The 144,179-nt window shown below is 32.7% G+C and overlaps 6 protein-coding genes and 1 long non-coding RNA gene across 8 annotated transcripts in view; 2 read left to right on the top strand and 5 right to left on the bottom strand.

Moving 5' to 3' along the window:
* Window positions 1-9,139: 9,139 nt before the first annotated feature.
* LOC134691647 (uncharacterized) lies at window positions 9,140-16,749 on the bottom strand. The gene is made up of 3 exons (XR_010102168.1): window positions 16,651-16,749; window positions 9,935-10,042; window positions 9,140-9,238 (listed from the first exon to the last, which is right to left on the bottom strand). It is a non-coding gene; the product is annotated as an uncharacterized LOC134691647 (long non-coding RNA).
* Window positions 16,750-37,836: 21,087 nt separating this feature from the next.
* LOC134690036 (heat shock 70 kDa protein 12A-like) lies at window positions 37,837-53,328 on the bottom strand. The gene is made up of 5 exons (XM_063550007.1): window positions 53,286-53,328; window positions 51,590-51,929; window positions 43,833-44,051; window positions 40,505-40,658; window positions 37,837-39,064 (listed from the first exon to the last, which is right to left on the bottom strand). Exons 2-5 carry the CDS (start codon window positions 51,905-51,907, stop codon window positions 38,010-38,012), a joined length of 1,746 nt encoding a protein of 581 aa, XP_063406077.1. The 5' UTR covers window positions 51,908-51,929; window positions 53,286-53,328; the 3' UTR covers window positions 37,837-38,009.
* A 5,366-nt stretch (window positions 53,329-58,694) lies between these two features.
* LOC134691062 (ER membrane protein complex subunit 2-like) lies at window positions 58,695-72,741 on the bottom strand. Its single transcript, XM_063551261.1, has 10 exons — window positions 72,649-72,741; window positions 71,376-71,489; window positions 70,495-70,559; window positions 68,321-68,406; window positions 67,558-67,615; window positions 64,893-64,978; window positions 63,595-63,736; window positions 63,038-63,148; window positions 61,948-62,058; window positions 58,695-59,496 (listed from the first exon to the last, which is right to left on the bottom strand). The coding sequence occupies exons 1-10, from the start codon at window positions 72,674-72,676 to the stop codon at window positions 59,404-59,406; spliced, it is 894 nt and encodes a 297-aa protein (XP_063407331.1). The 5' UTR covers window positions 72,677-72,741; the 3' UTR covers window positions 58,695-59,403.
* LOC134691064 (33 kDa inner dynein arm light chain, axonemal-like) lies at window positions 72,698-86,033 on the top strand. The gene is made up of 6 exons (XM_063551262.1): window positions 72,698-72,927; window positions 82,000-82,142; window positions 83,199-83,368; window positions 83,697-83,875; window positions 84,765-84,929; window positions 85,817-86,033. The coding sequence occupies exons 1-6, from the start codon at window positions 72,847-72,849 to the stop codon at window positions 85,853-85,855; spliced, it is 777 nt and encodes a 258-aa protein (XP_063407332.1). The 5' UTR covers window positions 72,698-72,846; the 3' UTR covers window positions 85,856-86,033.
* Window positions 86,034-88,680: 2,647 nt separating this feature from the next.
* On the bottom strand, window positions 88,681-109,309 carry LOC134691060 (methenyltetrahydrofolate synthase domain-containing protein-like). 2 transcript variants are annotated; one of them, XM_063551259.1, is made up of 7 exons: window positions 109,188-109,309; window positions 98,746-98,818; window positions 97,551-97,654; window positions 96,795-96,908; window positions 95,821-95,934; window positions 94,564-94,654; window positions 88,681-93,843 (listed from the first exon to the last, which is right to left on the bottom strand). In XM_063551259.1, the coding sequence occupies exons 2-7, from the start codon at window positions 98,789-98,791 to the stop codon at window positions 92,684-92,686; spliced, it is 1,629 nt and encodes a 542-aa protein (XP_063407329.1). In that variant the 5' UTR covers window positions 98,792-98,818; window positions 109,188-109,309; the 3' UTR covers window positions 88,681-92,683. The 2 variants fall into 2 exon arrangements, with proteins under 2 accessions (XP_063407329.1, XP_063407328.1); XM_063551258.1 differs by lacking the exon at window positions 109,188-109,309 and adding an exon at window positions 109,069-109,157.
* Window positions 109,303-122,541, top strand: LOC134691061 (hydroxymethylglutaryl-CoA lyase, mitochondrial-like). The gene is made up of 10 exons (XM_063551260.1): window positions 109,303-109,385; window positions 112,253-112,321; window positions 113,882-113,989; window positions 115,571-115,666; window positions 116,123-116,181; window positions 117,293-117,382; window positions 119,127-119,190; window positions 119,864-120,052; window positions 120,793-120,918; window positions 121,524-122,541. Exons 1-10 carry the CDS (start codon window positions 109,317-109,319, stop codon window positions 121,626-121,628), a joined length of 975 nt encoding a protein of 324 aa, XP_063407330.1. The 5' UTR covers window positions 109,303-109,316; the 3' UTR covers window positions 121,629-122,541.
* A 21,411-nt stretch (window positions 122,542-143,952) lies between these two features.
* Window positions 143,953-144,179, bottom strand: part of LOC134690035 (serine/arginine repetitive matrix protein 1-like) — a 3,976-nt gene continuing 3,749 nt past the window's right edge. Inside the window, exon 5 of the mRNA XM_063550005.1 lies at window positions 143,953-144,179. This exon is cut by the window's right edge and continues 451 nt beyond it. Coding sequence (XP_063406075.1) covers window positions 143,953-144,179 — 227 coding nt within the window.

The following is a 144,179-nucleotide window of genomic DNA, read 5'->3' as shown; positions in this document are numbered from 1 at the left end:
AATAAAATAAACTTACATTGACAAGTGTCTCCAAACCATTCGTTCTGACAATCGCAATTGAAATCTGACCCTCCAGTAGGTTCACAAGTACCACCGTTGGAACATGGATCATTTTCGCATGCGTGTTCTGAAGCAAATCATCAAAATATTATTCCTTAATATATTATATATTATAAAAAATATCTAACAAATTTATGAATACAGTATCTAAAAAGGTAAATTTATTGAGTTTTACATTTACATGAAATTTTAACATATAAAACGAACTGAACAGCAATTTTATTCGTTCTGGTCTATCATCTGAAAAAAATGAAAACCATTTTTATTTGAATCCTTTAGATGAAATCTGTAAGACGTTATAACGTTATCTTCACCTGACGTGGCAATAGAACCATTAATAGGAGGATATCTAATTCTTCATTGTTTTAACAAAATCTTAGTCTAGTCAATTAAGTGATCAACCGGCAACTAATTGCTAATTACTATCTATGGACAGCATACCAAAACTATACAAAAATATATTTTGCGAAACGTGGTTTAATTCATGAAAATATTTTGTAGTTAAAGTAAGGTAATATGAGTTGCTTCCCCTTATTTGCCAAAGTTAAAAAAAAAAAAAAAATTCTACAAAAAATTATCAGCATTTTTTAAAACAGTTTAAGTAATACAATACAATGCATTATTATTTCAATTCAAAAGAATAATATTACAAATAAATCAATTTCCTGTCTCAAATTAAAATCTGTATATTGCATTACGATATAGACCGAGATTGTGTTTTGCTATTATACAATTCAAAGATCTAATTCTGCAAATTATTGATGGTATGTAACCTATAACAGAAGACTTTTCTGAGTCAGATTAACATAGGTAGTCGCAATCTTACTAGGTTTTGAAAGAAATCTACACCTGTGTTTAAGTTAATTTTAGTTGGGGGAAGCGTTCTCGAAAAATAAAAAAAATATGCAAGATTTAATTTTTGAAGTTAAAAGTTTTTAATTTATGTTTTCACCATAACTTTTAAAAGAAAACGTTTTTTTTTTCATTTTTCTTCTTGAACAAACATGTTAAGATTTGATGAAAAGAATGATGAGTGTTAAATGATTTTATGTTCAATATTTTTTCACAAATGAAAATGCCAGGCTCCTGAAACAAATAACTACTCATTTAATTAGCAACGATCTCAGTACTTAAACACCATATAAATAAAGCGTTGGCTGTAACACTTAACCCACAAGGGTTCAAGTTCCATACTAGGAAAGTCGACTCCAAAAACATCAATATAATATATATTAATAACACTGAACCCACCTTTTACTGGTTTCTAACCGGATGTGTACTGATTTAAATTTTAGTCGGTGCCAACAGTATTTATTCATCAACTGTAACATGTGTAATTAGGTTTGAACTAGTTATTAGAACTCAGTGTCATTTTATTAATTGGTTTAGTTTATACTATGTGGTGAATGATTTTTTGAGTTGAGTCCTTTCCAACTGAGTTTTACAATTTGCACTAATGTTGTTTGCTATCTCACAATTGTTCCTGATTATGGGTGGGCTGACATGGTTAACCCTGCACACTATGATTATGATTATCGCAAGTAAATGGCCCTTAATTAGTACATGGTGGTTATTGTTTGCTGTCTATCAAATTAATTTTTCCATTCATTTTCTAAACAGTTTTATATTTTAACTATGAGCTATATAGTTGTAAACATCCACACCCTCCTCATTGTTATCTCTTGTATATATTTTTGTCGTCTCAAATCATACAACATAAAAGGTAAACATTTATATTCTTTAGGCATTAGGTGTATTTTATTTAAACATTTTTTTAGTTTCGTTCAAATGAGTAATATAGTATAATTATGAATAAAGAGAGATTTGAGGTTTTAAGAGTCAATTAGAAAGTCACCTAAACAACTAACAAAAATTTCAGATTAGACAGGACTATCACTGGCCATAAATCGCCTACTTTTTTACGACCGCAAAAAAACTTTAGTATAAGTTGATAGAAATTTATGAAATTTAAACACAAGGTTTATGACTATAAAAGGAAGGTTGTGATTGATTTTGGGAGTTTTGGTCCTAACAGTTTAGGAATTAGGGGCCAAAAAGGGCCCAAATAAGCATTGTTCTTGGTTTTCGCACAATAACTTTAGTATAAGTAAATAAAAATCTATGAAATTTTAAGATAAGGTTTATGACCATAAAAGGAAGGTTGGGATTGATTTTGGGAGATTTATTCCCAACAGTTTATGAATTAGGGGCCTAAAGGATCTAAAATTAAACTTTGTTTGATTTCATCAAAAAATTAGTTATTAGGGCTTTTGATATGCCAAATCTAACCGTGTATTTAGATTCTTAATTTTTGGTTTTGTTTTCAAATTGGTCTACATTAAGGTCCAAAGAGTCCAAAATTAAACTTAGTTAGATTTTAACAAAAAAATGAATTTGTGTGGTTCTTTGATAGGCTGAATCTAAACATGTACTTAGACATTTGATTATGGGCCCAGTTTTCAAGTTGGTCCAAAACGGGGTCTAAAATTAAACTTGGTTTGATTTCAACAAAAATTGAGTGTATGGGGTTCTTCAATATGCTGAATTTAACCATGTATTTAGAGTTTGGATATTGGACCTTAAAAGGTAAATGTCTGCGGTCGTATCAAGTTGCGCCCTGCAGAGCATTTGGTTTACAGTTCTTAGGCTGAAGTTGATTTCCTTTTATTGAATTAATTCACTGAAATATCTTAAAGAAGAACTTGGTAATGCTTTTCGTTATATATTATATATCTATTGCGTACCGACGTTGGTTATCATCTGAATAACGTGTCATAGTATTCTTTTATTTGTCTTTATTAATATTACTTGTACTGTGAAGTCAGTTTTTTTAGATATTCTTTTGACTCTGTGGTTATGTATAACATCATACTTTGAACGACAAAATTATTTACAATTTTTTTATATTACTGTTACTTATGGATCTTGACATACTATGAATGACAAAACTATTTTATTCAATACTTCTACTTTTTCTGTTAAGTCTGTTTTTTATGATAAACATTCGACGTGAAACTGTACTTAGATATCCCGTCATACTTTGAACATTTATTTGTATTACTTTTACTGTTAAGTCTGTTTTTTGTTATATCTACTTTACGTGACTCTGCATGTATGAATGCCGTCATACTTTGAACGACAAAATTATTTTTATGTCTACCTGTGCGTATTTCAAACGCCCAATTTTACACGAGTACTGAAAACCTTCTATCCTTTTCGGGTAGATTTTACATAGATAAATTAAGACGTATAAGAAAAGCAAAATGAGTATGTTAAATTTGATGTATGCCTTTTTGTGCTTCTTCGTTACATTTGTTGTTTTTATAGTGATATTAAGATGATAACACAATATTGACTGCTGTACCCTAATTTTTTGACATTTTTACTCTTTCAGTATGTTTGTTTTGTTCATGCATCGTTGACAATGTAATGGAATTTGATGTGACTGTCATACAAGTGAGAAGTTTAGCTAGCTATAAAACCAGGTTCAATCCACCATTTTATACATTAGAAAATGCCTGTACCAAGTCAGGTATATGACAGTTGTTATCCATTCGTTTGATGTGTTTGGACTTTTGATTTTGGACTTTCCTTTTTGATTTTTCCTCGGGTTTCAGTATTTTTGTGTTTTTACTTTTGACCATGATTTTTCATACATCAGACAACCCTTGTTAGATCTTTATCATACAGATTTACAGGATACACACAAAAAGACTGTTACCATTAACATTTCTTCCCGAAATCCAATCCAATTAGTTCATTCAACAGTCGGCCTATCTCATTTTCAACATCCAAAATTGGACAACTTTGGTACAACTACTATTTAAATTCAAGCTCTTGAGGTAAAATTATAATCATATTAACAAAGCTTCCCTTGAAATTGCCTTAAACAATATCTACATTTTATGCTAATTCAGTGAACTAGTGTATGTTTCAAAAAAATTAAAAAGCTTACATATCTGAAATTAAAGCTAACATTGGTCTGTGTTTAACTGTGACTTTATGCAATTCAAATGTGGAAAATGTAACTAATGAAAAAATGCACAAAAAAGGACTACAATCAATAACGATGCAATGACACTAGAAAAATAACTTTTCCACCAATTAACAGGACAAAATCAAAGGCAGTAACCAAACTGATTCACAGTGTTTTTTTTTAACACAATCAATTTTGTTTGCTTTATTATACCTACATATTTAATTACTATTAATACATAACAGTTACATTATATAACAATTTCAAACTTCAACAAAATGCACTTCTTTAAAACTGAGTTTTACTGTGTGTTTATTTATTCTACATTGTCTATATAAACTATGGGAGGGTTCAGTTCTCAAACAACATGTTTTTCTCCCAGCCACATTATTTCACTTATTTCAAATCTGGAACCTCTATCCTTAGTTTGTCTTGCATTTAAGTTTTTTGTTGTTGACACTTTGTTTCATGTGTATGTATTGGAGTTTCAAGGGTGGTTTCAAATTTGAGGAACAAGTGTACACAATTATAATTAAGGGGGTCAACTGAAGCATACCTTCGTGTGCCGGTTTTACATGCTACAAATGTATGTTGAAGACCGATTATAAGGGCCTTGTTTTCTCTATGGCACATTTCCTGTTTCTATTCTTCATTTTACGTTTTTAAAAATCAAGCTGGAATTATTAAACCAAGATTTTAAAATTATCATTTGTGATGCCCCTCACTTAGGGGTATTATGTTTTTTCAGTTTGTGCGTACGTTCATTCGTCCGTCCGTATGTCTTTTTAACGTTTTTGGACAAGGTAGTTTTTATTGAAGTTGAAGTCCAATCAACTTGAAACTTAGTACGCATGATCCATGTGATATGATCTTTCTAATTTAAATGCCAAATAATAGTTTTACCACAATTTCACAGTCTACTGGACATAGAAAATGACAGTGCGGTGGGGCATCCATGTACTACGGACACGTTCATTCATATTTTGTAATTTTGTAATAAAATATTTTAACACACAACAAATTGGTTAACATTGATATCGATAACAAGAGGAAATATATTTCTCTAATTCTATGGAATTTTATCCCTTTCCGAACCCATTGTATAAAAAAATTTAATCAACGTGTGTTTGCTGGTGATCTCAAAAGAACATTGGATGATTTTAAGGTCATGACCTTTTTAGCTAACTGGATAATCAAAATATGATAACAGGTGTTAATGAAATTGACAACTTCGTGCAATGTGAAGGGCACTCGAAGGGGATTTTCGGTTAACAAAAAAAGAAAATGTCTTTTTGATCATTAGAGAAACAGAGGCGGCTCGGATTTTAAAATTGATAATTTAACTATCTCGATTGGATAAATCCGATAATCCACTGGTATCAATGTAAGAATCTATATGCATATAAACATAAGATAATAAAGTCTGTCTATAAAGATCCTATGTTAAAAGTTTTAACCATGATTAACCGAGCTTTTTATTTCCATTTTCGCAATTTTGTTTTTACACAAGAATTACATTCCTTTTAAAATACGAATTACTATAGGACTTCTTAAGGAGTCTCGAGGGTATACAAATTTCCGAAAAAAGTTAATACCTTTTGTAGTTGTTACTTTATCATATGGTACAAAAAATATTCAAAAAAAATAATTCGTGTTGGCCTCAGATGACTTTTAAAATGTAAACATCATTTAAAAAGTTCCAAATTATCTCCCTTTGGTGGAAAAATGTCATTTTTTGGTTTTAAAATTGAAATATCTCTTTTAACTCATCGGTGACCTATATTTTTTAATATAATTTCGATATATGCTGTACTCAAACTGAATTATTGTAAAATTTAAGCGATTTCTGTAATAAATATCTTTTTTTTATTTCGATATTACCTTTATTTCTCCTATTAGTTGAACAGAAAAAAAAACACTTTGGTAAAGATGTATGCTTCTTTCGAAGGCAGATTATGAGCGCAAATGAACGGTGACCCCATTTTTTTTATTTTATTTTTCTATTAACCATAAGATAAAGTTCATTTATAGAAAAATATAGATAAATCCTATATAAATGTTTTAGACCCGCGAACCCCCTTAAGATAAACATCAGATAGTATTTTCTGTTTATATCCAAATTCGAAAGTTTTAACCACCAATAACTAAGATTTTTTCCATTTCCTGTTATTGGGTTTTCTGTCTAAAACATGTATTCAACTAAATTACCCAAAAAGTTTTACTGATAACTAAAGGACTTCACAAAATAAACATAAAATAGTATTTTCTTTTTTCTATATAGATCAAAGATAAAAATAATATTAACCTTTAACGATTTTCGCCGTTTCAAGTTTTCAACGGTTTTTTTTCACTAAAAAATCATTCATTTCACCTCAAAATTACTCAAATATGAATAATAATAACTAAAGAACTACACATTAGTCTATTGAGATAAGGTTTCCTATCTTCCAAAAGCTTTAGGTCTAAAAATGCAACAATAAATTATATTTTTCCTCTAAAAAACACATATTTCACCCAAAATAACCTTTACTGCAAATTATATCAATGTATAGTTTTAGTATGGTATTAGTACAAGTCTATATTATAATTTGCACTCGAAAAAGCTTGTGTTGCAATTAGTTGGAGGTTGGGTGATTTTAGAGCTAAATTGACTAGGTTATCTATGCAATAAAAGCCAGGTGACAGTCGTCATACATTTACCAGTATATTTTGTATTTTCGAAACCGTCCATCATCTGAAATGAATCAAGAGTTGATTAAATCTTATCTGAACCTATAAAAAATATGATTTACACCTTCGTAAAATTTACTTACTGTTACAAGTTGACTCATACCATCCGATTGAGCATGCGCATTCGTAACTTGATCCGCCAGTCGCAGTACACGTACCACCATTCTGACAGGTGTTTTTTCTACATGCTTTCGCTGAAACAGAAGTCAATAATTTTATATGAAAATAAACCATTTAGATTTTTTTTTGTCAAATAGATAAAAACTTTTTAGAAAGTCTCACATTGGAATTACAATAGCAATACACGTAATCCCTTTTTAGTCCAATCATGGGGAATATTTTTTTGGCTACCTCCAGTTTGTGTCAAGTGTTACAAGAACTTCACTAAAAAGCTGAGGTTAGGGATTTATTTGGAGAAAAAAAACGAACATTGTAAATGGTAATTTGTTGCGGCACAAGTTAAAGTAAAATCACAAAAATACTGAACTCAGAGGAAAATCAATTTGGAAATTCCATAATCACATGGCAAAATCAAAAAACAAAACGCATCAAATACGAATGGACAAGAACTGTCATATTCCTGACTTGGTACAGGCATTTTCAAATGTAGAAAATGGTGGATTAAACCTGGTTCTATAGCGCTAACCCTCTCCTCTCACTTTAATAACAGTCTCATCAAATTCCGCTACATTTACATGATGCGTTAAATAAACAGTCACAATTAATAAAATAGTCAAAATATGGGTACATCAGTCATCATCGTATAACAATTTTAAAAGGAACAATTTAAATACATCACAATGCTTAATTTGAAATGTTAACAATGAATTAACGGTTTAAAAATTACATGTCTTTTAGAAAAGTGTTATGCCCAATTCATTGATTGAATAGGCTCTAAATAGGTTAGACTGGATTGTGACACATTAAAAAAAGTTTTGTTGTTTGTTTATCCGGATTGAAATAATTAGCGATAAGGCGAATTCTTTGTATTGCCAATCCATTGTGAATGTATAATCGACTTTTCGATGAATACTTTTGGGCATAAAATAATAAAAAAAATTAAAGACATTGATTTTTTGGCCGCACCAGCGACTTTTGTTGCAAAAGCAAGAGATATCCTTTTTTTCTTTTTTCTTCAGATTCAAAGAATGGGGGTAACTTGTAAGTGTTGTCTTTTGATGTCGTAAATTTTATAATATTTAATTTTACATTTTACATACTACATATATTAACAAGTTATTCTTTCGTTAGAAGTAAGTAAACTTTTCAATAAAAATTGAACTTACACTGGCACTCCGTTCCATAATATCCAAGTGCACATGCGCAAGAATAAGTTGACCCAGATACACTACATATTCCATTGTTCTGACATGGATCCGAGTGACATGGCGTAACTGAAAAACAGAGGTAAATGTACATGCACAAGAATTAGTTGACCCAGAGACAATACATGTTCCATTGTTCTGACATAGACCTATATGACATGTGGTAACTTAAAAAAGGTAAATGTACATGCGCAAGAATAAGTTGACCCAGAGACACTACATGTTCCATTGTTCTGACATGGACTTACGTGACATGTGGTAACTTAAAAAAAGAGGTAAATGTACATGCGCAAGAATAAGTTTACCCAGGGATACTACATGTTCCATTGTTTTGACATGGACCCACGTGACATAGCGTAACTGATCATCAATTACTGGAAAAAAAGAAGTACATATTTCTGTAATCATCAATTACTTGGGAAACAAAGTACATTTGTCTGTAATCATTGTTTACTGGGGAAAAAGAAGTACATATGTCTGTTATTATCAATTACTGGGGAAAAAAGTACGTATGTCTGTTATCATCAATAACTGGTGGAAAAAAGAATCATATCTATCTGTTATCATTTATTACTGAAAAAAGAATAGTCCCGTCAATCTAGCATAAATGTGACCCTAACCTTGAAGTAATTGCAATAGAATATTTTTAAATTTTAATCTTTAGCATTATACCTCAAAACACACAGAAAGAAAGTACCATAAAATCTTAATAGCGATAATAAGGCGTATGCTCCTTTTATTGCTAATCCGTTGTGCATTTATTTTTGACTTTTCGATTAATAGTTTTGGGCATAAAATCATAAAAAAATATGTGGACATTGTTTTGTTTTGTCGAGCCAGCGACTTTTGTTGCATTAACGAGATGTATCCTTTTCTTCGTTTTTTTCTCAGATTGAAAGTATGGGGTAATTTGTAAGTGTTGTAACATCAGTCTTATGATGTTTTAATTTTTTACTATTTTATTAAATTTTTACATACTACATAACAATTTATTTTATCCTTAGAAGTCAGTGAATTGTTCAATAAAAATAAAACTTACACTCGCAGTCCGTTCCGTAATATCCGAGTGGACATGCGCAAGAATAAATGGACCCAGATACACTACATGTTCCATCGTTCTGACATGGACCCGAGGTACATGGCGTTACTGAAAGAAAGAAAAAAAGGAAAATGTACATGCACAAGAATAAGTTCACCCAGGGATTCTACATGTTCGTTTGTTCTGACATATTCCTACGTGACATAGCGTAACTGTAAAAAGAGGTAGATGTACATGCAAACAATAAAGTTGACCCAGAGACACTACGCGTTCCATTGTTTGACATGGACCCACGTGGCATGGCGTAACTAATAATTAATTACTGGGAAAAAAAGAAGTACATATAACTGTATCATGATATTTTTTTACAGTCAATTTAGCACAAATTCGACCCTAACCTTGAAGTTATTGCAACAGAAGATTTTAAAGTTTTAATTTTTTGCATTATACCTCAAATGTACACAGAAAAAAGTCCCATAAAATCTAAATAGCGATAATTAGGCGTTTTTTTTAGTTTTATTGCCAATCCGTTGTGAATTTATTTTTGACTTTTCGATTAATAGTTTGGGGCATAAAATAAAAAAAAAATATTTGGAAATTGTTTTTTTTTATCGAACCAGCGACTTTTCTTACAAAGCGAGTTGTATTCTTTCTTCTTTTTTTCAGATTTATAATCAAGGGGTAACTTGTAAATGTTGTAACATCAGTCTTATGATGTTGTATTTTTTGTACTTTTTCCATACTTGATAACAAGTTATTTTATCGTTAGAAGTAAGTGATTTTTTTAATGAAAATTTAACTTACACTCGCAGTCCGTTCCGTAATATCCGGGTGTACAGGCGCAAGAATAAGTTGACCCAGATACACTACATGTTCCATTGTTCTTACATGGACCCACATAACATGGCGAAACTGAAAGAAAAAAGAGGTAAATGTACATACACAAGAATAAATTGAGCCAGAGACCCTACATGCTTTGATGTTCTCACATGGACCCACGTGACATGGCGTAACTGAAAAAAAGAGGTAAATGTATATGCAAAAGAATAAGTTGATCCAGCGAAACTCTTGTTTTCACATGGACCCACGTGAAACGGCGTAACTGTAACAAAGATGTATATATGTCTGCTATTATCAATTTCTGAAACAAGTATATAAAATTATGTCTGTAATAATCAATTACCAAAAATACATAAAGTCAAATTGACAACCTTGCATCATCAAGATCATGTCTCAGTTTTACTTTAAAAAAAATGTGTAAATTACCAATTATGTGTCTGTTATCTTCAAATATCGACAAAAAAGGGCTTATACGTCTGTTATTATCAAATATCGACAAAAAAGGCATATGCGTCTGTTATCATCAATTACTAAGAAAAGAGCAGTATATATGTCTGTTATCATCAATTACTGAGAAAAGAGCAGTATATATGTCTGTTATCATCAATTACTGAGAAAAGAGCAGTATATATGTCTGTTATCATCAATTACTAAGAAAAGAGCAGTATATATGTCTGGTATCATCAATTACTAAGAAAAGAGCAGTATATATGTCTGTTATCATCAATTACTGAGAAAAGAGCAGTATATATGTCTGTTATCATCAATTACTAAGAAAAGAGCAGTATATATGTCTGTTATCATCAATTACTAAGAAAAGAGCAGTATATATGTCTGTTATCATCAATTACTAAGAAAAGAGCAGTATATATGTCTGTTATCATCAATTACTAAGAAAAGAGCAGTATATATGGCTGGTATCATCAATTACTAAGAAAAGAGCAGTATATATGTCTGGTATCATCAATTACTGAGAAAAGAGCAGTATATATGTCTGTTATCATCAATTACTGAGAAAAGAGCAGTATATATGTCTGTTATCATCAATTACTAAGAAAAGAGCAGTATATATGTCTGTTATCATCAATTACTAAGAAAAGAGCAGTATATATGTCTGTTATCATCAATTACTGAGAAAAGAGCAGTATATATGTCTGTTATCATCAATTACTGAGAAAAGAGCAGTATATATGTCTGTTATCGTCAATTACTGAGAAAAGAGCAGTATATATGTCTGTTATCATCAATTACTAAGAAAAGAGCAGTATATATGTCTGGTATCATCAATTACTAAGAAAAGAGCAGTATATATGTCTGGTATCATCAATTACTAAGAAAAGAGCAGTATATATGTCTGTTATCATCAATTACTAAGAAAAGAGCAGTATATATGTCTGTTATCATCAATTACTAAGAAAAGAGCAGTATATATGGCTGTTATCATCAATTACTAAGAAAAGAGCAGTATATATGTCTGGTATCATCAATTACTGAGAAAAGAGCAGTATATATGTCTGTTATCATCAATTACTGAGAAAAGAGCAGTATATATGTCTGTTATCATCAATTACTGAGAAAAGAGCAGTATCATCAATTACTAAGAAAAGAGCAGTATATATGTCTGGTATCATCAATTACTAAGAAAAGAGCAGTATATATGTCTGTTATCATCAATTACTGAGAAAAGAGCAGTATATATGTCTGTTATCATCAATTACTGAGAAAAAGCAGTATATATGTCTGTTATCATCAATTACTGAGAAAAGAGCAGTATATATGTCTGTTATCATCAATTACTAAGAAAAGAGCAGTATATATGTCTGGTATCATCAATTACTAAGAAAAGAGCAGTATATATGTCTGGTATCATCAATTACTGAGAAAAGAGCAGTATATATGTCTGTTATCATCAATTACTGAGAAAAGAGCAGTATATATGTCTGTTATCGTCAATTACTGAGAAAAGAGCAGTATATATGTCTGTTATTATCAATTACTGAGAAAAGAGCAGTATATGTCTGTTATCATCAATTACTGAGAAAAGAGCAGTATATATGTCTGTTATCATCAATTACTAAGAAAAGAGCAGTATATATGTCTGTTATCATCAATTACTGAGAAAAGAGCAGTATATATGTCTGTTATCATCAATTACTGAGAAAAGAGCAGTATATATGTCTGTTATCATCAATTACTGAGAAAAGAGCAGTATATATGTCTGTTATCATCAATTACTGAGAAAAGAGCAGTATATATGTCTGTTATCATCAATTACTGAGAAAAGAGCAGTATATATGTCTGGTATCATCAATTACTGAGAAAAGAGCAGTATATATGTCTGTTATCATCAATTACTGAGAAAAGAGCAGTATATATGTCTGTTATCATCAATTACTGAGAAAAGAGCAGTATATATGTCTGTTATCGTCAATTACTGAGAAAAAGAACTGCATGTGTCTGTTATCATCATTTAATAAAAAAAAAAAAAGTCAAATACTAATAAAAAAACATAAACAATTTAATTTTTATATGTCAGTTGTGATCAATTACTGAAAACAGAACTTTATATTCCTGTTATTATCAATTACTGAAAAAAGAAGAATATATGTCTGTTACAATCATCAATTGCTGAAAAGATGAAATATATTTGTCTGTTATCATCAGTTCATTGTTTAATTATTCAAATGAAATAAAAACTGGTTTCTTGCCAGATCATGTTATAGTTGATATGATTCAAGTTGTATATGAAGATGTTGATGCACAATATGTAGTTGATAGATATAGAAATTTGTTGAATGTTATACATGTAGAATGGAAAAACACAGTGAACACTAGTATTCACAGAATATCTATACCAAGAAAAATAGACATTTCAATTATTTGTAAAACATGTGCATTATGATTTGAAATTATTTATAATACTTAAACATTTTATACTATTATGCTGGAAAATATTGTTAAAGAACCTGTTGGTATTGAGTTATGGAAATCAGAATATGATGTTAGTTCTAAAGCATTCAGTAAAATATGGGAACATGTCAATATGTATTGGAAACCTTCTAATCTGGTTGAGTTAGAATTTAAGGTGTTACATAACTGTATTTTTTTCTAATGTTAAACTTCAAAAGATAGGTTTAGTTGATGATTATATCTGTAAAGTATGTTGCAGTGAAAAGGAAGACATCCTGCATATATTTATGAACTGTGATAAACTTAAAGATTTTCATAATTATTTGTCATCTTTATTGGTTAGAATAATTGAAAACTGTGATTCAGATAAGATTAGTTTGGTAAGAAGTGAGTTACTATTGATTTTGGAATTAAGATGGCATATGAAGAGTGTAAATGATTTTTTATTTAATTTTGTTAATGTCTGTTGCCAGATTTTGTATCTTCAGAAGGAGAAACTTGTTGAATAGTGGTTATTCTAGTGTAAATTTGATAAAATTATGTAACATATATGTATGTCTATGTCTATCGATGTCATAATATGAGTCACATATTTAAAAAAAAGTGTGTAATAGATAACCCGTTAGAAGAAACAGACAATGTTCTAGTATTTAAATTGTAATAACTATTGTGTACCTGAAAGGTGAATTAACAGTATTGTGAATACAAAGTGTAGTATATACTATATAATGAGAACATTTAAGGACAATTGATTTTATATTTTGTTTAACTTGTATTATATGAGATTTGATTTTAATAAAGATTAAAAAAAAGGCACAGAACTACTAATGAATGATGGTTTTGAACAAAGGGTTCGAATCTCGCTCAGAAATTTTCGTTTTTTGTGTTGGAATATTAAATTTTCATGTTTCTATCATATTGTTTTCGGATGTTTGCTTAATTTATAGAGTCATTCTGGTTCATTTTGACTATATAATTTACTAGTATATCATTTTTCATGTATTTTAAAGAAAAAATAACGTATCGCTTATTGTGTGCATTTCTATGACTTTCCATACTTTGACTTACATTCTATTTATGTGTTTACATTTATTACATATATTCAAGGAACAAATGCCGTCATACTGATGTTGGTGCCTGTACATAACTAAGAACACGAGAATTGAAGCCCAAATGTTGCGGGTGTAATATACACATAACTTAAAAACAAGTTTCAAAACAACACAAACAATTTTGCGAAATCTTTTTTGAACATGGTATTATATGTAGCAAATGCAGTCAACAGCAATGTTGTCGCCAATTCAAAAACTGTGTAGATACTAGCACTGACCTTTTTACCACTGTCCCTACACCGGTACCTAAGTCATCAGAAAATAAAACAACACAACAGAACAAATCAATTACACTACAAATCGTCATTGTAGGTAAAACATCAAGAAGCTGTTGCATCTGTATCACAACGAAGGGCTGATTTGTTAAAACCGTTAGAAACACAGGGTGATCTATGACATTGTCAAACTGATGAAAATGTTTTTCGATTAAAGAATATACAAGTATTATCTTATCTTATCTTATAGACGACGAAACCTTAAAAGACCAGGACAAATACAGATATACAAATATTCAGAATGATAAAAACACGATTTGAATTTGTTCGATATTATTTGGCTCCTTGACAAATTACATGGTATAGTACCTTGCAAAAGGATGTTAATCAATATTCAAAAATCAATAGTCTTGGCCTTGTTTTTTTTTTAGGAATACCTGTATAAGGTATTGTAACGGATTTCGGCCTCGTTGTTCAACAGTTTGTGTCCCCTGCCCCTTTTCACTTTTATCAGATTAAATCTCTGTTTAACTGTATTGGATACTTATAAATTTTTGAATATGTTTCTTTTTATTAATATAAGTTATCTTGGATATTTATTATGAACAGTAACTTGAGCAAAGATAAAAATAACGTCAAGTCCTCCCTGAAACTGAGTCGCCTTTCTATTTATTTTTGTACAGTGTAAATACAGAATTTCCTTATGCTGGACCTACCTTTATATATTTGTTGATGATTGTATTATGTTGTTTTAATCTCTATATATATTTATATTGAGTGAATTAGTTAACCTGGGCAAGTTTCTAGAGACTCAGAGTCTCTCTTTTTCCTTGTAATGTCCGCCATGTTTACTTGAGTCGCTTTACCGTAAACCGTCAAAGTGCACTGTCGTGAACGGCAATATAACGTTGAAATAGAGTCTTTCGAGTCGCTTTTGACGTCTATATGAAGTCTTTCAAGTCTTTTTGTTGTATATATACTGCACTACCATTGAACGCGTTAGTCGTGATCGGACTACCGTGGCACAAGGTTGCTTACAATCACAAGCCTAATAATAAATCCTTTCTGCACTGTAACTTACAATTTGAGTCTTGCACTTTAAAAGGTTAGGAAATATTTTGTCAGAGTTTTACTTTATGTAAAACATAGATTTATAAATTCATATTATAAGGGACTCTAAAGATTAGAGATCATTAGACGTACAAAAAGTTATATACTGAAAAGTACAGAAAAGTCAGAAATATAAAATATTCCATATTTTATACAGAGACTCACCGACGCAGTCTCGAGTCTTAAGGTCGCTTCTAATAAGACGTCAATAGAGTTTTTCTTCAGAGAAAGTAACAGTTAAAGTTATTCTTGTATTATTTACTCGATATACCAACAGTATAGAAACTGCAATTATTAACGATTCTTTACATATATATTACGAATTCGAATATTCACAAAAAGGACAGTAAAACCCGGAGTCGCAACTTATACATTTGAGAAGTCGGCATCACTTATATAATTATAGAGTCTATAATTACTTGTTAATAAGGTTGTTTATTTAATACATGTGTATATAGAACTTGACCAGAGTACTCACTAGCTTGCATACTATTTAAGTGTTATTTATTGTGTTGATCTAATGTAAAAAGATATACAATATTGAAATTGTTTGAATGACATATATATATAACTGATCATAGTAACACTTCATTAAATCATTAACTTGAAACGAATTATTTATTTCTGTCTTCGGAAACAACGCATCTTTAAATATACATATTGGATTACAGGGTTGAGTTAACCCAAGGGAGCAGTCATTTGAAATAGTATTTATTGTCGAGTATTAGTTTGTCTGGCGGATTGTCTAGTTTTGTCAGTGGGTCAGAGTTTCACTTCAGGGTAACGAAAACGCTATAGCAACATCGAGCAAAAACGTTACAGTATGAAAATAGATGATGTGACGTATTTTCATGTAAGCATCTATCGGGCTATTTAAAACATGATTTACCTATCTTATCGAATGAGAGAAAAAAAACAACGAAAAATTGGCCCTTCCTCTTTCACACAGTTTTGATTATGAAAAATGTGCACGTATCATGTCTTTATGGGTATGAACATGACCTGATTTCAGGTTTTTTATGTTCAAATTAGGCATTTTCCCCCATGTTCTTTGAATGTTTTTTTAGTATGATAAAAGTACACTTTATATTTATTTTATTATAAACTAGAGAACATTCAAATTCCAGTAATATCTAGTTTTATACAAGTATCTTTATTAATCAGTCCACCACTAAGGGTCACTAATGCACGGTCCCAAAAATATGACGTCATAGCAAAAAAAAATGTAGGTTGCACCCTAAATCATATCAGACTGATATTAAAGGGAAGTAATTCAAAGAATGTAAATCAATGTACGTAAAGTACTACATAAAAATAATGTTACAAAACTTACACTGGCAAATATTCCCGTAATATACAGGTTTACACGTACAATTATAAACTGGTCCATAGAAAGTACATGTTCCATCATTCGTACAGGGACCAGAAGAACATGGTGTTACTGAAATGAAGAAAACATGTCTGCCATCAAACATTCAATGTTTATATCTGCTATTTCCGTAAAACAGAAATCATTTTGTTTTAAGAAATCTTTCATTCTTTCATTCTAACACCAGCAATTTTTGATTCTATATATCAGAATGAGCATTCATATAGTTATATGATAGATGTAAGGACACTACGTGTAATCCTGTAATTCACTGAGTGGTTGTTTTTTGTTGCTGTGTACAAGAATATATTTGATTTTCGTTCATTTTTTGTTTTTGTATACTAATTTGACTGTTAGTATTCTCCTTTGAGTTGCTTTACGTTTGTCATATTTAGGCGTCTTACAGCTGACTATGCGGTATGGGTTTTTCTCATTATTAAAGACCGTATGGTGAACTATAAGTTGGTATGGTTGTTAATTATTTCGTCATTTGATCTTTTGCGAAGTGTTGTCTCATTGCTTTAATTTCATACCACATCTTCTTTTTAAAATGAATAAGGAAATTAACAGGATACTCCTGAATTTGTATACTTCATTTTTTTATTTTTTTTTCATATTCTAACTGATTATAACAACATTTTTTCTGTTTAGATAAGTCAGTGTTAGATTTGCTTAGGGATGACATCAAAAGTTCAAGGAAGGATAAAAAACTTAATGCATAAAGTTTTTTCACTGACCCCCCTACCCCCCTCTTAACTTAATCTGGGAAAAATTGATCGACCAATAAGGTTATATGTAAAATTGATGTCAATTTATACAAAACTTGCAGCAATTTGACCTAACTATTTGAATTAAGTTTTTTATCCTTCATTGATTTTTTTATGTCTTCCCTTATTATGTATTCGTGTAACGCTGGTGCTTTTTAGTATTATGATGCATTGCATTAAGATGTAGAACATAATCTACCTGCCCTTCCGGAGCACCAGAAATCAACCCCCGTTTTAAATGGGGTTTGTGTATTTCAGTTGTTAGTTTTCTATGTTGTGTTTTGTAGACTGATGTTTGTCTTTTTTATGTCATTATCAGTTAGTTTTTTAAGGTGGTACCTAATACTACAGGGAGATAACTCTGTAAAATCGGCTTCTCAATGATCAAAATTAATGTCTGTCAAACTGATATAACCAGTGCAATTTTTCTGATAAATTGGTTGGTTCAAATTTTTAGAAATTTTTATATTTTTGTCAAAGGGTAAAATTAAATACTTTTCAAATTTTATGAAAATTAAACGAGCCAAATTAATTTTAGTGAAGGTGTTGGGTGGCACCTTAAGAAGTTTATTAGACCATATATGCAAAAATAGTTGACACTAAAGTAAACGGTTTTAAGTTTTAAGTTTTGTCTTTTCACGTCGGTCTACCGCTGAATATAATTTATCACTCTCTTGCGAAATCATTCTTTTTATTTAGGTGTTTTTAAGTCCTTTCCGGCTGATTATTCATTTTGTTTCTTCTAGAAACGCCGTTGTCCTAAGTTAATTTAAACACATTAAAACCCGCCTGAATCGTTTTCCCATCTGAGCGAGAAGCGTGTAGCTTAGTTACAGTCCTTGTTTTATCTTCTTATGTTTATTAAAAACTTACGCTCGCAGTATTGTCCATAGAATCCAGGTAGGCAGCGACAGCTATAGTCTTTCACAGAGTTGATACACACGGCATCATTCTCACACAGATTATTGTCACATGGTGTTTCTATACCGAAAAAGAATTGTACTTTAATTTGCGTAATGTGAGTTTTATATTTTAGAGGTTAAGGGATATATTGAACGAATTGTAACACTTTTAGAAAAGCACAATTTCCAGTTAAAGAGATTTTCCGGAGATAAATATAATTAATTCGATTTATCACGTGCGAATTGAAATTCTTCCATCGTATAGATGCACAACGGTGTTTAATGGTATATTCAAAGTTATTGCGACAATAATGGAATAGAGAATGAAAACGGGAAATTAGTAAACTAGATAAAACAAAAAGTGAATAAACGCAAGATTTATCATCAATATAGATTGGTATCGTTGCAACCGGTAATTTTTTTTTTTTTTATGTATTATATCTATTTATAAAGAAGTGCGCTCTATCAAAAGGGAGGGGATATATAAAATAGATTGAAGAAAAACGGGCAACACCACGATTATCAAAAGAAAGGAAAACCAGGCAACTTATGTAATCTTTCCTGCATGTTTGTAAAACTATGTAACACCATCTTAACTAATGTGGTTTACGTTTAGTTTATATAGTATACAATAATTGCAAATGCGACCCATAAAAATTTCAAAAAATTGCAATGGATCTCGTAATAATACTTACCAAACGGTATGCAGATGTTTAGGTTCCCATAGCCAACAATACATCTAGTTTTGGGTGGACAATTGTTTGGCCAGCAAGCATCTTCATCCTTTCAAATGTACATGATTAGATTACATCTACTTATCTATGTATTTCACGGTATTAAAAAATATCCATTAAAAAGGCATTCGGTCACGTCCATTTTATGCCTTTGTTAGATGTATTTCTATTTGTATCTATCCGATGGGTTCAGTCTTTTTTAACTATATACAGATATACAGTACAGCCTGTGACTTTCTCTTAGTAATGTCCACCCTCTTGCATGGTCAACATCCAATGGTGAACATTTATTGGGGTATTCAATCTTGAGATGTTGGCCATTTATTGGGGGTCATAAATCATAGGTAGATTTTTTATCTAATTATGTAACCTGTTAAAATCAATCGGGGTTGAAATTTTCAGCTGGTATGTTTCATTAGAATTTACCTGTACAGGTAACTTGGTTTCTTTTAAAATTGAAATTTCACCTTTTATGGAAAATGTAGAATAAAATATTGTTTTAGTCTGTTAATTTATTATTATAATTTTGTTTTTAATTTTATTTAATTTTTTAATTTTTTAATGTTTTTTATTTTTATTTTTGTATGTTTTGTTTCTTATTCTTTTAATTTCTTCTTAGGAAGAATCTTGAGTAGAAATGGCAAAAAGTTTTAAAAAGATAGAGTTATTGACTAGCATTTGAAATAAACAGACTTTTAATAATTGTTTTTTAAGTAAAAGGTTTATATAAATGTACATGATGTAAATTGTATTCAATTATTTGTTAGCATTATTAAATGAGTTATTACTATTAATAATAACTAATAATCATGCAAGTGATATTTTAAATAAAAAAAATGAAAGTAATTAAACAATTTGGTTTCTTAACAAAATAAGATGATCAATATCAATCCTTTTACAATAAATTTTGATAACATCTAATATTATTCAGGAAAACTACAAGTACCATTATATGGTTTAGGAAAAAACTTATTTTGTTTAGTTTAATTTTCTTCAAATCTCAAAACAAGAGTTGTGCACAAACAATCACTGAAAAGACTTATTTCCCAAATGTCAACCTACATGACCTAGTTATCATCAAATTTTGATAAATGTTCAGTAAAAATACTAATCATAATGAAAAATGTTCTTATATATCTGAATCAAGTGAATCTTATGAAAAGAAATTGTCTTGAAACTTATGAAATATGTTATCTTCAGTTTGGTTAATTTCTTTCAAAATTTGTCTCCAGAAAAAATAAAGTCATCTAAAGATGGTGACACTTAAATGGTCTATTAATTAAATCATTGTTTTTCAGTGTATTATATTGTCGATAGTGCTGGACTGGCATGATACATATTCTTGGTATACATTTACAAAGAATATTTCAATCAACCTAGGCCTTTTAGATAAAGTTAATAATTGCAGGAACTTGAATGAATTTAGACTTTTAAAGTCCTTAATAAAAAATGAATTTAAAGAAAAATCTAAAAAATAAAAACTTTTGATAAAAACTGTAAACTTAATTGTGTCAATGGGTAATGATTTTTTTGTCATAATTTAGAAATAAAAAATAGTGGACAATATAAAATTCCTAAAAAGGATAAAATGTGTAAGCTGTGCCTCTTGTAGGTCAATGAAGAACACATATTCCTTGATTGTAAAATTAACATAACAACTTTGAAATAATCCAGTTGAAAATTATTTACCTTCTTATTATAATTTCTCTAACCCTAGAACAAAAAGTAATAGAAATGTTTAACCTCTAAAACATGGATCATGTTTAAAATATCAAATGACAATAAAAATATTATCAAATTTTGTTGTAATGAATATTTTTATACTTATTAATATTTTATTCAATAAAGAAATATTAATGAATTTCCTAAATTTTATTTAGCATAAGAGTCCTAAAGACAATCTTTATCATTTGTTAAAAAATATTAAATGCAGATCAGTCTATCTACAATAATAAACCATTTTGATTTTAGAAAATTAATTTTAATTAAGCTGTTTGTTCAACTAGTTTTATTATTTCAATTTATTTTTGAATTTCTTGTCAAAATCACAGTTATTAAATTTGACAAACACATACATGTATATTTTACCTGAGACACCTGACCTGTAAGTTATATAATTTTAACACTTCATGGCATTCAAGATTTCCCTTTATCCTTGACTAGTTTTTGAGTAATACCTTGTGTAGTAAAAAAGCAACAGGGGGTATGATGATGAACATATAGGGCCACCATGGTGAACATATTTTTTATGGCCACCATTAATAAGATAAAGTCACAGGTAGTACTGTAGGAAGATTTGGTGTGAGTGCTAATGAGACAACTCTCCATCCAAATAACAATTTAAAAAAAGTATACACTGTTACACCACTGTTAAAGGTTTTGAATGGTTGAGTGCTCATATCATTCTTTGTGTGCCTGTCCCAAGTCAGGGGTCTGTATAGTCAAGTCGTTGTCGTTGATTTATGTCGGTCATAGTTGTTTTTCGTAAACCGTTTTTACAAATTAGGCAGTCAAATTTCTTATCTTAATTTATTTAAAAATATTTATGTATAGGCATTTTCTAGTCATACGGTATATGTTTTTTTCTCTTTGTTGAAGTCCGTATTGTTGCCGTTAATTGCTTTCATCCACTTCGTTTGAACTTTGTTGGATAGTTGTCCGATCATTGTTGATCATATCACATCTACTTTTATTTTATACTAGAACACACCCGCGAAATCGCGGGCATTCAAAGCGTAGTTTATAGTATGTAAAGTGTTGTTGGAAGAATTTTGTAAAATATTGAATGACTGGAGATTTTCAGCAAAAGTATCATAAGTCATAGGTTGTTGGGGACAGGAAAATGCTCTTTTTTTTTATCCCTCCTCCTTTATTTCCAATATTCCCATTTTTTGGTTTTCTATCAATTTGGATATGAACATACATTTAGTATGTTATGAACATTCAAATAAGGAGCCTGTAATTCTGTGGTTGTTGTTTGTTTATGTGTTACATATTTGTTTTTCGTTCATTTTTTGTACATAAATAAGGCCGCTAGTTTTCTGGTTTGAATTGTTTTACATTGTCAGTTCGGGGCCTTTTAAAGCTGAGTATGCAGTATGGGTTTTGCTCGTTGTTGAAGGTCGTACGGTAACCTATACTTGTTTAATATCTGTGTCATATTGGTCTCTTGTGGATAGTTGTCTCAACATGGTAATCATACCACATCTTCTTTTTTTTTGTAATCAATAAGTTTTGTAAAAGATTTAATGACTGGAGAATTTCAGAAAAGGTATCAAAAGTTCACAAGAATTTTTTTAGCGCTTATCTGTTTATTATGAACATTCATTACTATATAAATATAGTGTGTTTACTTTAAATTCTAGATTTACTAATCGATCCATAGTGGTCATTCATATAGCAGACCCTCTCTATCTAATAAACTCTGTTACTGCCGTGGATAGTAAACTGGAAAATGATAGCAGATAGAATTATGAAAATACACTTTATTCTTTGTATATGTATGTTCAAAGTATACAGAAAAACTCAAACCAGAAGTCTAATCTGACTTAAAATTTCGTCTAATGACGGGCCAATATCCGGATGCCTTTTTTCTCGTTTTTCTCCAAAAATAACTCAATCTTAATAATCATATAAATGGATGACAAATGGCACGATGCACTGTACCTATAGGACACAGAGTCGTGTTGATTAATTTATTGTGGAAAGAAGCGAAGCGACACCCAAAATGAGGTCTTCTCGTTTAATAGTATAGATATCCAATGACTAAAGATCGACTTATTTAAAAATTGATGGGTTACAACTTGGTTTATGAATTAAAGGACGAACTACAACTTTTGTTCTGATAAGTGCTGTTCCTTCAGTTTTCAGTCTTTCCTGTTAGTAAAACTATCATAATCGATACCAAAACTATCTTTATATCAATTATTTATTACAAATGAAACAGCAATAAGATTAATTGTTAGATAGGATTATCTAGAATCTCAAAATTTTTAAATATTTTGAGAAGATGGATGCTTAACTTAAATTGTTTTTTTTATTTTTTAGGAACTTAGAATTTTAGAAATTATACAGCTTCTCCGCAACGGTCTATGTGGCATTGGGTAAAAGCAGAAACTAGTCGACTGTATTTAGGGGGTTATGTGTATATCTGTCTGTCGACTGTGGTTCTTTAAAACTAGCATATAAAAATCCCGAAAAGCAATTGGTCGTCGTCGCTCTCGTCGTCGTCATCAAAACATAAGGTCACAATAAGAAATTTATAATTTCCAAAATGACCTTTAATTTATTCAACAATGATATATAATAACGCGATCAGATTAATAAATTACTATGAATGTCTTAAATCTCAAATTACAAAATCTTTTCGGAAGATTCCAAAGCTAAACTTTTAATTTTAGTTATTTTGATTTGAAATTTTGAAATTAAATGTATAGTGAGGTTGCCCGCATATTTGCTATATTTAAATTTCTTTTTATCAGGAGAAATAGAAAAGAGCACATACGCCAAATTAAAATCTTCTTTTTATCAGGAGAAACAGAAAAGATTATATGGAGAAATAGACAAGATTTCAAATCTTTTTTTATTTCTCCTGATAAAAATGAAGATTTGAATATAGCAAATGTGCGGGCAACCTAACGAGATATACAATCAAACGAAATATTTACAATTTTTATGAATCCCGCTTTATTTTACAGGGTTAATTTGTTGTATGGACATTTGATAATTTTGAATTTGCCTCTAAATGACGTGATTTTATTGTTGGGTTGATGTCCATTTGATTTAACTTACCTTAGTCCAATCAGAGATATTAGAGAAATACACCTCAGTGCTGTTGTTTATTGTTTCATTATCACTACGGACAACATCTAATAGTTCGCAATAAGATCTGGTCATGTCAAAATTGACTGCGTTACAATCCGTATACATCATGCATTCTCGGACGCATCCTTTCGGCCCGGTCAGATCACTTGCCTTTACCACAAATGATTCCATGACTTTATTCTTTTCGTAAAAACCGCCAGTCACATTAAGAACTTTTGCCGCTAAAGTCAACTCGAAAATTAGCAAAATGATAAGGCAAAATGTAAAAAGTTTTAAAGTCATTGCTATTTTATTTAACACGCTCACTGGTCAAGTCTGGCGTATCAAATTATAAGCCTGGTACCTTTGATATCGTTTTGGAAACTGTTCGTCGTCAACCTATATACTGTATTGATAGCTTGAAATCAGATCTTATTGAAAAACTATAGCCTGAAATAACTTTCAATAAGTTACGACACGTGGTCTTAAAACTTGACGCGTCGCCATTATAATAAAGCCACATCGTGCTTTTTGATAAGCTAAAAGCTTGCATTAGACCCACCTCAAACATTATATGTGCAATTGTATGTTTTTCTTTTGAAACCAGTAGATTCAATTTTATTTTCAATAAATATTTTTCGTCACTTCCTGTATTTAGTGGATGTTAACATTCGAGTGCCTAGTTTGTTGTTTACATTTAAGAAAATATCAATTAAATCGTTTTTTAAGTCTGAATCAATTCCGATCCTTTTTAATCTCAGTTTTAGATAACAAAACAGCAACTACAAAAGGAAAATCTGCCAAAAAGATTACTTTATTAGAGTGGTTTTAAAAACGCTTCCGTTTTTCCTGTTCAATTGAATGTTTAGATATCTAACTAAAAACAAAGCAACATGCATTTGAAGTGTAAAACTAATAAAGCGTGCATTAAATTTAATCTGAAGTACATAAACACAGTACATAGTTTAGAATAATATGGTTGATTTAAAAAAAATGTTGTTATCGTTACTTTTCAATAGTATCGATTACTATGTCGTCACAATTGCGTACTACCTTTAATAAAATAAGGATATTTATAAAATATTGGTCCTTTTCTAGAAAAGTTTATGAGATAGACTCTGGAATTATATGTGAAGGTCTGGTCTGAGGCTTGAAGAATAGAGACTTTGAACTTCATATTACAGAAAATAGAAATAAATAGATAACAATACATCATTAAGGAGGGGGAGGACAAGGGGTACCCTTCTCCCTTCTCCCACTTCTCTTCTCCTTTCTCCTACCCCTCTTCTCCTTATTTTTTTTTAATTTACCGGAAAAAAGAGAGATATTTTATTTTTTCATATTTTTTTTTTTTTACTTTTTCTCCTTTCTCCCAGCTTTCCTCTCCTTTCTCCTACCCCTTTTTTCCTTTCTCCCACCCCCTTTCTCCTACCCCTTTCTCCCTGGCTCCCTTATCCTTGTCCTCCCCCTCATTAAGACCTCCTACCCAACAATTCAAGACCTTCATTCGTACCTCACACATAAAAGAGGGACGAAAGATACAAAAGGGACAGTCAAACTCATTAATCTAAAACAAACTGACAACGCCATGGCTAAAAATTAAAAGACAAACGGACAAAACGATAAAATAGAGAATGGAAATGGGGAATGTGTCAAAGAGACAACGACCCGACCAAATAAAAAACAACAGCAGAAGGTCACCTACAGGTCTTCAATGTTGCGAGAAATTCCCGTACCCGGAGGCGTCCTTCAGCTGGCCCCTAAACAAATATATACTAGTTCAGTGATAATGCACGCCATACTAATTTCCAAATTGTACACAAGAAACTAAAATTAAAATAATACAAGACTAACAAAGGCCAGAGACTCCTGACTTGGGACAGGCGCAAAAATGCGGCGGGGTTAAACATGTTTGTGAGATCTCAACCCTCCCCCTATACCTCTAGCCAATGTAGAAAAGTAAACTCATATTAATACGCACATTAAAATTCAGTTCAAGAGAAGTCCGAGTCTGATGTCAGAAGATGTAACCAAAGAAAATAAACAAAATGACAATAATACATAAATAACAACAGACTACTAGCAGTTAACTGACATGCCAGCTCCAGACTTCAATTAAACTGACTAAAAGATTATGATTTCATCATATGAACATCAGGCACAATCCTTCCCGTTAGGGGTTTAGTATTATACCATCATAACATATGAGAAGAACATAACCCGTGTCATGCCAACGACTGTTTTTAGAATAAATGTGTTTAGTTCCGATGCAAAGACCTTATCAGTGACTCAATATAAACGCCAAAATATGAAATCTTTAATGACTTGACAACAGTATCGTAATTATATCCCTTCTTAATAAGTCTATTCAAAGGTTTTGTTAGTTTCTGAGGTGAATACTGACACCTTTGTGCTTTATAAAGAATATTTCCATAAAAAAAATGGATGTGAAATACCTGAACGTATAAGAAGTCTGCATGTTGAGCTATATTTACGAATGATGTCCTTATACCGATGATAAAATTTAGTAAATGTTTTGACTAGTTTGTGATATCGAAAACCCTGGTGTAATAATTTTTCAGTAATACATAAATTTTTCTCGTTAAAATATAAAACATTGTTACATACACGAGCGAATCGTACAAGTTGAGATATACGTATAAACACCGTAAGATGGTGACAAGGGAACGTCACCATCTAAAAATGGATAATTAACGATAGGAAATGAAAAATCATCCCTTTTATCATAAATTTTAGTATTCAGCTTTCCGTTAGTGATATAGATATCAACATCGAGGAAAGGGCAGTGGTCATTGTTAGTATTAGCTTTATATAAAGTAAGTTCAACAGGATAAATTTCATTAATATACATACTGAAGTCGTCATTATTGAGAGCCAAAATATCATCCAAGTATCTAAAAGTATTATTAAATTTATTTATCAGATGTTGTTTCGATGGGTCTTTGCTTATTTTTGTCATAAATTGTAACTCATAACAATACAAAAACAGGTCCGCAATAAGTGGTGCACAGTAAGTCCCCATTGGAATTCCGATAATCTGACAATATACGGAATCCCCAAAGCGAACAAAAATGTTATCTTGTGTAGACGAAAAGCGCGTCTGGCGTATTAAATTATAATCCTGGTACGTTTGATAACTATTATCTAGTAAAAAGTCAAGGGCATATATAGTATCAAATCATGTCCAATTAACATAGTTTTTTTGTTTATTGCTACTAAAAAAATACCTAAAAGAGTTTGAACATATATATTCAAATTCTGATTTTCTAAACGCCCATTTAATTAGGTGTGTGAATTTTTTCTTAGTGAGAATGTGAGGCAATGTGGTATACAGGGTAGAAAAATCAAAACAGATTCCAAATCACCAATACAGTGTATAAGCATGCAATTTATCAAGTACTTCCAACGAGTTCTTGACACTCCAAAAGTAATTTATTCCACTTTTTTTGAAGGCCTTATTTGAACAATTTATTATCAGGTTTTTAATTGTACCAAGTGTGCTGGTAAGAAGAATAGACAATTGAGTAGTTGAACAATGGCTTGAAGACGAAATAAATCTATATTTGTAAGGGGTTTTGTGTAGCTTCGGAAGCCAATACATAGTTGGGACTTTCATTGTATTTGGCTCTGATTGTAAAGCGGTAGCGAAAGGTTTATGTTTGTTACAGATTTCGTTTTCTGAAAATGGAGTCAGTTGGAATGTTGGTGAATTGGTGATTTCCTTTTTCAGAACCTCAATGTAAAATTAACGTCAAACAATAATACTATTATTAGCTGCTTTATCGGCCGGGGCAAAAACAAATTCCTTGGCTAGTTCTTTTAGTTTATGTTTGATACGAGAAATAGGTTTATTGTGGTTATTGTTTTTTGTAAAATGTTCTTTAAAATGTTGAATACGTATATCAACTATCTTCATTACTGAATTCAAAAAAGAGTCCAAAGATTTTTTGTCAGCTTTTTCCCGTTTTATCCATTTCATACAGTAAGTATGGAGTGAGTCGTTGATGATATTACGACACTCATTCCAATTAATAATTGACGGGGGTCGATATTTAGGTCCTTTACTGAGGAATGATTTTAACTCTTGGTCTTGAACGATGTCTTGAAACAATAGTACACATTACACAACATAGAAAACTAAAGAATAAACAACAAGAACCCAACCAAAAACTAGGGGTGATCTCAGGTGCTCTGAAAGGGTAAGCAGATCCTGCTCCACATAACTTACTCTACTGGCACTTCTTTCAAGTGTAGAAACGGGAGGAAATCAAATATTTTAATCTAAAATAAAACCATTTTTGGGATTATTTATTTTCAAACGAAATGCAAGGAAATACGAGAAGAGGATTTAATTCAGCTCACTAATGGTTAGTTTGATTAAACTCGATGAGCATATATTTGACAGTTACGACATGTTTTTGTATATCAGGGTTTTTTTTTGTAAATCTTTTATTAATTCCGTAAAATCTGTTGCGAGTCGCTTTTCAAGTGTAGATGCGCATGACGAAATAACAACATCGTTTTCTAGTCATTTTAGTAAGTTGCGTCCTTGGATTTCAGTCTCATTTAGGTAAATACTTGCGAAATATTTACAGAAAACTGTTATAGTATTAAAAGTGCGGTAGCTACGAGACATATAAAAGATGTAATATATTATTTTTTAGTTAAATCATTAATGAGACTTAAATAGTGAAGTAATTATTCGCTTTTAGCAGCCAGAATGGTTCAATTTTGTCAAAATAAGGTTAGAAACAGTGATGATGTATTATTCACCTGCAAGTGAATATTTCGACCTCATTGAATCCGTATCCATGTGAACTTTAATTTAACCCCTTAGATAGAGATGGATTACACGTGGATTGTATGTGTAAAGTTATTTAAAGGAACAGAATGTCAACATTGAAAGTGAAACAAAGGTAAATCATTTACATGACCGATTTGATTCACAAATCATTCTTATACAGGTAAAAACGATGATAAACATATAGTTTTAATCTATGATATGCAATTAACCAGACCTAGAAAAATCCAATAGCACGAGTTCGCTTAATATATTTATATCTATATTTATGTTTGCATCGCTTATCATATATGGTCATCGGAAGACTTTGAAGGTCAACTCGATACTCAATTAAATGGTGTCTAGACTAAAATACACACGAAACGAAGCTACATATTATCATCCCCATGCCCTGTTAATCATTGATTTTATACTTTTAATAGTTTGATGAAAGTTTAACATTATTATAAATGAAATATGAGAATTTGAGTCAAATAGAGGAACATGAATTTGACAGCTAGTGCCCCTTTAATTATCGTATATTAAATGTTGCACTTTGTAAAATACAGCTATTTTACAAACCACGCCTATTATGTATAATGTTCATAGATATTTTCTTTAGATTACGTACTGAATACAGCTATGATATCATAGAGACGGAACTTGGGAATGCTATCAGTACATATATATATACACAGGATGGAGCGAATTTTTAATTCTCAGAAAAACATAACATTACAGGAAGAGCAGTACAGAGTTTAAATATAAATCAAAGAAGTTCGGTGCATATAAATGTTGAAATGTGCCGCACAGCATTATCATTTGACCTTTGAATAAAATAGTAGTGCATATCAATTTTCCAGTCTAAGTTTTTTTGTTTTTTTCGATTCTTCATTTAAAGAAAGTGGCACAGTTTTAAGCGTAAATGGCCGATTTTACGACAAAAGGGACGATTTTTCGTTCCCTAATGTTCATTTTCCCTTTTTGGATGGCGATGTTCCTTTGACATCATCTGACCGTGTGTATATTTCACAACTCGTTCGCTATGTACTTGCCTGTTGTGAAGTTGTATAATAAATGAAATCTATGTATTACTGGTAAACTATTAAGACAGTGATTTTGTTACCACCAATTACTTATAACCTTTACTTTATTCCATAGTTATAAAGATTTGATTTTAAAGTTTGGTTGTACCTGTAAAAAAAACTGATTTCAAACAGGATGGCACATACTCACTTATACGGAGATGTATTATCCGTGCCCGAAAATATAGAAACAATCCTGGTACACTTATCGATCCTTTCACATGTTTAAATACTCTAATTCATATAAATAATTATTCTAGAATTTTACCTATAAAACAACACTGTAATTATATCATTGAATTATTAATATTGATTTTGTTATCAGTAAATTAAAACCAAACTCAATATTATTCGTATATACATATACACATTCCGAGATCTGCAATCTGTCAATACCTGTATCTTAGCATTGCACAAGGTCATGTTTTTCTTTGACTGTTTATGACGGCTTTATACTGAATCAATTGGATATTGGATGTGTACTGATTGATAATTTAGTCTTAGATGTATGTTTTTTTTATTAGTTGTAAGGGTCTTTGAACTAGCTGTCGGTAACTGCTAGTATCCACATATATGTACTTCGTGTCTTTTAGTTGTCAGGATATACAAATACCCGATCACGTCAACTATGTGTTTTTGTTAGATGTATTTATATTTGTATCCATCTGATAAGTTAATCCTCTTTTTCAACTGATTTTTATCGTTCGTTCTTATGTTGTACTGTTACACCACTGGCCCAGGTTATGGGAGGGTTGGTATACCGCTAACATGTTTAACTCCGCCATATTTGTATGTTTGTGCCTGTTCCAAGTAGGGAACCTGTTATTCAATGGTTGTCGAATTTGTTATATACTGTGTTGTATACTTGTTTTTCGATCATATTTTTGTACATTTATTATGCCGTTGGTTTTTTCGTGTGAACTGTTTAACATTTGGGATTTTTCTACCATTTTCTTTTAATGTGATTGATAAATATCTTATTCAACAGTGGGAAAGCAATGCATCTTTACCAGCAAACTAATAAAGTCTATGACATTGTTTATTGATTTTTTTGTCTATGTAAAACATGACACATTGTGGTATTTCAAAATTTAAAACTTTATAAAAATTAGAAGTTGCAGTTACGAACTCCTTAGGAAATTTGAAAAAAAGCATCAAAGTTCTAAGGCGGATTACGAGGACATTTCAACTTTATTAGAAGTCACTCAGAAGAAAAGAACTTTAGAGAACATCAACGAGAAGATCTTGGAGCGAACTTCGGACGAAGATGTTGCAGTTGAAATATAGGACTCAGATAAGTACTTGTTCAATTTAGAATATACATTACGGCAAATTACAAAGGAGAAGGTCCGGTAAGGACCGAATTTGGCCTCAAATTTCAGGTTCATCGGACGAAAGATTTGGACGACTTTTTGAACACTTAAGTGTCTATTTCATTTGAATCAATTAGTTTATGTGAAAGATTTGGACTGGTTTAGTCATTAAAAACCATCCGATTCAAACTCAAGTATGAAAAATCTACCAAATATGTTTTTGTCAAAAATGAAAGTGGCCGCATCTGTGTTCATCCTCAACCTTTATATATGTTATGTATTATCATAAAACAAACATTTCAATATTAAGGATGAACACGAATGCGGACACTTTCGTTTTACACGAAAACCGTCTGAAATTCAACTAAAATGCTAGAATTATGAAGATTTCAGTAATTTAGCATGACTTTATGGTGCTAGTACCCAATATATGTGCATTGTATTATAAAAAAAAACCAGCCCATAGCAGAAGCATTCAACTGTCCAATAAATAACTTAAAGTTTATATTTTAACAATTTTGTAAAACTGCTATATTTTGGGGCCAAAAAGGGGTCTTACTGGACCTTCTCCTTAGTAAAGTCAGTTCGGTTTACACGCAAATGAATCCATTTCATTGAATTTGAACCCTCATGCCGATAGTTTTATACCGAATACACAATCAGTTCCATCTACATTTATTAGTCAAAACCTTAACATCATCAAACCAACAAGATAGAAATAGCTCAAATTAACGCTCATCGTCTAGCGCAAACAGTGAGTATCACACACTACCAATTTTAAACTTACCTATACTGAGGGTATCACCAGCCCAGTAGTCAGCACTTCGGTGTTGACATGAATATCAATTATATGGTCGTTTTTATTAATTCCTGTTTACAAAACTTTGAATATTTCGAAACACTAACGATTTTCTTACCCCAGGAGTAAATTATCTTAGCCGTATTTGACACAACTTTTTAAAATTTTGGGTCCTCAATGCTCTTCAACTTTGTATTTGTTTGGCTTCTTAACTGTTTTGATCTAAGCGTCACTGATGAGTCTTGTGTAGACGAAACACGCGTCTGGCGTATCAACTAATAATCCTGGTACCTTTGATAACTCAACGACTTAATGTCCCTTCTTCATAGCGAGACGTTACACGCTATAGTATGTTTTCCATGACAAACACAAATTACGACAAAGCAATTTGATTTCTTCAGAAATTATTCGAGCAAACCAATAAAATCGTTCAAACCTACATGCAGAGCCTGACTTGATTTACAGGTTCCAATTCATACAATTGCTAGTCTCCGTAGTTACTGTGATGAGACAGATACTTATGTAAGAGGTCTCGAGTCACTCGGACAGACGACGATACGTATGGATCACTACTAGTTCCTGTTATTTTAAATAAAATACCAGCAGAGATTGGTCAACATTTAGCACGAGAGCACAGATCCACAAAATTGACACTTCATGATTTATGTAAAGCGCTTTTTGACGAACTAAATATTATGGAAGCCGAAACATTGCCCCGAAATGTTGTCAAATTAGGATTCGTTACGCCTAATCTAGGCTGTGTTCACATTGACCTACATTCGGTGTTGTGTTAGTGTAACTCACACGTAAACTAAACACAATTGCGTTCCCATTGATAAAACTCAATGTTTACATGTAGTTTAAATCATGGTTTACCTACACACAGTCGATAGTCAATGAAGGCCTTGTGTAGGTTAAGTGTACACAAAACTAGGCATTTAGAACATTAGTTTTATCGTGTATATATTTAAGGACGAAACTATTTTTGAGTAAAATTGATATTTTTAATAATTATTAGTTGTCTAAATTTTACAGATTTTTTTTGTTAAAATAATTAACGTACTTAATTAACCCTCAGCTGCCACTATATATAATGCTAAAATTGATTTCGACTTGTCACCAAAATTTGTCCTGAAAAAAATCAATAGCTCACTCCCCGCTCTACCTCCACAAAAAATGAAGTAAATAGTTGCTGCCTAATTCATTTGGAAAGGTCTTCCCGAATCGACTTCACATACACAGGCATATTCGCCACTGGTCTTTACTCAAAAAACGATTCACGCATGACTAAAAAAGTGTGAGGTAAATGATATAAAATTGAGAATGGAAATGGGGAATGTGTCAAAGAGACAACAACCCGACCAAATAAAAAAAAACAACAGCAGAAGGTCACCAACAGGTCTTCAATGTAGCGAGAAATTCCCGCAGCCGGAGGCGTCCTTCAGCTGGCCCCTAAACAAATATATACTAGTTCAGTGACAATGAACGCCATACTAATTTCCAAATTGTACACAAGAAACTAAAATTAAAATAATACAAGAATAACAAAGGCCAGAGGCTCCTGACTTGGGACAGGCTCAAAAATGCGGCGGGGTTAAACATGTTTGTTAGATCTCAACCCTCCCCCCATACCTCTAACCAATGTAGAAAAGTAAACGCATAACAATACGCACATTAAAATTCAGTTCAAGAGAAGTCCGAGTCTGATGTTAGAAGATGTAACCAAAGAAAATAAACAAAATGACAATAATACATAAATAACAACATACTACTAGCAGTTAACTGACATGCCAGCTCCAGACTTCAATTAAACTGACTGAAAGATTATGATTTCATCATATGAACATCAGGCACAATCCTTCCTGTTAGGGGTTTAGTATCATACCATCATAACATAAATGAGAAGATCATAACCCGTGTCATGTTTCTAGTATCTCAGATCCGTTTAATAACACGTAAAATAAATTTAAAAAAACGTTACCCTATTCCTTTACCAAATACTCCTTGGAGAAGAAATACCATTTGAAACGAACAGAAAAAATAAAAATGTAGTGATCCCTAATACCTCAATCCTTTTTTTTCGGCTGTAAGCACGCATAGATAGATATTTTTATTAACCAATCATGATGCCCAAAAATTGAGTAATACAATCAAATGAATGAATTACAAAATAAAGCACAGAAAATGATTAGAATGATTAAAGTACGTTTAAACAAAAGAACAAACACATGAGTACTGTTGCAGCTAACGTTTTCTAATGCGTTATCGAGACATCTCTAGTATATTCAAACTACTTCAAATTATAAAAATGGCTTTTATAAAGTAGCAACCACTTAACTTAAGAAAAGGAGGAGGGTTATTTTTTTTTATCTGAGTCAGATTTTTTTCGCGCGTACGTTTTTATTCCTTTTTTTTCGATGCTGGTGATCAAATACTTTTTTTTCAATATTAAACACTATAATGTATGGGGAAACTCTTGATTCAGAATAATTTTTTTTATCATCTTTGTGACTATTTTTTTTTTATAAAATTGGGAATCGGAATATTTCCATTCCCATCCCCCACCCCCCCTTTTGAAGTCAAATGGTTGTTCCCTTACCGCTAGTAAAATTTTCCAAAAAAAAAGAATTCAGTTTTACGTAATGAACATTTAAATGACATATAGTTTACAAGTGGGAACAAATCTTATGTACAGGTAGCTAAATAAGGTGTATAGATGTGAACAAATGTAATGTGAAACCAGTGTACACTACACTAAACTAATTGTAAACATGTTTACTCTACACGGCGTTTGGTGTGAACACGGCCCTAGATACATTTAAGAACTAAAAACAAAACACGAAGTAGTAAGACAATCATTAGGGATTTATGTATGACCCGCTAGGACTACTTAGCCCTATAACCATCCGCAGTAAAGTGTTAATGCATAACATAATAGTATGGGAGAAAAACTTCAACTGGGACAAATTACTACCTGAGTCAACAACCACAGAATGGGTGAATATCAGAAAAGATATACCAGAAACCACAAAGACAGTTGTACCCCGACATTAATTTGGTCACAGTTGAGATTCAAACAAAGAAAACGTAGTACATGTATTCACGGACTCTAGAATGAAAGCATACGGCGCATGCGAGTACATTGTCGCAAACGGAAAAAAATCCCTTGTAAAGGCAACGAACAGAGTAACACCTTTAAAACAACTTGAACTAGCAATACCCAGACTAGAATTGACGGCTGACGTTACTGGAAGCAGGCTTTTAACACACATTACGTACACTTTTCAGATTACCCGTGCAGTTTTATGGAGTGATAGCCAGATAGTTTTGACCTGGTTAAGTTCAAAGAAAACTTTAAAACCATTTATTTCAAACTGCGTAAAACAAATTACAGAGCGTTAACTTTGCGATACTGTCCAATTGACTCAGATCCTGCTGTTGTTGAAGATAATTGTTCAGAATGGAACAGAGATGAAGCTCACATTATATCCACTATTGCACACCAAGAATTCGTAGTAGATACTGTATAAGCTACACAGAATATATTTACAATACACATGGTAGACCGGATCGGAAATGTCATCAATTTGAACAGATTTAACTCATTCAAGAAACTTCTTCGAATTACCGCCTACGTGAGAAAATTTATTACAAACTGTAGAATACGAGCTATACAAACAGGTATGTTAAACACGAAATACAAAATCTATAATGTGGATACAATACACTGAGAAAAAGCATTATTCCGTAATCATTCAAGATTTACAAACAGCAGAGGGGGGGGAACATAACTTTGACAAAGAACTCAAATTATACATAGCTAAAGACAAATTAATTCGCTGCGAACGGATGCATTAACAATGCACCTCTTGAAGAAGATATAAAAATTCCAATACTGCTACCTGCAAAAAACAAATTGACACAACTTATCAAAATGGATGCACATGGTACTCATTTTCATTCAGGATTATCGAGTATCGTAATATTACTAGGCCAAACCTATTGGATATCATAAATGCGATCAAGAGCATTATATATAAATGCGTGATCTGCAAGAAAGTTGCAAGTAGACCGTATTCGGCTCAAGATCCACCTCATTTCCCTAAAGACCGACTAACAGATGCACACCCGTTTACAGTAACAGGAGTTTACTTTACTGGTGCCTTGAATGTTAAAACCACAGATGGACTTACCAGTAAAGTATACATTTGTCTATTTACTTGAGCGAAACCTTGTGCTGTAAATTTGGAAGAAGTGATGAATTTATCTGAAGAGACATTCATATTAGCGTTTCGAAGATTCACCAGTAGAAAAACATTGCCAAAATCTATGACAACGGTACAACGTTCATCGCAGCCGCTAAGCAATTAACAAGATCGTCATCAGTTATAGAAAAACTAAACAACTTTGGCACTACGAGGAAGTGTATACCAAAAAGAGCACCGTGGTATGGTGGCGTTTTGAAGAGGCTTATGGGTGCTAAAAACAGTTTCGTACTAAAAACTGGGGGTTATTCCCCGACTAAAAATAACTATGGAGGGAAACCCCTGTTTATTTACTTACTTGGTGAAAAAGTATCATGTTTTTTGTATTTGATTGTAAAAATTAGTTAATTAGCTTTCAATTAAAACAGGTTGAATGATTGAAATAATTTAAAAAAATTATATTAAATATACATGTTTCGAGGGGAGACAACACTGTAAACAGTCTGTTTTTTTAGTAGTGAAAATTGAAAACTTATTTGCAGCCACTGTAGCTCTTTTCGGAGCAGGAAACCGTACCCTGAAACAAGATTTTTTTGAAAGGCCAGGTAAAAACCTACAAAATTCATACAGTTTTGATTATGAAAAATGTGCAGGGATCATGTCTTCATGGGTGTGCACATGTCCTGATTTCAAGTTTTTTATGTCAAAATTATACCTTTTTTCCCCCATGTTCATTGGATGTAATTTTTATAATATATCAAAATTACACATTATTTTATTATATTATAAACTAGAGACACATTCTGATTCCAGTGATATCTAGTTTTATACAAGTATCTTTATTAATCAGTCCACCAGTAAGGGTCACATATGCATGGTCCCTAAAAACATGACGTCATAGAAAAAAAACTGTTGATTGCACCCTATGGGACTTACAAAGGACCGTATCAAAAAGGTCTTAAAAGGTTCTTTGATTAAGATTGAAATATTAAGAACCATTGTTACGGAACGACCGACCTTTTACATATGTATCATCCGAACCGTTAAATGAACCGCTCACCCCGTCCCACGTACTTCACGGACGTAGAATTACATTACTACCTTACCCTACAAATCAGGAATTGGAACATACACTAAATGATATGAAACATAAATGTGGACACTAGCCGTTGTAAAAAAACTCAATGTAGGAAGATACGGACTAGCAAGATCTGTCGTCCTACGGACCAAAAATGTACTAACATCGAGTCTGATCACAAAACTATACCCACTTGAAGTTAGTTTGAATAGCTATGATGACAAAACAGACTGTGCAATAAAAACTTGTCGCAAAGCTAAGATGGTTGCCATGAAGAAGATAAAAAAATGGAGTAGGTGAATTATACAAATTGATATAGGAAGATGTGTTGTGAGTGCCAATGACACAACTCTCCATCCAAATAACAATTTGATAAAAAGTAAGCCATTATAGGTCAATGTACGGTCTTCAACACGGAGCCTTGGCTCACACCGAACAACAAGATATAAAGGGGGCCCAAAATTACTAGTGTAAAACCATTCAAACGGGAAAACCAACGGTCTAATCTATATACAAAAAACGAGAAAGACTTTATATGTGTAAAGAGCGAGATTCAATTTAGTTTTGCATGGACATTAATTCATTTAAGAAATGCTTAAAGTTTTCAATTATTTTATTTATTAATGATTAAATTCAACGTAATTTGGTATTTTTTTTGGCAAATTTCACGTTTGAGTGGCCCCCAGTATTTCGATAATACTGTACACTTGACGTTTACTAAGTACCGCGCTTTATATAACGTCACGTCATCTTGAAGTGTCACTATGCGTTTCTAATTCATCTATCAAATAGTCAAGACGTCTTTTATTTTTATCACTCACTTTACGATACACACCTTAGATAAGTTCTAATGCAGTTTCGCATTCCGCTCCAGATTGCATCTCATAGCCGGTGACCTTGAGTTCTGTGTGGCCAAATGCAAATTCGACATCCAGGTTGCGAAAATTTCTTGACGGATTAGGTATAGCTAAGCGTAAAGTTCCAATATGTGTACAACTGTCTTCGTCTGTGTATTTTGGAGATCGTTGAATGGTTTGAAACACTGGGAAGGATACGAATTCCTGGAACTCTCTTGAAGTGGCAAATTCTTTCCTGATCTTTGATCCTAACTTTACTTTTGAATCAATCTCAACGAAAATGTCAAAAGCATCAATACATCTTGGTATTCCATGAGTGACAACTTGGCGTGCAGGGTCATGGATTGATGGATTGAAACGGGGTCTATATTGAACACCATATGTGTACCTGACAATTCGAGATACAATCTGTTCGGGTCTATGACCAAACAGTACTGCCCCCTTTAACACTGCTAATCCAGCTTCTTCCGGTACTATCACTCTCATTTTTGGGAACTTTGCTTTTATTTCATCTTGGATTATCTTACAGTCAGAAAACCCACCGACTAATAGAATCACTGATACCAAATCTGTATATTTATTATTCAATGCATCGGTGATTAATTGTATTATCTTTTCAGATGGTTCTTTAAATAAATTTTTTATTAAATCTGTTTCCATTCTTAATTTGTCAAATCGTACTTTCATTCTAGATTTGTATGGCGAAGCTTTGATAACAGCTTCAAAGTCTTCATGCAAATGCTTTTTGCAAATCTCATCGAGAAATGCTCTAGGGATTGACATAGTAACATTATCCTGATTTGTTTTATCAACGGTTCTTTTGATAGCTTCAAGTTCTCTAAAAATATCTAAATACGCAGATGGGTCTTTTTCTTTCATAATTTTCAAAAGAGGGGCTCCTAGAAGTTTGACGAAGATCTGATAGAACGAGTTGTCTACTGAAATACCACCACAGTCTCCTCCTGAAGCTCTACAAATTTCCTCCAGGCTACCTTTGGTTAGTTTCTGATGAATTGTGATGTCAGTCGTTCCACCTAAAAATGAAGTTATATATGATTTTAATGTGATGCTCTTCGAACGCTCATGGTAAAATACAAATAGATTATTTATCAGTTGATATACAAATTTAATTTGTTTTCGATGTTACTAGCAATGCCATTGATGTGGTTATATTTATAAATTTACTGTTTACAAAGTTTTGAATTTTTTGAAATTCTAATGCTTTTCTTCCTCAGGCATCGATTACCTTAGCTGTATTTGGCAAAACCTTTAGGAATTTTGGTCCTCAATGCTCGTCAACTTCGTACTTAATTAAGCCTTTTTTTTTTTTTTTTTTTTTTTTTTTTTTTTACTTTTTTGGATTCGAGCGTCACTGATGAGTCTTTTGTAGACGAAACGCGCGTCTGGCGTATATACTAAATCTAGTCCTGGTATCTATGATAAGTTTATGTACGTCGTATGATTTTCATGAATGAGTTCAATCAGTTCACATGATGTCATTGAACGTTTGATTCTACTTGTGATGTAATCATGTGTTTAATGCCTATTGTCTAAACTTAACGTAAGATTTTTCACAGACCCTTTATGTTATCATTCATAACGCGCAAACCAATGGTAAAATCAATATAATACAAGCCCAGATTAAAATGGTTTAAAAAAGATGGATGTCATGACATTTGTTTATAACATTTGATGACCAAACATTTTTTGAACACCAGGAGTCGGTTTTACAAAACAACTTAGGACTAAGATTGGTCATAAGTATTCTGATTTTATCATTACTTACGACCAATCTAAGTCCTAAGTTTGTTTGTGAAATCGACTCCAGATAAAACTGGTTTACCGGACTGATATAAAGTTTACCGGGTACCTCATTACAAAGACGTTCCATGTGTCATCCAAATCAACATAGATAACATAGACAATAGTAATCAGACATTTATTTTTTTCTGTTAGCTGAACTCAAAACTATTTAATATAATTAGAAATATATATAAAACAAGAATGTGTCCACAGTAAACGGATGCCCAACTCGCACTATCATTTTCTATGTTTAGTGGACCGTGAAATTGGAATAAATTCTCTAATTTGGCATTAAAATTAGAATGATCTTATCAAAGGGAACATGTATACTAAGTTTCAAGTTGATTGGACTTCTAATTTATCAAAAACTACCTTGACCAAAAACTTTAACCTGAAATTTGCACTATCATTTTCTATGTTCAGTGAACCGTTAAATTGAGGTCAAAACTCTTGTTTGGCATTTAAATTAGAAAGATCATATCATAGGGCACATGTATACTAAGTTTAAAGTTGATTGGACTTCAACTTCATCAAAAACAACATTGACCAAAAACTTTAACCTGAAGCGGGACAGATGGATGAACGGACGGACGAACGGACGAACGGACGGACGAACAGACCAGAAAACATAATGTCCCTCTACTATCGTAGGCGGGGCATAAAAAACCTACCACCATTATCTACAACCATGTACCGTGTGCCCTCTTCAGTCATACAGTATCCTTTGTCGGCGCCTTGTAGCTTTTCTATTGGAAGATCTTGGCAGTATAAGGATGCAGCCTCTGGTTCCAATGCAATTAGAAGCTGATTATTCGGAATTCCAGCCTATTATTGAAATGAATGCCCGTTGTTTATGTTTAAAAGATTATGCAATGCAGAAAGAATTTAAAGGAATAATAAATCATTCGATGTCTTATACATGTTAACTCTATATTTAACCTTTGGATTTCATTTTAGCACATGCATTTTACATTATAAATAAATATTCTAGGGTTATGTCTCGCGCTATTTAGAAAAGTTCATTGGAAGTCACCAGGACCAGTTTTCTAGTATAAATTATGGATACCTGCGATGTTTTTCATATTAATTACGCCTTATAGTGTTCTTTTTATTTTCATTTCTATATTTATAAGCGTTACTGTGCAGTCTTTTTTCTTTAAAACATTTGGCGTTGATTGATATTAATAAATCCCGATATTGTGTAATTGTGCTATGAGTTTATTTTTAATGTGTTCTTGTCTTTCGTGTTTGCTTGTGCACTATGTCTATAGATATCCTATAGAGTGTCTATATGTTATTTTGTTTTTCTTTGACGAAATAGATGATTTGAGCTTCAAATTGTGAACTTTCCATTTCTATGTAGCAAAATTCCAGCATCACCTGATTATGGTGTATATTTCGTGTACAAGTTGCGATTTTGTACAGGTTATAACCTGTACAAAATGTTGCACATGTTAAAACTTGTATAATGCAAAAATACAAGTTATAACATGTACAAAAGTACCTCATACATGTTATAACCTGTACAAAATATTGCTTAAGGTGGTATGGGTGTCTTTCGCCATCTTGGATTGTAAAAAACAGAGAATCTAAGGTCCATATTTTCTATCAAGTTAGCAAAATTTTATTCAGGAATTCAGATATTTAATGTGAAATTTCATTTAAAAGAACCAATTTATAAGAATATGACTTAAAAATAATAATATTTTTACAAGTGTAGATTATTTTTGGTTGTTTTTGAATATTTTCAAATTGGCATTTTAAGGGGAGGTAACTCTAAAAGAGTGCATTTTCTGAATGACTCTACATGAAATTTTCCTATTTTGTCTTTTTGCCGGAAAAAACGTACGGTGACCCTATCTTTTCTTTTGATATTCTCAAAGCATTGTATGAAAGCAATCTTTTCCTAATTTATTTTACAATTCTATCATTTTGTTTAGTTTCTATTCACAAAATGGTGTTTTTTCCTGTATAATCCATACAAAATTTGTCATTTTGTCACAACCTGTAGCTTGAGAAAATGCGCGGTGACCTATCATTTTTATAATATTTTTGAACATGTATCAATAGATACTAAATTTTGACAAAGTATGAACAAATTCTATCATTTTTTATTTTAGACTCCCATACCACCTTAAAACTTATTTTATATATATATTCCGTTTGATGTTATTTCTTAAGACCTTAAAATTGAGAAAGGAAATGGGGAATGTGTCAAAACGACAACAACCCGACCATATGCAGACAATAGCCGAAAGCCACCAATGGGTCTTCAATGTAGCGTGAAACTCCCGCACCCGTAGGTGTCCTTCGGATGGCCCCTTAAAAATATGTATACTAGTACAGGGATAATGGACGTCATACTAAACTCCGAATTATACAGAAGAAACTAAAATTAAAAATCATACAACACTAACAAAGGCCAGAGGCTACTGACTTGGGACAGGCGCAAAAATGCGGCGGGGTTAAACATGTTTATAAGATCTCAACCCTCCACCTATACATTTAGACAATGTACAAAAGTAAACGCATAACAATACGCACATTAAAATTCAGTTCAAGAGTAGTCCGAGTCCGATGTCAGAAGATGTAACAAAAGAAAATACTAACAAATAAAATGACAATAATACATAAATAACAACAGACTACTTCCAGTTAACTGTCATGCCAGCTGCAGACCTCAATTAAACTGATTGAGAGATTATCATATGAATATCAAGCACAATCCCTACCGTTATGGGGTTTAGTATCATTCTATCATAAAATATATGAGAAGAACATAACCCGTGTCATGCCAACAACTGTATTTTAAATAAATGTGTTTAGTTTCGATGCAAAGATCCTATGAGTGAATCAATATTAAAGCAACCATATGCAATCTTTAATGACCTGACAACAGTATCGTGACCATATCCCTTCTTAATAAGTCTGTTTAAAGGTTTTGTAAAATTTTGAGGTAATACTGACATTTTTGTGTTTTGTAAAGAATATAACCATAAACGATTGGATGTAAATAGCTGAACGTATAAAATGTATGTATGTTTAGTTATATTTACGAATTAATTTTTTCTATCGATGATAAAATTTAGTAAATGTTTTGACTAGTTTGTGATATCGAAAACCATGGTGTGATATTTTTTCAGTAATACATATATTTCTCTCGCTAAAATCTAATACGTTGTTACATACACGAGCAAATTGAACAAGTTGAGATATATAAACGCCATGATGTCATTATTTACTTGATATAGGGTTGCTGCTCACCGGAACATTTTTAACCCAAGTGATGACATTGAAATCGTCCCTGATAAAAATGTCACGGGTTGATCTGTTTTCCGGATGACGACAAATATGTTCTTATTGTAGTGAACACAATCGAATTAGACATATGTGATAACATAACTAAAAAAAAAACAAGACAATTTGTAGCATTTTGCAAGCACCACAAATGTTCAAGATTTCAATCCTGTACCGAAACCGTTGAAAAGAGTACTTTTATTTTCCTGTGTTAACTGTAATGCATAATTATAAAGAAGGACAACTAATTCTGCTAATACTAGTTCATTAAAAGTCATTTTAAAGTTTATTTATCAGGTTATCCAAATTATAGACGGAAAATTCTTTTTTATTCTAAGAAACAAATTCTTTAGGCAACAGTTAGCATTATTAGTGGTATGAAAGACGGATCTTTACTGAGGTAGGCCATGCAATGCTATTAATAAGGATACTTAATAAAAATAAACCTTTGCCATGCAAGGTGCTAGTTGGTGTCCCTAGGAATTATGATATTCTATTTTTTAAATTGTTTTCCAGCTTTAATTATTTTGGTTATTTCATTAACAGAAGGAATACGGCATTATGTCAACTAAAACCCAGTTTGGCCACATTTTATTCATTACATTGTTTAAACAGCACCTTTAAGGATTCATTTGGGAAAGGAACACACTGTGTATTGATTGTAGTGTTCATAATAATGTCGACTGAAAATACTGCACTTACTAATTCTGCACTTTTCCTCATGAATTGTTTTGCGGCATCCGACCAAATAGCAGGAACTGTCAAAACCCATCGAATGTCAGTCTTTTTTATTTCTTTTCCTCTTTGATCAAAAATATCAAACGAATGAAGCATAAGAGCTTCGATAGATTTCGCAAAAACCTTCATAGCCGTTAGTGATTTTCCAGTGACATCTTCTATTAACATTTCTCCTTTGATATCCTGAAGTTACAAAATATGACATAATGGTTAAGAATAAATCTCTAACTCTAAAAACAACTTTAAATCTTAGCGGGAAATATCATTATAGCAATTAAGAGGATACCGAATAATATGCAATTATCAAGTTCACAGGGAAATGTAATTCAGTATAAACTTTTTCTTTCTCTATGTCATTTTCCTGTCATTTTCGTCGAAATTATATTAATTTTAATTGGTGTTTGTCTTGAAAATTTAGTAATTACATTAATTTTTAATTAAACAGTTTTTCCGGCGTCAGTCTATTGTTCTTTATAGTATTTCATTGTATTTTATAAAACGAAACTAACTTCGGATCATTATAATTCGATGGGTTCCCATTATCATGAAATTCCTTGGTTTAAGTAAACTACGAATTCAAATGTTTAAGGAACTGCACATTTTCTTAGGTTTCTCTGAATATTTTGGGAAAACCATAATATGAAATGTCCACGAGATAGCAGGCTTTCGTCAATCCACGAAAACTGGAACCCGCACGAAAATTGATGAATCCACAGTTTTTTTAAATAAATCAGATGTATAAAATAAAATCGATGTTACAAGATTTGTATATGATACATATTATATTTCAACTATTAAAGAATAAATTAGACAATAATTCGTTCTAATGTTGTACTGTAACACCACTGTCCAAGGTAAGAGCGAGTGTTGGGATCCTGCTAGGTTAAACCTTTTTAAACTGCGCCACATTCTGTGTGTATGTGCTGGTCCTAAGTCAGGAGCATGCAATGCAGTAGTTGCCATTTGATGGTGTTTTACATATTTGTTTTTCGTTAATGTTTTGGTGCATAAATTAGGCCGTTACTTTTCTTTTTTGAATTGTTTTACAATTGTCATTTCGGGGCCTTTTATAACTGAACATGCGGTATGGGCTTTACTCCTTGTTAAAGGCCGTAAGATGGCATATAGCTGTTCATTGCTGTGATTTTGGTCTCTTGTGAAGAGTTGTCTCATTGGCAATCATACCGCATCTTCTTCTTTATATGATATCCTTTAAATTAAAATATCTTGCTTTATTGTCAGAAAGTAAAAATAACAGATATGGGTTCAGCATTTATAAAAAGTATAGGATTGGAATAACGTCGCACGTTGATAATTGTTAACGAATGAAATCATTAAATATACCAGGCATCAAGTACTGCTCATCCACCTCTCTAAAACTGATTTCGTCCCCGAGGGTATCACCAGCCCAGTAGTCAGCACTTCGTTGTTGACATGGATATCAATTATATGGTAATTTTTATAAATTTACGGTTTACAAAATTATGATTTTTTCGAATAACTAAGGATTTTTTAATCCCTTGCATAGATTACCATAGCTGTATTTGGTATATTTTTGGGGGGAATTTTGCTTTTAACTTTGTACTATACTTTGGCTTTACAATTCATAGGTATATCATTTGAACTTTCCTATCCTTTTTTTGTGTCTAAGTGTCAAATAATCGTATAGTGTAATTTCTTGGAATATTTTTTTGAAACAAGACCAAAATTACTTTTTGATGTATTTCAGTTCGTATGTTAATTCGTAGTCAGCCATGTCAGTAATGACATGAATATCGATTATGTGATCATTCGTTAAATTTTCTATTTACAAAAGTGTGAATTTAGCGAAATACCAAGGGTTTTCTTATTCCAGACGTAGAGTAATACCTAAGTCGTACTCGGAACAAAGTGTTTGGTCCTCAATGCTCATTAACTTTGTACTTGTTTGTCTTAATAATTATTTTGATAACTGAAGAATCTTATGTACACGAAACGCGCGTCTATAAGCCTTTTCGATATCAGTGTATTTACCCAACGTTAGTTTGGTGCCACTGCTGGTGGTCGTTTTGTCCCCGATGGTATCACCAGCCTTTCTGGCAAATTTGACTACTTTTTGCATCATGTTTCTATATGCATGAAGGTAAATTGATAGAGTTGTTTGAGTCAAAGTGTAGACTGAGGAAGGGAATTAATAAATGAATTGTTTATTCTACATATACTTACTAGCTATATGAAGATAAAGTATGAGTATGGTGTAAATGTGGTATGAGTGTCAATGAGACAAATCACAATTTATCAAACTAAACCATTATAGGTCAAGGTACGGTCTTCAACATGGAGCCTCGGCTCACAACAAACAGTAAGCTACAAAGGGCCCTTAAAACTACTAGACCAGTGTAAAGACATTCAAACAGGTAAACCTACGGTGTAATCTATACAACAAAAAAAACGAAAAATGAGACACACTTCTGAACCACATCAGCAAACTAATGAATATCATATTCCTGACCTTAGACAAGTGAAATCAATTGCAGCCGGTGTAAACGTTTTAAAGGTGCCAAACATTCACCCTCATCTGAAACTATAGTGTAACCGGCATCCCAACATAGAAAGACACACTAGTCTATAAAACATCAATCGGAATGACTTAAATCAATCAAAAGACGTAGTAAATCAAATGAATATACACTAAACGAATAAATTTGATTAATGGCACAATGTAAATACAAAATTAATACAAATAAGGAATTATTAGCGCTATTTTGATTATATTGAGTATATTTAAACTATCAAACAAAAAAAACAAAAACAAAAAAATAAGGATAAATATGCAACTTTAGTAAACAAAGGAGATACACTCATCAAGTGGATTGCATAGATATTCAATTCACAATAAATGATCAACTATTATTAGACGCATAATTGACCGAAATTAAAACAAAATCAAACTAAAAATAATTTGGTAACAAAAATTGAAAAAAATGAAAGATCTTACAAAAATATTTTCTGAATTACAAACTTTTGAATATAACAATAAAATTGAGAATGGAAATGGGGAATGTGTCAAAGAGACAACAACCCGACCGTAGAAAAAAAAAACTACAGCAGAAGGTCACCAACAGGTCTTCAATGTAGCGAGAAATTACTGCACCCGGAGGCGTTCTTCAGCTGGCCTTTAAACAAATATTGTGTAATCATACGTTTTTTGATTGAGTTTAGTCTGCCAATTGATATTTTATCGTATGTTTTTATATGTTGTGATGTTATGCTATTGTTTCAGAAAAAGGGAGAAGGTTTGGGCCCATTAAAACGTTTAATCCCGCTGCAAATGTTTGCACCTGTCCTAAGTCAGGAATCTGATGTACAGTAGTTGTCGTTTGTTTATGTAATATATACGTGTTTCTCGTTTCTCGTTTTGTTTATATAGATCAGACCGTTGGTTTTCCCGTTTGAATGGTTTTACACTAGTAATTTTGGGGCCCTTTATAGCTTGTTGTTCGGTGTGAGCCAAGGCTCCGTGTTGAAGGCCGTACTTTAACCTATAATGGTTTATTTTTTTAATTTTTATTTGGATGGAGAGTTGTCTCATTGGCACTCACACCACATCTTCCTATATCTAGTTCAGTGATAATGAACTTTTTATAAATAAAAAAATGTCAAAGACTAGTCAATAAGATTTTTTTTTACGCAAGACAAAAAAGCTAAAGCTAAATATAAATCTCAATAAGAACATTACATATGTAAACATGGTAAAGGTCCAAAAGTTAATCACAAAACGGAGACTTGGCTCAGGCCGAAAAGCAAGATATAAAGGGCCCAAATATTACTAGTGTTAACATGGGAAAACCAATAGTCTAATCTATGTAAAAGAACGAGAAACACTTATATAATCACATCAACATTAAAATGTTTTACTGTGTTCGGAGGTACTTGATATACTTGTACAAAATAATAACAAAATTAAAGAATGACTCAGACTATCACAATATGCAGTTTATTTTTAATTCGTTTAATTGTACATGATGGATCACCAGAAACTCGGGATGGATACTCTTTACAAATATGCAGGTTTATACATGCAACTAGTTGTGTTTATTTCCTAAATATAGTAACATAGCTATATTTTGTGCAATGTCAATTTCATCATGGATCACTATTCATACAATCATGGGTTCCTTAAAGGATGAAAATAAGTTTGAAATTAGTTTTACAATTTAGATAGCTATCAATGTATTAATATAAGTTGCAGTAAAAAAAAATTAGGTCAATGTCATAAATATATAAACTTTTTTGTACTCGGGGCATAACTTGAGTAGGACTCTGTAGAAACTCGCCCTTTTCCAGTTTCTCAGCCTCATACAATAAAGTTTATATTTTTCTGACATGGACATTATATTGTATATTCTAACATGACGTCCTTCAAACGCTTTGAGTACACACCCGTGGTAAAATATGAATATATTGGTTGGGCTGTTCCGATTGTACTCCCACGTCATATGATTGTTTATGAATGAAGTACACGACGTCATAGAATAATGACGTAATAATTTAAGCATTTTACGGGAAAATACACGCCTCTGATACCGAAAATCATCACAACAAGGAAACGTAAACAAACAATGCTAAAATGTGGTATAAGCCCTTTTTTATATACATAGAAGATATATAGGTAAATTATCATTAAAATTCATCTAAATTTATCTAAATATGTTATTATATATAGTTTGAGCATGTCACTAATTCTGCTTCCTCCGTTCTTTACCGCAAATCTAAAAGTGCGTTAATTTATGGGAACGGCAAATATTTGCCTCCACCTAGAGCGCTTCGATCCAAAAGAATTGCCGTATTTGTCTTATAAGAATCGAAATAATTCATGGGGGCTTGAATATATCTAGATTTTACCACGGGTTGTCCCTTAATGCCGATATTTTACCCCTCGCTATCGCTCAGGGTAAAATATTTGTCATAAAGGGCCAACCCGTGGTAAAATCACGATATATTCAAGCCCCCATGAATTATTTCTTAATTTATCAGGGTTGCGTTCAATAACGTAGCGGCTACGTAGATCTATGACTATTGGATTTGTAGCTGCTACATAAATTGTAGACACGACCAAGTTTATTTGGATTTAGTAGAAAAAGTTACGCCTAAAAATTATGTGTAATGTAGTGAACGGAATTGATTCCAGCAGATTGATACTTCTTAGGGGAAATATTTCTACACAGATCTTCAGCAAGTTGGAAATTTAGACTATAATCCCAAGATGAAAGAAATAGGAAATTATATAAAGTTTAACTGGAATAATCCAAATACTCTCCACAATTAAAGAAATAGCCGTTATAAAGACACTTATGGTGTAAAAATTAAAAAAAAAAATCCTATCTATACCTAGTGCAAATAATATAAAGCCGAAGATCAAACTTTACTGTCTTGCATGTTTACTAATGACTTTCGTATTTTTCTTTAATCTGTAATCTAGCCGCATGTTAGGTGAATACAAATTAAGACACTTTTTGAAAAATGTCACTCACCTTTGAAAAAATAGTCACGCACTTATGTATTGTTATTATGATGATGTAGTACATTTCATATGTTACGATGAAAAGAGAGAGGGATATTCCATTTCAAAAACTATCAACGAAAGAAAAAAAATAGGATCAATATACAAAATTAGTATTCAAACGAGACACGCTACATCAGGTGGATTGCTTCGATATTCAATTCACAATAAGTTTGCAACTGTTCTAAGAAGCATTGATCGAAATTTGAACACAACTAAATGAAAAATTATTTGGTACCAGCAATTGAAAAATTTGAATAAAACATACAAACTACAAAAACTCTGGAAAGATCTCACACATACAAATTCTGAATCACAGACTTTTGAATTTTATAAATAAAAACAATTCCAAGACTAGTCGACGTCATTAAGAATTTTTTTACGGAAGACAAAAATCTCTAAACATAGATCTCAATATTAAATATTTAAGTGTTCAATAGTTTAAGGTGTTACGATGGAAAGAGAGAGTAGTAATCAATTTCATCAGTATAAAAGAAACTCATCACGCCTGGATAAAAAAAAAGAGACCAACAGAAAAACAATATTCCATACAACATAGAAATCTTTATAAGACTGAGCAACTCGAATCCACACTAAAAACTGGGGGTAATCTCAGGTGCTCCAGAAGGATAACATATTATATGTTTTACAGATAACATAGGTAAAAATCATAAAAAGGACTTGAATGTGTGCATCCTTTTACTACATATTATTTATGTTGCTATAATAAAGTTATAAATAAGAATATTATAATGAAATCTAGAGTCAGTAGAAAATGGAAACAATTGTAATACTGGTTTTTGAACCTAGCAGAGCTTTAGAAAAACATAACAGTAATGGGTGTTACGTGGACACGTTTAAGATGATACACGAAAACTATTTCAGTTTTTACACGGACACGTTTTATCAATAGAATCAATCGTGCATTGTCAGTAAATTCGTGTGCATTTTAAAGTTCAATTAGATTTGAACTTTTTGTTTTACAGACATATCTCTTGATCGTCTTTTTAATTCAAAATAGTAACGTTAGCCTCAAAAACTACATTTTCAAACAATTCCAGCAAATTACTATTCATTTAAGTACACTAAGTGATCAGTGACCATTTATTTTCAAAATTGGTGTTATAGTTTTTTCTTTAAAAAATATTTTGATCTTCAATTTTATGAGAATATATATATATATATATATATACATAAGTACGTCTGAGTCAGTGACAACCCTACAACAGATGTATCCATCGGATCGCCATCAATGATGGTGATACATGGCTGTGTACATAATGTATATACAACTCGTCTAAACATCAACCCAACAATGTTAGATCTGTAAATTTATAAGGCATGAAGATGTTATTGTTATCGTCAACAATAACATCTTCATGCCTTATATATCATGTACTGTAGTACGCCGCTAGATTAAAACTGACGTGGAAAGGTAACATATGGCCACCGAAAGCTCTTTTTTGAGAGCCCAGGTGGTCGTGTGGTCTAGCGGGACGGCTGCAGTGCAGGCGATTTGGTGTCACGATATCACAGTAGCATGGGTTCGAATCCCGGCGAGGGAAGAACCAAAAATTTGCGAAAGCAAATTTACAGATCTAACATTGTTGGGTTGATGTTTAGACGAGTTGTATATGTACACTGCAGCCGTCCCGCTAGACCTTCCTTTCCTATATATATATATATATATATATATTGTTGTCAGTCATTAACAAAATAATGTTCTGATTCCCGATTTTCTGAATACCGTATGTAAAAGTGATAATTTAGAAGAAAAAAAACATAAACTAAAGATAAAATATCCATCAACAAGAGAAATCCCTTTTTCAAAATTAACATTTTATTCACTAAATAAATGAAAAAGGATTTCATGCGTTTGATATATTTATATTGTAATTGAATACTTAATTATACTTTAGTGTATTGAATTCATATATTTGGCTGCAACGTACGATTTTTTTAATTTTTTTTTAGGGGGAATGGGGGGATGGAATTACACATCCTGTATTTGTTCAGCAAAAAAGATCATGCCTGTTTATTTCTAATTATTTTTCTGCGCATGAAGTCAGGTCAAGCTCCGAAGCGATACTCGCGATCATGTAAAAAAACTAACAGGTAACGGTTGTTACCGGTCTGTTTCTTTGCTATCCTTGTATTTTTTCTAATGCGTTAACCTTACCTTGTTCTTGTATAGTTGCATCTTAAAGCGTTGGAAAAAATAATATTCATTTTGCTGTCTGTCAATGACTATGTCGGTGTACTTATTTTCTGCCTCATATCCAAATGATACAAACTCTTCTTTGTTATCTAAAAGTAAACACGTTGGTGTCTTAAGGGATAAGTGTCGTTGACTTCCAGCGTTCCATGCTTGGTTGGCAACAATTTTTTGAGGGTCCCTTTTAAAATCGTCTCTTGAGGAGAATGCATATCCAGAATATGTTGTGCCAAAATCTATTGCCACAACAAACAGATAGTCGTCTGACAATTTTGACATCATTCCTTATGAGGAAACTTGTGTCCTTAAAAAAAATCATACAAGCATGACTCAAAGCAATGATATATATTACGATTTCTGTGATACTCCCATAACGACAAATTTGGGGTAGATAATAATATTTTTTGTCAGCTACGTAGCGACGTGTTCAATTGAACCATTTTTGAATTTGTTTGTTCTTGTATATATTTACTTTTAAATTATTCAGGTTTCAATTGACTGAAGATTAATGTATTAACTCTTATTTCTCTAATAAAAATTAAAAAAAAAGAGTTTTTGCATCACATTTTTCAAATTCCCGAAATGTTCTTTAACATAATGATATTAATTTCGTCATGGCTACATTATATGCAGTATCAGACCGTTAGTACACTGCCTTATCAAAGGAACGGATTTTTTTCCAAACGGAAGTTGCTTGTATATTCCTTTATATATATATGTTGTCTAGTGTAATTTGATTATTGGATTGATTCAGAGGCTTAATGATCAGTGGCAATCATTTCATACATTTTCAGGACGAGAAAAAATATCATTTATTACAAAAGGTATATATCTTGTTTTGCCGGTGGGTTCAAACGAGATGAATGTCGAGAAATTTGGAATGACAATAAAAATGAGGGGAAATAAAAAAGGGACAGCAATCTATAGGTTTATAAATAAACTCATCATAGATACCAGGACTAAATTTTGTTTATACGCCAGACGCGCGTTTTGTCTACAAAAGACTCATCAGTGACGCTCGAATCCAAAAAAGTTTTGATGAGCATTGAGGACCAAAATTCCTAAAAGTTTTGCCAAATATAGCTAAGGTAATATATGCCTGAGGTAGAAAAACCTCAGTATTACAGGCCACCTCATGCCCCTCCAAGAGCTGTTGTAACGATTCTTTACAGATCTCTCTACAAGAGGCACCTGATTTAACATCCTTAATCTAAACGAAGAGGTTTGTGAATTTATACATCTAGCATATGCAACTGGATATCCCACTTAAGGAAGTGTTCTACCGCCGGTAGAAAAAAATATGGGTGCATTGCCACAGTTCACCGGTGTGGTAATTCATGACATCGGGTCGGCTGCTTTTGTATTATTAAAGCTACATTGAGAATGCAATGGCATGATTACATTATAATACCATCCCCTTGGTTTAAACGGAACACTTTAGTGTGAAAATCCTGCAAATGTTCATGACGCTCTGAACGTGTTTAATCGAGAATGAAAAAGCCTATCTTCTCCGGTTAATTAATTATAAACCGAATATTAATTTTCATTTAAAATACATTTCCATTTTTCTGACGCATGTCATTTTTTTAAAGTCGGATATATTTAAAACTAAAAAAAACTTGTTTTTAAATAAACTTTTCGATTGTTTGATAAACATTACCTGGTTTTGGTAGAGAAATCAGAAAGTGTTTCCAGGATGTTTATTCTTTAAAATACAAATCATAACACGTACGTTAGATGCGACATTTGATTGGTTAAATCGAGGTTAGGTGAAATCGATTTATTTTTAAATAACATGATGAATAGATACATGAGGGTCTGTGGGGTTTTCCAATTCTTTCTTCTTTAATTTTCTAAGCCATTTTCTCTATTCCGTATACATTTTGTCAATTTTTCTTCATAATCTAGGTCCCAATTATTCCTTCTTTTTCTTTTTTGTTTTTTCTTTATTTAAATGATCTGATTCTCTATTTGGCATAGACCAATTAAATCCTTTTCTGTAAACCCCATCCCGAGATATATAAATAATACAAATTGTATAAAATGGTTTGGTTAAACATTAAAGTTCCAACAATAAGAATCTATTGTGTAAATCTTTTTGACGGCTTTGTTGCACGCATGTATAAGGGATTTATTTTTAACTTGATAGCTCATATTTAGTTTGAATATATTCATGATTTACAATAAATAATTTTCCGGCGTCTGTCTGCACATCAAGTAACAATTAAAAAATCAATCCGAAAAATTATGTAAACGTATCTGTTTGAAAGTTTACATGAAACAAACAGATGTGGTGTACGCTAATGAGAAGCAGAAGGCAATCATACGACATTAATTCCCACCATAAAAAGGAAATAAAATACAACAAAACTTTTTTTTACATTTTTATCAAAAACGTTCTCATTATGCGTTACTATATATACAATTAGTCTTATTACATATGACTTTGCATTTTATTGATATTTTAACGTTTTTATACTGATATTTTCATTTTTTAAAGGTGGCGCATTGATAGTAAAATAATAAAGAAAAGAAATATATCGTAGCAAAATGAATAGGTAAAACGAAAACATCAGAAATAAATAAAAAATATATGGCTTTTTCAATATCGCATCCGTATCAACCCATGCACCAATATAATCCCAAGAGCTCTGCTCGAGGGATTATATTGGTTGAGGGTTGATACGCTGTGTGATATTGAAAAAGCCATATCATATACACTTTATTATATACATTTACCTCAAGCAGATATTTTTTATGTGACATGACATCATAAAGATTAGGAGGTTTGAAATGACGTCATACAGATTATAGGTTTGACATGACGTCATACAGATTATAGGTTTGACATGACGTCATACAGATTAGGGATTTGAAAACCTCAACAAGCCTTTGCAACAGTGACTGCAATCGATGACGTGACGTCATACATATTAAAGGTGAGAATAAGCTTTTGCAACCGTGCTAATATCGATATCATCACCGGTGGCTGATACAGCAAGCTTGTCAATGATTGTATTACACATACCATTTATCTGTATTTACTACTAAGTATATAATAAATAGAAATAGTAAATAATGACCCGATTTCATATGCTATAGGACTAACATGTTACAAGTTGCGTCTCTGATATAAAGACGTTCAGTCCAGCCGTCGTGAAATGAAGTAGAGGGGGCAATACCTTTTTATTTTAACCTGTTTTGGCCTTTTTAAAGGTCTAGTTAACTGTTATCTGAGATAAATTAAAACTGTTAACTGTTTTCAACCCACTGTGTTAACTGCTATCATAATTTTTGAATGTACATGTTGTTAACTGTTTTGCCAAAATCGAGGTGTTGTTAACATGTTAACTATCCCCCTCGAAATAGGAGACTATTTCCTGTGTTTTCATCAATTACTAGTATTAATTGAAAGAGTGACTATAGTGGACTTTTATTACAGTAAACCATGCACTCGTGTACTTAAATCTAGGCATGTTTGAAGTAAAACCGTAAAATTTCTCTTCTTGTTTTCTTTTAACGAAAATTCAATAATATTTGTTTTATAGACCTGTTAACATGGAACCAAGTCATGCAGGTTGATGATTAAAAAAACCATTTATTTTAATCTTGTTTTTATACTTCCAAATAATGAAGAATATATATAAAAAAACATGTTCATCGATTTGACTAAATTTTCATAATTTAAACTTAATAAAGTACCAAAACGAATATCCAAATAAAAAGTCTGAAATACATTTACAATGCATAAACTCGAAATCATTTATCATCATTTCGTGTGTAGTTTAGTCTAGACGCCATCTAATTAACCATCGAGGTTACCTCGTTGTAAACATAGAAATAAAAAAGATAGCGAACTCGTGAATTAGATTTTTCTGTCTGTTTGATTTCATATTATAGGTTAAAACAATCTGTTATTAATCGATTTTACCTATATAAGAATAAGTTTTTGAAAATCGAATCAGTCATTCAAATGATGTATTACCAATGTTATTTCAACTGATCGGGCAGAGCTTATGTTTTAATGTGTGTGATAAGGATGTTTGCCGTAATAAATATTATTCTAATCACTTATCAGTGTCACCAGGGACTTTCTATGCTAGTTCTACTTACTTAGTATAGAAAGTCCCTGGTGTCACTAAACGCATATACAAAAGAACTGAGTGTATAATATGGGACGAATAATTGGACATTTCATTTATGGGGGTGGGTAAGAGGGGTCCTGATCCCGAAATCCCGGACTTAAAAACACCAGATCCCGAAATCCCGGTCTTAAAAACACGAAATCCCGAAATTCGAAAAAAAGAATCCCGGATCCCGAAATCCGAGCTTAAACACATTTAACCATTTATGAGTTTATCCCAACACTCCTGTATATAGATGGACTGGTCTTAGATAAATGAACTTCTTAAACCCCGTCCAGTCAAGTGAAATAAATCTAGTTATACCCTTTTTTAACTTTCATTGTTGACATTCTTTTCCTTTTATTTGCTGATCACGACTACTTCATGCGTAACCCATTTCTAGCTAAGAAGTTCAACTGAAAATCACATGAATACGGATTTAATGACGTCGAACTAGACATCATTGAGATGGAAGCCATTTCTGTATGCACCGCCGCTGTGAATAACTTGTGTGGTAAATATTTGATAATCATTGATATGATTGTATTTGTAAATTTACTGTTCACAAAATTTTGAATTTTTGAAATACTAAGGCTCATCTATCTCAGGCATAGATTACCTTAAGTTAGCTGTATTTGGCAAACCTTTTGGGAATTTTGGTCCTAAATGCTCTTCAACTTCGTACTTTTTTTTGCCCTTTTATACTTTTTTGGATTCAAGAGTGTCACTGATGAGTCTTTTGTAGACGAAATGCGCGTCTGGCGTACATACAAAATTAAGTCCTGGTATCTCTGTTGAGTTTATTTTGTATCTTCACTGTAGGACATGAGGTTGTCAACTGAAACCAAAGTGTTTGACCTTGTCCTTTTCCCCAGAAAGTTGTACTTTCATTATAACACTCCCTCTGGTGTTGTTTAATATACATGTCAAGTACAGTCTGAAATTATATCGGTTCTCGATATAGAGCGGATGAACACTGATTCCACTTGCAAGTGAAAAATTCATCAGAACTGTTTCTTTGCTAATTTTGACGAACTCAACCAAACTGGTTGCTAAAAGTGAATTTTACTTCACTTTTTCACTTTAATTAATGTTTCAACAAAAAAAAAGTCATATGTGATATTTTTTTTCTATATCCCGTAGCTAGTGCACCTTTTTACAAAGTTTAATAAAAAAAAAAGTTAACATATTTTAAATTGTATGCCTCCTTCTTCCGTTAATACCCATATATCAAAACCATATATTATCCTCATAATAATAATAACAAGAAATAGTAAAGTGCAATACCACACGACAGAGCCGATGGCCGCAATACCACACGACAGAGCCGATGGCTGGTTTAATTACCAATTAATAATATATCTCATGTACATAATATAAACATCTTTATAATGTCCTCTTATATTAAATATATAAATATAGTTCATTCAGCGAACCCACACATGTAAAGTAAAATAACCTCTTTTAATGCACGATACAAAATCTATGAAAACCCTAATATAAAAAAATTAAACGTGACCGATCGAGTGGACCCTGTCGTGCCGAATGATTTAACCGCCAAATCAGATGAAACACATAACCTAAAAACGCCACCTATGGGCAGACAATTCAGAAGAAAATAATTTCATACTAATTCATAAATTCAACCGATTGAAATTATATTTATAATTGTACCTACATTTGTTGTCAAGTTGTCAACATTTTAAGCTGGAGTTTGAGCATCCTAACTGAAGTTTTTTAATGACATATTCATCAACGTTTCCAGTGTTTATTTTGATGATAAAGCTAAATATTTCAATTTTTGTTTTATTTCAAAGATATTTAAACAGTATAAATATTAATGTATTCTCTCTTTAATGTTACCGTCTAAAATATGCTAAATTCTACTAATTGTATGTGATATTTTCCTTTACTCATGGCATTGTCATTTGATAATTAACTCATCATAGATACCAGGACTAAATTTTGTATATACGCCAGAGGCAAAAGACTCATCCATGAAGCTCGAATCCAAAAATGTTAAAAAGACCAAATAAAGTACGAAGTTGAAGAGCATTGAGGACCAAAATTCCTAAAAGTTTTGCCAAATACAGCTAAGGTAATCTATGCCTGAGATAAAGTCATGCTGATCATAAAATGCACAGTTTTCTCTGCATTCAATATCTTTGTTTGGCCCCTTGACTTTGAACTTTATTATTGGTAACATGAACAATTCGGAAAACAAAAGGCCTGGAATGGTGCAATTCTTAATGAACACTATTATATTTTAGTTATATAACATAGTTGAATTCTTTGATTCAATGTTTTTACGTCATGTCTGCTAACAAATTTGAAATTGTACATTCACTGTATTTCAAATCTAGATTTTTAAGTATTTGTATTGTTTTCTTATAAAGTCGTACTTATTAAAAAACTACAACTGGAAACACTGAGACAATTATTGAATCTAGTAGTATGCCAACGTTTAGGTGTTATCACAGCAAATCCAAAATACACCATTGTTTTTGGTGAACCTGACTGATGCGGAACTTACAGATTAGGCAATAGGTACCAGGCGACATATACTTTGTGTGTCTGTTGACCCAGAATTTGTTAATTATTGGCAAAAGTGCTTGGAATGGTGGAATATAAAATGAACACCATTGTCCTACATAAGTTATGTACAAAATTAAATTTTTTGATTCATCTTGTTGACACTTTACTGTCTTACAAATTGGTCCTCATTATTTTAGTATACCTCATTATTTTAGTATATTGAGAAATACCCGTTTACATCAAGGCAAACACAAGCTGGATATTAGTGTTTGTGTTACAAGTTTATGTGAGCAATACTTTGACCAAATCTTTAATTTGATACAGGACAGAGTAAGGACAGATGGACACACAGACCTGAACACATAATTCCCCTCCACCATTTCATCAGAGGCAAAGAAACAATACACACAAAGGACATAAACAACATTTATTTGTAATATATTTACACAACTGACTTGCAGTTAAGCAAAAATTTCAATATGTAGATCTCCATATACATTTTAAAATGGAACTGAAAAAATACTGTTGTGATAGGCAGTTAACATTCAAACAACTCCTATATTTTTTTAGTAAAGAAACAATGAAGATATTGTGAACTATCTGTAAGAGAAGTACTTTTTTTTTGGTAAATGTTCAGGAGGCATTTTTAACACACTTACAATGGTTCTTTTAGAATTAAAGATATAAAAAAAATTAAAACAGAAGTCAATTGATGGTCGATGATTTAGAAAAAAAAGTGTTTTCCTATTATCACTTCTCTTACAGTGAATCATCTGAGATGATATTAGCAAAAACAAATCTGTATGACCCACAAAGTGTAATTATTAAATGATCATATCTTCAATGTTTTATTCACACATACCTCTACATTTATAAAACTTTTAATGTCAACTAGATCTTGATCCAAAAAATATTCAAATATAAAAAAAAATCTTTTGCAATTTGACCTTATATCTGTAATATTTAAACAATTCAATATTGTATAATGATTCATGATCTTTCTTTTTGTTTGATATTTACTAAGTTGTACCATCTTTTTAAGATTAATGCCCAGTATTTGAACACTGTTTATTTGTAGTCTATATATTATAATCTCTGAATATATCTCTTTAGTTATGATCAACTTGATGTCTTCTCTGTTAAAGATTCCAAGACTTTCTCAATGGCTTCTACAACCCTTGTTTCTTCTGTCATTTCTTTTGGCTGGTCAGTCTGAAAAAATGAAACATTGTATAACTAACAGGACAATTTTTGGTAATTTGCAATTGTTTTCAAAGAATTGTACATACAAGATGTCCAGTTCAAGTCAATATTTTGTGAACAAATGTAAAGAAATTGCTTCGCTTAGTGCTGCTGGATATGTCCAACTCTAAAAAATGGGACCAAAATGGACAAAAAATTCACGCTTGATCCAGATCTGAAAATGGATTGTCTATATTAAATACATAGATGCCAACCCCCTTTTGACACAATCAGTAACAAACTATCAAATTTTCCATATTTTTGAAAAGTTTTCCGTAATCATTCATAAACGTGCATTTACCAATAAAAATTACTGACAAGTGGTTGCAAAGTGATGTGCACGAAATTTGTCGTTTAACATGTTGTCTGTAGTATGTATTCCATTCATTTATTGTTCAGATGTTCTCGACTAGTACATTTTCGTTTTGTCAAGGAGAAGTAGAGAAAGGGGGAAAGTTACTTCATAAATGCAAATTTGCCTCTTTGGAAGTCAGTTAGTTACTCAACAAAAGGTTGATAACTCCCGAGAAACCGGAAGCATTGCATTGGAGTTTTCTAAATACCGCACCAGGACGGAAAAGTAATGATAAAAATCAATGTTTTACAAAATTGAACGGCGATGATTGGTATTCCGTAACTATTCAACTTTGACCTTAATAGCGTAGGTTTTATTGCAAAATCGGAAAAAACTACGCAAAAATCGTAATGGTTGGCATCTATGTAAATATAATACAATTATTATCCAATGTATATATCCTTGTTATGACCCCATACATGATGAAGCTGATTTAGGGGGGGGGGGGGGGGGGGCCTAGCCAGGGTTTTTGATGGGAAAATTTAGTTGATTATATTGAGAATCACTACAACATGACTGGAGCAGGCCCCTCTTATGTAAATTTCTGGATCCTCAACTAACAAGGGCTAAAATGATTATAAAACAATGGTCCGTAGGCTAGAAATAGAAGAAATTCACTTGATTGGTTGATGTGATGCATCATATAGTATTTTGATTTCTATATTTCTTATTTTTAGATTTTTATAAACAAACGTGCAATATCACTTTACTATCTAGTGTTTTAGTCTTGCTTTGAAAATACAGTTGAGGTGTAACTTTTTCTGATATCAATCAAATAAATAAAAATTTGTAAGGGTTCCGCGGAACCCAGTGTCTTGCCTACTTTTGCTGTTAATCGCAGGCTAAACAAAAATGAGGAAAACAATTAATAAAAATATTCCTCTTGATACTATCTTCTGATTGTAAGAAGATTCTGTCCAAGTTTGTTAAAAATTTAGGACAGTTAATGAATCTAATAAATGTTTTGAAAACTTTAACTGCAGACAGTATGTAATGTTAACTGAAGAAAATCTTAGTTCATTTAAAAGTAAAATACCCAGGATAGTTTAAGAAAGTTATTAAAATTTTAAAAACTTTAACCACAGAGTGAATGTTATGTTTTCTCGCAGAAAAACTAAGTCCATTTTAAAGTAAAATACGGAAAAAATGGATTTTTTTTTTTTTAAATTACTTCTGGATACTATCTTATGATCATAAACAAGCTTCCGTCCAAGTTTGGTACAAACCAAGGATAGTTTAAGAAATAAATCAGAATTCTAAAAACTTTAACCACAGAGTGAATGTAATGTTTCCCCGCAGAAAAATTAAGTCCATTTAAAAGTCAAATACAGAAAAAATGGATTTATTTTAAAAAAAAATTTACTTCTGGATACTATCTTATGATCATAAACAAGCTTCTGTCCAAGTTTGGTACAAACCAAGGATAGTTTAGGACAGTTATTAAAACTTTAAAAACTTTAACCACAGAGTGAATGTAATGTTTCCCCGCAGAAAAAACTAAGTCCATTTATAAGTAAAATACGGAAAAAATGGAATTTAATTTTACAAAATTTACTTCTGGATACTATCTTGTTTGGCAGAAATCCAGTATAGTTTAAGAAAGTTATGAAAATTTCAAAAACTTTAACCACAGAGTGAATATTTGTGGACGCCGCCGCCACCGACGGAATGTAGGATCGCTTAGTCTCGCTTTTTCGACCAAAGTCGAAGGCTGGAAAAAATTGTTTAATCCTGCTGCCATTGTTTGCACCTGTCTTAAGTCAGGAATCTGATGTGCAGTGGTTGTTGTTTGTTTATGTGGTTCATAAGTGTTTCTCGTTTCTTGTTTTTTAAATAGATTAAACCGTTGAATTTACCGTTTGAATGGTTGTACTCTAGTAATTTTTTGGGCCCTTGTAGCTTCCGTGTTAAAGACCGTACCTTGACCTATAATGGTTATTTTTTATAAATCGTGGCTTGGATGGAGAGTTGTCTCATTGGCACTCATACCAAATCTCCCTATATCTATAGAATATAGACACTTAGAATATTAAACCCCTTTATTCTAGAACACCATGTTAATATACCTGATATCTCTCATTGAGTTGTTGTGCTGCCCAGGCTGCATTTTTTATATTGTTTTGTTTCTCTTTGCCACCTCCTCCTTTAGATGCTGTAAGTGCTAGATTACTAGAGGACTACAAAATGCAAATACAATTATTTTATAAAAGAGGTTTGGTTTTAATTTTTTTTTAGACCTAATTAATTATAGAAAAACAGACTTGAAACTACTGTTAATTCAGCAATAATGCATTTATTATTACAATTTTGTCTCTTTAGACCAAAATGTAATTCTATTTTTTGCGATATTGATAATAATCCTATTTAATTCACATAAAAAAAATCAAAACGTGAGTTTAAATTATTGCGATAATAACCATGTCCCTTTTTTGCAATATTAAAAACATCACCACAAGTTCTGAATTTACAGTAATTTAACAATTTTTGAAATTACTAATTTTATTAAAATCGAATATGATGATAAATATACCATGTTAAAGAAAAATGGCGATATCATAGTGTTGATCTACTTTACTTAGTAGCTACTAATAAAATTATTTGAGAAAAAGATAGTTTCTGTCATATAGAAATGCATGATTTAGATCTGATGATGATGTGGCAACACCTTTTTTAAACGAAACTCAAAATGATTGGTTTATTCAAAACTTCAATCAGTGATTTGGCACTATAAAAAAATACTACAAATCTTAGAATTTCTTAATGTAACCTTGGTTTAAGACATCACACATTGATATTGGAAATACTGTAAAAAAAAAAACTACCTAGGTTTAGTCAAGCAAAGAAAATAATCATTTATGAAAATAGAAAAAATAGGAAATGGATTGTTGTTTGAAAACAGAGAAATAATATCAATTCCATAAATTCATCAAGTACATGTGAGAAGCATGATCTGCTCATCCTTAAAAGCACCTGAGAACAACCACTGTAGAGTTCATGTTGCTCAGTCTTTAATTTTTTATGTTGTCTTTGTACAATATTGTTTGTCTCTTGGTCTGTAGATTTTGGTTTTTGGTATGGTGTTCTCAGTTTCTCTCTGTCAGCTTTATAAGTATTAACATTTATTTGGTATCTTCTGCTTATCTTCAATTAACTTACAAGAAATAATCCGTACAAAGCTCTAACATTTCTAGGATTGAGTTTTATGGCCTGTGCATAATATGATCTTGCCATGGCCATACTATCTGGATCTCCCATGGTATATTTTATCTGTAAACAAATAACAACGATGATAATTATATTCATAGGGTGAAAAATTCAGGTAGTCTTGAATCCCAAACAATTTCCCTTATGTTTATGATGATATTGTGCGGTCTAGTCATGCTCATAAATGAAAATGGTGCAAGTGACATATCAAAGATACAATTCCATTTTTTAGCTGGTGTTGCTATTTCTTTAACAGATTGTGTAGCAATTTGTAGGCTTGTTAGTTTTTCCATAATTTTTCTATTTGTGATTGGGAGTTTTTCTTTAACTTGTAATTAAATTTCTCCTTTATAGCTTATCCATCTGTTTTTTTCTCAAATGCATAACACCAATCTAAAGATTTTTGCCTAATTCAAAGTTCTTATAAAGTCCTTGAAAAATTACGGGGCTCTTATGTATATGACTCAGAAGGTACATTTTAAAAGATGTATAGGACAAATCTAACATACCTCAGCAAACTTCTGATAAAACAAATGGTTGTGTGGATTTGACATGATTAATTCTTCCATACAATAACAAGCTTTTGAGTAGTCCAACTGTGATAAATACAAATCACATAACTCCAACCAACCTTCAAAATCTGTCATAAATCTGAAATAAACAGACACAAATTACATATTTATACTGATGTAGTAGAATACAACCTTTGTTGTAATATTGACAGAAATGATCAAAGAATTATAAATACTTTCATCTAATAAACACATGAAACATTATAAAGATGTTTTTGACCCAACTTCAGATTGTGGCCATAAGTATTCATCACTTGAGATTTTTCGCTATATATTGTAAATATAAAACTACATTTTAAAAAAAAATATTTTGAGGTCATTTTTAGTTTGATTTTAAGCAACTTGGTCTCAATATAAATAGAATTGTTACAGGTTTATATGAATATTTTTTTTTTTTTTTTTTTTGTGGATCTTTTTATGCCCCACCTACGATAGTAGAGGGGCATTATGTTTTCTGGTCTGTGCATCCGTTCGTCCGTTTGTCCATTCCTTCGTCCCGCTTCAGGTTAAAGTTTTTGGTTGAGGTAGTTTTTGATGAAGTTGAAGTCCAATCAACTTGAAACTTAGTACACATGTTCCATATGATATGATCTTTCTGATTTTAATGTCAAATTAAAGCATTGACCCCAATTTTATGGTCCACTGAACCAAGAAAAATATAGTGTGAAGCTCAGGTTAAAGTTTTTGGTCAAGGTAGTTTTTGATGAAGTTAAAGTCCAATCAACTTGAAACTTAGTACACATGTTCCCAATGATATGATCTTTCTAATTTTAATGCCAATTTTAAAGTATTGACCCCAATTTCACGGTCCAGTGAACATGAAAAATGATAGTGCGAGTGGGGCATCCGTGTACTATGGACACATTCTTGTTTCGCTATATATTCAACCAAATTAAATTATAAAAATGTATTATATATGTATTCACATCAACGGAAAACAAAAACACCGGAAGACAAAACTATTACCAAACAAACAAACATAATTTAGACAATTCTACGTCTTTTAAGGCCTTGTTGATAAAAATTCAACCATAAATGTCCTCAGAATATTTTTTTGAAAAAAATGTGTTTTTATATAAAATATATAGCAAAAAAATGCAGGTGACGAATTCTTTGACCAGGTACTGTAAATTAGGTTTTTGACAACTTTTTAAGTTTATGTAAAATGCCAAAATGCCTTGAAAAAGAATTCTACTGAGTGTGAAGGGACCGCTTGAATGGACAAATATACTTACTGTTCTAAATATTTATTTAACAGGTCAATAGCTTTAGTTACTTCATTCTGTTCCTTTGCTATGGTAACCAGTCTTTTTCTTACAAACTGAAAGGAAAAAAATCTACATCAAACTTTCTGACAGTAAATATACTTTTAGTATCAACATATCACAATGAAATTGAAAATGGAATTGGGGAACAAGTTTATATCATAATATTTAATATAGAAATTAAGCTTAGAATTCATGTCAGATTGTTTATTGCCTTCAATTCTTTTTTTCAAAATCTTGTTTTTTGTTGAAAAGCTAAAGCCAATTCAAAATGTTTATTCTCATGAGCTGATTGATCAGAACATTATGGCCATTCATACATTCATTTAAAACTCTTTAGTGAGGGTCTGGATGGGGTTTGCAGAATTGGGAATAAATGAATCAACATGATCAATGGACAAATAAATAAAGAATAATGGGCTATTTTTTTTTTTTATAAAATGAAAATTAACCAGATGCTCCGCAGGGCGTAGCTTTATACGACCGCAGAGGTTGAACCCTGAACGGTTGGGGCAAGTATGGACATAACATTCAAGCTGGATTCAGCTCTAAATTTGGATTGTGATTAAATAGTTGACACAGCATAGGTTTCTGACACAGAATGAATGTGTTCTAATGAAATTAAAATTTTTGTTTTCTCTTAGAGCAATTCACTATGCTGTTGAATATTATTCCTCTCAAAAAAATGTTTGAAGAAATTTTCTTTTTATTTATGAAATTTCAAATGAGAAAATTGAACCCAATTTTTTTAATCACATCCCCCTTTCCCTTATTCCAAAACTAATCTCAATTAAAATTTCTAATGGAGTTTGCAACAATTACTACTCATTTAAATACATCATAAAATATTAAAAAAACTGCTTGTTATCACTGAATGGTAAAGATTATTCTAATTTATCAGTTGGTAGTAAAAAGTGAATATACATTGTATATTGTATATATAACAAAGATTTAAGTTGATTCTGGACAAAGAAAGATAACTCCAAATAAAAAAAATTCTTACAATTAGATATTTCTTGCTTACTATTCTGGACAAAGAAAGATAACTCTAATTAAAAACAAAATTGCTATTTCACAATATTTTGCAATAAGATATTTCTTGCCATTGCGCAATACTGTGCAATTGAAAAGACTTGCTATTGCACAAAACTTAATATAATAATTTTAGATCCTGATTTGGACCAACTTGAAAACTGGGCCCATAATCAAAAATCTAAGTACATGTTTGGATTCAGCATATCAAAGAACCCCAAGATTTCAATTTTTGTTAAAATCAATCTAAGTTTAATTTTGGACCCTTTGGACTTTAATGTAGACCAATTTGAAAACAAGACCAAAAATGAGGAATCTACATACACAGTTAGATTTGGCATATCAAAGAACCCCATTTATTCAATTTTTGATGAAATCAAACAAAAGTTTAATTTTGGACCCTGATTTGGACCAACTTGAAAACTGGACCGATAATCTAGAATCTAAGTACATTTTTAGATTCAGCATATCAAAGAACCCCACCGATTAATTTTTTGTCAAAATCAAACGAAGTTTAATTTTGGATCTATTGGACCTTAATGTAGACCAATTTGAAAATGGGACCAAAAGTTAAAAATCTACATACACAGTTAGATTCGGCATATCAAAGAACCCCAATTATTCAATTTTGATGAAATCAAACAAAGTTTAATTTTGGACCCTTTGGGCCCCTTATTCCTAAACTGTTGGGACCAAAACTCCCAAAATCATTACCAACCTTCCTTTTATGGTCATAAACCTTGTGTTTAAATTTCGTAGATTTCTATTTACTTATACTAAAGTTATGGTGTGAAAACCAAGAAAAATGCTTATTTGGGTCCCTTTTTGGCCCCTAATTCCTAAACTGTTTGGACCTAAACTCCCAAAATCAATACCAACCTTCCTTTTGTGGTCATAAACATTGTGTTTAAATTTCATTATTTTCTATTTACTTAAACTAAAGTTATTGTGCGAAAACCATGAATAATGCTTATTTGGGCCCTTTTTTGGCCCCTAATGTAGACCAATTTGAAAATGGGACCAAAAGTTAAAAATCTACATACACAGTTAGATTCGGCATATCAAAGAACCCCAATTATTCAATTTTGATGAAATCAAACAAAGTTTAATTTTGGACCCTTTGGGCCCCTTATTCCTAAACTGTTGGGACCAAAACTCCCAAAATCAATCCCAACCTTTCTTTTGTGGTCATAAACCTTGTGTCGAAATTTCATAGATTTCTATTAACTTAAACTTAAGTTATAGTGCGAAAACCAAGAAAATGCTTATTTGGGCCCTTTTTGGCCCCTAATTCCTAAAATGTTGGGACCAAAACTCCCAAAATCAATACCAACCTTCCTTTTGTGGTCATAAACCTTGTTATAAAATTTTATAGATTTATATTCACTTTTACTTAAGTTAGAGTGCGAAAACTAAAAGTATTCGGACGACAACGACGATGACGCCAACGTGATAGCAATATACTACGAATTTTTTTTCAAAACTTGTGGTCGTATAAAAATGTTAAGAATATGGGGGATCACTATTCAAACCCTCTTTGCATACAGAGGTTAGTAAAAATTTACAGAATCAGCTGTGCTCTTTAAATAAAATTATATCTTACCATGTTAGATTCATCTTTGTCGATAATTGCTTGGTATACTTCTTCAGCTTTTACAAATCTGAAAATAAGTTCAGTGATGGGATAAAATCATGACTAAGGTAAAAGGATAACAACTCTTTTTACTTTAAGGGTAATGAGATGACAAAACATAGTTGTAAAGACAAAGATGTACAAATACTTCTATACATGCTTTAGGTTGATACAGACTTAAAAGTGGACCAAAACAGTTTTAAGTTATTTTAACTTAAAGTTCTTGGAATCTCATGTTTTGGAATTTTGCGAAAATTTCTCATGACATTTTGTAAAAACATTATTTTTTTTTATGAATTGCATCTAATTCTTTTGTCCATTGTCAAGTATTTAATATTACATAATAGACTGGTTTAAACAAATTGTGTTTAAAACATTGTACATAAAGGAATACTTCAAATGTGTTGAGAAAATGCAGGATTATCAGTGTCACCTTTTATCTATAGGTAAGCACGAGAAAAGAAAAATGTAGTAAATATTTCACCTTATGGTTGTGTTTGAATTACGATGGTTGAAAGGATTTAGATTTATGAGTCCAAAAGCCAAAACAACTTTTGATGACCTTACTCTAGATCTCAACTGTGAAATGGATACATCTTTAAAATATCCCAGATACATCATGTACATGTATCAGATGAAACTGGTGCATGCAGACCTCATGTAGATAATTACAGGGATATATATATAAAAAAAACAAAATAAGAAAAAAAACAAAAAAAATGTTTTTTCTTACTTTTTTTCTGCTTCATATCTCATTCCTAATAATCTTTTAACTCTGACTGAATCTGGAAATTTGTTATGTAGTAATTCTAAACAGATCTACAAATGAATATAATAATTGTCAAATGCATATTTAGTAAACACTCAATGAAATATTGTAAGTAAACAGACGATAATTATGACGAAATATTTAACAATGTTTCATAATCATTTTTCATAAAGCAGTTATATTATGCACGCATTAATCACATGCAAACTTCAAATTTTAAGTTGTAGTTGCTTACTTAACAACTTAGCAAAATTGACCATGTGGAAAATGGTCATACGAGTTTAATTGAGATTTTTTTTTTTTTTTCATTTAATAAAATTGGAAACCAGATGATCCGCAGGGCGTAGCTTTATACGACCGCAGAGGTTGAACCCTGAACGGTTGGGGAAAGTATGGACACAACATTCAAGCTGGATTCAGCTCTAAATTTGGATTGTGATTAAATAGTTGACACAGCATAGGTTTCTGACACAGAATGAATGTGTTCTAATGAACTTAAAATTTTTGTTTTCTCTTAGAGCAATTCACTATGCTGTTGAATATTAATCCTCTTAAAAAAAAAGTTTGAAGAAATTTTCTTTTTATTTATGAAATTTCAAATGAGAACCAGATGCTCCGCAGGGCGTAGCTTTATACGACCGCAGAGGTTGAACCCTGAACGGTTGGGGAAAGTATGGACACAACATTCAGGCTGGATTCAGGTCTAAATTTGGATTGTGATTAAATAATTGACACAGCATAGGTTTCTGACACAGAATGAATGTGTTCTAATGAACTTAAAATTTTTGTTTTCTCTTAGAGCAATTCACTATGCTGTTGAATATTAATCCTCTCAAAAAAATGTTTGGATTCAGCATATCAAAGAACCCCAAGATTTCAATTTTTGTTAAAATCAAACTAAGTTTAATTTTGGACCCTTTGGACTTTAATGTAGACCAATTTGAAAACAGGACCAAAAATGAAGAATCTACATACACAGTTAGGCTTGGCATATCAAAGAACCCCATTTATTCAATTTTTGATTAAATCAAACAAAGTTTAATTTTGGACCCTGATTTGGACCAACTTGAAAACTGGGCCAATAATCAAGAATCTAAATACATTTTTAGATTCAGCATATCAAAGAACCCAACCGATTCATTTTTTGTCAAAATCAAACTAAGTTTAATTTTGGACCCTTTGGACCTTAATGTAGACCAATTTGAAAATGGGACCAAAAATTAAGAATCTACATACACAGTTAGATTCTGCATATCAAAGAACCCCAATTATTCAATTCTTGATGAAATCAAACAAAGTTTAATTTTGGACCCTTTGGGCCCCTTTTTCCTAAACTGTTAGGACCAAAACTCCCAAAATCAATAAACCTTGTTTTAAAATTTCATAGATTTCTATTCACTTTTACTAAAGTTAGAGTGCGAAAACTAAAAGTATTCGGACGACGACGACGACAACGACGACGCAGACGACGACGCCAACGTGATAGCAATATACGACGAAATTTTTTTCAAAATTTGTGGTCGTATAAAAATGATTGTCAACTATACATATAACCAAAATGTAAATTTCAATGTACAATAAACTTTCACAATTTTGTAATTCAAAAGTTATAGCATTGTAAATCCCACGATCAATCAGAAATGTGCACAAACAGCCCCATGTTTGGAATCATAGATATATCAGAGAGTAGTAGATTTTGAAACCCTGTTTAAAAATGTCCATATATTTGTGTGAGGAAATTATTCATCGTCACATAAAAATTAAGGCTTAGGCAGGATAAATGTTGCTTAATCTAATTAATTTTTCTGCTTCATGTTGTGTGAACTGTCATGACTGTCACTGACTGTTTGATTTGGTTTAATCGTTAACACTAACTGCCTTATCAAGTTAATATTTTTTATGTCGAATATGTTTGTTAGAGTAAGGGACGACATCAAAAGTTCAGTTGAGGATAAAAAACTGTATTCACATAGTTTTTTCACTGACCCCCCTTTTCATGCAATTTTGTCAAAGATTACTTGTAAAGAATGTAAAGCAAAAAGGAGTCCTGTGAGTACACCATACACATTTAATAAATATTAAATATTCTGACCCATTGTGGTCTAAAATGTGTTTTATATGCTTTTACTATGTCTAACCTCAGATAAATCTAATCTTTGACAATCCAGGGCAGCAATACAAACTTGTTCATATACAGTCCATACTGAAATAAAAGTACATTAAATAATTATGTCCACTATTCAGGCGCAGTGTTTGTCTTTTTTTATAAATCATTGGTCATCGTATATATCTATATATGTAAACTTATTAAAAATTCAAGTCACTTTATAAAAGAAAATTCTAGTAACAAAAAATTTCTAAAATGTTTGCCTCCATTTTAGTTTGGAGATATTTTTATTTCATCCTGATTTAGAACATGTAGAATACAGTAAATTCTTCCAATTTCATTGGTTTCGCCTCTCCAGATATGAATTTAATTGACCCGGCCGATAAACATTATAAATTCTCTTATGACAATTGCAAACTGTGTAACTATTATCATGAATATTACAACTAGACATATGGACAAATTAATAATTTAGGCATTGTTGGTGTTTGACTTGTTTTACTTCATAGGCTAGATATAAATTAGGCATTTTTCATGTTTGAACATGTTGAATTGTTTAACATTTGTCACTCAGGGCCTATTATAGCTGACTTTGTTGTATTGGCTTTGCTCATTGTTGTGACCATCTCTGACCTATGGTTGTTTATTTCTATTACATTATGTTGCTTGTGAAGAGATATCTCATTGGCAATTATACTAAACCTTCTTTCTTCTATATTTGGACTTTCTTAACACATTTTTACTTTTATAAATTTTAAAGTCCCATGCATATGTCAATGTATGTGATCAACAAAGATTTGGTATGGTACATCGTTTGTCATGTTTGTAAATATACAGTAAAATTAAACATTTGTTTTCTAATCATAACTTTGGAAATCTATATTTGCATGTTTATCATGTTTATAGTATTACATTCATCTCCTAGCTTTTCTCTGTGATTCATCAGACATTCTTCCCAAAGTCTTACTACCAGTTCACTGTCTCGAACATGATCTTCTCTCAATCGTCTCAGGCAATCTCTGGAACCTAAAAAAAGTCAATTTTGCCACGTTGATGTATTAAAGAGTCTATTTTCTCATTTCTCGATCGGTGTGAGAAAAATATTTATTCTGAATTAGTAAAAATTCTGCTAATAATTGGGCGGAATTTATTTAAGAGGTAAAACTTTCATGGTTTCTTCTGAATTTTCCTATTGTGAAGAAATGACAAAAGGTGACCATGCATGATGCCTGGCAGTCCAGTCTTCACAACGAACTGTTAAATCTACAGATCCGGAGCTAAATTTTTGAAAATTTTTAGTTAGATTCTGTTGGCCTGTAGATATGATTTTTACAGGCCCAAGAGCAAGTTTACAAGCCTGGGCTGCCACTCAGCGTGAAGACTGGCAGTCCCGATTACTTTCAGTCAAATGCTTCCAGTCTCCATTAACATGATTAAGTCTTGTGTAGTATGGGATTTCAATAATGTTATACTGAAAAGCAAAACAAGATTCATTTCCCGTTAGATATACTGTTCCCAGGTACAACTATTTTATCTTTTTCATAGAAGAGTTAGAAGAAAAAATGGAAAAAAGTATTTTGAGGTGTCTATGAGGGTCACCAGAGTTCAAAAAGTGGGGTGTTATAAGACTCTTCCTTTTTGTTTTCTCTAAATGAACTTTTTGGGTGTTCAGTGGTGAAAAGACCTGTACCGTTCCAAGGTCACAAGACGGCACCAGAAGCGATGAAGCAGCACATCAATTCTGGGTGGGCAAATATCAACTTTAATTTGGGAAGAGCTCTGACATCCTACTGCCCCAGCATGTCTGGGAAAACAGCCGTTGGACTTCAGAGTAATCTCTGACTCTGTCTATTGTTTGTTGACTGTTGTTGTTTTTATGCACCAATTGACATAAAATGATGTTTATAGGAAATTGTTTCTATCCATGGGAAGGACTACTATCCAATTATAAAGCAGTTATGGATATATCTTCCCAGGAAAATTAATAGGAACAAGTGCCTGTGGTTGTGGAACGTCATTGAACGTCCCGGAGTGGGTCCACCATCTCGGTCCCATTTTTTCATGTTCGAACAACAACAAATGCGGATTTGGAAAATCTTAGATTTTCAACAGACAATATGTGTAAAAGGAGAGCTTTATGTTAGCTACGTAGGATAGACAGTTAACGGTAAAATGTAAATAATACCTTCCCAGTTTAACAACCGGCGAGCCATCGATTCAGAAAATAAATTAAATTATCTCCCTTCCGGAAATCTCGTAACTCGTCCGAGAGAGCGAGATTTTATTTGACGCATGAGCATACGTTTATCACCTTGGCGACAGGTAAACCGAAAAGATTGTCGAAAGTTTCTGTTTCATTTCAACGGTGTGGTAAACAAACAAAATGATTCCTCCAAATGCTTCTCTTGTAAAATACGACAACCCTGTCCTGGTTAGTCGTAACACAGACAAGAAAACACCGAGGGTAAGTTAAATTTTTATAACAGAAAACTATTATTTTGGACCGACGACAACAATGTCAACATCCAAAAATACTGTTTATCAAGAAATTTTCAAAGACTAAAGGCTGAACTGTTAAAAAATGAAATATTTCAGGCAATAAAAGGGAATTCATGTTGTAACTGTCAAAAATTCATGTTCGCAACGATTGGTGTCAAATTGGTTAAAATTTTACTGTGTATAAAATATCCACATGAGGGCGGATAGGAGGGGTCTTGATCCTGAGATACCAGACTAAAAAACATGAAATCATTAAATCCCGGATTTAAAAACACAAGATCCTGAGGTCCCGAAATTTGAAAAAAGAATTACCAGATCCCGAAATGGTCAATCCTAAAATCTGGAGATTAAAAACATCAGATCCCGGAGTTCTGATAAAGGTCCTATCCCCCTCAAACATTGTGATACCGAAATTGTCTCAAAGATTAAATAATTATTGAAATTCTTAATGTTTTTTTTTATATATGAATTAGAAGTACAATGTAATTCACCAAAGTCAGTTATTTCTTTATTTCAACGTCCTTGGGGGACTAATAAAGGACGAAATCGTTTCTAAATACTAATTTTACTGCTCTCAATATATTTGTGTGTGACTACCTTAACATGCGGTGGTAAAGAGAAAAAGAACAGGCATGCTAATGTAATTTGATACGGAGGATATATAGATGATTATACTATTTACAAACATCATCCCGGAGCACCCCTGTGATTCCGGTATGATACGCACTGAACTACGTTTCCAACAACCATATACAAATCAAGTATATAACATCCCCGCCCCGAAAGAAAAAGAAATTCAAAAATTTCGTGATGGTTGTTGGTAAACGTAGGTCAGAGAATATACAACTAAAATAAGACAACAAACATTATAGTCGACCATAATCAAAAAGATAATTAAAAAAAATATATATATATACATGTATATGCAAGTTTCTCACTAAACTTCAACATGTTCAAGCTATCAAATCTCTGACGCCGACTACCACACAAATCTCTTACAATGTAATATTTTCTCATCACAGTTCTGGTCTTGCGCATGAAACATTCAAATGAATCATAAATTCACTTATGCAATTGAGGAATCATAGTCTATTTGATAAGTCTAGCAGAGACCTGAAACTCCTAATATTTCAGATAATACATTCTTAATAATATCAACTTTCATACACAGATTTGGTTAACACTGGCACTCTCACTTACAAAAACATACGAAAATATTATAGGAAAAATAAACAGGTTTTATATCTAGAACATGCCAATCAACCTCATTTGACACAAAGTCTATTAATGAAACGACCAATAACAACTAGTAATAATAATACAGTGATAAGAGAAAGGTGGCAGTCACACACAGTACATTCAAAAATCATAAATCTCAATACAAATTAACAATCAAATAAAAAAAAAGTCTCAATTATGTCTACTGTTATCAACGATAACTGGTCCCTGGTACTGGACGAATATAATAGCGATGCAATCATCACTGATTAACACAACATCTGGATTCAGCACGTTTGGCGATGCAATCATCACCGATTATAACATCATCATTGTCCAACAAGTGTGGCGATGCAATCATCACCGAACATCAAATCACTAAGCTGGTTGTGGCGATGCAATCATCACCGATCATAAAAAACATCTTCGTAGGTATTTACAAAAACACATTTAAGTAAACGGTTAAAACTACACTTTGGCGATACAATTATCACCGAATAAAAACAAAATCTCCATGAGCTCTGAATGTGTGATAATCTTACTATCCAACATTTTTGAAACAATTACGGTATACTACACTAGCGGAGGTGGCCTAGCAATTATCAGCTCCTGTGCTTTTGGTGGTAGCTCCGACAACGGTTTCCATTTTGCATTTTGCGCAGGCTCGCCTATCAATTGAACTAAATAGAGAAACGAACTTCCGTGTGGTTTCTTTGCTAGAATTCGCTTTATCTTTTCCTGAGCTCCATCGCAAGAACTTAATTCACTTAAAAAATTTTCGTCACGGTATCTAATAGGTTTTTGTACAACCCGAGATGTTCGCCTTAACGGAGTAGGATTATCATTGTGTAATTGAATATCTTGTTCAGTAGGTATTTCATGTTCGGAACTTTCGGAATTAGAATCGGAACTTGTTGAAACTGGATTTTGCTGTGGAACTTGTACCAAATAATTTTGGGGATCTGGTGCTCTTATATGCGCAAGTTTTACTCGGTTAATATGAACAGGTGATTTTAATTTCCGTTTTCCGGATGGATCGCGTAATTTGATCAAGTGAGGACTAGGAATGCTGTTTACAACAAAGGGTCCGTCGTAAAGTGGCTGAAATTTTCTACCCTGACCTGTTAAGGTTCTTTGTAAATATACGTAATCGCCAATTGAAACTTTTAGTTCATTGAGTTTAATGTTTGCATTTTCTTCCATTTTTTCTCCCGAATATTGTGCATTTTTGACAACCATTTCCCAAACTGTTTTGAGTCTATCTGTTAATTCCGAAAAATAATTTTGCATATTTGGATGAAAGTCATTTAGGTTGAAATGTGCTCCAAACACGGGAAATTTTGGACGTTTTCCAAATACAATTTCAAACGGAGAAAAATCTATACTGCTGTTGACTGACGAATTCATTGAAAAAGTAACAGAATTAATTTCCGTTTCCCATAATTTGTCTTTTAAAACATGAGCGGTTAGGCGTTCATTTAAAGTCCTGTGTTGTCGTTCACATGCTCCAAGACAATGGTGAGCAAAGGCGGGCGTGAACTCTTGTGTCACTTCTAATAGTTTGCAAAGTCCAGCAGTGCACTGATTAACAAATTCCGACCCACGATCTGAGACTAAAGTTTTGCAAACACCAAACTGAGTAAACATACGATAAATAACTTCACAAACTGTCAAAGCGTCATTATTTCGCAAAGGGTGCGCAAATATAAATTTACTAAACATGTCGACCGCAGTAAAAGCATAAGTATTTCCATTAACTGATTTCGGAAACGGACCGCATAAGTCGATTTGCCACACTTCGAAAGGCTCAGAAGGAGTCGGAAATGCCACTATGGCTTGCTTTGTTTTAAAATTTATAACTTTCCGAACTTGACAAAAATGACATGTTTGTACATAATCCGTTATAATTTTCCCCATCCTTGGAAAAAAGAAATGTTCTTTGGCTCTATCAAGTGTATTGTTCATTCCGGCATGGCCACCGAGAGGCGAGTCGTGGACCACTTTTAATACAGAAGGTATCAGCGCTTGAGGTATAACTATTTGATAATGTGACATCATTTTGTTGCGTTTAGATTTTGCAACTCTTGAATGGAACAGAATATCATCAATAAGCGCATAATCGTTAGATTTCAATAAAACACATCTTGCTTCCTTTTGTAAATCTGGAAGTATATCGTTTTCTAAATAGTTTATAATTGGAGACAAAGATGTATCTTGGCGCTGTAACTCTTTAATATTATTGATAGGCATAGAAATCTTAGCTAAAATTTTGTCATTAACCATTTTATCAACTACTATGTCCGTATCTGATTTTGACGATTCTTGTAGTATGCGCTGACGCTTTTTCTTATATTGTTTATTTCCATATTGCGGTTCATCTGTATCGGCATCATATGGATCATAATGTTCTGATTTATGTTCTCCTGTTGACACATGTATAGCCTGAACTGCCTCTAAATTGTTTTGAAATAAGTTTGCAAAGTTTTGACCGTTTGGTAATGTTATATGTCCAATTTTGTCCGGAACGAAAGGAAAATACGGGTCATCTTCCACAGGACTTTCGACAACTTCTGCATGGTGATTTTCGCATCTTGACAAAGCGTCTGGAACCTCCATTTGTTCCGCTTTCTTATATACTATTTCGAAATTAAATTGTTGAAGAATAGAAAGCCAACGTTCATAAATCGCACCCTTAAATTGCTTCTGATATAAAGGCTTCAACGCTTGGTGGTCACATTCCACAATAAACTGGTTTCCTCTAAGATAGTCAGAACAATCCAATATACTCACAACCATTCCTAAGAGCTCTAACTTAGTCGGCCCATACGATTGCTGCCAACGACTTAGGTTTTTAGACCCAAAACGAATAATTCGTGGTTTACAAGTTTTGTCCTCCGGATCAAGTTGATACAACATATACCCTATTCCACGAGAAGACGTATCAACGCTCAAACGAAACTGCATATTAAATTGAGGAAAACTCAACATTTCAGAGTTGACAAGGCGGTATTTTAAATCGTTAAATGCTGTGTCTTGTTCCTTTCCCCATTTGAATGTTTGATTCTTCTGTAAGAGTCTAGTTAGAGAGCTAATTGTAGCGCTAAAGTTCGGAATAAATTTCTTAAACCAGTTAAAAAGTCCAATCAGTCTTCTTAGTTCTTTTACATTTCGAGGTGCAGGGTACTCCTGAATTGCTTGAACACGATCTGCAGGTGGCAATATTCCATCTTTCGAAATAAGATGACCTAAAAAAACGCATGATTGTGCCGCAAAAGAACATTTTTTCGGTCCAAGTTTTAATCCTGCATTTCTAAATCGGCCAAGCACTTCACTCAAATCAGACATGTGCTGATCAAAACTTTCGGAACATATTAAAACATCGTCTAAATAGCATAAACAAGATTTAAATTTAAGTCCATGTAACACCCTGTCCATCAACAGTTGAAATGTATTGGGTGACGTTTTTAGACCCATAGGTAGTCTCAAAAATTTATAAGTGCCGAAACATGTATTAAAAGCTGTATAACGAGAAGATTCAGGTGTTATGCCCATTTGGAAAAATCCTGATGATAAGTCAATCGATGTTATATAGTTCGGCGTCATTTCCGAAAACGATTCAGTAAGCTCCTGCAGATTTGGTATGGTATACTTAAATTCCTGTGTTTGAGAATTCAAATAACGAAAATCACAACAAAATCGAAAGTTCTGAGGAGCATGCTGGTCGGAAGATTTCGAACGTTTTGTTACTAAAACTATCGGACTTGTTATTGGCAAATCTTCGGTCTCACTGACTGGTGAGATTATACCTTGTTTCAAAAGTTTATCTAAGTGATGTCTCAAAATCTCACGCTTGTATGGTGGTAATCGATACGGTTTCTGGTGTTTACCACTAGCATCGGGCTTCAAATGAATCGTATGTTCGATTAGTTTTGTATATCCCAAGTTAGGATTGTCATCGGTAACAAATAAGTCTATATTTTTATAAAGAAGCGATGCAAGTTCAGTCTGTTGACTTTCTGAAAGGTGATCAGACAAGGTGAATTGATCCTTTACCTTCTCTATATGTTCATTACTACTACAACTTTTACTACAATCATTCAAATCAGGTTTAACACAACTATTTACAATATCAATATTCTGTACAACTGGACAACTTTGGTCAATAGGCACATAACTGTAATCGGAATTAAGCGATAAAAACTCTGCTATAGTTCTGTCTTTCGGAATAACAACACTCAATGCTGTTGCGTTTAAAACTTTCACAGGAACCTTGTGATTATAAGAAACTGTGACAAGAGATTTAGCTACCATTAAACCTTTTTCGAGTATGAACTTATGATTCGAACAAACACCATTTAATCCAGGCAGAACATAAGTAGGAACATGTCCCCATACAATACATTCGGAATTGGGAGGAATTGTAAGTTTCTTGTGTGTTTGCACTTTGACTGACTTAAAGTTTGCTGAAAAATTGCTAAAATCAAGAATAATATTGTTACTATGCAAATAGTTAGTTCCTAAAATAAGCGGGTGTGAGGTAAACGGCAAAATGTAAACTTCAATTGCATGTTGTTCATTGTTACATATTAACAAAATCTTTGCTAAACCGAACACTTTAACTTTTGTATTATCAGCAAGTCGTATTTCAGACGGAAATTGTTCAAAACTCAATTTTGATTTGTGCGAAAGAGTATTATATAATGTTTGAGAAATAACATTGATGGAGCTACCCGTATCCACCAATGCTGCTACATTCATATCATCAAATGAAACTTGCAAATGTACAAAAGAAGTTCCATTGCTTTCATTCATACTGGCACTAGCTAACTGTTGACCCGACGACCGTGCCTGTCCCCCGGTTTTTATCCCTTTCCCGACTGAAATTGTTGTAGAGTTTTGCAGAATTGTGCAGTATGGCCTTGTTGGGAACATAACTGACAGGTGGCTGATTTGTTGGGAGGTCCAGTTTCAGTCCAATTGCAATCCCGATGGATATGACCTTGTCCCCGGCAACCGTAGCATTCGCGCGAATCTTGTCGAGGCGGATAGTTTGATGCCTGGCGATAATCTTGTCGGCGATAATTTGGTCTTTGGTTGTCATTGGTCTTTACCGTGATATTGGCCACCATTGATGTTAGTGTTTTTATTTGATCCTTCAGGTCATCTATTTCTGTTTTAGAATCAGTAACGGCCTTAGTCTCGCTTTTGATAGCTTGTGTTGATATTGCTTCAGTGCGATAACCGCATGCCTCTGCCATTTTGGAAGATGTCAAAGCTGCCTGCAAGGTAGTTGGGTTTCCTGCGCGAACGAAAAACGCCATTTTGTCCGGCAAACCATTGATAAATTTAGATAGAACCTCATGTTCTGGTTTCGATAAAATTTGGGCTTTTTCCACCAAGTTACAATAAAAATCTTCTATTGCCTGACCTGAACTTAGACGAATGTTTTGAAATATCTCATTTGTCATTATTATTGTGGAACTTTGACCTGTAAAGTCCATGTAATGTCTTTTAAATAAAGCTGAAAGTAAAGTCCAATCAGATTTGGTAGTATTGCTTACATTTATAAACCATGTAAGGGCTGGACCTTTGAGATGCAGGTGAAATGCTGCAATTTTTCTTTTGGAATCCAGTAAATCATAAAGAGTTGAGTAGGACTCAAATTCAGCCATAAATTTAGCGGCATTTTCTTGGGGATAACCTGAGAATTCCCTACACTTTACAATTTTCTCCATTGGGATGGAAGCGGGTGAGTAGGATGAAGACAATAAGGAAGTTGTGCTTCTAGTAAACGGTAAATGAGAAATGTCCGTTCGAGGAGTAGATTTTGGAATGTTGGTTATGTTGTCAAACGAACGTGTCGGGGTCGGTAAAGATTTAAACTCGTCCTCTTGTATAGCTTGTTTCGAAATAAAACTGTCACTTAATAAATATCTAGACTGAGAGAGGTCATTTGAATGTTCTTTATACATGTGTTCAATGGAAGATTCAGAAAGGTTGTGGTTTATTTTGTCTCCCCCAAAAGTTACAGATTTACTCATACTATGTCTTATTAATTCAAAGCAATCATGAATTTAAACTTGGTCTGGCGAGACAATTCTCACCGAGAGCCTATCTGTATACACACAAAACAAATAAATTCTTCAACACTGACAATTCCTTTATTACAATAAAACATATGTGATTATGCGCAATCAACAACAATCAGAGCTACTATTCGCAACAGCCATAATTTGGACAGCAATGATGTAGGATGAATTCCATCTAAATAAAAGGCATTAAATTTGTATGTAAACCGGCTATTTCTCATTTGTCTGCATTTTCTAGAATTTTGAAGATCACAGCTAAATTTTGGTGAATGTTTTCGAAGAATTAAATTTGTCTCCCGAATAAAACTATTTACGGTATTGATTTGTTCTTCAAGTTTCAAATCGTCATTCTGAAATTGTTCCGAATATTTATGGCCTTGATATTTATTCCAACATACTATGGAATAAACAGGTATTTCCAAAAACACTAATTCGACTGTTTTATATTTAGCGACAAGTGCATAAATTCGCCTAAAGTTATCTATTATATCATTGACCGAGGAAGAGTCACGTGATCGGAGACTGATATATCTATTTTTACGATTAAAATCAGTTAAGTCACAAGTTCCTAACCATACATAAAATATAATGTTTTTGTAGTGACGAACGGCTTCTTCGATCTGTCCTTCTAAATATTTATAACTGTCTCTTGTTGTTGCTCCTTTTTTATGCCAAAAACGAACGCCAGATTCAATTGCTAAATTTCTTTGTAATTTTAAATATTTCCCTTTACTATCGGATAAAATTATAGGTGTTTTATTAAAGGCACGTTGGTGCGAAAGTTTGTTTCTCAATTTAAGAATTTCTCGCTGAAGCTTATCATTGCTCATTATCATGTAGCTGGTCACTGCAATCTAAAAATACATTCCTTATCTGCATGATGATTGCGTGCAGACGATACACACAAAACGCTGTAATTTGGGTCAAATTCTCACAATCAAAATGTCAATTAATGCATTATTAAAACTAGTATTAAAGACGGAATGCAAACAAAAAATACAATGTTCATAACGCCAGCGGGAAGTATTTGAGGTCCTCCACCATTCAACGTCCTTGGGGGACTAATAAAGGACGAAATCGTTTCTAAATACTAATTTTACTGCTCTCAATATATTTGTGTGTGACTACCTTAACATGCGGTGGTAAAGAGAAAAAGAACAGGCATGCTAATGTAATTTGATACGGAGGATATATAGATGATTATACTATTTACAAACATCATCCCGGAGCACCCCTGTGATTCCGGTATGATACGCACTGAACTACGTTTCCAACAACCATATACAAATCAAGTATATAACATTATTGTTCAAAAGAAAGTGCACATGTTATTGCCATGCACCAAAAAACTACCGTTTGGCGTTAATGTCATTTGGCAAGGTTTTTCTTTCTGTTACTCATCATGAAGGCATAATGTACCCAATTCACCTTTTAGCTACATATGTATGTGTCAGCAATATCTGGACATCTGACACACAGGCATGACAGGTTAATTCAAAATTTTGTCGTCACAATACAAAATATCTGATATATGCAACATTACAATGGAAAAGTGATTATTGTGTGACATCAATAGTTCAAGGGGTGCAGATTTTCAGGTCAGCTAGAAATAATGATAAAGTGTATTACTCTCGCTACAATTTTTTTTTTTATCATTTAAATTTATTTAAACAAAAAAATGTGATGGCAAACAAAACCCCTTAATTTTAGCAACTTTTCATATATTTCAGGCAAGAGCACTAAAAGTGACACCAGCACCACCTGCAGGGTCTGGACCAGTACCTAGTCCTCCAGGTAAACAGAAGCTTGCTCCAGTTGATGCCAAGGCTGCACAGCAAACTGATGAAATTCTTAATTCTATTTTACCACCAAGGTTAGTCACTGACATAAGCTTTGTGATATAATGGTATCTACATGTATAGGGAGATTGAGCTCTGCATCTTCTAAAAACTGTGTTGGTGAATTAATCAATTTGTACAAATACATGTATTTGACCCACACACATACATACCTTTTTAAAGCTTGGGTTAGCTGGTGAGTGAGTGATTCCAATATTTTCTAATTTTTAAAATGTTAAGATTTTGTGTGACAACCATTGAGACAATTTGCCACCATAGACCAATTGACATAAATCTTAGCAACTAATCAAATGGTCAAAGTGTCAGCTATTAAAGGTCCTGACATATGAAATGAGAAAAACATGCCAGTTACAGTAAATTACTTCTCATGCACATATGCTGTATTTAGGTCTCATCATGAAAATAAAACGGTTAAAGTACATGTAGTAGTAATAACCAATTATACATGATGTTACTTTGATCCAGATTATTTCAAAAGATTGGAAATCATAAACCGCATACCAACTATGTATAACTTGCAAGTTACAATAACAAAGAAACAATTATTGATTAGTGTGTAAGTAGATATAGGAAGATGTAGTGTGAGTGCCAATGAGACAACTCTCCATCCAAATAACAATTTAAAAAAACCATTATAGGTTAAAGTACGGCCTTCAAGGTTCAAACAAAATTACTTCAAAAAAAAAAAAGGTTATCTCTAAGGATTTTTGAAGACGAGTCCAGGGACTCATCGTTTTTAGCCATGACAAGTCCAACAGCAAGAAGAAAATATTTAATTGTAATATAATGTGTAATATTTTGGTCTCCATTTCCTTACAGAGCAATGACTTGACATTTAATTAAGATCACTTTTAAGCTTTTCCTATTAAATGATGATATTTGTGTTTTACTGTGTTCAGTTTATAAAATATTTCAATCTTGATGTGTCTGTGGACTCACCAGTTTTGGAAATGGTGGGTCCAGACAGATTTTGATGAGTCAAAGACTCATGGACTCGCCTTAGTGAGAACCCTGAATATTATGCTCTTGCTGTAGTGATTCATGATTATAGTGTACCTCTTAAATTTCAGGGAATGGACTGAAGGAGGACAGTTGTGGGTACAACAGGTCTCCAGTACACCAGCAACCAGACTAGATGTAGTGAACCTACAGGAAGAATTAGATAGACGGTTACAACAGAGACAGGCTAGAGAGACTGGAATTTGTCCTGTCAGAAGAGAACTTTACTCACAATGTTTTGGTAGGTCTGAAAAGGAGTTAATCTGTTTATGAAATAGCATAACTATAAGTCAACAGGGTATAAGTATTATCCTTTTAAATTACATGTTAATTTATCATATAGAATTATCTCCCTTTTAAACTGCAAATTGACCTATCTTTATTAAAATTTTTAGAAAACAGCATTTAACCTAGGTCTAATGTGGGTTTTTTTTCATTGTGTAAACATAGTACTGCATGTTCAAAAATTCTTGTTCAGTGCAAGGGTAGATAATTCAAATAAAAAATGAAAATTTAATTATTTTATTCTTGATGATTTAATATTTAATCCTTTTTTAACATATTTGCAGATGAATTAATTCGTCAAGTAACAATCAACTGTGCAGAGAGAGGTTTGTTATTACTTCGTGTTCGTGATGAAATAAGAATGACCATTGCAGCTTATCAAACATTATATGAAAGCAGTGTAGCTTTTGGTATGAGAAAAGCTCTCCAGGCTGAACAAGGCAAAACAGACATGGAAAAGAAGGTGGGTCATCTATTTAAAGCAGCTGTAAATTAAACATCCAGCTCAAACTGAGGCATTTCTGTTTGAAAATATATATTAAATGTCAACAAATAAACTTATGAATTTGTTTTAGTGAATATCCGTAGTTTTTATATATAAAAAAATAATCTTTGTGTGTGAGATTTTTCATTCAACCTACTGTCAGAACTGAATTTGGTATAAATATTAATTTCCAATAAAAAAGATAATGTAGCCTAGCTAGAAACACATTTTCTAGTTTTCAACACTTTATACACTCATCTTAAAAATCTGATTTTTTAGAATTTTAATCATACTGTACAAAAACTGTTTTAATATGAATTTGTTTTGTTTAGTTGATTCTTGACAAAGAAAAACTAAAAGTCAAGGTAAAATGTGACACTGTTGTCAATGACACAAGTAGAAAGTCGTCAATCACATTGCATGATTGTTCAGGTACAACACAGGACAGATTTATTACAGCCATGTTTAAAATTATGAATAAAAAGCTTGCAACAAAGTGTTGTTGTCTGTAGTATGATTGTGACATTAAAATTTCAGTTTGAAAATTGACCCTTTTTGCTGCTTTCCAAATGTTTTGTTTTGGAATCATAGTCTGCTTGAAAAATGTATGCAGGAACTTTCCATTAAAATGTTTGTCAAATTTAGAAAACCACAGCTAATTAAATGTATGTTATACATGCATTGTATATATTACAGGTCACCATTTTCCAATTCTTATAACAGATACAATTTTTTTATAAATTTCTTAATTTTAATGTCTAAAATCTGATGTTTAGAATAAAGACTCTTGGTATATCATTCAAATAATTGGCAGGAATAGAAATATACACTCATAATTAATAGTGAAATATGTGCAATATTATTTCAGATCACAGAATTAGAACAAGAAAAGAGAGATTTAGAAAAACAAGTAAATGAATGGAAAATGAAATGTGAGCAGACAGAAAAGAGAGCAGCTGAACAGAGACAGGTGGAGGAAAAGAAACACACAGAAGAAATCCAGTTCTTGAAAAGAACAACACAACAATTGAAGGTACAGTAGCTGCTGTAAAAAAAACCAGAGGCAGATTTAGAGGATTTTTCGTGGGCTCAGGTCCATCTTTTGTGGAAAATAATTGATTGCTTAACTAGGGAATCACTGAAGCATGACTTGATGGGACCCCTGCTTAGACATTCAGTTGGCTGTCACTGAAAACAACAAGATTTGGTATAACTGCCAATGAGACTACTATCAATCTGAGTTCAAATGAATTAGGTGTAGGCAATTATAGGCCCTTGGACAGCCTTCAAAAATGAGAAAACCAATACTGCCTAGTCAGCTATAAAATTACAGAAAAATGAGAAAAAATTTAAACACAAAAACTTTATGAAAAATAAATATGACATGCACAAACCACTGACAACCACTAAACTTCAGGCTCCTGACTTGGGACAGTCACATAAAGAATGTGGTGGAGCTAAACGTATTATATGAGAGCTCAACCATCCCCATACTTGGGACAGTAGTGCAACATTACAACATAGATCACATGACAACACAGAAAAAATGTGAAAGAAGTCAGTCTGCTAATTAAGGATAGCATTTCTGACACATTTTTAACCATGCAAGGTTTAAATAGAATTTTAGTTCATTTAGATTTTGCAAAAATATGACTAAAACTATAAAGTAGCTCTTTGTTTTGACAGAAAAAATGGTAATGTACACCTCATTAGAATGAACACATTAAGATTTTTAAGGAGGAAATTGATTTTGATTCGTTAAGGAGGAAGTTGATTTTAATTCGTAACTAAAGGGAGATACCTCTGAAATAAAACAATGATATTGAATCATAAATGGGAGATAACTCAGAAATATAATTTTGATATTGATTCATAAATGGGAGATAACTTAGAAATAAATCACGTTTTACTTTTTTTCAGGGTCAATTGGAAGGACTTATTACTCCAAAGAAGGCATAGTGAAATGTGATATAAACTCGTCAAAACGCATTTTATTGGACCAGTTGACTTTCATTCCATTTTCGTTGAAGGACTTTATGGTGAACATAAAATTGAAGATGTTCTAGAAAATCTAAACCATTATTGTATTGTAAATTATAATGTTGACTATTTTATTTAAGAAAAATAATCATATACATCTATTTGTTTATTTTTTAATCTACAAGGGTCTGTCACACTTGATTTCATGGAATTAACAAAAAATTGTATTTTTGGGATTATACACTACAGCACAGGTGGACCGGCCCACCATGGGTGTGGGCAACGGGTGGGCAAAATTTCTACCTTGTCCACTCTGCCCACCCATAGGAGTTGGCATGCAATTTCTTTTGTTTAATCTAAAGACCTGCAAGTACAATCACTTGAAAAAAGCAGATAAGCATTTGTAATCAATTTTTTACAAATAAAGAGATTATAGAAAGAGTGGCACATGTGGGCATGTGGAAAACACTTAATCCACACAGGCTGTTGTGTATTTATGAATTTGCCTAATAGACTAAAATGATTGAAATACACACCTCATTAAAATGAATGTGTTTGGATTTTAAGGCAAAGGAAGTTGATTCAAAAATGGGAGATAACTAAGAAAATTTGAGTAAGATACTGACCCCTGATTGACTTCAAATATTGTGACACATTTCAGTGGTGGACAGTTGGGATCATTAAAATTAAGGTGTATCTGTATTAACTTCAACATGCTTAAATAATAAATAAAAGAAAACAGGAACCACCAAAAAAAACACAGAATCTGTCATCAACTACCTAAAACAAACATTCAACAAATAGCAACTAACAACACATATTCCAGCTAGCCTGACTATAGGCAATACTGTGGTCAGGTTGAATTAGTTTTATATCAGAGGCCAAACCTATATAAATAAGAAGTTATGGTAAGAGTGCCAATAAGACAACTACTCATCTGTGTCACAATGCATAACCTGGTGCTCCGCAGGGCACAGCTTTGTACGACCCCAGTGGTTGAACCCTGAACAGTTGGGGCAAATTTTGTCACAATATTCAAGCTTGATTCTGTCTGAATTTGAATTGTGGCTTGTTTTGGGCCCCTTATTCTTAATCGGTTGGGACCATCATCCCCAAAATCAATCCCAACCTTCCTTTTGTGGTATTGAACCTTCTTAAAAAATTTCATGAAAATCTATTCACTTAAACTAAAGTTATTATCCGGAAACTAATGTGTCTTCGGACGACAACATCATACCATTATATGATCCCAAAATTTTTTGGGGGTTGTATAAAAAGTAAACAATTACTAGTATAGGCCTTCAACACCGAGCCTTGGCTCACATCGAAAAGCAAGTTATAACAGGCCCTAAAAAGACTTAATGTCATGAAAAAACACACAGTAAATCAAACTTGTACACTTCTCTTAAACCATAATGAAGTTGGGTGGTTGGTCCTTTCCATACTAAACTTGACAAATTTAAACTGGACTTCAAATTTTGTATTTGCTGCTTCTCTCCTTGTCGCACTGCATTTATAAAAGCAAAGACTGTACAGTTTGGAATAAGAAAAATCTAGGATGACATGATTTCCCAGTTATTTCAAATTGTGAATTATCCGTTTAAAGTTCTAGCTCATTCAAATGGTCTGTTACTAAGAAGGCTTTAGCTTCATATGAACAAAAGATGCATGGGATATTTGTTACTGGCTAGACATTTTTTAACACTACTTCGTCCATCCTTCAATTTCCTGCCATTACCTCTGCTTGTAATAACTCAACTAAGGGATGCAGCAGCAAACACTTTTAAACCCTGCTGCATTCTGTATGTGCCTTTCTCTAATTTTTGTGCTATTTTCACATTTCCTGACTGGTATAAGAAAAAAAATTTCCTCACTAGTGAAAAATTTGTTCTCGGCAAATGATTAGTGGAAACTTGATTAAGACATCTACCTGTTTTGTTTTCTGCTGACTTTTCCAATTGTGACGTAATGAAAAAAGACAAACATGCCTGATGACGTCGCATATAAAGAACACAAGTTTCTGAAAATCTTTGAAAAAGAAGGATAAAAATCATTAGAGAAACAGATTCCGACACTATAACTTGTGTATTACGATATTTCTCCACTCTTGACAGTTTAAAATTTAACTGTCTTGAGTGGAGAAATATCGTAATACACTTGTTGCAGTGTAGGAATCTATATGTCCAATTCAGTTTTTAATCTAGTTATTGCACTGCATTCATCCTGTTATAGGATTTGACACTCACTACTGGATCAGAGTGGATTCGACAGTTCACAATCTAAAGACTTGGCTGTTTTTTCTCTTTTATTCATGCAATTCCCTTTCTTTATTTGTTATCAAGATTTTTTTTGATGAGCTTGTAAAACAAAGAATAGTAAGTTGAACCTGAGATCTATATGACTTGCCTGTTTGCATAAAATTCAGAATAGGCAATCTTAGGGACAGTCAGATTGCTCAATTATTACAAGTTGCTCGACAAATGTATGCAACTAGTGGACACTGAGACAGAGCCTCAAAATGGCAAACACTGAAATGTACAGACAGTTATATTACAGAACCACTGGAAAACATTTAAAGGTCATTTAGTAGCTGGTGCATTGTGAAGCCGTATCAAGCATGGCCTTTCTTTTAGTGGTAGATCAAATTTGCAGAAACCTCCCCATCACAAGTAATGTTAAACTTTTCTAGTTCAGAATTCAAATTATTCTTAAACAATATGATAATGATCTTGTCAGAAACTTCTGCAAAAGCTAGAAAATTTTGTTGTGATCATAGCTAGAGAAATGGCAATGAAAAACACAAATTTCAACATCACAACTGTTTTAATTAAATAGAATTATAACAAGAGCAAGTCTCCCAATGTATGACTATCTTAAGTAATACAATTCTGAGCAAAGACTATCAACCATAACACCAACGGTTCAAATTATAAGCACTAAATGCACAGCTGTATTATTGGGTAATAAATAAATTATGAATCGTCACATGGTTCACTTAATATTGTAAAAAAACGTCATCACAAGTTGATTAAAATTGTAAAAAAATTGTAATTTATTTCACAGTATTAAAAATGGAACACCAAATTAGATAATTATAAACTCAGATTGTTTTCTTATCTCTCAAATCAAACCTAACTTAACCTCATTTTTTAAAAAGAAACGTTTAATCGCTTTTTTTTTAAATGTTTTTATAGAAAGCTGAAATTAACAATTTTAATGACAAAACAAATTCAAACAGTGATGGTATTTTTTTACAGTATTTTTAAACCATGTATAAGTTGAATTGGTATAATGTATAGATAACAATAATATCAGAGGCTATTAAGTCCCATATGTAATCAATATAATAGTGATATGAATTTATAAGATGAAAATGACCTTGACATAATGAAAATAAATTGCATTTATTATTATTTCCTTGGGACTTTAATATCAAAATTTGATTTTATTCTTCATTAAACATTAAGAAATTTGTTATTTACTTCATCTATTTAAGTAAAATGTTTAAAAGGATAACAGGATTAACAAAATTTTTGGATAGTACAACCACCATCAAATGCCTCCTCCAAGAAAATAGGGGTCACCCATACATATAAATCTTTTTAAAAACCCTACGACTTAATCTTCAGGACTGCTTCACAAAAAATCGCAAATAACAATTAATTGTACACATAATTTATTATTCATGAATACAATCAAAGATTTATTGAGAAACAAAGTTCTGAAATGTAAATATTTGATATTTTTCTCACATTCCCCAAGTTTCAAAAAGTATTTGGAACAGAATCATTGTTCTTATTTAGTATTGCCTTTAATATTTCAAAGTTCAATTAATTTCATTTACTGGTCCATAACCATTTGGACAGGGAAGTTTGGATGACAAATTAAGCCCATTAAAGAGAAAAGGTCAATCTTATCAAATTTATAAAAGTCTAAAACAGCAATATCCCTTCTTTAAAAGTCCTTGTAGTTGACAGCTGATCTATTTAACACCTACTGAGGATATACTTTTGGTTGCCAAGGATGAAAAAAATTGGCAAATAGAAGTGTAGAAAGAGCACACCCATAATGCATCTGTTCTTTTAATTAATTTCATTCCTAAAACTTTTTAACCATCCTTCGAAAGTGTCTTTACATAAAATATCAAACTTTTAAATTACAGATTACATTTTTAGTACATTTCTAGTATGTAGTCCTTTAAAAAGAAGTTGGCACTGAAATCAAATTTTATAAAGCAAGTTGAATGAAAATGAAAATAAATAGTGAAAAATTCTGAAAATTAAGTACCTGAGTCTAAGATTAAGCTATTTAAAATTTGTTATAAAAAAATTGCATAAATGTGTTGCAAAGATATTCTTAGGGCTGTTCCAGAAAATACAATGTCCCACCTAGGGATGGCATTTTTTTTAATGTGGATGGCTGTATTTGAAATAACAAAATTCAAAGGGAGTATTGTTCTAATTCAATTTCATTTCTGTTGGTGGTTGGGGTTAAAAAATAGAGCCGTCAATGGGGGGACCTAGTATTTCCTGGAACTGCCTTATAATAAAATACCTTCACCCTGTTCTGACCGATATGTCGTCATTAATTTTTAACTACTTAGCTCCAGAATTCAGTAGATATAATATATCATATTAAATTAATTTCATATGCATTATAACTACAACTCAAAGAGGATTTGTGCTTTTTCCGCTAATCCAAAGTGGGTCAAATAACAAACTACTAAACTACTAAACAATACACAAATCTTTGCTCAGATAAATGTCTATAAATCTACTTATTTTACTTGCCTCTCTGGCGATTGAGTGATACAAAAATATACTTTAATTATTTCACTCATACTTAATTTTCACAAATATCACACATAAAATATAGTGGTCTATATACAATATTACACGCAATCATTCCTCAAATTAATATTTGTAATGCATTTTTCAATTAAAACAAAATGCCCAATAACCATGGTAATTTCTTAAGTTTAATAATTCATTAATGTTTCTACTGATTTCCATAATTTATTTAAAGGCACTTAATCCAAAATCACAATTTTTGTTTATGTTGCAGACGCTATTTACATCACGAAATGTTCCCCACCTTTCAAATACCCAAAACCCATATCTGGTAAGCAGCTAAAACTAAATTCTATATACTGAACTAAGGAGAATTTTACAACAGAGATCATTGATTGAAACATTATTTTTTTGCAATGTTTGCAAAAATTTCTTCCATTTTTTATGAAAAGAAAATATATATATTGAACGAAAACAATAACAAAAACCTGCAAGGCCATCCAAAAGTTTTATGGTAATCTGTATTTCGTTTTCAATCTCTGTAAAACTGTTCGCCATTTTAGAAGGTTTATTTTTTTAAAAGATATAAGAACATTGCAGTGCAAAACAATTTTTTTTCAAAATGTTCAATTAAAAAAAAAAGAAGACAAAGGCTGACTGCCTTAACCAAATTTTTAACTAAAATGAAAAGATTATTTTTAACAGATTGAACAAATGATAAATAAATTGCTTAGACACACACATGTTGTGAAGTTTGATTTAATGAAATGGTAAGTTTTAAAATTCATGAAATTATGAATGAAAGCAATGTGATATGAAATTTACATACACAATCAAAATGAGACATACACAACAAAACAGAAAATATACAAAGGACACATTTAAAGTAAAATAAAACAATAGTGAAGAGAGAGAAAAATCGGAGAAGTAAAATTACTGCGTTTTAACAATACTGCTTTGGCACCAGTAAAATCAAAATTTCTATTATAAATCAGTTCAAACCAATAATTCATTCAAATAATCTCAATTCTCTAATTTCCTTAAAAAATTGTTTAAACAAATAAATATTTTGATTATTTAAAAATAACAATATTCTTTCATTTCATAGTTGCAGTTACTTAAAAGAAAGTCAATATCTATTTGTTTGCAATTCAAATCAAGCCTGAAATTACACACTAATTAAAACACTAAACACTTGATGGAAAACTGGACAAACCTTCACCATATTTAAAATGGGTGATCAATTCTAAAGGCAGTGTGTGGATGTTACAGAAATAAACAAAATAATTTGGCCACAAACAATTATTTCTTAAATAATACAAGCTATTAACAAATTATGCTTTATGGATACAAGACTTGGCTATAATATTGAATGAAATTAAGACTTTAAAGTCAGCTTTTTAGCATATATGCTCTGCTAGGGTTCATTCTGGCAACATAAAAAAAACAACATTAGTATATAGTTATAGTTATTTAAAGATTTTTCATTGTGTGATTAACATAAAAAATAATCTAACTAACGCTAATTGAAATTAAAATCAAATATCTGTAAGTTAGCGGAAGTAGTTTTTAAATAAAATTGATACCAAGTCTATTCTATTTTTGTGTATGAAAATAAATATGTGAATTCATTGTTTTAAATTTAACAAGGTTGTCTCCCTTTGAACTGACAAGGGAGAAAATTTAGTATTCAAAAGATTTTTTTACAATTCAACAATAATCAATATTGTAAAAGAATAAAATTCATTATCTCAAATATATCAATGAACAAATCTAATTAAACTTTAACATCAGTTCTTAAACAATGAACAAATACTGTGTTTCCTACCCATACCAGATTACAAAAGTTCAAAGTTCAATCTGATATGCTACAACCCTTTATATATATAACCAACATTAGATATGTGGCTTGAAACAATGCCAAATATGTCATTCACACAAAACATGACAAATAATTAGCTTCTTGACAGTTATCTTCTCAAGACGTCTGCCGTTATTTATCGGGGGTAATGCATGTCTAGTTTTCTGGCTGTTCTTCAACGGCAACTTGGGCTTCTCCGTCACCTTTGTTTTGCTCCTCGTCGATGTATTGTTTGACTCTATTTGAGATCTCAATTTTCAGTTTCTTGCCGTTCATTTCAAAGTCTTGTAGTGTGTCAAATGCAGCCTCCATCTCATTCATCTTTGGAAACTGTAGCAGAGCATAGCATTTAGCTCCATTCCAGATCACTCTTAATGGATTCACATTTTTCTCACGGATTTTGGATTTCAGTTCACTAACTCGGACAGACCTTTGAACACTACCAACAAAGATAGTAGGGATTGGTGTTCTTGGGGGTCCACGTCTACGTCTTGGAGACTGACCTTGTTGGTCCTCATTCTCATCTCCCTCACTGCGTCTGTTGTTGGGTCTGAATCTCCTTCTCTGTGGCTGGGGTCTACGTCTCCTTGGTTTTCCCTCGTCACCACTTTTACCTTCTTCATTATCAGCACCGTCAGACTCACCAACACTTCTACGATTTCTTCTCTCATCACCACTTCTAGGTTCTTCATTCTCCTTATTTTCACTTGTATTTCTCCTCCTCCTATTAAATCTACGTCTTCTTGGCTGTTGTTGACGCCTTGGACGCTGATTTTCTTCATCGCCACTCTTGGCCTCTCTTTCACTCTCGTCTCTTATGTCACCTTTTCCATCTGTATCATTTTCACTATTTCTATCTCTTCTAGGTCTTCTGTTGTACGGACGTCTTGGACCACCCCTAGTTCTACGATAGAATGGGCGTCTTTGATAATTTCTGTCCGATTCTTCTCCTTCATCTTCAGTTTTTATCTCTGGAGGTGGAGCACCTTCTTTAAGGGTAACATCTTTCCCTTCTGCTTCCTCACGCTTGAGTAACTTCCGTAGAATTGGAACACGGCGGAGTTTCTCAGGTGTAATCTTAGACCAGATAATACCAGAAGGGTTCTTTCTTGTCCTATTACATTTGATGATTTCTGTTGGTGTTATGATGTAATCAACTACTACATCATGATCTTCAATCAGACTCTCAGGGAAATCAACTACCTGAGTGTCGTGGACCGTTGTGATGATAACAGTGTTCTCATCCACAGCTTCCATGCTTCTCATCATAGCGTACTCCATATCAGCGTATCCCTCTCCTTTACCTATTCTCAAACCTGAAAATATATAAAAGTTTCTATTTTGATTAGTAGATATTCAAAACATATACAACTTATTTATATATTGAACAATATTAATGTGTGTAGACGGCCATAATTAGATATATTGATATTTTACGAAATTTTACTTTGATCAAGATTGCTAACTCATAATTTCCTTTCTCAGCACATTCGAGTGATATGAAAAATTAATACTAGAAACTAAGGCCAGGTGTAGGTGCCCCTTGTCAATGAAATTAACAACATCATCATTGGTAAAATAGCGATAAACAAATTATCATTGGTCATCTCAAATCGATTGCTTTTCTCGCTTTGGCATACCAGCCCAAGCATGTAAATCAATGTCGTTGATACGATTACAATAATCTATAATTATCAGTGTAATCTTTTTCTGTATTACCCTTCTTTCCTCTTTACAAAATATCTCATATTATTCATTTGTGAGCTTAATGTTTAATGCTTCTGTTTTAGATTTATCACCACATTCATAATGCTTGACTCAATGTTGATAATTTTGACGAAAAAATTAGTTCTACGGTACTTGAAAAATATAAATAAGATGAAGATAACTGTGACATTGTTTTAAGTTGCTTGGTAACTTTACCACATGTTCTTAATTTTGCAGCATGCAGAAATATGACCCTTCCTTTACATTTTATCCTGAAACAGTCTTTACGATGAAGATTGCATCACTGTCCTTCAAGACAAAGCCCTTACCTGTTTTTGTGACAGCCACTGATCCAATAACAACTAAATCTACTTTGATTTTTGTGTCCAGTCCAATAGGTTCACTGTGTTCTCTGACACCCTGAAAGTATACAATGATCACTTTAATAAAGTATACTGTAAATTTAAAGATTATTTGCTGCCTGCATTAATTATTGCGATATTGAAGAAAATCCTGTTTACCTCATATGAATTATTTCAAAATGAGAGTTTAGATTATTGTGACTATAACCTTGTAATAAACAGTAATCAAACTACACAGAAATATGCATGGAAAGATGTTAACACCCTGAAAATGTACAATGTAGACATAATATTTCAATAAGTCCAATTGAGGTCTGGTGCTGGCATGTCAGTGACTGCTAGTGATCCTTCGTTAATTTATATCATTGTCATTTTGTTACCTATTCTGACATACATGTAAGACTCAGACTTCTTTTAAACTTGGTTTTACTGTATGTATTTTTGTATTTTCTACATTGGCTAGACGTATAGGAGAAGGTTAAGATCTCACAAAACATGTTTAACCCAACTGCTTTTTTGTGTCTGTCCCAAGTCAGGAGCCTCTGTCCTTCGTTAGTCTTGTATGTTTTTAATTAAAGTTCATTAATATGATTTTGAATTTAGTATAAAGTTCATTATCCCTGAACTAGGACATAAAATAAAATATTGTTTGTTTCCCAATCCCAACCAATCTTGCAAAATTGATGCTAATCAGAAAATTTAACTGTCAAAACTAAGTCAAATATTATTTTATTAATTTTGGATTTTCAGACTTGCCAGATTGTCTGATAATGTTCAAGCTTTTTGGAAAAATAAAATAATTAACCTACCTACCTACCCACACCTGACTTGGCAGGGTCTGGATTGGGGAAACAAACAATACATAAATTTAGGCCTAGTACTAGTACACATTCTTGTTTGGAGACCCAACTCATTGGCAATCATACCACATCTTCTTTTTTATATATGATGCATGCCTCTGGGTGTATGATTTTCTCACTGTGTTGAAGCCCCATTGGTGGCCTTTGGCTGTTTTTTTTGCTCTTTGGTAGGGTTATCATTTTTTTTACACATTCCCCATAAATTTCCATTGTTAATTTTATTAATCACTCAATTTATAATCAAAATACTCATCAGTACTCATGGAAATATATTTACTGTAATGTCAATATTACTAACGACTCAACTAATAGTTTTTTGTGAAAATTTGCTACACATACAACTCTTATAATCAATATTTATTACCTGTGTTGTGGCACATATTCTCAGAATATCCTTATTACAACCCTCTGGTGGTACTATTTTATTGAACAATCCAGTCCTAAGTCTAGGTGTTGGCACCAACAATGTCTTATCAGCCTAAAATAGATTTACATATCTTTAGAAGTGGTTCACAAATCAAATGTAGAAATTTGGAAATTGTCCAATTAATATGCTTCATTTTTTAACAAAATTACTGTGCAAGCTCATTCATATTTGTTTCTTTTTTTCCATTAAGTAAAAGTTGTAAAGTGTCAGATTATATATTAGGATTTTTTTTGGCAGAACTGACTATGTATAGGAATTATACTGAAGATATAACAACATAAACAAAATTCCCAATATTGGATACATCAAATAAACCAAAAATACTGCAACTTAATAACCTACTTTACTGTTGTCATTTTGAAAATACATAAACAGCTGTTTACAAGGTGCTTATGAGAAAGGAATGGTAAAGATTGCCTTCATTATAAAAGATGAATTTAAAAATAAACACAAAACTGTATTCAGCATTACAACACATACTGATTTTGCATTGTTAGTTTGTTGACAAAAAGAATTTAGCATACAATGATCACATGCATGATTGTTAAAATGCTACAAAAAACTTGTGCTGATATCGAAATTTTAGGAAACACCCATCAAAAATCTATATTTTATTGGATCGTTCTTCAGGAATCTCCAATTTGAAACATAACTTTTTGAGTCTTTACAGTTTCTGTAAGTCTTTTTTTTTTGTAGCTCATTTATATGTTTTGTAGTTTAAGTGTGACATCCATTTTCACTGAACTAGTTCACATTTTGTTAAGGGGCCACTGGTGCATGATTTTTTCACTGTGTTTAAAGTCCTATTTGTGGCCTTCAGCTGTTTTGGTCAGTTTGTTTTCTCTTTAACACATTCCCTTATTTCCATTCTCAATTTTTTTTTTACATTAATTTTCCCACTATATGCTTACTTCAAGAGTTAGAAACCTAGCATTTTCCTGTGGTTTATCTGGGTTTATCTTCACTGTCTGTGCCTTCTTAAACTCATCTAATGAAGTCATCTTCTCTGCTGCAGTTGCTGCTCCCTAAAAAAATAAAAGAATTCATTCATGGTCCTATTCACCAAGGTGGATCCGTTCATTTAAAAAAAAAAGGGGGGGGAGGGGGGGGTTGCCAACCCAGGATAAAGGGGGTGGTTCAAACAACATGATTGCTCATATTCAAATGCATTAATCGTCCAAAAAAAGGGAGGGTTACTACCCCCAGGATCTGCCACTGCTATTCACCCATTCATTCTTTAATCTATTTCATTTGTACTGCATCATAATTTTACAATCTGTTAATAAATTTACTAGAATATTTTCTATTTTGATGAAAATTGTGCTTTTGGATAATGTCAACTTAACTGCACTTTCCAAAGTTTTTGCCTTTGCATTTTATATTACTTGTCTCAATTTGACGTTGTCAGTTTTCAACCACTGAAAAGTGTTGCATGTGTTGGTGCTTATGTATTCTAGCCTAGTAAAAATTGCAAATACAACAACATTTTATAAAGAAACCCTACATGCCATATATGAGATTTTTTTTTAAAAAGGAACATTTTTGCTTTCAATGGTTAGTTTTCTGCAACCCATGAACATGATTTATATTGCATTTTTACTAACATGACTAAAGCCAAATGAAAGGTCGGAGTTTGGTATTCTCTGAAAACTTTGTAGTGTACAAACCTTAACATTAGGGATTCTACGATAGCATGGTCTTGGAAACTCCACAAGATCATTCTTCTCTATGTAGTCCCAAACAATCTGACGAATGGCTCCTTTATTAACTTCTGAAAATACAAAAAAAAATACATGTTTACTGTTTTCTTGTAGCTTTACAGGTTAACATGTACTATAAATTCAAAAATAATTGTGAGGTTCTTATCAATGTTAGCTAGACTTGGTCATGTTGGTAAGTCTGAGTATAGAAATAATAAGAATATGACTTTTGCCATGTTTGTGTTCTCATATATACATGACATTACTTGTCATATCTGATATTAAAATATGAAGATTAGGTATGATTGGCAATGAGACCAATGATGTAGAAGATAACTAAATTAATGTACATACATGTCTAAACCAGTAGAGGTAATACATGGCTGAAAACACATATTATATTCATTACTCTTAAGGCCATGGAAAAATAATTAATGGTTTCCCCTAACCCGACCTGGTTACTTGTTTACAAGCGGGTCATTTAATTTTTCAGTAAAAAAAAAAGGGGGGGGGGGGGGGGGCCCACCCCAGGAAAAGTGGGGGGGTTCCAACTATATGTCCTCATTCAAATGCATTGATCGGCCAAAAAAAGGGAGGTTCCAACGCCAGAACCCCCTGGATCCGCCAATGATTTATGAACATTCTTTAAAATTCACAAAAATAAATACACACAATAGACAGAGAATTGGTGTAATAACAATTAATTATTTCATTCTTAGTTTCTATAGGGAATAAATGTAGATGAAAACATTATTTTCTCTTAGTTTTCCTAACATAATTCATTTATCATGGAAATGAATGTGTGATTTGCTTTGCTTGATGATCAACAAATGTTTGAAGTTCTATGATGAGAAAATTCTAAAACTTCTTTTGCGTTGTAACTGGATCACAATAATGACTACTGTTCTTCTTAGTTTAAACTCTCCATTCACTGCAGTTAAACAATTCCATATTTATATATATATTATATATGTTGTGTATTTTGCATAACGCTGTTAGTCTTTTGGTTATTTTGAGGTTTTTTTGCCATGGTTTTGTTAGTTTGTCAACAATTTGTGTGTTTGCAATATCCTTTTGGTACATGTATCTGCCTCTTTTTGACAAATTCATGCATCATCAGGCTTTCTTGCCTTGTATACTGGTGATAGATTTAGATTCTTACCTTCACCTAACTCAACGACAGATTCTGCAGGTGTTTTGGTTGACATGATTGCTTGTCAAAACTGGAACACACTCTGAAATGAAAAAAACAAAAAATAAATCACCTCAAAAGGTAAAATCACAAAATGTACTGAACTCCGAGAAAAATTGAAAAATTGCAAAATCAAAGGATTAAACACATCAAATTTGATAATATTGATAATGATGCGTAAACAAAACAAACAGCAGACACAATGTGTTAAAATGTCAGAATTAAAGGTAAAAAGTCAAATTTAGTAGGTCACAGTCGTGAAAAGGGAACAGGATTGTAGTTACAACATAAGGAACATATCTGAATCATCTATATAACAGATATTCCATAATGGTGAACCAACTCGTAATGGAGTCCGTACAATTTACGAAGTAATGATTTCAGTTTCCATAAAACTTCACTATAGGGAACTGAAGCCGAAATCATGTCTTTTGTTGTAAAGTTTTGTTCTAACCGACCCTCATCTAGTCAATTTCTAGATATAAATCCTAATCAAGTGCTCAAACACAACGAAGGGACAATAATTTATCTTTTAATATTTTCACATTCCATTAGGCCGAGAAAAAAAAGATCGATGTTTCCGGTAACCCGACCGACCCTGTTTTAGCCACAACCCTAACTTTTTTATTGGATCTTCAAAAAAAAAAAAAAAATGTATCAATCGACCCCGTTTTTCACACAGGCTTCTGATAGTTGACATAATATTTTTTCTCTCTTGCTTCTACTTGCATAGAAAGCCGGTTAAACATTTTATCATGTTTATTAATGTCAAAAGGTATTCCAAATAGGTTTATTATATAAATCCAAGAAATTTGCACAGCAGGTGCTTCAAAAACATTGCAAATGGCACACTTCCAGTTTTTGAAACTAATTACGGATCCGGACTTGGAAAAAGCATGATAATTTTCCGGATTTCATTTACGAGATTAAAAAAAAAAAAAAAAAAAAAAAGAATTCCGACTTACTGACCCCATTTTTCAAAATGATGTTACCAGAAACACACATATCTTTTTTTTTTAGGCCTTAGTCGAAATGGCTGACTACTGTACATCATGTACATGTTCCAATAGTGTTTTCTGCAGGCTATTTTGGCATGCAATAAACGTATTTACACTTTTGGTATTTAGCTGTATCTTGCCTCCGAATGACCTTACATCACCTCCAAATAACCTTTTGACGTCAAGCAACAATCACTTTTTAGTTGTGACGTCATATGTTTTGAATTATGAAGTCAAAGTTAACGGGAACCTGTGTGATGTTACAGTACGGGTAGGGACTTATTTTTATGGATGTCTTAATCCGTCTAGTCGGATATGAATAATCGGACATTTTTATGGTAGGTAGTATGGTCATTAATCAACAGATCCAGGTGTGAATGGTAATATACTTTTCCTTTCATCTTAATCCGTGCTACTAGAATTACGGTTCACTGATTTCAGAATTAGGTTACCTGTAATTTTAACCACTCAGTCACTTTATCGATTATATAAGTTCTACATCGTTTTTGACATAAAATATTTTTACAGGTGAAGTACTGGAGAACATTTTGTTTTAATAAAAATAGCGCATTTCTTTTATTTAACGGTTTTTATATTGCAACTGCTATATATTTTCTTTGTTTTTTTCTCAAAATTATTTTTATTTTCAATATGTTGCTTGTTGTTTTGGGTTTTTTTTTGTATCTTTTTTTTTTATATGTTTGCATAAAAAATTTAAATATATTTTTATTCTAGAAGGTTATTTTTGTTTGACTGATTTATTTCCCATGTCATCCCATTGATTAGCAGAATTATTTGCGTACGTTTTCGTTTGACCCGGTACATGCAAAATATTGCAAAGTAATGCAATTCCTCACATTTAAATAATTTAACGGTGCCGTATTGACTCTTAATTCATAATATTAATTTACCCACAATTCATGTATACTTGTATGTTAAATCTAAAAAAATATTTGCCTTGAAAAGACAATTCCATGATGCATATTTTTTTAATTCACAGTGTGTCCACGTGGTTAAACTTTAACTTGACCTCATTCACAATATTGAATGCTAAAAATAGACATATTAATACAGATCAATTTTGTCCACTGCACAAGATATTTATAATGTTATATGGCGGGAAATATCGTAACAGTAAACCCAGGTGACCTTACTGAACGACCGTGGGAAAATCATTCATGATTAAATTTGATGTGGAATGATTGACAGTATTGTGCGGTTTCTGAGGCTCTTGATCGAGCCATGTGGATCGAGCTCCATTAACAATTGATTTACGAGATTAAAAATTTAATCCATTTACATTCATGTAGCTGTAGTCTTCTATTTTATGTTTATATTTATCAGTCATTTCCCATATTTCCATTTAAATAATATGTTTGGAGATCTGCTTTGAATTTCGGAATAAACATGGCGTACGTTATATATATTGTATTAATAAAAAAGATTGTTTCAAACAGATTAACGGGAAAAAATATACATTGATACTTGTATAGTTTGACGTTTCTTTAATACTAGTAGTCAAGTTGTGAATTTTCCTTCTTTTTTTGTGTGTGTCTGCCAGTGTAAGGTTGATGGTATAGTATTACTGAATAGAACGCAAATAATAACTCAAGAAGATTACGAATCAAGACCCAATATGACAATTTACAATGTATTTGAATATGAAATAGACTATCTGATTTTTTTTGTTTCTATGTCGTAATTTTCTTTTTTTTTTGTCGTCGGTAGAAATGCAAATATTCTATTTAAATAATTGAAGAACAAGAATGGAACAAGTGAATATGAGATTTTATTCATTAATAAAACAAAATGTATAGCATGTAATGATGATGATATATTACACAGTTTAAACATTTTATTATTTAATAATTTCACACATAAACGTTTTTAACACTTCCTGGTGGCTGGTTGGACTGGTCGACGAAGATACTGGTTCAACTTCTCAACGACTAAAGCATGATAGGCTGACTCTGTGTTGACTGATGGGAAGAGTGCAGTGACATACCTCTTAATCACATTCTTTCTGTTGTCTTCTAATGGCCTTTTGCTAAGTTTACCACCGCCCCTGTACGAATAGTGGATACGTAGTTGATCTGAGGTGAATAATTCCGGGAAAAAGTGCTTTAGCAATAAAATCCCAAACGATCCAGGGTTTGTTCCACAGTTGGAATACTTGCTGAAGTCATCTTCTGTTAGACGCATGTGCTCGGGAAAGTCATTGAACAAATGCATAGGCATGACTATGCGTTGCATAATTGGCTGAGGTTGAGGCGAGTCTGGTAACGATGATGTAGGTGTTAGTGGCAGATCTGGCAAAGGTTGGGGAATTCTCGGCGTTGTGGGTGTAGCTGGAGTAGTTGGTAGTCTGATTGGAGTGAGGATTGGAGTTATTGGTAAAGGCGTAAGATGGGCAGTTCTCTGCTTTGTAGCTAGCTCTTTTATAATATTGCCTTGCTCTTTAATAATATTGCCTTGCTCTTTAATTATATTGCCTTGGTTTATCATTAGTCTTTCCATCTTGGCTATTCTGGTGTTGGAGAGTTGCATTTGTTTTTCAATAGCTTGAAGAGACTGCTGTATTGAAAAAGCAGGTGGGTCCTTGTTGGTTGGTGTTGTTTGAGTAGTAGCTGCTTTACACACTGGTGGCGGAGTTGCTGGAGTAGTTGGTGAAGGTGGTGTTGGAGCCAAGAGATGAGGTGGAAGTTCCGGCGAAACTGACGGCGACCTGTACTGATACAGGTCGCTGGTCCCCTCTCCTGTGCTCAGCATGACAGCAAGTTGTTTGACTCTTTTAACCTTAGGTGCAGGACGAATCACCCTTTTCCTTTTGCGTATAGTATACTCTGTATCTGGTTGCGAGTCAGGTGAAGAAGCTGATTTAGCTGGCGAATCTGGTGATGATAGTGGTGATGACGGAGCAACTGCATGCTCAGTTTCTTTCTGTTTCATAAGGATGTAATCACCCGTGTCTAAAATCTCAGCTGTTTCTGGGTTGTCGGAGCTAGTGCCATAAATGACTGGGTACCGCTCGCCGATGTGGACACGGCCTTCTGTAACAATCTTTATTCTAGGACATGTGTAGATAGTGTCATCATCATACTTTACAAGAAAGTGACTGAATTCTCGTGTAGCAGCTCTGATAGCCATACTGATTATAATGATTAATGAAAAAATATAGTAATATTTATATTAAATTTTTATAAATCTTATTAATGAAAACAGCTCAAGTAAGTTTTTGAGGAAAAAATAAACAATCTTTGAAATAAAAACATTCTTTGAAGTCAGAATAATATTACGAGTTCATTTCAGGACATCAAACAATCGCACAGCTTGTGTGGATTTCCTTTGATATAATTATACTATTATTCAATACTTAATTTCCAATTAAATTTCAAAAGTTGATTATTAATTATTAATTATTTTTTTTAAGTATTTTTTATTTTAGGTCAATATTCGTAACACCTCATTTAATAACTCATATATGGAAATTGTTTCATTTTATTGTCGAAGTAGGTAAATTACTAATAATTTTCAGCCTTTAATATACGCCAGTGACAAAACTTATGTAATGTATTTATGGGGGTCTAAATGGAGGTCCTTTGGTTTAATTTTGAATTCCATTAAATTTGTATTCATTTTCTCTATTCTTTAATTTTTTTGTCCATTATTCTTTATTCTTTATATTTATTTATTTAGTTGTTTTGTTGTGTATCCGTTTTTTATGCATCTTTAATTGATATGAAATATTCTTTTACAAAAGTCGTATGGGGCTAGTGTCAGTAACACACGAATTGAAGTTCCAACTTTCTTTCTCACGATTAATTTGACATGTGTATTAATGTAACCAGATGGTCTACAGGTGTTCACCCAGACAAGTCAACTCCTGGTCATTTCCCGTGCAATACACATGCCATGTTAGGGGATGCATTTAAATAGCATTTGTAAATTTAACTTATCAGTATAGTTCGATATCTTCACATACCATGCCGAAGTTTAAGCTTACACATCAAGACAACCTAGAAATCATCGCTTTGTATAGACAGAGCTGGCCAGTTTATGCCATTGTAAATAAGCTAGCCGCCAGAAGCATAGATGTTACCTGGGGTACCGTTAAACATGTCATTAAAAGATACCAAAGTGGCAAGATAGGCTACGACAATTTGAGCAAGGAAGAAGAAAAATTACCAACTTTCCAATATATCACTGATCATGATGTCAACTTTGTAAAGAATGCTTTGGCTAAAAAACCTACTCAAACGTCTACCTACATTCAGCGTCTTTTAGCAGATAAGGGTACACACACCAGCAAATCAACTGTCAAACCAGATGCTCCGCAGGGCGTAGCTTTATACGACCGCAGAGGTTGAACCCTGAACGGTTGGGGCAAGTATGGACACAACATTCAAGCTGGATTCAGCTCTAAATTTGGATTGTGATTAAATAGTTGACACAGCATAGGTTTCTGACACAGAAAGAAATTTTCTTTTTATTTATGAAATTTCAAATGAGAAAATTGAACCCAATTTTTTTAATCACATCCCCCTTTCCCTTATTCCAAAACTAATCTCAATTAAAATTTCTAAAGGAGTTTGCAACAATTACTACTCATTTAAATACATCATAAAATGTTAAGATGTAAACAAACTGCTTGTTATCACTGAATGGTAAAGATTATTTTAATTTATCAGTTGGTAGTAAAAAGTGAATGTATATATAACAAAGATTTAAGATGATTCTGGACAAAGAAAGATAACTCCAAATAAAAAAATTCTTACAATTAGATATTTCTTGCTTACTATTCTGGACAAAGAAAGATAACTCTAATTAAAAACAAAATTGCTATTTCACAATATTTTGCAATAAGATATTTCTTGCCATTGTGCAATACTGTGCAATTGAAAAGACTTGCTATTGCACAAAACTTAATATAATTTTAGATCCTGATTTGGACCAACTTGAAAACTGGGCCCATAATCAAAAATCTAAGTACATGTTTGGATTCAGCATATCAAAGAACCCCAAGATTTCAATTTTTGTTAAAATCAAACTAAGTTTAATTTTGGACCCTTTGGACTTTAATGTAGACCAATTTGAAAATAAGACCAAAAATGAGGAATCTACATACACAGTTAGATTTGGCATATCAAAATTTATTCAATTTTTGATGAAATCAAACAAAGTTTAATTTTGGACCCTGATTTGGACCAACTTGAAAACTGGGCCGATAATCAAGAATCTAAGTACATTTTTAGATTCAGCATATCAAAGAACCCAACCAATTAATTTTTTGTCAAAATCAAACGAAGTTTAATTTTGGACCCTTTGGACCTTAATGTAGACCAATTTGAAAACGGGACCAAAAGTTAAAAATCTACATACACAGTTAGATTCGGCATATCAAAGAACCCCAATTATTCAATTTTGATGAAATCAAACAAAGTTTAATTTTGGACCCTTTGGGCCCCTTATTCCTAAACTGTTGGGACCAAAACTCCCAAAATCATTACCAACCTTCCTTTTATGGTCATAAACCTTGTGTTTAAATTTCATAGATTTCTATTTACTTATACTAAAGTTATGGTGCGAAAACCAAGAAAAATGCTTATTTGGGTCCCTTTTTGGCCCCTAATTCCTAAACTGTTGGGACCTCAACTCCCAAAATCAATACCAACCTTCCCTTTGTGGTCATAAACATTGTGGTCAAATTTCATTATTTTCTATTCACTTAAACTAAAGTTATTGTGCGAAAACCAAGAATAATGCTTATTTGGGCCCTTTTTTGGCCCCTAATTCCTACACTGTTGAAACCAAAACTCCCAAAATCAATCCCAACCTTTCTCTTATGGTCATAAACCTTGTGTCAAAATTTCATAGATTTCTATTAACTTAAACTAAAGTTATAGTGCGAAAACCAAGAAAATGCTTATTTGGGCCCTTTTTGGCCCCTTATTCCTAAAATGTTGGGACCAAAACTCCCAAAATCAATACCAACCTTCCTTTTGTGGTCATGAACCTTGTGATAAAATTTCATAGATTTATATTCACTTTTACTAAAGTTAGAGTGCGAAAACTAAAAGTATTCGGACGACGACGACGACGACGACGACGACGACGACGACGACGACGACGCCAACGTGATAGCAATATACGACGAAAATTTTTTCAAAATTTGCGGTCGTATAAAAAGTCATTAAAGCAGCCGAATATACAGCTTCCTCACCTAGATATGGACAGATGGTTCGAGAACCTAACAAGTTTAAACAGGTTCTGTTTTCTAAGGCGGCCATTGCCGACAACGATAACTTTGACAATATAATCTTCACTGACGAATGTTCCGTGCAACTGCACGATAACAAGGTTATCATCTACCGAGAAAAAGACTCCGTTGCTCCAGTTCTACCTAAACCTAAGCACCCACTGAAGGTACACGTTTGGGCTGGTATAAGTCGTCGGGGGACCACAAGTATTCTGATATTTGAAAACATCATGACATCAGACTTCTATATCAACTCGATACTGGTGACAGGCCTAATACCATTCATCAACCGAGTATACCCTGACTCTCATCGATTTCAGCAGGATAATGACCCTAAGCATACTGCAAATGCAACAAAAGACTTTATGAGGCAGCACAATATTAACTGGTGGGATGTTTGGCCAGCAGAGAGTCCCGATTTTAACCCAATAGAGATGGTGTGGAGCATGATGAAGTCTAGATTGTCCAAAAAAGAACCAAGAACAAAAGAAGATCTCATCAATGGCATCAAGTCTGTTTGGAGAGAAGATATGACCATAAACATCTGTAACAATTTCATCGACCATATCTTCAAAGTACTACCGATAGCAGTTCGAGTAGACGGGCGAGCTACGGGAGATCTACCCAAGAAGATATTCCCAGAGAGATCCAGTGGCAAGTCTCTCAAGTATTTTGATGACAAGCTGAAAACACCAGAGTACCAACTGAAAGTCGTGGGCATGAAGCTGAAATGAAGATGAATGCAAGATTACATCAATTCAAAACAGTCCTTTTAAGGGCTACTTATATTGTACGAAAAGAGTCTAACAATTGTTGTTTAATACATATCAAGTACCAATTTTATTTTATTAATTCTCATATCCACGATCATGTCTTTATTCGGACACCTCTTTCTAAGTTAATTAAGTTCGGAAATACCCATCAGCATGAAATTTAGTTTAAATGAATAATTCAAATACATTTTTTTTTAAATCCGCTAATCATGATTAATTTTAATTCCAACAAATAAACATCAAAATTAAAAACATTCGTGTATTGATTGGCACAATTCGTAAAAATTGATTTAAAAAAAGATTCACGTGTCAGCAAAATTGTTATTTCCATTATATGTAAATTTAGTAAAGTTTGTTTAATTTTTTTATAAATATTAATGTTCACGGCTAAAAAGATAAAAAAATAATTGTTTAAATAGCAAGCACGCGTGATCTGGCTGACCAAAATGTTTAACTTTCGAGTAATGATTGACAGGTATGAACTTTGATAAATAAATGTGGAGGCTCCGGCGGGGAACGTAATGTCGAATGTAAAATGATAGTTTAATTAATTTGTTTGTTTATAAACTTTAGAATACTACAATCAGCTTTTTAAACTTTTATATAAATACTAGAATCCGAAATATGTTCAGGGCTTTATAAATATTGTTATAAAAAGGTAATTGTTTTAAAGGTTGACGGAAAATAAGTTTAATAGTAAGTAAGCACGCGGGATCTGGTTTTAACATGCGGGTATGGTCATTGATAAATAGATGTGGAGGCTCCGGCGGGGAACGTATTAATGTCGAAAGGAAAATGATAGTTTAAGTAATTTGATACTACAATAAACTTTTAAAACTATAATACGGGATCAAGTTTATTTTTGATTGATGGCAACATTTTTTATGAAAACTTCCATTGAAAATCGTCCTGGTTTTTATTATGTTGAATAATATGAAATATTTACGATAAGCAATACATTGTTAAAAATCGTATTTTTTCCATTTGTATAACAACTTCACATACATGTACATATAAAAGTTATATATCTTATTCAATTTTCATTAGTTTATTGAAGTTTTATTCAATATTTATCCTCTATTAATAATAAAATATATGTACAGGTAAAATTCAATTCTTATCAAGCTGGGACATATTTACGACCCTCCACTGATATTGCACAGGTAATATCACAGCAGGTGTTTATTACACAGGGACTACTGTCCGACTAGTCTGACATCTAGACGGATTAAGGCTTCCATAAAAATAAGTCCCTACCTGTACTGTATGTAATGGCGGCCAAATTTGCATACAAGTGTAAATACGTCTATACGGCACCCTACCCTTTTGAAGTTGGTGGGTGATATTTTAAAGAGTATTGGCCACCACCGATCATTAAACAGGTAATGAAGATTCCTAAACCGTATTCGAAAATTAACGATTAAAGCCTAATAGTAAATTCTTTCCTACAAAATGTACCCTCCTGTAGGTGTTTACCTGACATAGTTTTTGAATGCTATAAAAGCTTTCAAGCCTTTTGCAAAGTTTTGGTAGACCACAGGAACAAGTAGAGTGTGGGATTACGTATGCATTCATGACGAATAACAGAAAAACTCTTGTCAAATGACCTTAATTGTTAAGTTTGGTAATTTACAATAAAATGTACACTTTTCGATTGAAAAAAAATCGACTGGTTTGGTCTTGACCATGTTGACGAATTGCATAAACAATTTTCCTAAAATGGTTACAATAATTATTTGAGAACCCTAGATGAATCATGATTATATTTTAGCCAAATTTACGCTAACAGTAGCTGAAAATTACCATTTGAAGACTGAAGGTAAAGGGAATGACTACCCTTACAGCAATAAAATCTTACCAATGGGACACTTTTATTTTCAGATATGAACACTATTTTCTTCCCATTGCCCATGCTTCATTACTTTTGTAATATATACAGAACGTTTATAGTGCTGCATGTTGGACGACTGAATTTATTTCAACATGTTCAAGCTCAAACAAAAGAATATTGGAATGTTCAAATTTCAAGGGAAAGCATGCATCACCAAAAAAATGTCTCGTGTTAAAGTTTAGGAGTTACCAAGTAACTTACTTATGTTGTTACATAAAGTTTGATAAACAGAGAAAATCCTAGAAAAATTACCAAATTTGGATTGGAAGCCAGTTAATAAATTTGAGAAGTCAGATTAAAGACACTTGTAGCAAAAATATTAAAAAATCTAAAAAACTGAATCCCTTTTTAACGAATTTCCTATAATTCAACAACCTTTGACGCTGTCTAATCTCAAAACTGTTATCAAACTGACTATTTCCCAACGTGGCAAATGGAGGCTACCATATTACTGTCACGCAACGAATATTTTTTCCTAAATTTTAAATGCTTACTAAAATCTTCGAATGTATCAGATAATTTTTCTATGTGCAATTAAATGCTTCTGTTATTATTTAGCATGACAAGTGCAAGAAAAGTGTAAAAAGGTTAAAATTTAGTGCCGTGAAATTCACTTCCGGGTTATGGCTGTCCGTCGTCTTCTCAGTTCCAAATTCTTGGAAAAAGTATCCAAGAATTACTCCCAAGCAACAGTAAGCTATGTTTAATGACTTTTCACAACAGCGTTCAACACAAAGTTCTCATTGAAGGTATTAGGTTAATGTGTCACGTTTCAATTCAATAAAAAGGTGCATATATATGATATGACATGAGATGAGAACATGGAGAAATAAACCACAGGGTCAGGGGGGTCTCATTGGGGAGTTCCGATCCCTGATCCCGCTTACTGTTTTGTCATATTCCTGTATCCCACCTAAACTATGTATGTTAGCAATTCTATTTTTTTTTGTCATTTCCCGTGTCCTGAAGACCTCATTTCCCGTTTTCACGACACAATTATTTGACTTTCACATGTCACGCTTCAAAAAAATCTGCAATCCCGCGTCACGCTTAGACCCCAATGTGATAGTCGACTCTGGTTTATTTTTACCCCCTTATGAATGTATGAATCGGATTTCAAACTCCTGTGAATAAACACACAATTTTGAGTTTAACTTTCAGTTTAAATCACCTATCATGCCTATTGTTTTCACATATCTATTGACCCTCTAAGGATCTTTTGTTCCTCTTTTGATCCTCTATCATACATATATGTCAGTGGGGCGATGTTCCGACACCCTGTTAGTCCGACACCCTATTGGTTCGACACCCCACTAGTCTGACACCCCATTTGTCCAACACCCCATTAATCAGACGCCCCATTGGACCGACACACCAATAGACTGACAATACAATTAATCCAGACGAATAGTATAGTAAGCTGATACAAAGAAACTTACTAATTTGTGAACCTAGTGTTAGAACAGTTTTTACAGAGCAATCAGGGACACACCAATGCAATAGTACTATTATGTAAATGTTTATTTCGAGGAACAACATAAGATAACTTGCATACTGAAACTGTGAACACACACTTTCCTGTCAATTAACCCGCTATCCGAACGGAATTGCTTACCCCTCACACCTAGGCGTCAATTGCAAAAGATGCAAACAACAATCTTCAACTTCAACTCATTTATTGGTAAATGGATTGGTTCAATAATATTGTTTATCATGTTTATTAAAGATATACATTCAGTGGTTAGTTTGACTGAACCGAAAACTGTGAGTTCTTTCCGTATTTATTTGATTGTTTTATTGTTTGTCCTATTAACATGAATAAACAGATCTATTGTATTTGAAATAAAAGTGAACGCAAATTTAGGAATTTTGAGACTTAGATCAAGGGATACCCCTAAAGTATTTATGTCAAAGGCATAAAAAAAAATCGACCTGTAAGTATATAATATAAAAGGACAATACAAATGTTCAAGTAAACCAATCCCTATACATTTTTGTTAAGAGGCCAACTGAAACACGCCTCCGTTGCGGTAGTTTCTCGCTGCATTGAAGACACATAAGTGGTCTTCGACTGTTGTGTGTTCTTTGGTCTGATTGTTGTCTCTTTGATACATTCCCCATTTCCATGCTCAATTTGACTATTAAGAAAAATAAAAGTTGTTCCAAAACAAAAAGTCACACTCACAACATGAAATGTAACTGGGTATTCTGGAAGGATATAAACAACACTACAAAGAAAGTCTCATCAGAAGATCGTTATATTCTTACTAGATACCAGTATTCGATTGTGCAATAGTAGTTTCACAGAACCAAGAAAAAAACGACATTCATATATATTATTACAAAAAGCATCTAGCTAGTCAAGGTATCAAAATATCAACAAAATAAATGCAGGTTCAAATATTGAAAGTAATGTTATGGCAGTTCTGTGTTTGTTTTTATAGGCCCGTTAAAATTTTGACTGGACGTATTATCACTGTGCTTAAACAGCCATGGGTAACTTTTAAGTTACCCACAGCCCAAGATGGCAGACTCTAAACTCATTGAGATGATAGTTGATAGGAAATCTACTTTTTGCAACATTTTTTCATGATCTATGTAAATATTGATAAGATTTTTGAATAAAGAAATCACTTACCATCACTACAAATTTGTTAATTTTGACTTCACTTTAGCGAAAGGCCAACTTTTAAAAATGCATGAGATGTCCATAATTATAAGTCAAAAATAATCAGACTGTCCGTAATTTTATTTTCGGATGTGGGTAACTTTTTTTTCAAAATTGTAGATAAACAATTTAACAATTTCAACACTCAAAGGACAATAAACGCTATCAAACTTGTTAATTATTGCATAGATTTTATACAATGACGATATGCTTCAAACTTAACAAGAGAAAAAAGCAAACCAGAGTGTCACAGAATTTCCGTTAATTTTTTTTAAATTATTCCCAGAATAAAACGGGATCTGACGGTATGGCGAAAAACATTCTTCTAGCTTTATAGATTGTTCACTGATGAGTCCTTGGCCTGTGTAGCCTCGTAAAAAATGATATCCTTTCCTTGAAATAATTTCTGAATTGTTAGTCAAAAAAGCACTATATCTAGTGTGATGGGTTGTTGGCTGTGAGAGAGAAAAATGCCAATATTTAGGAGTAGATGGAAGGCTATATTGTTGAACAGGTGTCAGTTTATCATAGCAATAAATGTAAATTTAAAATCTTCTAAAAGTTTCATTGACTATCAGGGATTCAATAAGATCGGGTATCAAATCATACATATCTTCTTTAGAGGTTTGGACTGATTCATCTATGCATTTCTGCTAAGGATTGACCTCCCAACTTGTTCTCCTAAGGCAATTTTAATATGTTCACTATAAATGTAATTTCTACAGTTGGAAATGGTGAGATTTATAACTTGCATGTCATGATTTATTATCTAAAACTTAAGCAGTCACGCTCATATCAAAATATATAATATAAAGCCAAACAAGTACAAATATCTGTGTCATTTGGTCTCAAATTTACCAGCCGTTTGAGTCTTTGATTCTTTTTTTGTAGATTGCTGGGTTTCCATCATTTGTAAAGATTGTTGAAGTTGGACCAAGAGATGGGCTCCAGAATGAAAAGGTAAGACTGTTGATTCATTATTATTGGCGTGGTGCATGTACTGATTTTCATGTATTATTTTGGGTATATATGGTATAATCATGACAATTGATGAACCATGAACTTAGATAATCAACGAAATGCAAATTATATAAAGGGCTTGGTGAGGTACTGATTTTAAGGGATTTGGGAGGAGGGGAGTGGTATAGATGGACCATGAATTTGAGGAAAAGTAAAAATTTCAAAGGCTTTGTGAGGTTGGTGACTCATGAATTGAATGAATTGTACAAATTTTGAATAGACTTGGTGAGGTTCTGATTTTTAGGCAATTTTGGAATTACCATGGTTATCATGGTGAATCATTGAATAATGTAAATTCCAAATAAGCTTGAATACAGAATTTGTGACATAACCATGATAACATGATAACTCACATGAGATCAATAGTTTTTTTCCTGAATTTATAAAAAAAATTATACCCACAAGTTAAAAAAGTGCAGAAAAATGATTCAATAAATATAAGAAAGATGTGGTAGGAGTGCAAATGAGACAACTCTCCATCCAAGTCGCAATTTGTAACTTAGTTAACCATTATTTGCATTGTTGCTTAAACTCAAGACAGGAACTACTGTCATGACAGTTATTAATTCAATGCATATTTAAGATCTTGTCATACAAAAGATTTATTTAATAGATATAGGAAGATGTGGTATGTGTGCCATTGAGACAACTCTCCATCCAAATAACAATTTAAAAAAGTAAACCATTAAATATATATATTTGTAGGTCAATGTACAGCCTTAACACAGAGCTTTGACTCACACCAAACAACAAGCTTAAGCATTTAAGCATGTTAATATACTTTAAATAACTTCCTTTTGAAACGCAACATTGTCCTTTTAAAAAGGTTTAGTTCTCATAATTTGAATATTTTGAATACTCATGATACTGGTCAGTGGTAAATATGTTCTTGAGTTCTTGAAGAAGACCATTGATCAATTTCACAAAAAATTTACAACACAAGTTAATCATAACATGCATAAGTGAATTACTATTCAGAAAACTTTTGATCAACCCTGGTCGTAACTTAATTGAAATGCATGTGAAAGATGAAATTAAACATATTGATATTATTTTCAACGGGCTATAGTTCCAGCACAAACAAAGATTATCAACAAATTATCAGAAGCAGGATTGTCTGTTATTGAGGTCATAAGTTTATATGATCAACTTTAGCCATAACTAAATTGAAATATTTAAGGAATGACTGTAATATTTTTTCTGTCTATGAAGAAATAACATAAAAAATGTGGTGCACACTATTAAACAGTGTGCACCACATTTTTTATGTTATTTTGAATAGACAGAAAAAATATTACAGTCATTTCTTATAATTTAATTCTAAATTCCATTTTAAACCGTAGAAAACCATGAAAAAACGTTGATGACGTCACACTCACATGACTAAATTAAGTCTAAGGGCTCATAACAAAATAACGTCAGCCAATCAGAAGATGTGTTACATCAAAATTAAATTATGTATAAAGATGAAATTAAACATATTGATATTATTTTCAACAGGCTATAGTTCCAGCACAAACAAAGATAGAATTTATAAACAAGTTATCAGAAACAGGATTGTCCGTTATTGAGGTCACAAGTTTCGTGTCACCAAAATGGATCCCTCAGGTTTGTTTAACTTTATAGGACAAAAATGTTGTCATACTTGATGCTGAATTTTAGCAGTGAACAGCCAATCAAGGATTGTCACAGGAACCTTTATTACAATCTTCTTTAACAGCTACAGCCAAATAAAAATATACATGATATATGTGTGGTTTCAACGTGTATTTGTTCCACCTAACAGAAGTTCCAGTGGAAACTTTATTATAAACAATGTCATAATACCTGTACCTGTCGGAACAAATATTCTATACTATTATTCCGTTAGGAACATCTACTGTAATATTTATTCCTATTGAAATAATATTCCAGAATAGTTTTACCCTTTGGAACTTACATGACTTATATTATGAAGGAACTTCTATTCCGTGACAGTAGTTCCAGATACCCTTCTTTTTTTAGTCTAAATAATAGCCTACCCTAAAGATTTTTTTTCATTTTCCATTAAGCACAGTTAAAGTCAAAATGTTGCTCCCATAGCCCTACCTATTAACTTTTTTTTTTTTTAGATGTAACTGGAACCACACATACTATTTTATTTGACCTAAGGGGCCTTGGTCTTGGTGGTTGAGTGTTCTAAGTAGTTACCACTGTGATTTCTAACCAGTCAACATTGAGGTTGTGAATTCGAAACCCTCTCATATGGGTGCACTTGTCTCCAGTTAAATAGGATTGCTAGTTTTCCTATCAAGGGTCTGTGGTTTTCTTCAGGTACTCTGGCTTTCTCCACCAATAAAAACTGACTGCCACTTAATAGCCAAAAGCAGCATTCTAATGCAACAACGTTTGTAACGTTCATTTTGATTGGATAACGTCACTTTTTTACATGGCATCAATTGACAATTGATGCTATGGGACGTACCAGCAAGCGCAGACGGCATATGACAGATTTTAATTACATGTTTTAACGTTGTTTTCTGTCAGTTTCATTAGAATGGAGATAACAATATTGTATTTTAAGCTCTGACGGCATCAATTGGGGATTTGATGGTCGCAAATACCCGTTTACTGTCTCCGCTAACGCGTCGCCAGTAAACTTAATTTGCGACCATCAAATCCCCAATTGATGCCGTCGGAGCTTAAAATGCAATACAGTTATCTCCTAATTAAAACACTGAAAATATGAATGTATTAAAAAGAATGTATAGAACATGTATATATATGTATAAGTTTATCATGAGGTGGGAAGGAGGGGGGGGGGGGTTGAATCACCACAAACAAAACAGCCATCACCATAAACCTGTTTCATTATAAGAATAACAGTGTAAGGTGGTACCTAACACTACAGGTCGCCTAACACTACAGGGAGAAAAATCAGCAGAACGTTTTAATGGCATCGTGTTGTAAAGGGAATATTAGGTTCTCAATGATCAAAATAAGTGTTTGTCAAACTGCTATATAACCAGTGTAATTTTTTCTGATAAAACGTTTGGTTCAATTTTTTTGAAATTTTTACATTTTTGTCAAAGGGGCAAAGTAAATACTTTGTCCAAATTTTAAGAAAATTGTCACAGAAGGCTGCCCATGCAGATGTGATAACCTAAGATTGCTATAATTTTGATAATCATGATTATTTCTTTGTGACAGATGGCCGACCATACAGAAGTGATGACGGGAATCAAGAGACACCCTGGAGTGATATATCAGGCACTTGTTCCAAATGTTAAAGGCTTTCATTCTGCTGTAAGTAAATCCAACAGTTTTAGATGTGGTTTACAGAAATAAGAATAATGGGCCAAGAACATATAAAACTGGGGACGGTGGCGGGACCAAAAAAAAACCCAAATAAAACAAATAGACCAATAACACAAATGACATAAAACTGGGGACCAAAAAAAACTGAATAAAACTAATATACCAATATTGTGGATTCATTTATTTTCTTGGGAACCAAATTTCGTGGATTAAGGAAAACTTGCATGTTCGTGGATATTTAATCTTGTGGTTTTTCTGAGGTATGCATACACGCCTATAGAAAATGAGTTATTCATTGAACATTTAATTTTGTGGATCACCTGTACCCACGAAATCAACGAGAACTGGTATCCAAGGAATAGTACGGAATCCACAGTATCAGGGAAATTACTAATGCTGAACTTATTACAGGTGGAGGTAACTCTATTATGGTTTTGATTTCAGATAAATGCCAAAGTTGATGAAATTGCTATATTTGGAGCAGCATCAGAATCCTTTAGCAAGTAAGTCAGTACTAATAAGCTGTAATATTTTTTTTTGCTGTTAGGGAGTGGGCGTTTAGTTTTACCCTTGTATGCCTGTATGTCCTTACCTTCTTACATACTTAATTGGTTTTTGTCCTCTAACATGCTTAAATACAGATCAAGTTTTTTTTTTTAATCCTAATTCTAAAAGTCGTTGTCTGTTGGTCTCTTTGTCTATAAGAACTGACTCTGTGGTCTTTTGTTAGCATGTTTGCCTCAAGTGAATTACTTCTACTTAAGGATTCATAAACAACAGTGAATGGACTATGTCACAGATTTTTGAAAATTTTTACATACTACATGTTATTATGCTGGTTGAATTATAATTGAAAATCGATTTTCTGAAAAACAATCAATTCTTTCAAAATAGGGGAAATATGGTATAATAACCACATAAATGTTATGAATAACTTATTGAATTTGTCGAAAATGGGTAAACTAGTCAGTACTTGTTATAAATTATTGAGGGTCATAAAGGGGGAGTGGGAATATGTATTGAGCAGCAAGGAATAAAATTATGAAAGTATGGTTACAAGGTATATATTGCTTTTTGTCCAAATTGATCAAAATAAAAGACAGCGAAGTATGAGCTTTAAACTAATAACATCAACATATGTAATGTGATCTATGCAAAGGGTCCCACTATGTTACTAGTGAGGCAAGAACAGGTTACACTTTCCAGAGATTTTACATTTTCTTCTTCCTTTATCGAGGGGCCTAAAGGGAGGGTATCTGCATGGAAGAACGTGAAATAAAATTGCTATTTTAAGATGAACGAACATATAAAAGTTTCCTGCACGTTGCTCGTTTTACTGATTTCAGAAAAACAGTGAATAACAAACATTTTCATGTCTGCATGTGAAATAAAAATGGCAAAATACGCTGCAAGAAAATAACCCGTTACCACCCACTTTATCTTGTGTGGTTCTTGTAGCTCAACTTTTCTGTTATTTGTAACCTTTTATGGCAAATGTTTTTGTATTTTTTTTATTATTGTTGAACTGAAGATATTTGATTGACCCATAATATCCTCACGATTGTGGTGGTTTTTTTTATTTGAACGTTCTGTAAATCTCTTAATTTTTCATAGAAAAAACATAAACTGCAGTATAGAAGATAGTCTGAAGAGATTTGATGCAGTTCTTGAGGAAGCAAAGAAGACTAATACACCTGTCAGAGGGTAAGATATAGCCGCAGAAGTCATTTAGATGTTTAATGGACCAGTTTGGGATCCAATGTATTGTTGAAATAAAGATACAGAAGGAAATTAATATACAGATGATTTCATTGAGTGTGTAGCTCAAAATAATATCTTTGGTTAGCTTGCTTGCTAGCTGAACCGTGAAGTCATTATTAAGTAACTTTAAGGTATACAAATGTACTACCCTTTTTTCAAAGTAGTCTAGTCCTACACACAGAAAAATTGGTTATCAGTCGAACAAGTCTATTCTTAAAGGAGGGTAGTATACCTTGCCTAATAATGACTTCAAGGTTCTGCTAGCAAAGCAAGCTAACCAAAGATATTATCTTTAGCTACACACTCAATGAAATCGGCTGTAATACAATGGAGTCAATATCATTTGATGATAGGTTGGTTTGGGTTAACAGCAATTTATGTCTTAACTAAAGCCCCATTCACACTGTCACATTTTCCTTCATTTTAAAATGCTATGTTTTGAATAAAAATGTCCCGTTATTTTAAAAGCTAGCTTTTTCTAGGTTTGTGCTACGTTCTTATCACGTTTTGGTACCTATAGGTATGCAGGTATGTGTAGACCCACGTTTTCACCACACATTGAAACGTTTGGATACTTAGTGAGTACGTTTTGTTATGTTCCACTAAGTTTGATACGTATTTACTAGGTTTCTATTTTGTTTCAATTTTTGCTACATTTGGTGTTGAATTTTTCAAACTTACGGGGCGTGTTTTGAACAAAGGATTACTATGTTTCGATACGCTTCTTTATGTATATTCCAGTTTCGCTACGCTTTCAAAATGTAGTAAAACATAGCACTTGAAACGTGACAGCGTGGCAGTGGCATTTGATTACATGCAGCTTTGGCAAAATCACAAAATAAAATATCAAAATAAATACAATTTTCCAGCAATCCACGGAAAATTGGTACCAATAGTAGTAATTGAATCTAAAATGATTCAAAATGTTCATATAAACACAATAGCATGAAAAGTAAAATTATGAAATGACAAAGAAAATAGAATAAGTAGAACACAACGGAATCCACATGTATATTAATATCATATACATAATTATGTACCATATAAGATGCAGCTACTAGGTTAGTTTCTTGTGTACAATTTGGAGTTTAGTATGGCGTTCATTATCACTGTACTAGTATATGTATTTGTTATGGGGCCAGCTGAAGGCCGCCTCCGGGTGCAGGAATTTTTCACTGCATTAAAGACCTGTTGGTGACCTTCTGCTGTTGTCTGCTCTATGGTCGGGTTGTTGTCTCTTCAATACATTCTCCATTTTCATTCTCAATTTTATTAAGGTTTAGGGTTAGGGTTTTATCAGTGGTACAATTCTGTGAAACTTTTGAGGTGGCTGGATTGATTCAAACATTTATTACAGCTCATGTACATTTTGTTATTCATGACCTGCCCTTCATCAACTGGCAAATCATGACAAGCCTCGTCAGGCAACTTATGCCCACCATTGCTGTGCAACTTTTGTGCATTCAAATATAACTTTAGATACTTCAAAAACTCTGTTGACTAGTTGGTTATTACTGGAGATGAAATACTTAGACAACAAGCCCACCATCACTAAGTTCCACTCAACAGTGGTTGTAGTTAACCTACAATTTTGTTCTCAATGGAAAAGTTTGCAACATATGAGCCATTCAATAATGTTTTTGTTTTTTTGTTTACTTATGTTCTTCTTTTTTTTTTATTTGAACAGATATGTATCATGTGTACTTGGTTGTCCATATGAAGGTGAAATTGACCCAGAAAAAGTTGCCTGGGTGAGATTTTTTGTTTGTTTTGTTAATTTTTTCAGTGATACGAAAATGAAATGTGGTATGATTACCAATAATGACAACTTGTTATTAAAACTAAATAGTAAAGAAGTGAATAATTAAAAGTCCCCTTACGGCCTTTAACATTTAGCAAACCAGATTAAAAACAATTCAAAATAGAAAACCAATGGCCTTGTTTTTACAACACTTATATAAACAATCATTGCAGACAGCAACTTACCTTTTTGTATACCTGCATCACAAGATAACAAATAATATGTTATCGACCTGAACATGCATGAAATATTTGCCACTGGACGTTAAGCAACCAACAACCTTTCAACAATATTCAAATGACAATTTCCGAAAGGTGCTTATTTTATAATCATGGAATAGTCACAGTTTGTTATAATTTAATAAGGCAAACTAATACAGTAAATGTAAACCAACTTATTTTCATGAATACTTTATTTTGTGTTAATCCCTAACTCTCTTCCCATGGATTTAATTTGCGATTCTCAAATCTGTTTTGTGTAGTTGAATAAGAAAAGATCCATGTTTTACATATTTTGCACAATTCATATTCTAGTTATTTTTATTTTTGAAAGTCACAAAAATGAATCATCTCGCGAAATTTAGTTCCACGGTTTAAAGTACATTGTTTGATGTGATATTTCAGGTTTCCAAAAAGATGTTAGACATGGGATGTTATGAAATATCTCTAGGGGATACCATTGGGGTTGGTACACCTGGTAAAATGAAAACGCTGATTTCTACAGTATCAAGAGATGTACCAATAGAGAAGTTAGCCGTACACTGCCACGATACCTATGGTCAGGCTCTTGCCAATATATTTGCTGCTTTACAGGTAACTAGATTTGTTGCTTTACTTGTGTTTAATAGTTTAGACTTTCTGCTTTACCAGAAATTTAAACTAAGGCATTATTACTTCATTTTTGAGTGGAAGGTGGAAGATTTTGATTTTAATAAATTTGCTGAAAAAAATTGCATACAACATGAGTCAATAAAAAAAAAAAAATTAAAAAGAAAATGGTTTGTATAAGAAAAAATTGCAAGAATTTTGAAATAAAAGTGAGGTAATAGCTCTCATAAAAAGCTATTAAGTCAATTAATAAACTTATTACATTGCTTGCAGTGAATAACCGTGATTTCCTAGTGAAATAAAACTGATAACTTCACATTTGTGATAAACTTGGTAATTTCAAATCATGTTTCTTAAATTCAGACTTTTACAGTGGAAGTGATAAAGATAAAATTACAAAGTTTTCTTCATTGAAATGTATAAGCTACAAATGAACTTCATTCCTTCCTCAAAGTTTGCTCATTTAATGACAAATCTAGAGAGCATCCTGGTAATCAAGTGGTCAAAGAAATTCAACTACTGTATCCCCAGCCTGTCAACACTGAGGTTGTGAGTTTAGCTCTTACAAATTCTTGTCCAATCTTAATTGACTAGGATGATCAGTTTCCTATTGAAGGCTGGTGTTTCATTTTGACAATGGGCACTCCAGCTTTCTTCACAAATAAAAGCTGCCTCCAATCAATCAATCAATCAATACAAATCCGTCTTCCTTTGCTAATTTGTAGATGGGTATCTCAGTGGTAGACAGTTCTGTAGCAGGTCTTGGAGGATGTCCATATGCCAAAGGTGCTAGTGGAAACGTATCCACCGAAGATGTAGTCTATCTAATGAATGGGTTATCAATTAAAACGGTGAGCAATTATTTCTCTGTTGCAATTTTCATCGGATGAACGAGGATATAAAAAATATTTTTATGAAATGTAAATTATATTTATTAAATATTAGGGTAAATATTGACTGATTCTGTCACAATGAAAATGTATTTCTTTATTTATTTAAGATAAATAAATTTAACTTACTATATAAATATACAAAATTGATTTTAAAGAAAATTGTTATTTCTACTGAATTTATGTCAAAAATTAAGGAGATGTGGTATGATTGCCAATGAGACAACTATCCTATACCATGTATATAGTTTAATAATTAGGCCATATTGAATTATAATGGCAGATTTTAACAATGGGTGTTAAAATGTGGGAAAGCATCATTAAAACAGAGCTGTTGCTTGGAAACGTGCATAGTATTTCCCGTATTATCATACTATTTCCACCTCTTTCAAATAAATAATTATGCCCCCTGTACATGAACAATCAAAAACCAAAACTTCTTATGTTTTTTTAGTTTCCATAGTTGAAAAAGTGAAAGTGAAGAAGACTGAAATCCTATCAAATCACATCTTCTTCTTTAGTGAAAACTCTAGAGCTTTTGATTAAAAATTTTATTCTTTTTTCAGGGTGTTAATATACAAAAGTTGATAGAGGCTGGAAATTTTATATCATCTGCTTTAGGACGACAAACTCATTCAAAAGTGGCGCAAGCAACAAAATCAAGTCTATGAAATACTGAATTTCTAGATCTGTTTTCTAATTTGTGCTCCTGGTATATATGGAAAGTAAACATCATCATCTGTGAATGGCTATCACATAGTCGCTGCAGTCCATTGTGAAAGTGTGGACTTTAGTGAGTCTATTTGTGTGAGGTCTAATGTCACATACAGTCACTACAGTCCTTTGTTAAAAAGTGGACTTTTTTTGTGAGGACTAAAACTAAAGAGCACAAAATATATGCAAGACTGGAATGTGTCGAACCAGTAAACAATCAAAAGGAACACAAAACTTTCATATTCATAAAGATCAGTGTAGAACCAGATTAGATGTCTGATACCAGCAGGCTTGAAGCCAGGATGTTTCTGAGGGGCCCCGGGTTAATTGGAGTCATGTCCCTATGACTTTGATAGTAAAATGTTTTACCCTAAGCTTACAAATCAAAAATAAAATAGCAAACAAAATTATTTAATTTGAAAAAATATAATTCAATCTAATTTTGACTTTCATATTCTTCCATTTTATTGGGGTTTTTTTAAGGGGGGAATTATCTATTGTTGTGAGTTATGGGTACATGTATTATTTTTGTATTAAAACAAACAGATTTCAAGCAAAGTTCAAAGTTATTCATAAATCATTCATATCTCATGATTGAGGCATTTCCTTTATCACATGTATATATATTGTTTTCATGCCAGTTGATAGCTTATGGGTTAATTTTCTATGGTCAAATGGGCATATTTTGTCAAGGTTTTTATACATTTCATTTTAGGGTAATCATGAATTATGCAAGTAAAGATATGGTTGATATTTTGTTATTATTTTGAATCTTTGGATAAATGTTACATACATAAACGTAAATGTGTTCAAAATCATAAAAAGTTTGGTGTGCATGGTGTGTCAGAAATAATAAATGTTTATACATGAGTTAGTTTTTTTTACCCTGACCTGTATGGCACGAAGCTGCAAATGCTGTCCAATACTGCAGACAAAATTTCACATATCATTTCATTGCATATAAGATATATGAGACAATAACCATCACTGGAACTTAACCAATCAAATGTTCACCTTTTAAACCTGTGTACAAGCCTGGGTAACCATGCTACCTAAAGTTTCCAAAATATTCTATAGACACACCAAATAAAAAAATATTGGTGCTTTAATACAACCAAGATATATGTTTATGACTCAGATTTTTTTTATTGCAATGAAATGTAAGATTAATTTCCTTCAACTGTTAATATATCCATCCCTATCCAATATACCCTCATTTTCCAGTTGCAGTCCAAATTTCTCCGACCATTATCCGAGATGGCCGTTATTACAAGAGTAGACCTACCTACTGTATTTATTGTTAGCATGGTCTCAATCTGAACATGCATGAAATATATACCGCTGGACATTAAGCAACCAATAATCAATCAATCAATCAAATACAAGGGCATATTATTTTACGTCCCATTTTCATAAGCAACTGTATGTGACATACTATGATTTGGTGGTAATAATCTTCGTCCTAGTACAGGAAAGACTTCGGTGCCTGTGTGTGGAATATCCCTGGACTGTGGTGCTATGTACATGAACATGGAGGACGAAAATTAAGATATAAATAAAGTATTTGCCACTGTTCAATTACAATTAAAATAACATTAGTTGTAGTTTAATGTAAAACATAATCACATAATTATGTACAGTGACTTTTAAAAATACAACAGGTAATTGCCCAGACAGGATTCTCCAAATGTTAAGGTTGAGATAACACCTTTGAAAGATCTAGGGAGGGTGACATGCAAATTGCCTCCACAAGATCATTCCAAGCAGTAATAGTGCTTGGGGTAAATGATGACTTAAATTGTCTTCACTTGTTTATATATATGCTGGAACTTATGTTGTCCTCTAGTACGCCCGTCAGAGTTGTCAGACTACACCTGCAAATGAACATGATGGAGATTCAAGATTATACTTTTACAGATAGAAAATTTTAAGAATGTACTTAGATGAGGTTCTGGAATTTATGTCAAATGTTCAGATTTTTTTGGTGTTTTCCCTATGATACAAGTTAACATTTTCCCCCCAATAACACCCATTTCAGAGGTGGATTTAGGGGGTGGGGGCCCGGCCCCCCCCTTTTTGGGAAAAAAATTGGTTGCTTATATAGGGAATCACTGAAGCGTGACTGGAGCGGGCCCCCTCTTAGGCAGTCAGTGGGCCCCCACTTATGAAAAATTCTGAATCCGCCACTGCATTTATCTTTTCATGTAAGACTCAATAGCTCATAAAGGGTCATTTACCAAAATTTAAGCAGATTCTAGATTTCTTTTCTTTTGATTTGAGCTCCAATTAATACCTTTGCAAATATACATGATATATGGTAAAAGTCTGAGTCTGCCTTTTCCTGACAAATTGTTAAAATCAATTAAATATCTTGAAAAGGAGCTCTTTGACCTAATAATTTAATTTTGGATGCAACGCGTCTTCTGATTGGCTGACGTTATTTTGTTATGAGCCCATAGACATAATTAAGTCATGTGACCGTGATGTCATCAATGTTTTTTCATGGTTTTCTACGGTTTAAAATGGAATTTAGAACTAAATTATAAGAAATGAATATTTTTTCTGTTTATTCGAAATAACATAAAAAATTTGGTGCACACTGTTAAATAACCTGCTACGTGCGTTATTCAGTGTGCACCACATTTTTTATGTTATTTCTTCATAGACAGAAAAAATATTACAGTCATTCATTAAATAATATTTTTAAGCTTATTTTTCCTTTTTCTTATGCTCCTCCCACTTTAAATTCCTGTGATTTTTTTTAATTTCTCCTAAGAACATCCTTACATCACATAAAAAGATCTCTTTATAAAATCTTGATATGAATTAAGCTACATCAGAATAAGGAGATTTGGTAACTGTATGATTTCCAATAGAGTTCAATTGAAGTTGATGATAGCAGTTATAGGTAAATCAATAGCATGTAATTATCATGCTTATATGACTGTGATAGGCTGAATAAAATACAGTGTGTTTGTTTCATCCAATTGTGTATGGTGAAAAATTCCCAAAATACTGTTCAATTTAAATTTCCGTAAATAAAAAAACCGATAGTCATAATGTGCATTTGATAAATAAATAAATAAAATTATAGTATCGATTAGAGCCAGGAATATTTCAAAGGATTTTTTTTTTTCAATAATCAATAATCAATAATAGCAAAAATTCACACTAGAAAAGTAACAACATACATTAACTAACAATTAATAGTGTCAAGGAAAATTACTACCAAAAATTAATTATAAGTTTTATGTTTGTAGACTAAGGTTAGTGCTATAATTATATTTTGTTGGTGACATCTCAACGAGATTGATATTCTTGCTTGAGCCAGTATGACAAAAGTGGAAAAAGCAATGCGTTGAGAAGACCAATGATAATTAATCTGTTTATTGCTATTTTACCTATGACAACATAGTTATTCTCATTGACAACAACACGTGCACCCTAAGGTTCTTACCATAATTTTACATATCACTCTTCTGTGCTGACAAAGAAAATTATCAGCCAGTAAGATCAAAGGAAATTTCGTAAAATAGCGATAATCTAGAAAAGAAAAAAAGAAGATGCGGTATGATTGCCAATGAGACAATTCTTCACATTTCTTAGAGGGAAGAGATGAATATCTTAATCTGTCAAAACCAAAAGGGTCATTTATTGATGATCGGTATGTTTCTCTTTTCAGCAGAATTCATTGGAAGTGTAGGTAAAGGTATGACTATCCCCTTTGGTAAGCTGGCTTGAAGTCATTATTAGGCTAGAGACAGATAGATTGGTTTTTTTTCGGACTAGTTTTCTCCTAGCCTTCAGGGTTCAGCTAGCTAGCAGGCTGAACAAAGATATTACCAGATTAACTTTACCTACACATTCCATGCATTATGCTGTAATACTATACACAACCTGCAACCTGTAGATATTTCAATACCGCAGTTTGATCCGTATACCTCAGATATCCTTTTATAATATTGATTCTTTATTCACATGGTTGGTCAAAGATATCTTTTTTCAATTAGGGAGCTACCATTTGATTTTTATGGGGGGGGGGGGGGGGGGCTAGGATGAACAATTTTGTCCTGCTTTTTTTTTAGTTGTAATCTCTGTCCTGCCTTTTTATTTTTTACTCTATACGGTCCTGCCTTTTTTTTATTAGTTTATCCTGACTTTTTTTTACACAAATTGTCATCCTGCCGGTTTTTTTTTACCAAGTGGCTCATCCTGCCTTTTTTTTTACTTAAAACTCCTGTCCTGCCTATTTTTTTCACATTTCATCCTAGCCCCCCCCCCCCATAAAATCAAATGGTAGCTCCCTTACAGAGTATATGACCTTGATTTCAATTTCACGCTCATAATTGTGTTAAGTTTCCGTTAAGTTTCCATCATGAAACGTTTAAACCGTATTACCCAGTATTATAGATCATGCAGCAATGTGATTGTTTTGGTTGCTTTATAAGGTTATTACTAGTTTTGCACATGTAATTTTGCTTTGAATCCAATTTAACACTAGTGGCGGATCCAGAAATTTTTATAAGTGGGGACCCACTGACTGCCTAAGAGGGGGCCCGCTCCGGTCATGCTTCAGTGATTCCCACTATAATCATCCAAAATTTTCCAAAAAGGGGGAATGCAGCCTGGCCCCTTCTAAATCCGCCTCTGATAAACTCTTATATGATCAGGGTAAGACTTTAGATGAGTTTTGTCATGAAGTTTTTGTAGCTCTGTAATAATACTGAGGTAAGCATTTAGATGAGTTTTGTCATGAAGTTTTTGTAGCTCTGTAATAATACTGAGGTAAGGATTTAGATGAGTTTTGTCATGAAGTTTTTGTAGCTCTGTAATAATACTGAGTGGGTTGAAAATATAGTGGTTGTGAAGTTATTTCATATATACATTTACATGTCCACATCAGCACTAGATATTCTCCGTTAAAGCGCCCAACGCCAAGTAAAAAATGATTATAGATACCAGTTCAACATAGAATCGGATCCTATGGGGAAAACCAGAGACAGAAAACACTGTCAAACATCCAAACATGTAACCATCCACAATATAAATTGCAGCAAAACTTAAAATAAAGAACGTGGAACATCCTCATAGTGTATTCTATTTAACGTATATATTTCAGCATGTCATATAAAACCGTTAATTTGTATAATGATCGAGACAGTTTTGATGAAAAAATGATTTTAAAAAATGCATTTACAGCCGATTGCATTCAGTGTGTAGGCACATGTAATATCTGGTTAGCTTGCTTGCTAGCTGTACCGTGAGGTCATGATTAGGTAAGGTATACTACTCTCCTTTCGAAGTAGCCTAGTCCGACAGACAGATAGATTGATTATCTGTCGGACTAGTCTACTCTTAAAGAAGGTTTTTTACTATTAATTGGTTTTGGCTTTTAACTAGCTGTCAGTAACTGCGAGTACTCTCAAATCTTATTTTCTTGTTAATTCGACCTGTTGATACTGTTTATAATGCTTTTTTGTCATTTTTTATTTATATGGATCTTGGCTGTATACCAGCTTTGATTATTTGTAATATCTTCAATTTTTCACTTATTCTTACAACATTTGTATAAACTTCAAGATTATAAAAAAACGGTTTTTTTCTAAAGTGAACATTGATTGGTTAAATATTTCTCAGTGTGTTTGAATTTGTTTGATAGCCTTTTGGTCATGACTGTTTGTCTCTAATATTTAATTAACTGTGCATTTGTATTCAGATATCGCAGATCAAATTTATTCGTTCTTTGTGTAATCATACGTTTTTTGATTGAGTTAAGTCTGCTAATTGATATTTTATCGTATGTTTTTATATGTTGTGATGTTATGCTATTGTTTCAGAAAAAGGGAGAAGGTTTGGGCCCATTAAAACGTTTAATCCCGCTGCAAATGTTTGCACCTGTCCTAAGTCAGGAATCTGATGTACAGTAGTTGTCGTTTGTTTATGTAATATATACGTGTTTCTCGTTTCTCGTTTTGTTTATATAGATTAGACCGTTGGTTTTCCCGTTTGAATGGTTTTACACTAGTAATTTTGGGGCCCTTTATAGCTTGTTGTTCGGTGTGAGCCAAGGCTCCGTGTTGAAGGCCGTACTTTAACCTATAATGGTTTAATTTTTAAATTGTTATTTGGATGGAGAGTTGTCTCATTGGCACTCACACCACATCTTCCTATATCTAGTTTCCTGTCCTGCCTTTTTTGTAAAATGTCTCATCGGCTATGTTTTTCTGAAAAACATTTGTAGATACACATATGCAACAAAATCATTCATTTTGGCATTTGAAGAATAAATGAAATTGAATACAGATTTCATTTAATCCAATCATGGGACAACAATTAAGTGGCAAAACACGAGACACACATCTTATTTAATTATATAAAACCAAAAGTACTGACCGAATCACAAAAAGCTATATAACAACATATCATACGTGAGCGTCTATCTGCTACACGATTCCAGAATTAAAAAGACGCATTTTATTGAATCCTTGGCTTGACTGAATCAGTGATGCTTTTAATTTGGGCACGAATATCTAACATAAACTCCACCATGCATATCGGATCACCGACTTTACCGACCGAAATTCCACATACACTAAAATTTAATCCTGTCAATCACACAAAATCAGCTAATACAGTTTGAACACATATTTAACCGTGTTTGGCAAATTTAATTTTCAGTTAAGTGCACATCGAAAACTTTTCACAACTAGTTCCATAGGAAGTATGCTTGTTGAAATATCAAATTCCCTAGAAATAAGGTGTGCAATTTCGTCATGTGTTAAACCATTCGTGGATGTTCCGTTTACCTCGAGAATTTCGTGTCCGCACTTTAACGTACCAGAAGCAAACGCTGATCCTGAAGGCTGTAAGAAAAGAAATACCTGTCATTAAATCATGGATTGTATAATATGTCTCGCTTAAGAATAAAAGCCCCCCTTCCAACAACAAAAAAGAAGAAAGAATAGAGAAGTAACGGAGTATTGAAATACAGAACTTGGAGAACCCTCACCCAGGCCCTAATATATGTTCGAATTGCGTAGCCACAACCCCCATCTCTTTTCCTCGATTATGACATTACCGGTTGTTTATACTTGTCATGTTAATACGATGGGTGCCACTCGTGTTCTTAATGATCTGTTTAACCACCCTGGAGCACTTGGATCATTGGTCGGTTTTCAATTTTTGCCATGGCATTGACGTTCGTTTTCGACTTACGAGTTTTACCTAATCATCAATGTTTTATACATTATCATATAATTTGCATTGACAATCATACCACATCTTCTTTTTTATATCAAACTCTTCACATTCGTAATATAAGAAGAAGAAGATGTGGTATAATTGAAAATGAGACAACTCTCCACCAGAGACCAAATGACAAAGGAAGTCACAACTGATATAGGTCACCATACGGCCTTCAACAATAAGCAATACACAAACCATAAAGTTAGCTTTAAAAGGCCATGAAATAACAAATGTTAAACAATGCAAACGAGAAAACGTTAAAAGTCTGATTTATGTAAAAAAAAAAAACCACATGAACGAAATACAAATATGATGTGTTCCAAGTCAGGCACATGCAATTCAGCGGTAAATCTTGACCGCTGTCTATCATACTAGTTAATGATGTCGTGTGTTGTTTTTGTCATAATAATAATAAGAATAGTACTTGCAATTGTTGGCGGATCCAGAACTTTTCATAATGGAGGGGGGACCCACTGACCTAAGGTTGGCCCGCTCTAGTCGTGCTTCAGGATTCCCTATATATCAACCAAATTTTCGCACGAAAAGGGGGGAACAGGCCCCCAGCCCCCTTCTGGATGCGCAAATGGTCGTGTGTTGTGTTTTGTCAGAATAAAAATAATTCTTTTTTGTCATATAAGTAAAATGATACTTGTGTCATAAAACAAGTTATAACAACAACAAAAAACAACTGATTTGAACTCATTTACAAGCTATAAAATGGTTTATATTTGAAGGATTTATAAAAATAGAAGATGTGGTATGATTGCCAATGAGACAATTCTCCATAAGAGACCAAGGTTTTACAAGTAAGACATAAATCAGGTCGCAATCTAATTAAAATATAGAACTCGGATTTCGTTATACTATATACGATGACGAAATCCGAGTTATATATTTGAATAGATTGATCAGGTCGGTGACCTATAGCTGCACACATACACACCATTATAACTTTTGTGGATAGCTTTTCCCTGCCAAACATAGAACATCCTGATCATAATGCTTGTAGAGTAAAACTTTGGTTGGATTGCTTGCTTTGTTTCAACAAACATTAACGTAAGCTTTGTAATTAAGATTGACATCTTTATACAGTTAACTCTCGTTGTCTCGAACTCGGCTGACTCGAAATTTCGGATGAGTCGAAGTTTTCACGTGGTCCCGAACTTTGTTCCATATAAATGTATGTAATTCGACTCCTGATGAGGAATATTTAAATAAAATATATAAAATAATATTAAAAAATATTTTATATTTATTTCATATTTAAACCTGTATAATATGTCATGATTGGATTGGACGTTATCCTAATTACAAATGTGCAATATACAAACAAAGCAAACAAGCTAACCAAACTCTTGCTCTATATGAAATTAGCTGTAAGGACATCAATGTTTACCTCAATATGAACAACCATTGGTCTTTCCGTCTGTTGGGTGTCTGCACCACCTTGTAGCGTCACACCAAAAGTAGGTTTAGTTCTGTAGATGGTAACAATTTCTAGAGGCAAACCTAAGTACTTCTTCTTAAGATCTGTAAGTTTTATTTCCATCTAAAATATATGATATATATCTAACTAATTTTGTATAAACAATTAAAGGAGCACTGGCTACGAGAAATATATATAACATCTAAAGTCTGATTTTTTTTTCAATCAAAAATAAAATTAAATAGTGAAATAATAATTCGCTTTTAGCAACCAGTATGGTTTAATTTTGTCAAATTGAAATATTGATAGTGAATAATTCTAGCTCATTGAATCCGTATCCATGTGAACTTCAATTTAATCTCATAACTTGAGACTGATAACGCATTAAAAAAAAGCCGAATATCAACATTGAAAGTGAAACAAAGATAAAGCATTTTTATAAAGATAAAAACATAAATTTGACAGCTATATATAGTGCCCCTTTAAATGTTAATATTGTGTAAACAAATTATTGACGGAAGCTCGACCAAAATCCGATATCATGATGTACTATAAATACAGTTCCAGCAATAAAATTTGCATTTTAATTTCATTTTTCCCAAGCGGGAATAGAAATATGGGTCTTCCTTTGGCGGCCGCAAAAACCTCCTCAAAGTATGGCTGAGCGGGATGTACAAGTAAATGACCATGCACTTTCGGTTAAAATGGGGACCCTCGTGAAAAGAAAGTGCCACACTGCTCGTTAAGAACCCTTAAAATAACTTTGCAGGGTCTGAATTAGGCATGTTGCAAGGTAAACTGTCTGCCTCTGTTTAATGTACCCTGATTTTAGGGTGGCATTCCAAATTTCTCCTGCCTTCATCCCGGACGTCCCTTATTAAGAATTTGCCTAAGGTATGCATTTCTTATGTGTTCTCATCCTGAATCTGCATGAACTATTACAATTAATCAATCAATTCTATGTCAGGGAACATTCAATTTGTTCACCATTGATTTACTGGGGTTTACAATAAGTCTTATGAAATAACATGACCAGCACGACGGTTGCCACATGTGGAGCAGGATCTAATTACCCTTGCAGAGCCCTCGACATCACCCCCAGTTTTTGGTAAGGTTCGTAATACTTAGTCTTTAGTTTTCTATGTTGTATCTTGTGTACTATTATTTGTCTGTTTGTCTTTTATTTATTTTTAGCCATGGCGTTGTCAGTTTATTAATTTTCGATCTACGAGTTTAAATGTCGCTTTGATATATCTCGCCCCTCTTGAATACTAATTCATTTGTATCTTTTATTCGCAAGACTGTTGTTGGTCTTTTCAAGAATCTACGTTTTTTCCTATACCCCGTTCTTTTTATGACATGCGTTGGTAGTGTTCCTCGTTTGATTGTTTATTATAGTTGGTTTATCTCCCCATTTAGAGAACGACCATTTAACTTACTTAAAGGGGGTGGGGGTAGTTTATTCCAATATTTTTTTTATTCTGCTCCCATTTTGATAAGAAAAAAAATTTCACATTCAAGCAGAGGACTAACATTGAACAAAATGATTTGATTGATAGCGTTGGAAAATAAAATAATATTTTTATGACTCAGTAAAAAAACATAACCCCGCCCCCTTTGAAGTTTATAATGGGTGTTCCCTTTAATAGTGTGTACATCAGTCATGCATTTGAAAGAAGGAAAACATACACCTACCTCTTTTCTTAAATTCACGTCAGTCAAATCCACTCATGTATGTCTTTGTTTGTGGAATTGTAGCTATATACGTAACGTATTGGATCCAAGTACACTTGTACTAAGTCTAACATGTGTGTCTAATTGTTTACATTTACAAACCAGTACGACCGTTCTCGGATACGATTCCCAATAAATTGTCATGGTAACGGAATTATGCCGATATTAATAAGTCATATTTCCAATTCATGCTAAACTACAAACTTGAATTACACTAATTACGTTAATCATCTATTCAGTATCAAATATGATTGAATAATGAATTTCCGAACTATTTCTGATCAATATCGATGTGACATACTATATAATTGCGATTGGCTTTTTTTCTAAATTTTTTTTAATTAATTAAAGCAGTACGAAATTTTCCTTTTGCCAATCTTATTAAAATATAGATATAGAAATCAGAGATTTATATTTTGATTAGATTATTCTTTTGCGGACGTGTCCGTCCAAGCAAAATCGCAATTTAATTTAGTGTGGTGCTAGCCAGTTTCAACCAGTTTTATCATTTTCTCTGATATCGATAGAGTCTATGTTATGTAACATGTTTAAACGTTTTGTAAACTATACCGACCCTTAATATTTTTTTTGTTTACTGATTTATTATTTTTATTCAATACTACACATGTATACGTAAATCAATAGGTTGTAATTTCACATGGGTGATGAGTTTTTGTTAATGGTACAAACACAAGCCTCAATCGACACTACTTCATTGTAATGTTAGAATCGAACAAACCATGATAATTATAATTTATTAAAACATTAGAATTTATAAAATGTTTGTTGTTTTAATTTATAATTTATGAAGGTATTGGTGAAATTATTTGTATTTGTAAAGTAATGCGAACCTTCGATGTAGGCTAATTTCGAACTCAAAGCGCTTTTTGGGACTTTACCATTAGCGGTAAATTTAAATGCATCTGTACAGTATTGAAAATTGAAAAGAATACCACCTATAAATGAGGAAAAAATGATAATCATACATTTTCTTGCATACTGCTTTATGTTTCATACAAAATCTTATAAGATTTGTTATAAAACTATCATAATAACCGAGCTCCTCTATACAAAAGGACGTCTGGATAAACATATCCATAAACTCGAATAAAAAGGGGGAGAGGAATCCATTCGTATACCGGTACAACAAACCCTGTTAAAAGTAGGAACAAAAACCCAACTTCTGAAGCAAGGTTGTCGGCTCTCCGGACATTTCCGAAGTCTTGCGCTTAAATGTCGAGTTTATGAGATTCAGTCCTTGCTTGGAAGTTGACATTTAAGCATTCTGCTCTTTTTAAAAAAAGGAAGGGGGGGTGCTTCCAAATTATTAGATTTGACCTTCCGGTCAACAGAAATCAACTTTTATGCTTAAAATGGAAAGAGAAAAGAAATATTTTCATTTGAATTGAGGTGGATTTAAAAAGAAATAGCTTAGACCTTACGTATACATTATTAAAACAAGATCTGCAAAATTTAAAAATTTGCAAAAGAAGAGGAACGAAAATTTAGTTTGTCTGTCATTCTAGGAAAACCTATATAAAATAGAGAATAAAGGGGTGTTAAGGAATGGAGAAAGGGAGGACCCCGTCCATACCCTCAAGGCGCGGATCGCGGGGGGATGGTTCCAAAGTTCCGGGGATGGGAACTCCCCTTTTTTTGGACGATTAATGCATTTGAATGGGGAAATGTAGTTGGAACCCCCCGTTTGTCCTGGGTTAGGACCCCGTCCCTTTTTAAAATGACTGGATTCGCCCCTTCCCTTATAAAGTCCTTGACGGGTCTGCGTGTCCATCTTATTTCCCTATTTCTAATTCCAATAACTTTTATTTGTACACATATTCATTCTGCAATCAAACCACTTGAAGGTTAAACAATTGCTTAACAATTTCCTGAACTTCATGCCTCTGCAAAGTATGCTATGAATTTGTGTTCTGTAGTACGTTATGAAGATGAACGTCTACTAAATTCTGAAAAATGTGGCCAACTCTTGTTGAATATTGTCGAAATTTTACTACTATCCTGTGATTTTATACGGCAATTATGACAAAAAGAGATGATTCACTGGCGGATTAAATTTGTTATAAGTAGTGGATCACTGCCTAACAGGGGGCCCCACTCCAGTCACGCTTCAGTGATTCCCTTCTCTGGAGCTGGGTCCCACTTGGGGCACTGAGTGACCTCCCCCATAAAGAAATTTTGCTGATCCGCCACAAAACACTGAACTGAATGGGATTAACGTTATGATCATTCAGAGGCGGATTTTGGGGGAGCAGGGGGGGGGGGGGGGGGGGGGCGACCCCCCTTTTAGGGAAAAAAATTGGTTGCTTATATAGGGAATCACTTAAACGTGACTGGTAGTCAGTGCCACCCCCAACGGTTCATCCTTCAAGTGGTTTGATTGCAGAATGAATGTATATATATATATATCTACATATGATAAAGCATAAAGTTTGCGAAAGCCGAGTTGTATATTTACATATATGTATATTGTATAAAAATAAAAGTTATTGGACGGCTTAGAAATAGGGAAATAAGATGGACACGCAGAACCATCAATGACTGTGTGAGGTTCTGGATAGGGGGTCCTTCCTTTCTCCATTCTTAACCCCCCCCCCCTTATTCTATATTCTTTATATATTGGTTTGTCTGGAATGACTGAGAGACTAAACTGTCGTTCCTTTTCTTTTGTAGATTTAAAAAAAAATGCAGATCTTGTTTTGATAATGTATATGTAAGTTCTAAGCTATTTCTGTTTACATCCACCTCGTGTTAAATGAGCATTAAAGTTGATTTCTGTTGACCGGAAGGTCAAATCTAATATTATGGAAGCACAAACTCCCCCCTTTTTCAAAAGAGGCAGAATGATAGTAATGTCTCGCATTTGTCATAATTGTAGATTTATTAGGAACTTTAGTTTTGACATGAGATATGAACCCTACTGTCTATGGTAGGGGTAGATGAAAAATCTTACGAAACGCGCATCTAGCGATGCAATAAATTGGTATCAACAGTTCATGTTGAATTTTTATAATAAGCCTTTAAAATAAGTGTATCATTAAAAGTTTCTAGTAAAAATTAAAAAAACAAAAAAAGGATTAAAAAGCAAATTAGCATTACAAGGTTTGACCAGAAAAAAAAACATTATTGTATCGTTAATAAATCTACACAATCATTAGTTTAGAATCTCTCATCATTTGAAGAGACTACAAATTAATGAAAAACCATGCTAATTAAGGGGAAGTAATCAGTATTTGTACTTGGCCACAATTTTCCAATTTTAAAACATACAATAATTGTTACACATTGGCGGATCCAGAGGGTGGAGGTGAAGGCCCACCATTTTGTGGTAAAATTTGGTTTATAATATAGGAAATCTATAAGGCATGACTGGAGCGGACACCCTAAGTTCAGTCAGAGGGCCCCTCCCTCATTCATGATAAAACATTCTGGATCCGCCACAGGCACTTGTTTCTGTCAATATGGGGTTTACTCTACTCACGTTTACTATCCATACCCGTACGAAAAATCACATTAAATTGTCTGGGGAAAGGTCAATGATTATCATCTGTTATTCTGTTTGAGGGGTATTCTCAATTAAGGTACGTGAAAGTTGTTTTTAAGTGTAAAGATAAAGCAATTACCAACAGACTGGTGTATGTTGAGGGGGATATGAGGGGTCCTGATCCCGAAATCCCGGGCTTAAAAACACCAAATCCCTAATTCCCTGACTTAAAAACACAAAATCCCGGGGTCCCGAAATTCAAATAAAGAATTCCCGGATCCCGAAAGGGTCAATCCCGAAATCCCGAGCTTAATAACAACCGATCCCGGAGTCCCGATAAAGGTCCTATCCCCCCCCCCTCTATATGTTTATTCGTGAAAGGGGCAAGGGAAAAGTATAAAATATTGGTTGAAGCGAACACATTCAGTGGCGAATCCAGAAATTTCTATAAGTGGGGGCCCAGTGACTGCATAAGAGGGCTCCATGCACGCTTGAGTGATTCCCTATAGAAGCAGTAAAACTGAGAATGGAAATGGGGAATGTGTCAAAGAGACAACAACCCGACCAAATAAAAATACCCAACAGCAACCATTTTTTTTTGTAAAAAAGGGGGTAGCCCCTGCCCCCCCCCTTTAATCCGTCTCTGACATTGAATAGGGTCTGGATTAGGGGGGGGGGGGGCTCTGTTATTTTATAAACATTAAATGTTCACTTCTTTTTTCTTTAATCTTTAAAACATTCAACCCCTTTTTGTCTCAAATCTTCATTTTTTGCCCGTTATTCTCTGATCTTCATTTTGTAAGGGCACTATTCTTTAATCATTTAACCCCATCCGAACCCTCACTGAAAATTTACGTTAGCTACCTTGTAATTTTTTATATTGACAGAAACAATTAAGTGCCTGTGGCGGATCCAGAATGTTTTATCATGAAAAGGGGGGGGGGCTGACTGACCTAAGGGTGTCCGCTGCAGTCATGCCTCATAGGATTTCATATATTATAAACCAAATTTACAACAAAAAGATGACCTTTCCACCTCCAGACCACCCTCTGGATCCGCCTATGTACAATTATCAATTATTGTATGTTTTAAAAATGGAAAATTGTGGTCTGGTACAAATACTGATTATTTCCCCTTGATTAGCATGATTTTTCATTAATTTGTAATTTCGTCAAATGGTTACAGATTCTAAACTAACGATTGTGAAGATTTATTAACAATACAATAATGTTTTCTCTGGTCAAATCTTATGATGCTAATTTGCTAATCAATGACCTTTTTGTTTTTTAAATTTTTATTAGAAACTTTTAATGATACACTTTATTTAAAGGTATATATAAAAAAGTCATGCTCTTTTGATGGTACCAATTAATTGCATCGTCAGATGCGCGTTTCGTAAGATTTTTCATTTATCCCTACCATAGAAAGTAGGGTTCATACATAAATTAATTTAATATCCCAAGATGCATATGTAGTGAACGAGACACTACCCCATCACACTTTAATTTTGAATAAAATACGACAGATAGCATTGACGGCACATGCCCTCTGACAATATGAAACATGTTTCAGAGTGCATTAAAAAACAAACGAAAAGCTTGATTAAAATCTTAATATCATGGTTGTATAGCATAAAATTGTAATTAAAGAATTTTTAAATGCTTCTTTTTGTAATGTTATAGGAATGTATAATCGAGGATATGAAACTATACACGTATCAACATTCATTACAATCGGTAGGTTTTGACTGAAATATTGGACGACAGTGATCAAAAGGAGAGAAGGAAATTTATACTGCCAATTGTGCTGAATTTATTTTCATTTCACACGTACATAGGAATCTGAACCACGATGGTACGCCGAACCGCGATTGTTTGGCGCCGAAATGTGTTATTGAGCACGCTGAAGTGCGATGTTGGCATTGTAAGGCTATTTTGTGGGAAGCTACGCCGATGTACATGTGCGGTGGTCCACTGAATAAGGGGCGTGGTGGGTAGAGGAGAGTTTACCCTCTGTAGCGTGTTTTTTTAATGTACAAAAGGAAAGTACGATGGAGCATGGCATTCTCTTGGAGTCAAGTTCATCCTCTTACAGAAATTTAAAGCGGACGATCTCTCATTTAATATGTCATTGAACTTTAGAATACACTTAGACAATAAAGAATGAAATTTATTTACTATAACTATTCAAAAATTTTGCTTTTCAAAATAAGTGCACATCATTAGGTATTACTAGTAAACTAGCCATCGCTCGTCAAAAATACCATCGCATATCAGCAATATTTTCTCGGTACGTGTGTGCCATTTTTGCCTTAAAAATGTACCCATTTTAATATGACATTCGACGAAATTCAGTACATAAAGACTTAAGTTATATTATAAATATTTAACAAAGAATGACCCACTTAGTATGTTATAAAAAAAAGGGTAATTTTTAATTAAAATCTTGAAAAATTATGTCTCGTATTTTTGGCACATCATCGTACGACTAATCATGGGAAGTGGCCACATCGAGACCTTCATATGTTGTTTACTCAAGACTTAATGCTTAAATGCTACAAAACAAAAATATTTTCAAATGGTGATCAACCGTCAATATTATATGTTATTCAGGTTCCAGACAGGGTATATACTGTGACATTCCCGGCTTAGAGTTTATATCCCCTGAGCCCTGAATTACACATATATTACGGATTACCCCTGACTTAATGTTATTTTCCAGAGCAGGTATTTGTTGACAACACATATATTATATCAGTCGAAAAACACAACCTGATATGTTCGGCATACGTAAAGGATTTTCTAATTTGCTGTGAACATAATATTATCGTGTATGTAATAATTAATAATAACAGTTTTAACATTAAATTTAAGTATTAAAAGTGTAAATTGCGTGATTTTGTATCAAAAATGTTTTATTGACTGAAGCACGTCATTATTTTCCCTCTGTGAGCCTCTGACAGTCTGATGGCTTTTGACTACGTCACATAGTAACCGGTTTTATGATGACGTTTTAGAGGTTCCAATTGGGGATAAAAACGTATATACCCCGGCAGTTTCCTGAATATATACTGACATCTCTGTGTTGTTATCCAATCACAAACCTCGACACATTTGTAATCCGTAATATATCTTGTAATATAAGCTCTTTGTACAATTATTTCCAAATTGAAACATATATTCTGGCATATTATTTAAACTGGAAGAAATAAAACAGTGACGGATCCAGAAATTTTCACAAGGGGCCGTTCTAGTCACGATTTATTCAGGTTCTCTATATATAATCAACCAAATGTTTCCCACAAAGAAAAAAAAAAGGTGTCGGAACCCTGTCCTCTAAGTCCTCTTTATGAAAGTATTTAACTTCTTTTATTTTGAACTTAATTACTTCGTAAGTGTTTTAATTTAAATATTCCAAAGAATTGCAGTAATGTCGTGCATGCATTTACTTTATCAGATCATAAATCAAATCAAAAAAAGTTCTATTTATTGTCTATGCATTGTAAACACAGTAAAATAAGCTCTAGTGAGCTTTTAAAATCGATGTTATTATAAAATATTACACACAAGCAATATGACATGCAAATAAACACACATATTGAGACAAACATACATACATAACAATAATACATAAAATAGCAAGCACATAAGCAAAATAAAATAATATTGTTCTTGCAGATAAATAATAAAATCAAAACGAATTAGCATAAAAGCAGAAAATTAGCCAAATTAAGCTCAAATCACAAATCACTAATTGCATGCATTACAGTGGCATGCGCTGCCATTTTACAGTTTTGTAATAAATTGGAAAATTGAATTAGAGAATTTTCTTGTCTTCTTGGTTTGGCAGCTCATTCCATAAAACAGTAGAAAGTGTCTGCGTTGTTTATTTTCATTGTTAAAATGTATACTGTATATCTTGTATAATTTAGTCTTTAGATGAATGATTTTTTCCATAGTTGTTAGTGGCTTTGATTTAGCTGTCAGTAACTGCGATAACTCTCAGATCAGTAAAAAGTGTCTTTTTGTTGTTGGGATATACAGGTACCTGGCCACATCCACTGTGTTTTTGTTAGATGCATTTATATTTGTATTTATCTGATGAGTTAAGCTTTTTGCATTCTGCATGTATGTGCCTGTCACAAGGCAGGAGCCTATAATTCATTGGATGAGGTTTGTAGATGTGTTACATATTTGTTTATGTTTATTTTTTTTGTCCATAAATTAGGCCGTTAGTTTTCTCGTTTGAATTGTTTTACATTTTTCATTTTGGGGTCATTTATAGCTAACTATGCGGTATGGGCTTTGCTCATTGTTGAAAGCTGTACGGTGACTTTTCTATACTATCAAATAAAGGCAACAGTAGTATACCGCTGTTCAAAACTCATAAATCCATAGACAAAAAACAAAATCGGGGTAACAAACTAAAACCGAGGGAAACGCATTAATTATAAGAGGAGAACAACGACACAACACCGAAACGCAACACACACAGAAACGGACCAAGCATCAGACAAAATACCACGAGAATAACAAATATAACATCAAAACCAAATACATGAATTTGGGATAGACAAGTCCCGTGCCACGTCTTATCTTAATATCTCAAAAATATGAGAAAACACACGACATAAGGTTTAAATGCAACACACACAGAAACGAACAATAATATAACAATGGCCATCTTCCTGACTTGGTACAGGACATTTTTTAATAGGGAATAAAAATGGTGGGTTGAACCTGGTTTTGTGGCATACCAAACGAGAAGACCTCATTTTGTGTGTCGCTTCTCTTCCTTCCACGATAAATTAATCATTACGCTTCTGTGTTCTATAGTTATCATGCATAGTCGCCTTTGTCATTCATTCTTCTGATTATTCAGATTGAGTTATTTTTGGAAAAAAACGACAAAAAGGAGTTCGTATATTGATTCCGTCTTCAGACTGACTTTAAACGTATAAAAAACTTCCGGAATGAAACAACCAATCGTATGATAGATAACAAAAGTGAAAAATATATGAGCCAATCAGAGCGTTCTACATATCGTGGTGTTTAGATCGCAAGAACCAAAACTATTATACCTCCTTAGAGAGGACATTTATTTTTCGCGTTTATCTACATGCAAACTACGATTATACTACTTTAATATATTGAGACCCTCTGTATTCTGTCTACTGTTTTCTTTGAAATGTTTACTATTTAAGGGTTATACCAGTTGCATATATATTAAAATAAGTAAAACATGTGGAAACAAGAATGTGTCCATAGTACGATGCCACATCGCCACTATATTTACTTATTTAAGTTTCGAGTTGATTGGAATTCAACTTCATCAAAAAGTACCTCGACCAAAAATTTAACCTGAAGCGGGACAGACGGACGGACGGACGAACGAACGAACGAACGCACGGATACACAGACTAGAAAACATAATGCCCATATAAATGATTCATTGTTGAAAGTTAAAGTAGTAATTGGCAAAACTGAAAGTAGGGTAGAGATAAAATGGAGGCAGGACCTTTTTCGGGACGTCGGGATCGAGTGTTATTAAGCTCGGGATTTGGGGATTGATCCTTACGGGATTCGGGAATATATTTTTCGATTTCGTGATTTCAGGATATGAATTCTTTAAATTCTTCATCTCGGGATTTCATGTTTTTAAGCTCGGGCTTTCGAAATCAGGGCCCCCTCCGACCACCCCTCAAATTAGCCTTAGTCGGACTAAGTCATTTATAAAAGATTCATATCCTACCATTGGCCTGTTAATAAGGCTCTCAAAAGAAAAAGCACTGATGAATTGTCTAAGAGGAATATTTTTTAGACTAATAATGGTCTAATAAATAAACAGTAAAATTTATTTCATGTTTGAAGCGGTGAAATTAAGCAAAGTAGAAGAATAATTGTGGTCCGAGGCCAGACACACGAAAATACTTGAATTTAACAGAAAGGAAACAATTATCGGACATAATACATAAAATATTTAACAAAAAATCATCCTACAATAGTTCACAAGCTGTATATGCCCGCGATTTCGCGGGTGTGTTCTAGTAGTTGTTAATTTCTGTGTCGTTTTGAGGTCTCTTGTGGAATTTTGTCTCATTGGCAATCATACCACATCTTCTTTTTTTTAATATATATATATAGTCGTTATATATGAAGCGGAGAGCTCTTTCCTGATTTTTTTTTAATTCATTTTTTATCATAAAAGTGTTTGTCGTAGGAGTTTTGTCTCATTGGCAATCATACCACATCTTCTTTTCTTATACATAGTCCTCATCATTTATGAAGCGAAGAGCTCTTTCCTGAATGTTTTCAATTTATTGTTTATTTTTATCACAAAAGTGTTTGTCGTAAACGACAAGTTATAATTTCTTGCTGGACGTCATTAAGCCAGAGAGGAACTGGATTCTTTCTACATAAAAAAGCATTTTTAAATCGTCTATTACCACAAAGAAGAAAAAATAAATTAAAAATACGCATTACCATTAGAGTCATTAAAATTATATGTTTTGAAAGATCCGTACAATTAAGCATAATTGCTAGTTGATAAACTGTGATTTCCAATGTTATGCACACTTTCGGAAATATGGTACTATTTGATCTAGCCAGCAATGTCCTCCAAAACTGTCTGTCTACGATGTGCTTATTGTCAAATCGCCTCCCCTGTTTTATTGAGTATTGTAGGATTTTAATGCTACTTCCTACATTTACAACAATGAGAAATAGCTGCAGTATGCCTAATATTGTATAATCCATTGCGGCAATGAAATCGTCAGTCAATATAATTCCGGGAGAAATAATCCGCACTTCCGGTCTAAACATCAGAATGTCTAATCGAGTAAGTACTACAACAAAACTGCCAATGAATAAATATACAAATGTCCTTTCAACAGAACAGAACACACGGTTGTGAAGATAAACGAAATTTATATAAAGTAGTTTTTCCACTGACAAAACAGTGAGGTAGAATAGGTTTACCCCAAAAAGGAAAGATGAAAGAAACAATTGCATGTACGCATAATTAGTCCTCATCATATTCTTATCTCCTGATAGTATAAAAGTTATAAACAAAGTCCGATTAAGTATAACAAAACCATCACTTATTACAAAAGCAGCAACTAAAATATTTCCTGGAATCTGCAAAGTTAGGCGCGTTTTCAAAACAAACACAAGTCTCCCTATAACAACAATAGAAATGAACAGTGGCACATAGCAGAACATAAGTTGCACAATCTTATACTCCATCTCCATGTTAGTAAGTGTATTTGGTAAAGATATCATTCCAGTTATTGTTTCACTTAGAATGTCTGTACTATTGTTAAAAGGAACCGTAGAATTTTCCGAATTCATATCCGATTCGGTAAATTTTCTGTAAAACGCCTTTGCACACCTTTTCAATCTACGTCATTTAGAAATCGTTTTTCAGATAAACGTCACCAATGTGTTGATCTCGCTGTAGTTTTTTGTTGTTGAAATTTTCTGGCTTTCTTCTTTATCACTTAATTCTTTATACATTTTCTTAGCTTAAATTCCATTAGGGTTTTTATTTCACTTAAATCATCACTTGAGTCCTACACTTATTTAAAAACAAAATGGCAATCAAATTGACGGTAGTGGTGTGTTGCTGTCCACTAATCATTTGTGACACATCATACCAAAAAAAGCTACAAATCCATAAGTATTACGTGTGAATTAATAACCATTTTACAGTTTTCCAAAAAAAATACATTGTACCATGTAGCAACTTGTATATTGTTTGTCTAAAAATCACTGTCGCTAATTAATAAGAGCAAAAGGGTCACTGTTGCTAATATGAGCCAACAGGTGAAGTCCTCTAATTACATTTATTTCTAATTAGATTTGCAAACAACATGGCAATTAATACCTGAAATTCGGTGACTACCGATGAAATGTAAAAGTCTAGTCTGTATATTGCACATAGTTAATTACATTTATTAAATATATTAATTTGACGATGTGTTCGACATGTGTTTCTTACAATTTGTAGTATACTGTAATATGTAAATATTATTGTGTTGGGGAAACGTGATTGCATTGTAAAATTATAGCTCCATTAGATTGAACCTGCAATTAGAATTACATCCCGTAGATACCCGTGTAAACTAATATATTCACATGGTTATTCAGACAAAAGCTCCGCCAGAAAAGAAAAAAACTAGTAAAATTATATTTTTTTAAAATTTATTTTTAAAGTGTGTTCTTAAACAACACAATCTCAAAGTAGGTAAGGCTTAAGTCCTCACATACATGTTTAATACGTGTTCATGCGTATTTCTCGTTTCTAGTTTTTATATAGATTTGACCGTTGGTTTCCCCGTTTGAATGGTTTCACGATAATCATATTTTGGGGCCCCTTATAGCTTGATGTTCGGTGTGAGCGGAGTAAGTTTCCGTAGTGCAGACGGAGAGGGAGTAAGTTTCCGTAGTGCAGAAGGAGATGGAGTAAGTTTCCTTAGTACGGACGGAGACGGAGTAAGCTTCCTCAGTACGGACGGATATTTAGTAAGTTTCCTTAGTGCAGACGGAGAGGGAGTAAGTTTCCTTAGAACAGACGAATATGGAGTAAGTTTCTGTGGTTTTC

This window comes from Mytilus trossulus, chromosome 11 (genome assembly GCF_036588685.1).
Source record: "Mytilus trossulus isolate FHL-02 chromosome 11, PNRI_Mtr1.1.1.hap1, whole genome shotgun sequence".
NCBI lineage: Eukaryota > Metazoa > Mollusca > Bivalvia > Mytilida > Mytilidae > Mytilus > Mytilus trossulus.
This window is presented reverse-complemented; position numbering and strand designations above follow the sequence as displayed.

Excerpts from the sequence above, each read along its gene's own strand:
- LOC134690036 (XM_063550007.1), bottom strand. The coding sequence starts at position 51,907 with ATGATGTCAAAATTGTCAGACGACTATCTGTTTGTTGTGGCAATAGAT. Across the intron at positions 44,052-51,589 it reads TGCAACTATACAAGAACAAG|GATATCAAAGGAGAAATGTT; the intron begins GTAAGGTTAACG and ends TTGTAACTTCAG. Across the intron at positions 39,065-40,504 it reads CATGGTTGTAGATAATGGTG|GTGGAACGACTGACATCACA; the intron begins GTAGGTTTTTTA and ends CTTCATTTTTAG.
- LOC134691062 (XM_063551261.1), bottom strand. The coding sequence starts at position 72,676 with ATGGCTCGCCGGTTGTTAAACTGGGAAG. Across the intron at positions 64,979-67,557 it reads ACAAAGATGAATCTAACATG|TTTGTAAGAAAAAGACTGGT; the intron begins GTAAGATATAAT and ends TTTTCCTTTCAG. Across the intron at positions 62,059-63,037 it reads CTTTGTACGGATTATTTCTT|TCCTCTAGTAATCTAGCACT; the intron begins GTAAGTTAATTG and ends TGCATTTTGTAG.
- LOC134691064 (XM_063551262.1), top strand. The coding sequence starts at position 72,847 with ATGATTCCTCCAAATGCTTCTCTTGTAAAATACGACAACCCTGTCCTG. Across the intron at positions 72,928-81,999 it reads CAGACAAGAAAACACCGAGG|GCAAGAGCACTAAAAGTGAC; the intron begins GTAAGTTAAATT and ends CATATATTTCAG. Across the intron at positions 83,369-83,696 it reads ACTTTACTCACAATGTTTTG|ATGAATTAATTCGTCAAGTA; the intron begins GTAGGTCTGAAA and ends ACATATTTGCAG.
- LOC134691060 (XM_063551259.1), bottom strand. The coding sequence starts at position 98,791 with ATGTCAACCAAAACACCTGCAGAATCTGTCGTTGAGTTAGGTGAAG. Across the intron at positions 97,655-98,745 it reads TGTCGTTGAGTTAGGTGAAG|AAGTTAATAAAGGAGCCATT; the intron begins GTAAGAATCTAA and ends TTGTATTTTCAG. Across the intron at positions 96,909-97,550 it reads GTAGAATCCCTAATGTTAAG|GGAGCAGCAACTGCAGCAGA; the intron begins GTTTGTACACTA and ends TTATTTTTTTAG.
- LOC134691061 (XM_063551260.1), top strand. The coding sequence starts at position 109,317 with ATGGCTGTCCGTCGTCTTCTCAGTTCCAAATTCTTGGAAAAAGTATCC. Across the intron at positions 116,182-117,292 it reads GCATCAGAATCCTTTAGCAA|AAAAAACATAAACTGCAGTA; the intron begins GTAAGTCAGTAC and ends AATTTTTCATAG. Across the intron at positions 119,191-119,863 it reads ACCCAGAAAAAGTTGCCTGG|GTTTCCAAAAAGATGTTAGA; the intron begins GTGAGATTTTTT and ends GTGATATTTCAG.